At 36.2% G+C, this 125,969-nt stretch overlaps 2 protein-coding genes and 1 pseudogene across 3 annotated transcripts; 2 read left to right on the plus strand and 1 right to left on the minus strand.

The window, feature by feature from the left end:
- The first annotated feature begins 14,455 nt into the window (after window positions 1-14,455).
- On the plus strand, window positions 14,456-33,076 carry EIF3M (eukaryotic translation initiation factor 3 subunit M). The gene is made up of 11 exons (XM_081153078.1): window positions 14,456-14,605; window positions 17,395-17,527; window positions 18,400-18,538; window positions 18,803-18,926; window positions 19,086-19,180; window positions 25,117-25,200; window positions 26,176-26,275; window positions 26,885-26,966; window positions 31,257-31,400; window positions 32,381-32,441; window positions 32,879-33,076. Exons 1-11 carry the CDS (start codon window positions 14,564-14,566, stop codon window positions 32,997-32,999), a joined length of 1,125 nt encoding a protein of 374 aa, XP_081009204.1. The 5' UTR covers window positions 14,456-14,563; the 3' UTR covers window positions 33,000-33,076.
- A 104-nt stretch (window positions 33,077-33,180) lies between these two features.
- CCDC73 (coiled-coil domain containing 73) lies at window positions 33,181-110,294 on the minus strand. Its single transcript, XM_081153077.1, has 18 exons — window positions 110,156-110,294; window positions 91,262-91,414; window positions 86,214-86,285; window positions 83,446-83,517; window positions 81,513-81,548; window positions 80,554-80,628; window positions 73,322-73,360; window positions 68,518-68,653; window positions 68,199-68,278; window positions 53,892-54,020; window positions 53,365-53,424; window positions 52,218-52,322; window positions 48,675-48,785; window positions 44,297-44,422; window positions 42,765-42,951; window positions 40,366-41,862; window positions 38,105-38,238; window positions 33,181-33,953 (listed from the first exon to the last, which is right to left on the minus strand). Exons 2-18 carry the CDS (start codon window positions 91,397-91,399, stop codon window positions 33,738-33,740), a joined length of 3,213 nt encoding a protein of 1,070 aa, XP_081009203.1. The 5' UTR covers window positions 91,400-91,414; window positions 110,156-110,294; the 3' UTR covers window positions 33,181-33,737.
- LOC308565545 (plasma protease C1 inhibitor pseudogene) lies at window positions 110,208-112,024 on the plus strand (annotated as a pseudogene). The gene is made up of 2 exons: window positions 110,208-111,135; window positions 111,347-112,024. The product of its transcript is annotated as a plasma protease C1 inhibitor pseudogene (transcript).
- Window positions 112,025-125,969: the final 13,945 nt, after the last annotated feature.

Consider the following 125,969-nt stretch of genomic DNA (forward strand, 5'->3'; position numbering starts at 1 on the left):
TTCCCAATCCCATCACATCAGCACCTAATTGCTCTTGTGACTTCCACACATTCTTTGAAGCCTGGTGTGGCTACCTGCAGTCAGGCCTCCTGCACAGGAGCCTCCAAACAAGTTCTCTCCGGAGCTGCTTGAGCATAAGTTCAAGTTGCTAAAACAGATGTGGAAGGTGAAGTTTAACAACAGCCTTGTGAACTAGTCGTTTTTTTACTTTCTTTCATCTAAACACAAGCCCTTCACCCTATCCCAGAGGCCTTCTAAGGCTCAAAACGTCTCTGATTTTGTGTTACACTCCGAAATATATTGCCCTGCTCCCTTCTCTGTGTGTCTTTGTTTCCTATTGTAGCTGTAGCAAGTTACCACAAATTTAATGGCTTAAAATACAAAAATCTGTTCGCTCATAATTCTTTCTGGAGGCTTCAGAGGAAACTCTATTACTTGCCTCTCCAAGCTTGTGGTGGCTGCTGGCATTCTTTGGATTGTGGCCACATCACTTCCATCTTTGCTTCTGTTGTCTTATCACCTCTTCTGTAGTCAAATTTCTCTATCTCCCTCTTATAAACATACTAGGGATTACATTTAGGGTTTACCTGGATAATCCAGGATAATCTCCCCATCTCCTCTTAAATTAAATCTTTAACATAATCACATCTACTAAGTTTCTTCTGTCATATAAAGTAATATGCACAGGTTCCAGGGATTAGAACATGGACATCTTTGGGGCAGGGGCATGCACATTCAGCCTACCACATGTGAATTAATGACATTGTTAATATTTCCTTCTAGGCAGTATGTTTTCTTTTTAAACTTGGATGTTAAAAGAACACAGTGCTTTATCAAAGTAGTCATTCTCTGAGGGAAAAATCTTCAGGAATCTTGTGAGCTGCTCTAAATGGGTGGTGCTCTAAATATTCAAAGATTTTGATATTTCGATCTAGAAAAAACATTTTGAATTCAAAGAAGTCCTTTTTCCCCTAGTTCTCAGACTGTGGTTTCTACATAACTTTTCCCTCTAAAATGACCCAGAGCTTCTTGGATAAATAGCTGATTACAGGTGTAGGGTTGGAAATGTACGAAATGAGTCTGAAATATGTCTCTGTGAAAGTTAGAATGCCTTCAAAGACTCCTGGGGTCTCTTAAAAGGAGTCAAGAGACAACCTGCAAAAGCTCTCGCTGGCCAATAGTCACAATGGATTGAAATACATAAAATATATATAAATCCATGAGTTTAGACTGCTATTAAGAGTATATTCCTCATCATCTTTGAAGGATGCTAAGAAATCAGTTTATTATTTTAAAATCTAGTAAGTAAATGGAAAGAATCAAGCATTCATCTGTTTTTCTTATATGAACTATACCTTAGAGTAATCAAATAGCTAATGAGAGGAAATTTCTCTTTATAGAATTCTTTAAGCTGGTAAATAATGAAGGAGTTATAGAATTAGAAAAATAAAGGTAACTCCTAGTGAATTATACAATCCCTAATGAATTAATGGATCCAGGTAATATTGATCCATGACTGCAAATATCACAAAAACCAAAATAATCAGGCATATGTGCCTGCTGATAGAAGTACACATCTATAAACCATTACTTATAAGACAGCCTGCCGAAATGAATCTAATCAAAACTCTAGATCTAATAACCAATTCACAGGAAATATAATTCACAGGAAATACGATTAACACTAGGGTAGATGTAATTTGTAAAATCCTCATGTGAGTTACTCTACGGAACCAAAATCAGAATTAAAAAGAGATGGAGAGGGAACCTATAAATTAGAAGAGACTCAGTGCACATATCTGTCAATCAAAAGGTATGGAATCTAGTTGCAGCCTTATCCAAGCAAACAATAAGGCAATCAGGGAAATGTGAACTCTGACTAGATATTTGATGGTATTAAGGAATTATGATTACTTTTTTAGGCATAGTAAGTTTTTTTTTAAAGTTCTTACCATTTAGAGCTACATACAGAAACATTTACAGACAAGTGATACGACGTTTGGCATTTGCTTCAAAATAATCTGGGGCTGAGTGAGAACTGATGGATAAAACAAAATTGGCCACAAATTAATAACAGTTGGAAGTGGATGGTAGGTACATAAGAATTCATTATATCTCCACTTTTGTATATGTTTGTTTGTTTTTTCATACTTGTCTTTGGTTTTCAGGTTAAATCTTGCTTTTGCTCTTGGCTTAAACCTAACAACAATAAGAGTAATAATACTAAACATAGCTTATTCAGGGCATTTTGTTTTAACTTATACATAGTCAATGTCGTTAGCTGCAGAGCATTAATTGTCCAGAATTTCTCATGGACTTGTTAGTAGGGAACGTAAGTTCCCAGTTCAGGCACCGGGGCACTAGCCAGCTATTCCATGCACCTTGCATTATACGTGAATCTTACTTGAATGTCCCACTATGTTTTGTTATATATTAGGGCTAGACGCACATTTAAACATGCTATAAATCCTACCAAGTTTATAGATTGCTTTTATTACCTGTTCTCAAATATCTTGATAATATTCAAGGCTATAAATCTGAGATTGGTTCCTGCCCTATATACCTTGCCATTGGAGAGAAAATACAAGAAAAAATCAGCCCATCTTCTAATGCAGATTGTTTTAGAAAGCAAGGCTGAAAAATATAAAAAAGTATTCAAAATAATAGCATGCTTATTAGGCTGTGAGGATCTTTCCACTAAAGAGTTCGCTGTCTCTAAATAACTACATCATTCTCTCAGTAAGCCAGACTCCACACCTTAGAGTCATCATTGATGTGTCCTGTGTGCTCTTTTGGGTAAATATTTGTGAGTGGTTGCTTTCTGCTAAGCACTGTGCTTGGCACTGAGGATACAGAGGAAATACAACACGTTCCTTCCTGTCCATGAAGAAAGCAGCCTGGTGGGTGGGAGAGACGAACGAATGAAAATATCTGGCAAATGATCTGATGCGAAGTCTCCAAGTTCTCTAGGTTTTATATATTGTCTTTCCCTTAGATTCTCAATGGACATTGTGTGAACAACCTTCCTGTGTGACTGCAGATGGCATAGTCCCTTTTCAAGAGACATTAGAGTTCAGAGGTTAGGAGCATAGGGTTGGCTGCCAGGCTGCATGAACTTGACTGCTGGCTCCCTGCTTCCTAAATATCATGGAAGTATTTCACCTCTCTGTGCCCGGTTTCCTTATCTAACGGAGAATAATGACGTTAGTGCCAGAATGAAAGGAGTTAACATCTGTACAGACCTCAGAATAGTACCTGATGTGATAAGGACCTTATTTGCCTGAGTGCCTTACCCGCTTCTCCAGGCTGCTGTCTTCCCATCAGTCCACAGCACTTCTAGCAGTTGTAATTGCTTCCTTTAATTCCACAAAGCACTCCTAATACATTGTGTTTATGTAGACATTGCTGGAACCTAGAGTCCATTGATGACTCCTCTTTCCAGAAAGTCACTTATAGGACATTCCTCTGCTCAGCCCTCGGCCTGCTGTTGGGTTGCACAAATCAGCTCTTAAACCTCAAGCAAGACAGGAGTCCCCTACAGCCGGTCCTCAGCCCCCAACTCAAGTCAAGCACTTACTAAGGACTCACTGTAGCACAAACTAAGCACAGACTAAGAACTTCAATTCAGTTGAATGCTTGTTTTATCAAAATAGCATCTTAAAAGTTATTTAATTCTTAACCAAAATCCTTGAATAAAAGAATAATTTACCAACTCAGAGAATGTTTAAGAAATGAGATAATGTTTTTACAAAGGCCAGGAAAAAAGCTAATATATCCTTTATTAAACTTTTTATTACATCACCCCCTATTAATATTTCTCAAATACTAAGGGTTCTGCCTACCACCCTCACAAGGAAAAACACCTTATCATCATAATCTGCAAAAGAAAACACAAACAAACATAAAATTAAAATGTAATATATTTATAGAACTCCATGGGCTAAAGGAGATAGAAAGATATAACACAAAGGAGGTGAAGCCAACTCAGACCTTCAGTCAAGGGGCCGAAAGAAATCACGGAATAGGCCTAGGACCTGTTTTTACCCAACAAATGCCTGAGACGAGAAAAGCACTTGATAGACAGACCCAAGGTGTTTCTATCAAGTTTACTAGCGTTACCAAGCAACTCCTGATTCTGAAAATGACAAAATGCCATCATGTGTTTATGAGCATTGCTTTCGGAAGCATGGATTGTAGGATGCGACCAAATAGGAAATAAAATTTTCTACCTGGGGAAACGTCCTCCTGTTTCCTCTGCCCTTCTGCCTCCTCAGAGGAGAGGAATGATGGAGGAGTGATGTTAATTAGCAACCCATCGTCTTCATTAGCAAATTATGTGGCTTCTCCCGGGGAGTTTCTCACCTCCTCCCACCTCCCCCTCCAGCATCTCCCTGTTGGATTGGATCCTATTTTCACGTGTTTGTTTTCCTTTCGCTGAGGAATCATATCTCCCCAGGCAGGCTCGAAGCTTTCCAGGGCTGGTTTTCTCTGTTTTCCATAAGCCCCTCTGGCTCTTTCTCCAGTGGAGTGCTGAAATAAGCATTCAATAAATTAAAGTATTATTGGGTTTTATTATTTCAGGGAGACAGCAATGGGGTCGCCCCTCTGCCTTCCTCCTCGATTCTTTGGACTCCAGCTAAAACCACATCCTCAAACACGGCACAGCTGAAATAACAACGGCACCAGCTCACGTTTTTACAGAACCATATACTTTTCAAAGTGTTTTCACATCTCTTATCTCATTTATTTCTCACCAAAATCCTAGGAGGTAAGTAGAGCAGATATGGCTCGTCTCGTTTGATAGATGGCAAAGCGGAGGAAGAGAGGGGTTAAGTGACTTGCCCAGTCTCTCACCACTCCAGTACATCTGCCAGAATTATCTTCCTAAAAATAAATATAAACATGACATTCCCCTGCATAAAATCATCAACAGGACTCCGGCTGTCTGCAGGGTAAAGTGCAGACTCCTTAGCAGGGCATGCAAGTCCCTCCACGTCCCGGCCCCTGCTGCTCACCAGCTTCGTCTTGGGCTTCCCCACCCCCAGCCCACAGCGCCCCGCCTCATCGGCTCTCAGGACTGCGGCCTTGGGCACGGGCCAGCTGGGTGCTGGAATTGTGGGGGGGCCACTCTGTGGAGAACACGATTGTCTAACCACTCTTCTGTGCACCTGAAACAAAATGATATTGGAAGTAGACACTACTTAAAAAAATAAATTAAAAAAAAAGAAGACTGCCTGCCTTTGGAAATGTGGCTGCCAGTGCCTGGAATGTCCTTTGGGGCTTAGACCTCTCACTACCACCTTCCACCCTGAGAAATTACTACTCGGTCCTCTACGTGTGAGGCAAGCGAAACCTCCTTTAGTCTTGATTCTGGCTCCCCTTCTTCTGGGTAAGTTGGGCACCCATCTGAAAACCACCAGCGCCTCCTTTGTTGTCCCCCCTTACCCCGCTCTATTATTTATTTATTCTCTGTAGAATTTATTAACTTTTCACATACTGCATGATTTGCTTACTTATTAAGTCCTCTTGTCTGTCTCCCTCTGCTAGAATGTAAGCCCCCCAAGGGCAGGGGCCTTGGCTGGTTTTGTTCACCGGTGTATCCCAAGTGCCCAGAACAGTGTCTGACACACAGTAAGTGCACAGGAAATTCAGAAAGCACTGATTAAGCACCTGCCGTCCTGATTAAGTCCTGGCCTAGGAGACAGCGTGGTGACGCAGTGATGGTCCTGTGCGCCGGCTGAGATGAGAAACAGGGAAGGAGCAGGAGTGAGGCCAGGGCCAGACAGGGTGTAGGCGAGAGCAGCAGACAGGAGAGGCTTAGGCTTCATCCAGAAGGCGACACATAAAGCTAAACTTGACAGTCATACACAAGTTCACCGAGTTCAGAGGAGGTGAGGAGACTCTTTGCATTTGAGAAATTACAAGTAATTTTTTTCTAGCTTGATCTTAGGGTGCATATGTGGGTAGGATATAAGTCCAAAGAAGTAACATCTGTACAGAAGAGGGAGACAGAGCTCCTAAGCATGAAGAGCTACGTTTTGGCCTCAGATTAAAATGTAATTAGGTAGTTTCTACCTCCAAAACAGGTATGCTTCAGAGCACCCTTTCTCTGCAGTGAAAAACTGCTGGGAATGATTAATTCTGATGTTAACAGTTTAGAGAGGAAACCAGTCTGGAGTCGGAACATTTCACCTTGATCTCCTGAGAATTTAGGAGAAAATCCTAGAGTGCATATCTTGAAATATCAATCCTGCTTATTCATGGAGCTCCTGGGTCAGCAGACATCTGATATGTTTCTCAAATTGTGACATATAAATATTTAATTCAATAGCAATTGCACTAAAGAACTTTTCAGGGAGGACTATTTTTATCACTGACATTATTTAGAATTGACTGTGGTGATAATAATAAAGATTAATCAGTTTTATTATTGTTTTTAAATGATCTACAGACAGGGCATCTCCTATTGTTTGTACCCTGGGGTGGTACAAACTATCCTGCCATTGGTGTGCCATCAGATACACGTGCTTTCCCAGATGCACATTGTTTCAATATCCAGGTAAAAAGAAGGAAGACTATCTGGGGCAGCTCACAGAACTGTTAGGAGAGCTGGACAAACAGGCTTGAGGCTGGTCTTGAAACAACACCCCAGCCACATGGTCCACGTGGCCTAATAAAACCATTACTGCTGCTGGCATTGTTGTTGCTGGAAGCCAGAGACCTCTACCACCGCCTTTCTCAAGCACACAGACTATGCACAGAGCTTTCTTCTTCAGGTAGCCCATTTCCAAATATTCTTTCAAGCGGGTCTATCTAATTGATAGAGCCGAGGTCAAATTTTGGGCAATTTGCCTTCTGGATTGCTCCTCCGGGGAGACAGGGATCAGAAGGCTGGAAATCACAAGGATGTCCAAAAAGTGATAGGCAGCCAAAAAGATATGACAAAGCCCACTGCGACATACTTCTTAGTTCTTCATGTCAATATGTCCGTATTCAATACTTAAACTCAAAGCACATGGGCAATCACAATAAAATTCTCCTATGGAATATAATACAAATATTCCTCCTGCAAATGAAAGCACTCTCTGGCCAAAAGGGAGACAATCTAAAAACAAAACAAAACCCTCCTCCAAGTACTGCATCCAGCTCAGAATCCTAGCTCTCTGGGACATGCAGGTCCAGATGTGTCTCCTCAGGGCCCAGTGACCTTAATACTAAAAGATAATGGTTACTGCCTCCAATACACTGAATATACAATAGACGAGAGGCAGGAACGCAGTAACGACTCCAGTTCAGGAAAGAGGAGCATGGGAAACACCGGGTAGTCACAGCAAATAGCAAACACTTTGTTCTGGCATCTGGATTGAAGACTCTTTGCTGGTGATATAAGACTTTGGTTAGCAAATCCGATAGCCTCTGACTCTGCCTTCTAGAGGAATCCTCCTAATCCATTGTTAGCCATGGCCTCATATGAGAAGGGCTTTTGGAAGGATGTATTTCTCGGGGGCCTCCTAGTCCACTTCTAGTAGGTATGAGTTTAGGGACCTGGGATGGCCTTAGGGGTTGAACAATTACAGGCTATTATCAGATGATTCTGGAGTTTCTTTGGCAATATACTGTTGTGAGACAATTTTCCTTGCGTTTCTTGTATCTCTATGTACCTTGTATGCAGAAGCACTGATGCTTCAGACTATGTTTTCAGGGATGTTAGTGTAGCAAGCAGCCTTGGAAGATAGAGAGTGTTTCCCTCCAGAACAAAGGGCAGACATGCTACAGTGCATTGTAAACTATTTGGGTTCGCTAAGCTCAGGGTTCCTTTCCTGTAATGCACACAACTGCACAGCTGGACCCATCCACATCGTCTGAATTCACCCCATCCTTTGGATCTTTGCTGAAAGTGGCAAAAAGTAACCAGGACAAGTTAACATGAATTATGTCTACTCTTTCCCCTAATGACAATAACATAAGACACCACAGTTTATGTCTCAAGAAAAAAAAGGAGACTTTTCCGTGGAGGATGTTTTGATGTCACACAGCAGCATTCATGCTCTTTTTAGCCGGCAGACTCCGTGTCCTCACCATCAAAGCCTTACTCCTCTGAGTAAGCCAGTACTATATTTTAGGTTCTCTTACTTGAAGCTCTCCATTTCAGATGCCAAATCTGTTCAGTTAAATTGGTTCCAGGTAACAAAACAAAACTGATGTATAGTGGCTTAGACAAATAAGGGGCAAATACTCCTTACAAAACTAGAAATCCACAGGTAAGTTCCCTGGGGCTGAAAAGGTGGTTCCATAATGAGCCAGGATGAAGAAAGGGGAAATGGTAAAGAAAGGCTCCTGCCAGTGAAGTATGAGTCCATTCAAAGAACTTTTGAGAAAGCCCCCACAGCTACTTTCCTTTCGTCTTAGCCAAAAGACGTCACATCCCCAGCCCAACTGCAAGAGTCTTGGAAGCCATTCTATAGGTGGGCGTGATGCCACCCTGAACAAAAGCAGGATTCTGTTGGTAAAGTAAAAAGAGAAAAACATGTATTGGAAACATTACCAGCAGAGTCTGCCCCAGCAATTTTTTAAAAATTTAAATACTATATAGGACAAATTAACTATACTTTTGAGCTACATCTGTTCTGCAGGTTCCCTGAATACAATCTCAGAGGATGAGTGGCGAGACAGTGAACGTGGAAGTAAGGAGAGCAGAGAGGAGAGGACTTCAGTAGTCCAGACAGGAAATGATGAAGGTCCTGAGAAACAATGTAAATCCAAAGGATAGAAGAACTGTTTGGAGTTGAGGGAAATCAGCTTTATTATTGCTTTTAAATGATTACCCTGTTCCTCATGGGTCCTTCCAAGTGAAGAAAGCTCTATCAAGTGTCCACTTTGACACTTCTGTCCACTTTGACACTCCATACCTTCACCTCCACTGCCCAATGGGAAGGAGAATGATTCCTCTGATCAATATGTGTGGGAGGAATCGCTCTGCTCATTTCAGGCCCACCTTTGTCCCCTGGAGGCAAAGCTGCCTAACTCCTTTGCACCTCTCTTGCTTCATCTTTAATAATAAAAATAATAATGTTTTGGTTAATGTGGTTCATATACAAGCTCAAAATAATTTTTTCCCTCCAAAGTATAAAAATTACTAGCTCATACACTATGCTTACATTTGTATTGTTTGCAGCTGATAAGCCTCTCAACTTATGCATTAAGTTTTTCTCCTCTGGGATAGACAAGCTTTTCTGAAGTTATTTTAAAAACATAAATGATGAATGTGTCTTCTTTGGATTCCACAGATTTATGAATGTTTCAATAAACAACTATATCACATGAAGAAGTTAACCTTATGAATTTTCTCTTACTACAAAGACTAAAGGGAAGATTGATGTTTTCTCATGGTCAAAGTGTTTGAGATTTAAGGCATTGTATTAGGTCTACCACTAAATCTACAGCTCAGGTGCAATATATTTCAGTAAGCCACCAATCAAGTGTTTGAAACATTAGATGTTTCACCTATAAAGTCCTTATAATCATATGTTGCATCACTAGTATAAAATTTAATTATTAGCTGTAAATCTCTGAGATCCTAAGATGATAGTTACTTTAGTGTTATACCATAACAACACTGAGAATCCAAGATTCCCACCATTTTAAATACACATTACAAAAATTTGTTAACTTGCACTTAATAAACCTTTTATTTACACAACTTTAGATTTCAAAGTTTTCTCTCTGTGTCAATCAGGATTAGGTCCAGCTGTAGATAAGAATAATTCAATATAATGGTGGATTAAACCAGATGGAAGTTTGTTTTTCTCATATGTAAAACAAGCCCACATCTTCCTGATGTCATTAGGGATAAGGGCTCCTTCCATCTCTCCTCTCCATTATCATGGCTTCCACCTTTAAGGCCACATCTTGGTTAAGACTGGTTGCTGGAACTCCCACTATCAAGTTCATGCTTTAAGCAGCAAGGAGAAACGGGCCAAGGGCAAAAGAGTCAGCTCCCAGGCTGAGTTGGTTACTTTTATAGAATTTTCTCAGAAGCCACTCCCCAAACTGCCATTTATATGTCATTGGTTATCCCTAGCCATAATAAGGCCGATACATTTAGTTGCATAGATGGGTACATTGCCACACCCACATTATAGGGTGAGTTTTGTTACTAAGAAATAAGAGGATGGCCCAGCTGGCGTGGCTCAGTGATTGAGCATCAACCTAGGATCCGGGAGATCGCGGTTCGGTTCCCAGTCAGGGCACGTGCCCGGGTTCCGGGCTCGATCCCCAGCAGGGGGCGTGCAGGAGGCAGCCGATCAATGACTCTCTCATCATTGATGTTCCTATCCCTCTCCCTCTCCCTTCCTCTCTCTGAAATCAATAAAGACATATATTTTTTAAAAAAAAAAGAAAGAAGAGGATGGATAACAGGTTAAGCAGCAGGTTCTGCCACACTTGAAAAAAACAACTCCTTCCCATATCTTTCTAGAATGTTGTAATCATTCATCTATTTTTCATTCAAAATTTAAATTTAAAGCAATTATCAGAGATTTATTAAAAATCAATTTTGTTAGTTAAATTTTATGGTATCATTCACTAATATAAAAATAATTATTGTGCCTTCTTTGTATCAGTCCTTGATAAATGAAGGGATGTCATATAGAACACATTGCCACCTTCTCAGATTTCACAGGACATCGATTCAGTAAAGCATGATGACTAATTATTATAAAGGAGGCCCATTTTGTTTTTTTTAATATATCTTTATTGATTTCAGAGAGAGGAAAGGAGGGGGAGAGAGAGACAGAAACATCAATGATGAGAGTGTCATTGATCAAGCCCACAACTCGGGCATGTGCCCTGACCGGGAATCGAACCCCGATCGCCTGGATCCCAGGTTGATGCTCAACCGCTGAGCCACGCCTGGCCGGGCAAGGAGGCCCATTTTGAAGGGGTACAAAATAGCATTACTATTTAGGTAATTGACTATATGTGCTATTTTAACATAAAAATATACTTTCCTTCATCAGAAAATAGTTCCATTGTTTTAAGATACCTGATATAGACATGAAGACAAATTTTAAACATTTACATCATGAAAAGCATTCTCCTTGCAAAAAAAGTTGTAGTTTTGGTCCAATAATAAAATTTCAAGGGAATATTAATATGGCCATGGCAAATAGAATAATTAAAAATATAGCTAAATCCAGGTTTTCCAGAATTCTTAATCAGAAAGAACAAAAAGATAGCACTAGAGGGAAAGCAGACAAATTAAACAATAAAGCATTATAAATATTTGGTTATATTTTTCAGGTAAAATATAAACTAAGAAATATTGTCTTGCAGAAGATTGAGGCCTTGTTCAACTTCGTGGTAATTCATTTTTGAAAGTCCCTAGGTATGTTTATAAGAAACTCTACAGCATACAGTACAATAACAACAGGTTGCTATTGTGGCAGTATAAATGACAATTCTTATTTTATTGCCTTTAACGCACCAGTGACCTGTATTTTGTTTTGAGTATAAGGATCAAGTTGAAATTGGCCAGCTCCAGTTTCAACTGGCTCCAAATTTCTTTATCTGAAACATTTGGAACAAATGGAACATGCCATTTATAGAATGATAGACAATGTTTCTTGTACCATTTGTCTGAGTTAAGACTTAATTGAAAAAGGGAAAAAAGCCCACAGAACACTTATTTTAACAAAAGTGAAACTAAAACTTTTAAAAATTCATTTAAAAATCAATTTGACCTTAGGCATAATTTTAAAATGACTATAAAACATAGGAATATAGAACATACACATTTTCCCATGAGGTTGGTCTCCATAGCCCACTTGGAGTTCTCCTACCTAGTAGCTATTAGGAATGGAACCCAATTTCCTGTGTTTTGAAAAGTAGGAGATAAGTTTAGAAAACTGGATTTCAAGCTGGGGCACATAAGCATTCCTATCCCCATTCAAGATGTATTCCTTAATTTTGTTCACTTACGTATCCCAAGTGCCTAAACAGTACCTGGCACATAACAGAGATAACTATATATGAATCAATGAATCAATGAAGTATGAATAAATGAATGAAAGTTTAAAGTTTCAAATAATTTGGCCCATATCCTTCCACCATCTCCCTCTCAAGAATTTCCTTGAAAAGATGTTATTTTACTTCACAAAGGCCATAGAATGAAGAAAAATAGCTAAAGCATTAAGACTTTGAAATATTTGATGAAACCATACATGTATCTGTTGGTTTGTATCCCTCGAAGTTTGCAATAATAAAATGTCTTGGGGGAGGAGCTCAGGGATTATTCCTTTAGAACCAACAGTTATCTATGTGACTGCTTGCTGGATACTGGGCACTGAGGTAGGTGCAAGGAATACTATGTAAAAATGCATATAAGTTCCCTGCCTTTGGGTTCAGGTGTTTTTGCACCGTCAAGGGTATTCCATGCAATAATGAATCCTTTTAAGTTTAGTCTATCCAGATTTTTTCTGTCCTACCCACCCCTCTTTTGTTGTTGTTGTTTTGCCTGCCATTTGTATATATTGAGGTATAATCATGATATCAATAAACTGCACATTTTTAAGTATACAACTCGGTAAATCTTATATATGTACACAACCATGACACAATCACAATCATGATAATGAACATATCCACATATCTGTAACTTCCTCCTGCCCCTTTGTAATCCTTCTCTCCCTACTCCTTGCCTACTCGCCGTCACCCAGGCAGCAACAATCCACAGTGCTGCCACTTTAGATTCGTTTGTATATTCTAGAGTTTTATATAAATGGAACCATACAATATGTCTTGTTTCTTTCATGCAGACCAATTCTTTTGAGATTCATCCATATTGTTGTATCAATAGTTCATCTCTTTTTTAGTACATTACCTAGGAATATAACAATTTGTCCATTTCCCATGCTGATGAACATTTGGATTGTTGTCTGTTTTGGGGCCAATAAAAATAAAGCTGCTGCCTTTTTGGAAAATAGCTCCTCAAAAAGCTAATCATAAAGTTACCATATAGCCCAGTAATTTCACTCTTAGGTATAGACCCAGGAGAAATATTAACATATATCCACACAAAATCTTGTGCATAGATGTTCATAATGGGCAGAAAATGGAAACGACCCACATATGCATCCACTGATGAATGGATAAATAAAATGTAGTATGTTAATGGAATATTATTAAGCAATAAAAAGGAACGAAGAACTGATCCATGATACAACCTTGCAAACATTATGCTAGATGAAAAAAGCCACACACAGAAGTGATCCGTTTTCAACACACCTGTCAGAGTGATCCTCTCGGCCTCGCCTCCCCATCGGGAGTTTGAACTCCTCCCTCCTCTGCTCAGGATCTGTCGGAGGCTTGCCAGTTCGTTAAGAGTCAAAGCCAAAATTCTTTTTACGGCCCACGAGGCCATATCTGGCCATGGCTAGTCATCTCCTATTACTCTCCTCCCCTCATTGAAATCTACCCTCAGGCCTCCTTGCACCTTCCTCAGGTCCTTTTATTGCCATTCTGCATGAAAAGCTTGCTGTTTTCTTCATTGGTACTTTCCTCCTTTCCTTCCCATCTCAAGATCATTTGGGCCATTTTCTCTGATCACTGCATCTAAAAAGGCACGTACACACTCATAACACCACCCTTTCTCAGCTTTTGTCTTCTTAGTGCTAGTTCACATGTTACATACGGTAATTATTTAATAATCGCTAACGCAGTGAGGGCTCACCCTGCGTTTTATGTATTCATTTACTTAACCCTCACAACACTTAAGGTTCTTCATCCCTTTTCCCAGGAGGAAGCTGAAACACGGGTTAAGCAGTTGCCCCAAATCTCACATCCATCAAATGGTGCAGCAGGGATTCCATCCCAAGGAATTCGACTTTGGAGCGCACGCTGTAAAACACGGTGCTGTCCAAGAGCGCGTTTTAGTTACTTTGTAATGTTTCTGGTCTGTGTGTCTCCACTGGAATGTAAAGGCTGAAAAATGGGTTAAATTGTAATTCGAAAGAAAAAATGACCGGGCTCAGCACCAGATGCATACCCCGAAGGCGCTGTCGGGACAGCCAACAGGGGTTCCACTCGGCGGCGTGGAGGGGAGGCAGGGCCCAGCGGCTGGGGGAGCCACGCGAGAGGCGCCCGGGGGTGCGCCCGAGAGGCTGGCAGAGGGCCTAGAACCGAGCAACTCTTCCGATCACAAGTAATTTTCCTTCACCCAACAGTCCTAAGACTTCAAGGGGGAAGTGGGCTAAGCGAGGAGCCGGCGTGGCTGTCACAGAGCGGGCTGTCCGCGATACTGTCGTGGAAGTTAGAGGCCGAGAGAGGCTAGGAAGGGAGGTGGCCGGGTGGCAAACCCGGGAGAGCAAGCCCGTCCCGCCCCCAGCCGCGGCCTCGGCGCCTGGTAGGAGAGGCCCCTTGGCCCCGCCCATCCCAGGGACTCCGCCCCTCAAGGCCCGCGCGAGGTGACCCGGAAGCGGTTGTGAGGCGCCACAGAGCGTGTTAGCTCCCTTTTCCGGCTGGCGTGGTTGGCGAGCGGAGCGTCCGCCGCGCCCCGGCCTTCACCATGAGCGTCCCGGCCTTCATCGACATCAGTGAGGAAGACCAGGTGTGCTCCCGGGCCCCGGGGCCGCCAGGGCGGGATTGGGGGAGCCGTGGGGTGAGAAGGGCCGAGTCGGGGCCGGGCCGGGCGAGGGGGACGCCGCCCAGGGGAGCCGGCTCCAGGGCTGAGAGCTGCAGCGCGCTCCTCCGCACGTGAGCGTGGAGAGGCCGCGAGGTAGGGGCGCGCGTCCGTGGCCGGGAGCTGCACCAGCCCGCCGCCCGAGGCCCCGGCGCTGGGCGCGAGGCTCCACACCAACTTCCTGGTCGGCGTCAGTACTTTTTCATCCCTGAGTCACTTCTGATGTCACAGCACTTTTTGACTCATTGGGAATGGTATCTGCTTCGGTCCCCCGAATGCAGCCACATCCGGAGTGGGAGGTGGCAAATACAGGGTGTCCCCCAAAAATGTATACACACGTGAACAGCTGATTCTATTATATTTTGAAAATGAAATGTGTTTTAGTAAACACTGCCTTTATAATAATTCAAAGTGTGCTATACATTTTTGGGGGACACCCTATATTTAGACGGTATAAGCCATCTAAGGAAGAATAATTTTGAAGATCAAAATTGTGTTATGGGATCACAGAGGCATAGGTGACCTAGTTTGTACATAGACCATATTTTATATTCTTGCTATGCAAGGGTGAGAGGGCTGTAACCTGAAAATAAAACATTTCCACCTTCACAGTTTCAGGCATACATCTGGTGAGCAGTCCTAACATTTTTAAGTGCTCCGTTTGGAGTTTGCACTTTAACCAATAACAAAAGTTAAACTGTAGTTGGTGGGAGTTAAACTAAACATGAAATGATCTCTAAGTTAATTTGCAGAACTGAAATCTATTTTGTGAATTCATGGTGTCATTTTGTACTTTTCTGCTATTCCACTAACATGGAAATTTTTGTTTCCATAGAAGAAGACATCGTTACTATTCTAACATACTGTTAGAATTGCAGATGTGGTGTACACACACACACACACACACACACACACGCAGTAGAAATGCAGACCCTCAGCCCTGAAGAACAAAGTAAGAAGCGGAAATGAAAATGGAAAAAAATTTTTTAGTAAGTCTAGGGAAAGAGTTGAGTACAGTTAGAAAGATGTGAATGACAAGGGGAAAAAAGTTTATCTTATTGGTAATGGAATCATGTTATCAACAGTTGACTATTAGTTTACTGAAAATAGTATTTTTTTTTTTATCAGAAAAGGATTTGTAAATGCAGGATGTTCTTGTTATTGACCATATTTTAGTTATAAAGCATCATTTCTAGTTAGGTTATGCTACTATTTTTGTAATATATCAGTTTCATTCTAGCCAGTTTCATTATCCTTTCAGGTAAGTAGGTGATGGCTTTCAGGAATTTAACTTTGATCAAATTCTCTGTTTAATTAAAGTTGAGAAATGGAGTTTGGAATCCTTGTTTCTCTTCTTTTGTTTGGACCACTCCACAACCACTACCTGTGACCAGTGAGGATGACAGTTTAAGAGCAATAAACTATTGGTTGAATAGTTATTAGAAAAAGTTCACTTTGTGTCTACAAAGCAGAAACTGAACAAGGGCCTTTTTTTGACAAGGTTATGTTTTCTTCATACAGAAGTATAATTTCCAGTGGTATTTTTGTGTGCTCTGACAGGGTGACAGTTGTTTTATGAAGTCTTGTTTTACTATCAACTCATGTGAAGTTACTGTGTTCTTATCTGAAAGGATAGTACCATCTGATCTACAGATTTGATATACTTTCCTTAGGTAGCCAAAACATATTGTGGGTTTAGAAAGTGAGATACCTAGGCATTTACTAATGGTATCCTTACCTCTCCCTGTTTCCGTTCCTCATTTTATTATCTTAAATACCATCTGTATTTATGTTTGGCTGCCATACATACTAAGTTCTGAAAAGAACTAGTTATTAAATAATATATACACAGAGTAGAAAGTGTCTAAATATCAGATGCAGTTCTAAAGTTATACTTTTATAGATGCAAAGGTGCTTTCTGATCCAGATAGGCATTTTGCATTTTAAAAGATTAATTACATAGTAGATCCAATTTGATACAATATTTTATTCAAGGAAACATTCAAAGGCACTATCTTATTTTTAAATCCTCACTTGAGGATGTACTTGCTGATTTTAAAGAGGAAGGCAAAGAGACAGACGACAGGTTGCCCTCCTGTAAGGCCCCGACCTGGGATCAAACCTGCAACCCAGATTATGTGCCATGACTGGGGATCAAACCCACAACTTTTCAATGTATGGAAGACACTCCAACCAACTGAGCCACGCCAGCCAGGGCCAAAGGCGGCATCTTTTTATGTTTGGTTTCCAAAATGCTCATCTCAGATAGATTCTCAAACATTTAATTAACACGTGATTATCCTCTTGCCAAGGTAATGTCTAATTTTTTAAAGTAGCTGTGTCTTGTACACCTGAGAGCAATAAAATTTCATTTCTTTAAAACAAATTGAATTTACCAAGTCACATCCCACCCCCCCAAAAGGCTTTTGGGTTATATTAGAAAGATTTTTGCTATATACTGGAATTCCAGCAGGATATAGGTGATATGAGAGAAAATCTGAAGGTGATTCATGTGGGCCATAATGGGTATATGTACCCACTGGGTGTTGTAGAGGAAAACCTGTGGGGGGCTGTGATGATGGATGAGGTAAAGTCATTGTTAAATACAGCATTTATATTTAATTTTTTTCAGAAATAGGACAGAATGGTTTGAGATCTTGTGTTTTGTCACTTTAGCCAGTTTTATAGATATATAGCAACCTTGTTTGATTTAACAGGCTGCTGAGCTTCGAGCTTATCTGAAATCTAAAGGAGCTGAAATTTCAGAAGAGAACTCAGAAGGTGGACTTCATGTAGATTTAGCTCAAATTATTGAAGCCTGTGACGTATGTCTGAAGGAAGATGATAAAGGTTTGTTTTTTAATTTTTTGAAAAATCTAATAATAACCTACTTCTAAAATTTTCTTGTGAATTATATTTTTGTTTAATGCCTTAGAACTTTTAAGCACTGTTGTTTCTAATCTTATCTTTGCACATACTTTCAGTTTATTCTAATCTGTTATACTTATGAAGACCATTTTCAGAAAACATCTTTTTTACATCAGGAATGTTTTTGAGTGTTACCACACACACTGAATTCTGATCATTTCAGAATAAACTGAAGAAAAAAAATGAAGCACTTCTTTTCCATAAGGCTTAGATTAATATCAAATGCTGTCCAATAACAAGTAATCTAAAAGCTATTTAATTATTTGGCTGATGCTCTGTTTATTGAAATGAAATGGGAAATTTTGAAAATTGGGGAGTCCTAAAATCTCTAAATATTTGAGATTAAACTTGGTATATGACTAGTACCTTACACTTGAAAATTAGTGACCCTACAGAAAGTAGCTTTCATTTCTAAATGTTCCTATTTGTATGTTTTCTTCAATTGGGAAAGCATCTTAGCCTAAGACCTAACCAGTAACTTCCATACGATTGAATATTTTGCCAGTGAAAATTGAAACCGTATATATAGACATGTAAATTGGTATTTCTTTAATAAAATGTACAAGTTGTTTTCTGTATGTTAGCTGCTCAACAGAGCTGGTTTAGTTTGAATTCACATATATTTTTAGTATAATGCACACCATTGAAGGAAAAATGGCCTGTAGAACTGTTTTTACAGTAGATAGAGTACATCTTTTTAAGTAGCTTATGTTTAATGGTCTTTGAATACTGGAAATACATATAGATACATTAAGTATTATAGTATCACTGTTGTGTTATCAATGCATGTGTAGATGTTGAAAGTGTGATGAACAGCGTGGTATCCCTCCTGTTGATCTTGGAACCAGAAAAGCAAGAAGCTCTGATTGAAAACCTCTGTGAAAAACTGGTCAAATTTCGGGAAGGTGAACGCCCATCTCTGAGACTGCAGTTGTAAGTTAACTGAAAGAGGCTGTTTTTTTCAGGGGCTTTTTTCATGTCACTTTCATTTGATAGTTAAAAGCAAGAATTCTGGAACTTGACTGTCAGCTGTGGCTTTTATTAGCTGCATGACCTTGGACAAGTCACTTAACCTTTCTGTGCCTCAATTCCCTCCTTGTAGTGTGAAGTTATTAATAGTATTTGTCTCGGGTTTGTTGTGAGAGTAGATACTCTCAGCTTAATCATTATAGTTTTTTTTATTTGTTTGTTAACCAGGCTAAGCAACCTTTTCCATGGAATGGATAAGAGTACTCCTGTAAGATATACAGTATATTGCAGCCTCATTAAAGTGGCAGCATCTTGTGGGGCTATCCAATATATTCCAACTGAGCTAGACCAGGTGAGTTACTATGTAGAGTACTTGTTCTGCTTATAAGAAGTGTAGTTTTATATTATAACTAAAGTAGCAAATATGTGTGTTCTAAATGTTATATTTTAAATTGTGAAAATGTATTCAGCTGTATCACTAAATTTTCTTCTTTTATAAATTTCATCATAGGTTAGAAAATGGATTTCTGACTGGAACCTCACCACTGAAAAAAAACACACCCTTTTAAGGCTACTTTATGAGGCACTTGTGGATTGTAAGAAAAGGTATTCAGAATTAATGTCTTAACTTAAAACTTAACAGGCAAAATGAGTAGTTAAAGGCTGATTTTTAAAGACAAGTGATTTTGCTCTACTTTGTTCTTCATGGAGTTGCTATAAATCTTTCGGTAAATTTCACCTGTCAAGTTAAAGATAACAGCAAATTTTAAAAGTTTTTCACCATCTTTAAACTCCTTAAAAAGCAAAACTTGCTTTTGTTCTAAAAATGGTACATCTGTTAATCCCAAAGCTGTCTGTAAGACTAGACACTAAGTTATTTAATGGTGCTTTAATGTCTTAGTACAGAGTAGTGCTGTTGCTTTTGTTTAATAATGGTAAAGGGTCTATCGGTTTCCATTGTCAAAGTCTATATACTGTATAGCCCTAGCTGATTTGGCTCAGTGGTTAGAGCATCGGCCTGCGACTGAAGGGTGTTGGGTTAGATTCTGGCCAGGGGCACATACCTCCGTTGCAGGCTTGATCCGATCCCCGTACCAGTCAGGGTGCATGCAGGAGGCAACCAGTAGATGTGTCTTTCTCACATTGATGTTTCTCTCTCTATCCCTTCCACTGTCTCTGAAAAGCAATGGAAAAAATATTCTCAGGCAAAGATTGAAAAAAAAAAAAAGTATCTTATATAAACAGTGCCCCCTAGTTGAAACTTTGCAATAGACTGTACAAAATGAGTACCTGTTGTGTTTCTGTAAGATCTTGGATTTCTAAGCCTTGTATCCAGCCTAGCAAACTTCATTTCCAAAATATTTATTCTTTATACCCAGTAAGTAATCAGTATTCAGTTTAGTTTTATTGCACAATTTTTATACTGGCTTGCAGTGCTAGAGTGTTTAATATATTAGAGAGGATTGATAAGATTAATGTTTCTATTATGTTAAATAATGTAAAATTTTTGGCAGATTATTTAAACTTAGCAATACAAGAGGAAATTATAATTTTGTTTTGAGAGTTGGAACATTTTATTATAAAAAGATAAGCAAGGGATCTTGCATTAATAGCCTCTTTTTTTTTTTTTAACCATATCATTTTTTTATTTTTAAATACATCTTTATTGATTTCAGAGAGAGGAAAGGAGAAGGAGAGAGAGAGATAGAAACATCAATGATGAGAGTCATCGATCGGCTGCCTCCTGCACGCCCCTGACTGGGGGGATCGAGCCCGCAACCCGAGCAAGTGCCCTGACCAGGAATCGAACCCCGATCACCTGGATCCTACCTAGGCTGATGCTCAACCGCTAAGCCACGCCTGGCCGGGTGCCTCTTTCTTTCTGAATCAGTAGTTACTCTCTATTGTATGTTGGTACACTATGGCAGCATTCTAGTCAGTTATCAATAAAGTGGTAAGACTTAGTTTATAACAGAGACTATTTCAGATCCACACTTGAAATATGCAGGCTGTGGAGTCAGGCTACTGGGATTCAAATCTTGGCTTTCCTACTTGTTGTATGACCTTGCATAAATTACTTACCATCTTTGTACCTTGAAAGTGCAAATAATAGTACTTATCTCAAAGCATCATCAAAAAAGATTAAACAAAGTTTTTAAAACAGTGGGTTAATTATTGAGAAAGCAGTTAATAAATGTTGGATGTTATTCCTATGTGGAACCGTCCTTGCATCCCTGGCTGGAATGAACCCCATTTGATCATAATGTATGATTCTTTCAATGAATTCAATTTGCTAGTATTTTGTTCAGGATTTGTGCATCTATGTCCATCGGAGATACTGGCCTATAATTTATTGTTGTTGCTGTTGTATTGTCCTTGTCTGGTTTTGGTACCAGGGCAATGTTTGCCTCATAAAATGAGTTAGGGAGTATTTCCTCCTGTTCAATTTTTTGGAAACATATGAGAAGGGTAGATATTAAATCTTAAGAATTTCGGGTAGAGCTTGGCCGGGCTTGGCTCAGCTGTTGAGCATCGGCCTAGGATCCAGATCAAGGTTCGATTCCTGGTCAGTGCACATGCCCGGGTTGTGGACTCAACCCCCAGTTGGGGGCGTGCAGGATGCAGCCAATCAATGACGACTCTCTCACTATTGATGTTTGAACTCTCCCTCTCCCTCTCTGAAATCAGTAAAGATATATTAAAAAAAAAAAAAAAAAGTGTTGGGTAGAATTCACCAGTGAAGCCATTTGGACCTGGACTTTTGATTTTTGGGAGGTTTTTGATTACTGTTTCAATTTCCTTACTAGTGATTGGTCTATTTAGGTTTTCCAATTCCTCATGGTTGTTTTGAAGGTTATATATTTCTAAGATTTTGTCCATTTCTTCTAGGTTATCTAATTTAGTGGCTTATAGCCCTTCGTAAAATGTATTGTTGTGTAGTCTTTTGTATATCTGTGGTGTCCATTGTAATGTCTCTTTCATTTCTGATTTTGAGTTTTTCTCTTTTCCTTGGTGAGTCTGGCCAGAGGTTTGTCAGTTTTCTTTGTCTTTTCAAAGAACTAGCTCTTTATTTTACTAGAGTTTTTTTCTTCTGTTGTGTTTTTGTTCTCTATTTCATTTCCACTCTGATTTCTATTTACTTCTTTCTGCTGACTTTGGACTTCATTTGTTCTTATTTTCTAGTTCTTTAAGGTGTAATGTTATGTAATGTTAAACTCTTTATTTGGGATTTTTCTTGTTTCTTAAAGTAGGCCTTTAATGCTATAAACTTCCCTCTGAGTATTGCTTTTGCTGCACCCCAAAATTTTGATATGTCGTATTTCATTTGTCTGTGTATCTCTTGATGTTTTCTTTTGCTTGTTCTTTGACCCAGTAGTTGTTCAGTAGCATGTTGTTTAATCTTCACATATTGGTGTTTTTTCCAGCTTTCTTGTAGCTAATTTCCAGTTTCATAACTTGGTTTAAAAACGTACATGGTTTAATTTCAGTTTAAGTTTATTGAGACTAGTTTTGTGCTCCATCATATCACCTATCCTTGAGAATGTTTTGTGTGTACTTGAGAAGAATGTATATTCACTCATTTTGGGATGGAAAGTTCTATGAAGATCAGTCGTGTCCATTTGGTGAATCGTATGATTTAAGGCCTATATTTCCTTATTGACTTTTCTGTTTGGATGCTTGCTGTCAGTGGGGCGTTCAGGTCCTCTACAATAATTATATTTTTGTCAGTTTCCCCTTTAGATTTGTTAGTAAGTGCTTTATATATTTTGGTGTTCCCAGGTTGGGTGCATACATATTAATAAATGTTGTGTCTTTTTGATAAAGTATCCCCTTTATCAAAATGCCCATCTTTGTCTCTCGTTACCTTTTTTATCTTGAAACCTATTTTGTCTGATACAAGTATGGCTACACCTGCTGCTCTGGTTGACATTTGCTTGGAGCACCCTCTTCCACCCCATCACTTTGAGCCTGTTTTGTCTTTGTAGCTGAGATGGGTCTCCCAAAGGCAACATACAGTTGGGTCTTGTTTTTTCAATCCATCCTGCTACTCTCAGCCTTTTGATCATCGATTTCAGTCCATTTACATTTAGGGTGATTATTGATATATGAGGACTTACTACAGCCATTTTATGTTTTCTGGTAGCTCCATGTCTTCATTGTTTCTTTTCCCTTGTGTTTCTGTCTGGTATTTTAGTTTGGTGGCTTTCTGTGATTTTTTTCTCATTTTCCTCTTATTCTTTTTTTTAATGTTACCAGTCTCAGCACTAGATTTGTTTTGTTTTTTTTATCATTAGGTTTGTGTAATAAAATGTTTTATGCATACAATAGTCCTCTTTCTTCTGATTGATTGCATTTTATCTTCATTCACCTGTGTAAGTTTAGTCCCTTTTTTCCTACCCTTTTGTTTTGTTGTCAGAAATTATCCCTTTTTATGCTGTGTGTTCATTTCCAAATTGCAGCAGTTATATCTTTTTTTTTAAATGCCCCCCCCAGCCTTAATGTTATAATTACGTGTTGATCCCCTATTCTGAAATAGGGTTGCAGTCTCCTGCTTCTATCATCTTACTCAAAGTTTTGTATACTTTTGTCATTTTGTTTCAGGTAGAAGTACTCCTTTCAACATTCTTCTAATGCAGGTCTTCTGGAAAATTCCGTTAGCTTTTGTCTGTTTGAGAAAGTCTTGCTTTCCTTTATATCTAAAAGATAACTTTGCTAGGTATATTATTCTTGGCTGGTATCTTTTCTCTTTCAGTATTTTGAATATTTCATTCCAGTCTCTCCCAGCTTGTAAGGTTTCTACTGAAAAATCTAATCATAATCTAATGGGGTTTTTTGTAGGTTACAGTCTTTTCCCCCCAGCTGCCTTGAAAACTTTTTGTTGTTAACTTTTGACAGTTTTAAGATAATATGTCTTTAAAAAGGTCTTTTTGAATTAAGGTATTAGGTGTTTTGATAGGTTTTTTTAATTTGAGGGTCCAACTCTTTCCTAGGTTTGGGAAGTTCTCATCGATTATTTGCATAGTCTCACTGTTCCCTTCTCCCTCTCTTCTCCTGGTATACCCATTATTCTTATGTTACTCTTTCTAGTGGAGTCAGATAGTTACTCTCAGCTCTCGCTCTTCTTCCACCTGAGTCATTTCTAGATTTCTGTCTTCAAGCTCACTGATTCTCTCTTCCATCTGGTCTGCTCTGTTTCCAGTGTTCTCCAATACATTCTATATCTCATTGAGTTTTTTAGTTCCAGAATTTTTTTATGGTTTCAGTATTTTTGGCAAAGCACTCCTTTTTCTTGTTGATTTTATTCCTGATTCCATTAAACTACCTTTCTGAGTTTTCTTCCATCTTGTTGAGGTTTTTTTTCCTCATAACTACAATCCTGACTTCACTGTCATTTAAATCACAGTCTTCCATGTCTTTGAGTTTGGTTTCCGGAGACTTCATTTTCTTTCTTAGCTATCTCGTTACCTTGGTTATTCATAGTACTTCATGGATTGTTTCTTTGCCTGGGCATTTGAAGTAGAGAACTCTTTTTTTTTAAGTATTGTTTTGTTCTTAACAATTCAGCAGATTGATAAGTAGTGAACTTTCATTTGTTTTCCAGTAGATGGTGCCATAGCACCAGTTCTTGTTTTCTCTTACCTACACTGCTGCCCCCCCGGGATCTTGGAAAGTGCCCCTTAATGTCCAGGTCACCTCAGTCTCAGGGCACCACCCTTGTGGGGGGTGGGGTGGCTGGCAATGGGGCTTCAGGCCTGCGAGTTTCCAGAGCTGCTTCCTTGTAACCAGAAGCTACCGGCCACGTTGTGCGATCAGTGGTATCTCTGCTGCTTCTATTGGGTTCCACTGGTGAGGGGTGGGTGATGGAGGTGGCGGGGTGGTGGTGTGATTCTTGCTGGCCTTCTTGGTTTGGCCTTCTTGCTAATTATGGTGGCTGCCACTCTCCAGCTGCCACACAGCTGTGCCCCACCTCTGCCCCCATCATCCGGTTTCGCTGCCACAGGCACTGGCTACTCAGACCAGAATGTTGCTTTTTGTCCCTCCTACCCTCCTAGGTGCCCTATGGGGGCTGCCACCCAACTTCTTCACCACTACCACATTAGCGGGGGCTAGGCAGGTGCCAGACTGTGTCCACAGCCCATGTCTGTCCTCCCTGTCCCACCACCCCTGCTGCTTCTGATATGCCTACCTTCAGATGTCTCGATGCGTGGATTTCTCAGACACATTTGTGTGTTGAACAGGGGATCCTTTGTTGAATTATGGTTGCCTGGCTTATAAATTTAAGGGGAGAAATAAAGGGGTCATCCAACTGCCATGATGCTGACTATTACATCACCACTTATTTTCTTCATGGCACACACTGTTATGTTTCCTTTGTCTGTCTGTGTTACTAGAAGAGAAGTTCCATGACTTTTCCCACAGAGAGGGACCATGTCTCTCTCTCTCACCACTGTATGCATGATCAGCACAGTACTTGGCATAGTAAATGTTTTTGAATGAATAAATGGCAATTAAGAAATTCTTAAAGCAGTATCTCTTTTTAGTGATGCCGCTTCAAAAGTCATGGTTGAATTACTAGGAAGTTACACAGAGGACAATGCTTCCCAGGCTCGAGTTGATGCCCACAGGTAATGTTAAACACATTGTTCTAATGATGGCTGTCAGCAGCTTAGAAAGGTGAGATACAGTATTCAGTCATATAACTGAAATCATGTTTGCTTCCACCAATGATCCAAAGCCATCTGATACTGTGTGTTCTGTGGTGATTCTAATGGAGATACTGAAATTCAAGATTTAATACTGGAAGAACCATAGATTGTATGTGCACTAGCCACATGGTGTTTTCCGTTTGGGGTATTGCTGGTATGGGAGTGAAAATCCCAACCTGAAAAATAGAATCTAATCTTAGGTCAGTTTTAATTTATTAATGTGTGTGATGAGGAAAAGTTGGTAGCTTACTAAAAATTAGCCCATTCCTAATCAAAATAATGGCTTCAAACAGTCCTAAGTCGTCTTAGTAGCAATAAGCACAGAATCAGCTTTTTAAATTTGTGAAACAAGTTATGATAACTTACAGGGTTATTGTTTCACATAAGGACCTATATACATGATAGATGTTGGTTGAAAGGGTAGTTAGTGAAAAAGATCTTTGAGGTCACACTGCCTGCATTCAAATACTTCAACACTTAATTAGCCCTTACTGGATGAGTTCTTTCTGAGCTTTTTTTGTCATTCATAAAATGGGCATGATAAGACTACATGTCTTTCAGGGTATTGTGAGGATTAAATGAATTAATGCATGTAAAGCACTTACCTTAGTGTCTGGCATATGGTAAGAAGCACTGGCTGTTTTTAATTTGTTCTTTGACTACTTTGTGATGCTTTCTTTCCAGCTATTTTTGTCTACAACTATATTGTTAAACAAATATACTTGATATATAGATTTATTGGCCTGTTTTAACCCCAATCTTACAGCATTTTCTTATGCTGTGTATATTGAACTCTAGATATTTTACTGAAATAAATGTAGTGCATCCTGCAGACTCAGTGAAACATATCCACATTTCAAGACTCTGAGATTGGATTTTTGTTTTCTAATTAAGGTGTATTGTACGAGCATTGAAAGATCCAAATGCATTTCTTTTTGACCATCTTCTTACTTTAAAACCAGTCAAGTTTTTGGAAGGCGAGCTTATTCATGATGTAAGTAGTTTATCCTTAATGTGAAATATGTTTTCTTTTCCTAAATTTAACATACTAAAGCAGAACTTTTTTTCTTTGTATGAATGGACTCTTTTTACTTTGTATTTGTGAACATGACTTAGATCTGGAAAGAGTACTATTTATTCTTTTTATATCAGGAACAGACTGAAATTTAGTGTTAGCTTTTCTCTAACCACTGAACACAGTTCTGTTCTTTTACTTTCAACTCCTCACTTGCCTGGCCATTATGAACTTGGATAATACAAATTTCTTTTTATGATATAGTGTCAGCTAGCCCCAGTTAAGATAAATCTGATATTTAAAAACATTCACAACACCCTTTTCAGGTGAAAGTATAAATATATTTTGGGTTATTTTCCATTTGTACTATGTCATTACTACCATCTTTAGAGCTCAGTGTATTTACTGATTCTTTCATCTAAGTGAGTCTCGTATTAAACAGATGGTTTAGATGGTAATTTGATCAAACATTGAAATTTCTGCACTGAGAGAAATATATTGCTGGGAGTCAGTGTCTTAAAAAGATCTTGAGATTTAAATATTCTATGTTGAATATCGTATCTTTATTTTTTGTCTCTATCTGTATAGCTTTTAACCATTTTTGTGAGTGCTAAACTGGCATCATATGTCAAGTTTTATCAGAATAATAAAGACTTCATAGATTCACTTGGTAAGTTTTGGGGTTTATTCTTTGGAGGGGTAGAGAGAGATGGGAATGTGCTGTTCTAGAACTGTTTTGTACTATGAGATCCAGCAAATATGATCGTGGCCTAATGTATAGATTACCCTAACCAGTGGTGTATGACTGATAGCAGCAAACATAGGAAGGTAGTTTAAAAGATTACTCAGAATGAACTGGGAATCAGAAACCAAAAGCATTTCTGATGGAAAGAGCATGAAACTACAAGTCAGAAAGCCTGGGCACATTTTCCTCTCCATAAGAGCTTGTTGGATTTTAGGCCCTTCCAACTCTACTACATGATTCTCTGAGGTCAAGTTCTAGTTAAGAAGCAGGCATTTAGAGAAGATTAAGAATTAATAGTTCCAATTGATATGTGTTTTTAAAATTTTGGAATGGGGGATGGAGCAGAAAAGCAACTTAAAGGATCACTATTACTATGGTCATAATTTAAGAAGTACCCATTTTAAGAGCTGACAAAATATGATTAAAGGCACTTTATTACCGTTTAAAATAAAAGTTTCTTTGGAAAAGACCTTATTCCTTATTCACATGCATGGTGATCTGCATTTTTAGTGTTTTAAAAAAATCCATATTCCCATAATTGTAATAAATAGTCCCCCTCCCAATATAGGATTTTATGTATGGTGTATACCTCTAATCCCAGATTAACAAATTATAGAAGTATATGGTTTTGCTAAGCAGATGTAAATGAAGTTGTGTTGTAGATGAGATTAGAAATGGAGTTGTGATTTTATGTAATAGGAGAAACTTTCCTAACTACAGTGTGTTGAAGACAGCAAAGTAAGTCTTAGCTTTATGATTTTGCCTTTGTCTTTCTAGGGCATCAGAGCTCAATAAATGTTTGCCAAATTGAATTGAATTTTACTCGTCCTCAGTGAGCAAACTCCTTATATATTCAGTATTTTCCTTCTAGAGCACATTTTTAACATACTGAAATTACAGAGAGAAAACTTAGAAAATCTGTAGTTAAACAGATTTAAATTGTTCTAAAACTACCAGTTTTTGAGAGTGAAGTCAACTATGAAACTAAAATGCTTTGTTTTTCTACTAGGTAATAATCAAAATACATTATATATTTTTCATATTAAAATTAAATTGTTAGTCTTCCTGGTTGGTTGAGACATAGGTAAAGAATACATTTATAATCTACTTTGATTATACTATTGGTCCTCAGTGTAGTAATCATTAATTCCTGTCACCTGTAAACTTTTGGCATTGGGCAAGATTGAATTATTCTGAACATAATAAGGCATTTGAAATACACCAAGATAAAGTAGATGCAAGTGTGTTTGTGTAGACTGCTTTGCCAGGTGCACTAGACCCAGAAAACCACATTCTGTCCCAGTTAATTTGTTTTGTGGCATGAAGCAATGTGATGGAATGTTAATGTCAGCAACCTCTTTATTTACTCACCAAGGAAAAAGGAGTAGTAATTAACACTTTGACACTCCCCCATTGATGTGTAATTGACTGTTTCAAAGGAGCACTGGTTCATAAGCTATTGCATGCATTAAAATTACGTTTTCTATATTGCAGCATTTTAAGCCAGGGGTCAGTGACAATGCAGAAATTGCTCAATGATGCACATTTTTTTATTAGTGCATTAAGGTTTTGACATATTAGTAATGAATAAATGTTTCCATAAAATTAAATTTTTTTATAACTTTAAAATTGAAATATGACACAGAACAGTGCGACTGCCTCTTTGCAGGTAATGTTCTACTTTCATGAAGTAAAGCACAGCTTCTTGCAAGTCTTTAACTCATACTTCACTGGCTTAATAGCTTGATTTTGAGAAGCAAGAGTCCTAAAGGCTTTAAGTTTGGTGATTTCTTTTGAAGTAGTGACTTTAAACATCAGTTTTTTGAAATGTTTTTAAACCCAGGTTTTCCCATGTGCGATATATAAGGGTTTTACATAATTTATTCTAGAAATAATTTTCATTCCTTTGATAAGTTTTTTGATTTGTGGTCGACTTGAAACTGTAGCAGTAAAATTTGATTTCAAGAGTTTTTAATTATATCTTAAGAGATTTGAGTTTATCATTTTAACATATTAAAAGGAAACTATATATGCCCACAGAACTGGGAATGTTAAGAAATTTTTTTGAGAAAAATCTTTAGTACTTGCTGTTTTGCCTTTTGTTTCTTGAACGTCTATGCAAATTAGCAATCTTTTATTAGAAATTTGTAAAAGATGCTTTGACGAAAACTGTATTTTTAGTTTTAGATATATTATTAGAGATATATTTCAGCTGAAAGTCTAGTTACAGATGTCTACATTCCACAGGTGGCAACAGTTTATCAAAACACTTTGTTTTATTAACACTGAAAATTTGGCTCAACAGTAGCATTAACTTGTGTCATCTAAATTGCCCTAACATGTTCACATGTAATCTGGTGTTATCCAGTTGCTACCTTTTTGCTTCAGAAAGTTAATCAGCCTCTAATTTTTATTTGTTAATTAGGGTTAATGTGCACTAATTGGTTTTTTGATGCTTGTAGATTTCCATTAAACCTGGTTAGCAATACTTACTTGGGTACCTCATTCAGTTGAGTTATGATGATCATGTTTTTGTTGAATCTGTGCCAAATAGAAAGCCTGCATCATAATTACAGCTAATTAACAGACATGTGCTCTATTAATGGGCTTCCCTCGTCATCTGCTCATATGAATGTTAAACATTTCAAATTTATTTATGGAGTGCTTAGAGAGAACTTTTTAACAATACAAACTTGAGGCTCTTAATTGCTAGAGGGTAGTGGTCGATCATTTGATGAGTTTACATAATTTGAAAGTTCAGAGAAAAGGGAAATGTATGTAATTCTAGATTAATTTTAGAAACTTGTTTTTATAATTAATAAGTTAGCATCAGATCAAGTGTATATGATGTTATAATTCAGCTTCTACTTAGGAACAGGTAAATGCTTGGATATTCAGGATTTATAAACATTTGTATTTCTAGTCATAAATGAATCTGTTTTTGAGGCCACTTTGTGACTATAAGACATTTCATTTCTTTACTCCTCAATTTTATTGTTTTTTAAAGTGAAAGGATCAGGACCAGGTAATTAAGTTTCCTTTTAGGTCTAACAATTGTTTTTGATGTGAATAATTGTAACAGCATGTTGCCTTAGAAATTTTAAGGCAAAAATTAGAATTATCTATATAGTTTTCTACTTACTCCTTGTAAAGAACAAGTATGTTAATGGTACTGTTTAATTTTTTCTAGTACTGATCATCCTAGCCTGTAAATGTGAAGTGATAAACACACTTTTACAGTTTTGACTTTTAAATATTATATCCAAAGTGACCAGAAGGAAAATGGAATGTTTTCATGACTGAATGTGGATGAAAATGTTTTAAAACTCCATGTTTACCAGTAAAACACAGAACAAATTACAAGTAGATGAGGAATCCTCTGTTTACACAAGAGAGCTATTAGTGCCCTAGTGCCCTGACTGGTTTTGCTCAGTGGTTAGTGTCAGCCCGAGGACTGAAGGGTCCTGGGTTCAATTCGGCCGAGGCCACGTATCTCCGTTGCAGACTCCACCCTGGTCAGGGCATAAGCAGGAGACAACCAATTGATGGGTGTGTCTGTCTCTCCCTCCAGTCCACTCTCTCGGAAAAGCAATGGAAAAAATATCCTTGGGTGAGGATTTAAAAAATTAAAAGAGAGAGAGAGCTGTTAGTAAAAATAAGCTTAAGTAATTCAACTAAATAAAAATTTTTCTTACAAAATGTATTTTGTACATTTTATCTCCTAAAGTGTATAAATATAAAAAGTGAAGATGTAAAAAACCCTTAAGGGCCTAAAAATATCATTTTATAGCCCATTCTTTTTAAATATGTTTTTATTGATTTCAGGAGGGGGATGAGGGGGAGAGAGAGAGAAACAACACTGATGAGAGAGAGTCATTGATGGGCTGCCTCCTGCAAGACCCCTCTGGGGATTGATCCCTGGTTCATAGGTGAGTGCTCAACCACTGAGCCATGCCGGATGGGCTATAGCCCATTCTTAACTTTGGATCTATTACCTATGGCATTATAGTAATAAATAAATGTAGTTCTAGAAAAATAATTTTAAATACTCCATAATTTAATTATGGGGTCAGTTTTATAGTTTGAACATATAAGAAGCTCTGTCAAAATTAAAGTGCTCAAGCACAATGACTTCCACAATTGAACACGAGTTGTAATTGTGTAGCTCTTAATAGCACTGATACTTACTAGACTTCCTACTATGTTTTTATTCAGGACTGTTGCATGAACAGAATATGGCAAAAATGAGACTACTTACTTTTATGGGAATGGCAGTGGAAAATAAGGAAATTTCTTTTGATACAATGCAACAGGAACTTCAGATTGGGGCTGATGATGTTGAAGCATTTGTTATTGATGGTAAGGCGATTAGAACATTTTCATTTTTTTTTCTATTTTTTACCCCATGGTATGTAAGATTTTTAATCTTGAAACTGAGCCGTATGCTAAAAAAGCTAGATTCTTTTGTGGCAAATGTGTATATTTAGATTATCAGATTATAATTGTAGTAGAGTGAAAATGCAATGAAAATATAAATTGCTATGTGGTTTTTGGTGTCAGAATAAATGCCTTTAGGCGGTAAACCATAGTGTGGTTAAGAGCCTAGATTTTTCTTTCAGACCTGGGTTTGAGACCAGGTCTTCCTTTATGAAACAGGAATATAGGAGTAATTTGTAGTTGTGAGGATTAAATGAATTAATGCAGGTAAGCACTTAGCCTAGTGCCTGGCACATAGTAAATGTTCTGCAAATGTTATCAGTTTTTTATAATTGGCCTAGAAACAGTACCTTCTTCCCCAGCAGTTGTATTATAAAGTAACTTAACTGTTAATCAGGACTTTTTTTTTTTCCCTGAGCTTATAGGTTTGAAAGTTTGGGGGATTGTACAATTAAGATTAATAAAATGAACAGAACTGTTGACATGGTTTCTAATCCTTTTCATACCTATAAAGAAATATCTTATTAGGAAATTAGTCCCACCCTCCCAGCCCCCTAATGTGTGACTCTGTAGAGGAGAACATCTAGGATTCTTAATGAAAACTATTGGCTGGGGGGCATGCTGGAGGCAGCCGATCGATGTTTCTCTCTAAAAATTGTATATAATAGATATATATAACTGTGATATTTGATATAGATTGGCCCAGCAACCATAGGGTAAATGCATGACCTTCCTTTTGGTTGCATCATATTACTGTGCTTATTAGATTCAAAGAACCAGTTTGTAAAATGTTTGAAAACTGTAAAGTTTTATTATGGCTTACTTGGCCACAGTTTCATACCTTAGGCTGTTTTCCTTGGGAAGTTTCCATATAATATATCATGTAAAACATCTTTTTTCAGCAGTGAAAACAAAAATGGTCTACTGCAAAATTGATCAGACCCAGAGAAAAGTAGTTGTCAGGTAAGACAATACTTTACAGCATTTTGTAGAACAATTTAGTTTGTTCTGATTATTTCACTTAAATGTTTAGAGAACCAAGGTGGTGTTCTTACCAGTTGACTGTAGTTCAATAGTTGCTATTTATCATAATTTTATTAAAGTTCAGACTGAATGTGATTAGCTTATTTAATGAAAGTCCTATTTTCCAGCACATTTCATTTAATAGCTCAGCAATGGCTAGAATACTAATGACTTTTGTGTCTGGTTTATGTAGTTCAGGAAAATAGAAGGTTTAGGATCAATGTGGTAAAGGTTTTTTTTTAAGTAAGTTTCTAATTTTTCTCTTTTAATTCTAAATTATTTATATATGCTTTTGACTAGATACAAGTATATAGTATTATAAAAGAACACTAGAGGATAAAAGGTTTACTAATGGCTTTTAATTTTTCAATTTTTAGTCATAGCACACATCGGACATTTGGAAAACAGCAATGGCAACAACTGTATGACACACTTAATGCCTGGAAACAAAACTTGAACAAAGTGAAAAACAGCCTTTTGAGTCTTTCTGATACCTGAATTTTTATGCTATAAATTTTTTTCTTTTGGGAGAAAAATATCTAAATGACAGTAAAACATTATAAGCTGAAACCTGACTACAGTCTGAACATTTATTGTCTCAAATTCAAAAGAAATTTTAAAAAATAACAACCTTCAGAGGATACAATGTAATAAATTACAAAGGGTCACTGTGTCTATCTTGTATAATATATAAGTTGTGTTCTGTAAGGAAAGGTTTTGAAGGTGCAACAAGAGCATTGATGAAAGGTTACATGGGCTCTGGCTGGTGTGGCTCAGTGGTTAGAGCATCAGACTGCGCACCAAAGGGTTGTGGGTTTGATTCCCAGGGCAAGGACACATGCCTGGTTTTGGGGTTTGCTTCCCATTCCCGGTCGGGGCATGCATGTCCAGGAGGCAACCAGTTGATGTGTCTCTCTCACTTAGATGTCTCTCTCTCTCTTCCCCTCCCTCCCTTCCACTCTGAAAAGCAATGGGAAAAATATCAGGTGAGGATTAACAAAAAAGGGAGATATACGGAGGAAAGACAAATTTAAGGGGAGTTAGATGCTAACAGCAAAGCTTGCAGTCTTGGCTATCTTAAGTGAAACATTTGCTGGGCAAAAACATAACAGTTAATACAACTTCATCACGTCAGAAAAAGTTGGAAAAGTGAGTACATCTGTAAAGCCACCTAAGTAACATTCTGCTCTAGTCAAAACCACATCAATACTCTCATTCACCACTGAAAGCATTATTTTAATCTATTTTTTCCAACATCTCTTCTGCTTTTCTTTTTTTAGATTGGTTGTCATTTTCTAAGCTCAGGAACTTTTCAATTTCTTGTATTTGATTTGTTATCAGGCTCTGCCAGTCACCTTCACCAATAGAAGACACAGTTAAATCAGTAGTATTTTTAATCTTGAAAGCCGGAAAATGGCTTTGTCGATTTGATTTCAGAGGCTTTGTTTTCGCCTAGGAAAGACCAAACTTGTTTTACCACTGAAATTATTACTCATTTTCTAAACATTCAACAAAAGAGTTTAAAGACTATAAGCTTTTGCAATTATGAGCATGTGATAGAGCCACCATTTTCTTGGCATATTTCCAACTACTACCTTAGTAATTTTGGCACCAAAAAACTATAAAATGAATTTGTAGGCTTATGTAGTAGCTTTTCAAGATCTCTTAGTATATATTCCAGGAACACAACAAACATGTTCTAAAAGGTCTTAAGCTTACATTGAAAGAAAAGATACTTAACATGGGCAGATAAAAATCTGTTTTGTCTTCTACTCCCTTCCCAAACATGTCTATGTTTTGTGTCTTCTATCAAAACAAGGGGAAAATTTTCAATGCTAACAGAAAAACTACCATATAAAAGCTGCCTTTTACTTAATGTTTCCTCTCATGCTTCAGAGCACCATTTTTGGAGAAACAGGAAAGAACAATGCAGTATTTCAAAGTTGGCATGTTTCCAAAGCACCAGAGTGGGTCATAATTATAATACTGTGCTAAAAATGTTGTTCATTTTATGCTTTTTTCTGATAATGAAATATTGGAAATTGGAAAATAGAGAAAAGTATAAAGTAACTAAAAATCAGTAGTAATACACTACCCAGAAAGACCTGTCAACATTTGGTACTGTCTGCTGCTAGTATTTTTTCTATTTATAGTATAATTGATCATTTTCTAAAATTTTATATCTTTGTTTTTCCCTCTAAGCTGTTTCCTAGGTCATTAAAATTTCTCATAAACTATTGTCAGAGGCTGCAAAATACTCCCTTTTATGGATGTGTGGTAATTTATCTCCTAATTGAATAATTGTTTCAATTTATCCCTATCAAATAAATTTGAGTTAACTTCTTGAAAAAAATCTTTCGTCTTTTCAGATTACCAAATAAAATTTCTTAAAGGGGAATCTTAAAAATAGGGAACAGGGTAAGAATTACATTAAAATTACCCAGGATTCCAACCACCATTAAACAATTTGATGTAAATATTCCGATCTCTTCTATATATACACATTTTTTAGAAATCTGAGAAAAAACATTTTTCTATGCTGTGTTAAAAACATTTTTAGCATTTCCCTGTATTAAAAGTCTAAAAAAAAAGTCTATTAGGCCATGGCCGGTGTGGCTCAGTTGTTTGGAGCGTTGTCCTGTACACCAAAAGGTCTCAGGTTTGATCCCCAGTCAGGGTACATACCCAGTTTGCAGGTTCGATCCCCAGTCATGGCTCATGCTGGAGGCAACTGACTGAATGAAGTTCACTTGCACTCAAAGTTTCACTCTCCCCCTCTCCCTCTCAAATCAAAAGTATGTCCTTGGGTGAGGATTTTTTAAAATAACTGGTAATGGACAAAAATGTGCCTAAATGTGTATTTCTGATAATGTCTAGCATATAAGTGTTCACACATTTAGCTTACAGGGCCAAAATGAATGTACGAGTCACCCATGCAATACTGATATATAGAAATATATCAAATTCAAATCTAGGTTGTTACTGATTTTGAAGTTAAATGATTGATGACCTTTAATGGTCCTGTTTTGCGATCAAAACGCTTGATGCATTTTGGTGTATTTGACAAGTACAAATCACCCCTTTTCCAAAATCCTGATTCTTTGAATTTTTAGTTTCTTACCCTGAACTACCTGTTTGGTGGGAGGGTGAGGAACAGGGGCTGCTTGTAGAGAGAAACAAGATTTTAACAAAACTTGTCCTAGTTAGCTTAACTGGGGTGGTGTAGCTTACAGCTGTAATTCTAGTTCTAAATATGTTGCCACATATCGTTGCTCCTTTCCTATCTCCTTTTAAAAATCACTTACCTCCTAACCTCTTTCTGTCTGACTCAAAAGATCTGGTACTAGACCTTAGGTTACATTTTAAAATTTAACTTAAATGAACGTAATTCACTGGATGTGTAAAATAAGTGGCTTTGTTTACTGTGGCCCCTCTTTCCCATCCTCATTCCTAGGTATGATCAAGATTGCAGCAGCTACCAACCTAACCCCCTCCAAGAACAAAAAAAGGTGGATTAGCTCATAACATCTACATAAAATTTTACAGGATTGGTGTGACAAGTGCATAAAAATATGTCTAGCTATAAGTCTTTATAAAATTCATATGTTTTCATTTAGAACAAGGGTTGGCAAGCTTTTTCTGTAACTAGCCAGAAGTAAATATTTTTGGTTTTGTGGGTCAAATGGCCTCCCTCACAACTGCTTAACTGTCATTGCAACACAAAAGTAGCCACAGACAATAGGTAAAGGAATGGGTGTGGCTGTGCTCTAATAAAATTGTACTTAATAAAATCAGGCGGGGGAGGGGGGGCTGCATTTGGCCCATCAGCTGTCACTTGACAGCCTGATTAAGAAAAGTGTAAAATAGTAAGGAGCATGTAAACAGGCTTCACAAAGAAACTAGATGTGTCTGGTTTAATGCAGGGATAAATAGCATTTTTAGTAGTGTAGGCAAAAAAAATCTGCTTTTAAATGTGTCCCACATTAGATGATGATTGTAGTCAAGCTTCAGAGGTGATGAAGGTACTTGGCACAGTGCTTGCCACATAGTAAAACATCTAGAAAATGTCTGTTGAGCCAGTGAGCCAAGTTTGTTTTACATGCACTAGTATTTTGAGAAGAAACCTTTTTTTCTATTATGAAAGTTGAGAAAGTAGATAGCATCTGACTAAGGGCCAAGAGACCTAGTCTAAGTTCATCACAGATAGGGTCTCAATGCTTTGGAAAGGTATCTCACATTTGTGTCACTGCTTCCTCAACAGTCCACGTACCTTACAGGACTTGTGGGAATATTTCTTTGAAAAAGTTTTAATTCTATAAATGTAAATTCTTAAAAGTATTAATTGCAAGAAAAGCATTCGGAATTAGACACAAAGAACTTCACTACTGGGTTAATTATAAAAATGGGCTTGAAAGGGAGACATGAAATTCCATCATACCCTTGAAAATAGGACAATCATAAGTATTAAGTATTCAACCTAGTTAGAAATTGGTATCTAGCTTTTCCTTTTTGCTTTGATTCAGTGACTTATCTAGTTGGCCAGGGATTTCCCACTGCCAGATTTACTGGGCTTTAGTTGGTATATTTTAAAGATATACACTTGTGTACACATCAAGCTGAAACTTCCTGCTGATGCAATGAAGAAAAAAGCTGGATCTTGATTTTAGTTTCAACCCTCCCAGAAGGAAAGTTACACTATCTCAGAGGGGGTGTCTCATATTTAAAAAGGAAAATGAAATTTATTGTGAAAAGCTGTTATATGTTAAGGCTCTGTTAGTACTATAATTTTCATTGTATATGTGCTAAAGAGAAAGTTACTTAATGTGCATCTCTAAAATTTAAAACATAGTAACTTTAAAATCTCACTATGTAATTTTTTTAAAAAGTCACATTTTTAGGTTATCTTTTAGACTTTGAACAACATAGCCTTTTTTGCACTGAAGTTTTGCACACTAAGATAAAAAACTTATCAATTTTACCAAGAAACCTGTCAACTATAGTTAGTTGCTTTGCATATGCCAGACTCCTGGAGCAATATATTCTCTATAAATACTTTGCTTAATATTTACATTCATACTTGATATATATTGTTTATGGATATTTGATCCTTTCGCATTCTGTGTTCTCATTAAATAAAATTTTTTTATGTGAATAAATTTCTTTGCAACAGTTTCCCAAAATGTAATTACATTAAACACTACTAAATACAGCTGAATTTATTAACTGATTAGATTATTTAAGGCATCTTTAATTAGAATAATTTTAAATGCTCAAACATGAACACACACACACACCCCAAGTTTAAATAAATGCGCAAAGTCACTATTCCTAGATTTAGGTGACTAAAATATAGAGATACATAATACACTACCTCACACTCTCCTTCCTAAAACAGGCTGGATTCTATCTATTTGATTTATACACTGTGACTTTTCCCTGCTGTTTTCCATCAACCTTAATTGTGAAAAATGGTGCCGTGCTGCCCTCTTGGTATTATTTTGGAGATCAGTTAGGTCTTAAAGCATCCAGATGCATACAGTGCTACACATATCTCTAGAATTAGCTCACTAAGGTCTGCTTGGCAATATTTTTAATTGACTTACATGTTCTGTGGGAAAAGAAGAATCATAAAAAGTCTTTGCAGTTGCATTCCTCTCTTTGCTGGGCTCTCCCCTGGGATCTGGATGGACAGTGGAGTTATTCAAAGTGTCAGCAACTCTGTTAATGCTGGTAGTGTCTGCTTGACAAAGAGGAAATGGCAACAACTGAATTTTATTCTCCAGGCACTCATTTTAGTGGCTGAACTTGTTTTTCTCTGATTTTATGCTTTTGTATTTAAAAAGTAAAAATTTCTATTTTATTTTCACCTGGAACTTCTTATAGACTTTGCTCTTACATTAGGCATTTCATTTCAGAAAACAAAGTTTTATTACTACTTTCTAAAACCGTATTTCACATTAAAATGAGTGAAATGGTATAAATATCTTATAAAACAAAATGTTTTCCTTATTCCCCAGTTACTACATTGCCTGTACATGTAAACATTTATATAGAGAACATCTTACCAATTCAAATTAAAAGAAATTGGCCATAGTAAGATGGCCCAACAAAGGGCTGTCTAGTATTTAATAAACAGATAAAAGTAATGTAGAGAAACATCTCTGCTTTGAAGGTTAAAAAATATTTATAAGAATCTTTTATGAGTTTGAGTACTTTACAAGTTGAATTTTTATAGAATTTTAGACATCTCCCCTCCCATTCTATTTATATCATTGAGATTTAATTTAGAAGGACCTGTGAGAAAATGATAAACATTAGACCAGACCCTTGACTAATAGCACTTGACTAACCACAGCATTTGGCAGACAAAATTAATGGAATCTGAAATTAATACATTTTATTAGGAAAACTGGAGTTTGTGAGATGAGGTTCTACAGTGTTTTGGTGTTTTCTCTGTTTTTTCCTACATTCTCCATTCATGCTAGTAAGCAAGAAGTATACTTATTTTGCTTTTAGTTCCCAGTTTTTCTCTTTAAAGTTTTCTCTTTCCTTTTAAAAGAAGCCTGTTAAGTCTGAGGGCCAAGCAAAGCTTTCCTTGTAATCTGCATTTCTATTAAATGGGTCTAAATGCATACTGTTAAACAGGCAAAGTCCATTAAAATCTAAAACTGTCTTTAATAACCTAAACAATTTTGATTATGAGACTGCTATTGGCAAAGTATTTTCCTCATGATCATACTTCTTAAATTATTGCTCATTGTTATCGCTAAGTTACATTTATACAGACCTATACTTGATATGTAATATATATATATTTTTTTAATATATTTTTTATTTCAGCGAGAGGAAAGGAGAGATAGAAACATCAATGATGAGAGACAGTCATTGATTGGCTGCCTCCTGCACGGCCCCTGCTGGGGATCGAGCCAGCAACTGGTGCACGTGCCTTGACAGGGAACAGAAATGGGATCTCCTGGATCATAGGTCAGTTGTCAACCACTGAGCCATGCTGGCTGGGCTGTAATATATTTTTATTATGAAAAATTTCAAATATACCAAAGTACGGAGTATGGATCTCAATAGACCCATTACCCAGCTTTAGTATCCAACAATATTAAGTCATGTCTTTCATCCATTTACCTTTCCCCCTTTTTTTTTTATTCTGGAGTATTTTTAAAGCAAAACTTGGACATTATGTTATTTCATGTGGTAGTGTTAAAGACTAGAACAGTCTGAAATATTCGGCATTTTAGTGTATTAATAATATAAGTACATAATTATTAAGAGGTTCGGTTTAAAGTGTTTCAGTGACAAATAGCAATGCTATGAAATGTATTCGTGCTATCCCTCAATATTGGAAAACAAAAGCTGGATTTGTGGTGCTGGTTAGGGACAGATAAAACAAAAAAATGAAGAGGGAGAAAACTAGGAAAGAAAATGACAAAATGTGGTTCTGAGGGAAGGAAGTTGTGATTTTTTTTGGTGTTTTCTTTAAGGAATAAACATGTGCGCTGGAATAAGCCTTATCAACTTCACTGCATTTGCTCTAGAAAGTAAAGACCTCAGATTAGGAAGCTGTTCCTAATTTCAAATTAGGCACCTGGACCTGTGGTGGTTTTTGTTATTTTCTGTTCCTTGATGAAAATTTTTTTAATTTCCAAAATGCAATTTTACCTCAGTACATGTTGGTAATACTGGTTCAGATTTAGGTGACCTTTACTACTTTTACTATATAGGGAGTGTTTTAGGTTTAGGCAAAAAATAAATATATGTTTTCATTTTAACATAACCTGGAGAATTTTTACCAAGAATACTAAGTAGAAATAACAAATTTTAAAAGATAACATAAACCTTGTTTTCTTACCTGGCCCAGTATCCTTCCCGACATCATCTGCACCCACATTTTTACAAAGTGTCATTGAAACAATCTGTTTGTTTTCTGATGGACCTATTGGTCTCTCATTCAGCAACAAGGGAATGCCAGAAGTAGAAGTGCTCGCTGTTTGACTTTCAGTTTGATTTACTTTTGACCAAGGACTGGGGTCTAAAACATTCACATATACTGGCGTTTTCTCAGTTTTTTTATCTGAAGTTGAAAGATCAAAGGCTGACTTTCCACTTCTGTTTACTAAATCTCCAGATGGCTTTATGCGAAGTGAACATGATTCTTCAGGCTGTCCTTCACTGTAAATTTTTCCAGAAACGATGTCATTTAATGACTCCGTTTTCTCAGTATTATTTAACAATGTATGCTGTCTTTCATTAACATCCACAAAGAGGAAAAGGTCATTTTTTGTGGCTTCAGTTAACTGATTCTTATCAACATGACTCTCTCTATTGGAAAACTGTATTTCTGTGGAAGCTTTCGTGTGAACAGCAGTTTTCATATCTTTGGCTTGTGAAGCATGTATATTCTCATTGTTAACTTGAAGATGGGAAATGTGCGCATTGTTTTCTAAATATCCCAAACAGTTCTTAACTGGACTGTTTTGTGTATCATTCAGACTTTTACATACAGCTCTTTTCCCAGGGCTTGAGTTGGGTTTTCCCAACATAGACATAATATTAGCATTTTTATCTGAATCCTTAAGAAATACTTTCAAATTATCACTGAAAACAGCAGATGAAGTGGGGTGGTTGGTTGTAATGTCACAGGGAGTAGTTAGTTCAGGTTTCTCTGACGTATCGTTACAGACTTCCTGAACATCTGAAGTTTGTTTAAATGGCAATGTGCTGCACTCACTTTTTTTATTGAACAATTGTATTTGTTCTTTTTTACACTGTTTATCATCTAAGATAACATTACTGGAATCATGTAAACTGTATTTCTGACACTGAACAGGATTCTTTTTTATATCCAGAGATGAATCCAAATCTGTTTTGGTTTGGTCACTATTTGTAATTTCCTTCTCTCTGGCATTTTCTTGGGTCCCTGGAAGCAATCTAAACTGTTGTTCAGAAACATCTTTTTTATGATTTGTACTGTGAGCCATCTCATTTAAGAGACTGTTAAATGATGTTCTGATACTTTCAACCTCCAGATGTAAGTCTGCTCGGTGAACATCGAATCCAGTTCTTTCTACGTGTGTGCTCTCTGTTCCTATTGATATATCTGCCACTAAAAAAGAATTATTTGGCGATTTAAATTCTGTACAGCCATTGTCCTTTTCAAAGCCCACGTTGTCTTTTATTTCTGTAGTAACTGCTTTTCTAAAGTTAGTAACATTCAAGGTTTGCCCTTGACTAATTAATTCTTTTTCTATGCAGAGGGCTTTGCTTAGGGAGATTTCACTTTGATTTTCATCTTGAGGTATAGTAGTATCAATTTCATTCTTGGAGATATTTTCAATATGCTGTAATTCTGTCATGATGAGAACACAGTAAATTTATGATACACTGAAAAATCAAAAGTATTTTTGGTTTAAAACAGGAAATGTTGGGGGATTACAAAATGGTTTTTCTTTCTCTAGTCTGCTATTTCCCTTTGGGCATATGGTACAAGTCCATATAAACACATAGCTGATAGATAAAAATCAATTTATCCTAACAAGTTATACTCTAATTTCTATTATTACTTAGGATCCAGAAATTGCTAATTGGTTTCTTCAGCATTATCATCACTTTTTTTATTCACTACCTTGTAAATATTTTTAAATTTTGGAATTTTTTGGCCAGGTGTATAGAATATCTACTTAAGACATTCATTTTATTAATTTGGGTTCCAACCATAGATTTCAAAATTTCATTACAGTCACAATAATCTGGAATATAAAGTTCAGGGCTTGTAGGGCTTTTTTAAAGTCCACTCATTCTCTCTACAACATCTCCACCAAGTGGCTGTTCAGCCTAGTTTTGAACACCTTCAAACAATCAGTACTGTTTATAAACAACTTTTTCAAACTGGACGAATTAATAAATTATTTTAATGGTTACAGAAAGGTCATTTGAATGAAGAAATGTGCTCTAGGTCTAGTCATCAGAAGGTTATTGGTAGCCCATAGGACATTCTCAGGAAAGCAGTGAAAGCAGAAACCAGAATGCAGAAAGCAAAGAAGTGATGAGAAGGGAAGGCAGAAATGTATTTTTTCCTCAAACACAGTCACTGTAAAGAATACCTCAAAGGAAGCCTGTTTTGTTAAGGCACATACAAATAAAGTACTTATCCAACTACTCTACACCGTCCTCTGAGCAAAGGCTGTAACTGACACTCCCTTACAAAGCTCAATATACAAATCAGAAAATGCCAATATAATCTTAGGTTACCTTCTATAATGACTTCTTCTGTAAGTGGGCCTTCTTTCTTTTCATCTTCTTCTCTACATTCAGTATCTAAACAAAAACTCGCAATATTTTCTTCCCTTATTTCTTGCCCAGAATTATATTTCTGTATGATGTTTTGTGATTTTTCCATTGACATTTCATTGTTTTCAGTATTTACTCCTGGAAGATTCTAGTGTAAAATGGAAAGGATTCCTTTAATGTAAAAACATTATTAAAAAGTATAAAACATTTAAACAAATTGTGCTGATAAAAGTGGAATCAGTGTTTCAATCAAACCATTCAGCAACTTCTATTTGAAAGCCAAATGACTTTTTAACTAATATACTATTTATAATGAGATCACTTTAAGTTCATTCTGTGTATATATAATCTATCATATTTAAACAAAATAGAGACCTTTAGATATTTCAAACATGTACTCCACATTTTTATACAATAAATACCACACATTATCTGTAATAACAGAACCACTCCTTATTAAAAGCAACGTAGCCACGGCCGGCATATTGTTTTGCGTGTTGTATTTTCATGTATCTTTAAAAGAGTGCACTTCAACATCCTTCTATTCCTCCTGTATAGTGAGCACATAATACATGGAAGCACTGCAAAAGGCTTTGGGATACAATGATGACCAAAAATATATAGGCCCTATCCTCAAAAACTGGTCAGTCCAGAGGGAAAACAAGGTAATAAATAACAGGCAACTTCAATACAAACAGGGATAAGAAGGCACCCCAGGGAGAGCAAATGGCATATACAGGCAGTTATTAAAAGCAAGCAAGACCATAGTCTTCATAGAACTACTTGTAGCTGCAGCCAGAACTAGGTGCTAGAAGAACAGAGAGAAAGGAGGCTTGAAGTAAGCTAGGCCTAGGTCAGTAAGGGCCTCACATAGCTCACTAAGGAGTTCCAGCAGCGAGGAAGACAATGAGAAGCCACTGAAGGGTTTCAGACAAGGTGATCAACATGAGCAGATTGATTAAAAACCTAAATGTAAGGCCTGACACCATAAAACTAGAAAAAAGGTAGTGAACTATCTGATATCCATCTTAGTAACCCCCTGGAACAAGGGAAGCAAAAGCACAAATAAACAAATGGGACTTCATCAAACTAAAAAGCTATACAGCAAAGGAAAACATCAACAAAAACAATAAACCTACGAACTCAGAGAATATATTCACAAATGACATGCAATAAGGGATTGATATTAAAAATACATAAGAAATTCATGCAACTCAATAATAAAAAAATAAACAATTGGATCAAAAAATGGGCAAAGAAAATGAAGAGACATTTCTTTAGGGAAGACAGGTAGCCATCAGACATGAAAAGATGCTCAACATCAATGATCAGGCAAATGCACATCTAAACAGCAGTGAGATACCACCTTGCACCAGTCAGGATGGCTATTATCAAAAAGTCAGCAAATAACATGTTGGTGAGGGTGTGGAGAAAAGGGAACCCTTGTCCTAATATCTTTAACAGTTTGTACCCCCAACAGACTTGAATTTTACCTGAAACTTGTCTTCCTCAAACTTCTGATCACATAATTCCTTGTAATGTCCTTGTAACTTAATATGAGTGTCTTTAAGTGCTAACTCATTTTTAATCTCATTAATTTCTCCATTAAGTTCTTCAACCTAATATAAAATGTAATCAAAACGAGCACATATATAAATTGGGTTTTGTATAAAAATACTAACACAAGTTTTGGGAAACAGTAAAAAAGGTAAATCCCCAAAGTATTTACTAATTATTAAGAACGACCATTTATTGAACTGTGCTGAGCACTTAGTATCAATTTCATACTCATAAAAAATCCTATGAGGTATTTTCAACCACCAATTTACAGGTGAGGAATGTGAGGCTCGCAGACATTAACTTGCCCAATATCAGGTGGCTATAAATTGACCAGGATTCAAATCCAAAGCTAATCTAGGGGTTGTGTTCTTTACTACATTAAGCCACCTCTTGCTACAAATGAAAATTTATTTACTTTTACTCATAAAAATTCTATAAATGTTATACCTTCGCTGACTTTTAAAGTTCTATTTTCTTGTTGTATATTAGATATGCAGTTTTTAGTTCAACTCGATGAAGAGTACTAAGCACTAAGTGGTACAGCACAAACTGACTCTTCGTCCTAACGTTACATTTATAAATGAGCTTTCATTGGCTATAAAATTTCACCTTTTTCTTGCAGGGAGTATTCTTTCATGGGGACCTCAAATGTGAGACAGAGTTTCACTGAGGAGATAAATACCCTTTTGTCATGAAAGATTATACGAGTTTCTCTTGAGCAATTTTAAATTACCCAGAATTCCACAAATGCATGTATTTGTTATAGAGCCTAAAAGACAGACATGAGCTCACCTATTACTTTCCCTTCATTTTATTTTTAATCATTCAATCTACCTCTGCAAGGTGATAGGCTCAACTTTCCACATGCCCTTTATCCCACCCTCTTCTAGCTCCCTTAGTGCCCAGCTCTAGCAACACTCTCTCCTGCCAAGTCTCAATCTTTCCTGTGCCCAAAATACTCTTTTCACAATCCTTTTTTTTTTTTTCTTGACCCAATTCTCTGTCTCAATTCTTTAAGTCCACACTTGCTACTTTCAAATCCTAACCTCCCATTGCTCCTTAGCAACCTGACTTCTACCCTCATTGGTTTTTGTTTTCGTCAGCTATCACCTGCAAATTAGCAAAAAAGATTTTTTCCCCAAGTTTCGTATCATTTAACAGCTCTGTACCATGACATGTAACTACTTGTTCCTGAAATGGCTTCTTCACTTTCATGGCACTACTCTCTCCTCCTCCCGCCTTTCTCACTGTTCTGGTCAGGACCTCCTCCCTTCCTGCACACATGTGTGCACCCCCCCAAAAATGCTGGCATTCCCCAAGGCTCGCTCGTTTACTCCTTTTTCAGATAATCTTACAATACCTATACCTTCACATTTCATCTTTATACTAATAACTCATATCTGCCAACCTCTCTCCTAAGATTAAGTTCACATTTTCAAATCCATGGTATGCATTTCAAGCTAGGCATCCTGCAGGCACCATAAATTCAACAGTTCCCAAATTCAATTCATTATTTTCATCCACCGAATTTGCTTCTGTCACATTCCCTGTGTCAGTTAGTGACATCATCCTACTAGTTACACTAACCTGAGACATACTTGACTCCTTTCCCCTTCTAAAACTCATTACATATAAAATCTCATTAACCCTACCAATTCTACCTCCAAAGCGCGCCCTCCTTTTCTGTTCTCACTGTTGCCCTAAGCGCACTCTCATAGGCTCATGGTTAGGTCATTTGCAATATCTTTCTTACTGCTCTCTTTCCATAAAGCCATCCTCCCTACTGTTGCAGGAGTTATTTTTCTACAATGCAGATCTATGGCACTTCTCTGCTTTAAAATTCTCAGTGGTTTTCCATTAATTATAAAATAAAATTCAACTTCCTTAGTAAGGAACCCTTTGGAAGGTGATCTTGAGCTATATTCCAAGGTCACATCCCAGATCAGACTATCACCCTTGAAAATATAGTTTCATGCCTCCATGATTTTTCCCATCTTAAATGGAATGCCAACAGGATGGAACAGGAAGTGTAGGAAATGGGCAACTAAGGCCCCATGAAACCCTATTCATCTTGCAAGGCCAACTCTGTTGTCATCTTTTCTTTAAAACTTTCTCCAGCCTACCTGAATGACATGATTTTGTGCTTTCATAGCAATTTTTAAATCCAACTAAAACACTCTACACTATTGTGATTAATTTCATAGTTATCAGTCCCTTTGAGAGTGAGCTCTCTAGTAGTCTTTGTATTTTAGGCATCTTTGAAAATCCAGTACCTAGTTAGTATAGTGCCTAAAACATAATCGATGCTCAACAAATGCTGTGAATTTCATTCCTTTTGTGACCTACCCCCCTTCCTTTAATAATTTCTGAACATCCTTATTTACAGTCTTTTTACATACCCACTGGCTATAAAACTAGTCAAATGAAAATAGGTACAAGTAACACTGTTCTTTATATTTCAATGAATTTTAAATTATATCTAACAATATTCTCTAAGTTTTACTTGTATTTTCACCATTTTTTTTAAAAAAAACAGTTATTATGATTCCATCTTATTTTGTATCTTTTTGGGCTTTTTTTAACCCATCTTAATCTAATGCCAGTAGCAGTACACTCAAGAATAGTGAAAAAACTTACATAGAAATACCATTAAAGAGTAGAGCTGAACTTCCATTCAAGAAAACTCATAGAAGCAAAGCAGCTTTTACAAATTTATCCATTTGCTGTTTAGTACTAAAACATATGGAAGTAAAATGATTGTAAAAGCTAAAACTCCTAAGATAAAACCAATTTTATCAAATTTATAGACTGAGGCTTCACCAGTGAATCTGAATGTTTATTTTTCTTAGTTCAGTTGACTTTTTCTTGAGAGAGGGGCATGGTTGTGGTCTCATCAGGAAACATATTTTCTTGGCTCCACTAATTTCTTTGGCATGCATGGCTGGCATGTTTAAGTTTATATTCTCTTTTCACTTTACAGTTTTTCCTTACCCTGACAGTACCATTTCCATGGCCTTTTAACATGAGGAATGTGAAGCATCAGGACACAATGTGCATTAGCAGGAGCTAAAATGAATATTACTATTTCTGGTGCCTAATGATAAACTTTACTAGGATAGAGGTTATTAAGGATTTCTTAGTATTCTGATACAATTAATTACAAATTATTTTTTGAGATTTAGGGCAAGCTAATCAAATTAATTAATGAAGACCTGATCTCTCAAATACAAATTGAGAGAACCTGTTAGCTGCAAGAAACTGAAAAATCAAGTTACTTATTAACAATTTATATTAAGCAAAATCATCTACAGTATATTTTATCATGTTGATATTTAGATATATATTAGTATAAAATATATTAGTATAGTATTAGAATAACCTGGTATAATAGTCAAATAAAATCTTACTTTCCCAAAATATAGATTTCATAAACTTATAAATAGTGACTTTCTATTGTGTTCTTTTTTTGTAAAAGAATTGTAAGGCAATAAAAATAGATATTAAAATAGAATAATCAATTTTGGGGTTCACCAATTTTTTTAAATATATCTTTATTGATTTCACAGAGAGGGATAGAAACATCAATGATGAGAGAGTCATTGATCGGCTGCAGCCCGCAACCCGGGCATGTGCCCTGACCAGGAATCGAACCCTGATCTTCTGGATCCTAGGTCAACACTCAACTGCTGAGCCACGCCCGGCTGGGCAGGGGTTCACCAATTTATAAAGTGAAGCTTCATATTACACTGTAATTTACATCATTTCACACTTTTATCTACTTCACTAAAATTAAAATTTAGTATCAAAAAGATGTAGTTTAAGAAAACAGCCATGTTTATAACATCAGTTCTTATGATAAAATGTTAACACTACAGAACTCAACTACTGTATACATGTTCTGAACATGCTTTAATACATCTCAACAAAACTGCTGAGGAAAACTAAATAGATCAGCCAATAATAATGACTACATAATTCTTTATTTTAATCATTTACTACAATACTATCAATAGTTTTATGAAAAGGTAAATTAATTTTTCTTGGTCACATATGGGAAGTCACTCAAATTATACACACATACACACACACACACACACACACACGTGTGTGGTTTTTCATGCATAAAAGCATTACAGGAAATTTTATTAAATTTAACTTTTAGAAAGCATTCACTTCTTAGAAATATAAGTGCAAGAAGAAAATGTGTCTGACTTTATTCCTATATTATTTTTGCAATATTTCCTTAAACATTTAATAGTTATTTTAAATGTCTACAACAATTCCAAACATTTTAATATTTAATAAACCTACATGGTTTTTCCAAGTTCTTAGTGCTTTCTCATGCTCATTTTGAAGATTAAGGAACTTTTCTTCATTTTCTTTTATCTTCTCCCTTTGCAGCTCATTATCTCTTTCAAGGGTCTGCAATAAAATTAATTATCCAAAAAATAATCAATACCACATTAATGAATTTTGATGTGTTTTATGTTGCTTGGACCTTTGCTTCTAACATGCTGCAAGTGCCATACAGATCAGTGATAATGTGCTATCTCAACAATAATTTTCATAAATTAACAGAAAGGTGCTTATAGTTTAGTTAACAGGAAATAGGGGGAGGTTATGAAAAAGAAATGGCTATAAAAGGGTATAAAAACATTGCCATTATTCAGTTTCACTGCATAAGTTTTAATGTACTGAAAAAGTAATATAAAGTAAAGCATTGAAGAATTTGAAATGTAGCATAATCCAGCATAACCCTACTAAAAAATTTTAACTACCACAGAACATTTTTCAGCATTTGTTTGTTTTAGAAATTAATTGGCTAGAAAATCCTTAAATACAATTTTAATTTTTTATTTCAAATTAACATATTTTTAGTAGAGCTTCAATATTTACTATCTTATTACTTCATAAATTAACATAATGTAAACACCATGGCACTACCCTCTCTGCCCCTCAAAAAACCCTTTAAAGAGTAAAACCACTACTAAGTATTTTCTAAGGCATGGGTTTTAAAGCTATTAACATCAGTGTCACCAATATTACTAGGTTTCTCTAATGTCTGCTGATAACCCAAGTGAACCTCCATAAAAGACAAATAGTAAGAACTCTACTACATGTCTACTATATCTGGAATTTTTAAGTTCATTTGTTCATCATTATTAAAGCTATGTACATTCAGGGTAAACATTTTCAGCCACAGTCTCTATCTTAGTAATAATAAATGATCAAAGGCATTATGTTCTTAAAACTGTATTAGATATGTCAATCATTTCCTGTTCCTACCTATATCCTCATCTAAAAAAAAAAAACAAACCTGCATATAACAGGTATTCTCTCAGTTTCCATTTTTTGGAGACATTCTAATCTTCCACTACAATTTGGACCCACTGCTCTTTTAGTCAGCTACAACGATCAGGTTATTTCTGAGGACTTCCTTCTATTCTCTATGGTGACTCTCCTGTTTCCTAGATCCCATGGTTTCCTCTTTCTGGTTGATTCTCTTGTCTTGGTAAAGCAAACTTTCTATTATTAGGCCTGGTTCTATTACCTTCTACCTTCAGTGTTGCCAGTGAGAAGTCTGAAGCCATTATGTTGCCACTCTCATTCTGAATCCTTAGTATGTGACCCACTTTTTCCCCCTACAGTTTCAGAATTTTCTCTTTATGTGTAGTATGAAATTTCATAATGATATGCATTGGTGTTGGGCAAAACAAACTCAAATTCTTCAATTCTGGGTTACTTTCTTGTATTATTTCTTTGGTCATTTCCCCTCCTTCCACTTTCTCTGTCCTCTCTAAAACTTACCAGATCTCTTAGACTGAGCTCCTAAGTTTCTTTCTCTCCTATCTTCATCTTTTTGTCTTTTGGTTCTACTTTCTAAAAGGCTATCTCAATATTATCTTCCAACGTTTCCATTGTACGTTTTATGTCTGCTAATATATTTAAGGGTTCTCTTTTATTGTATGAATGTTTTTTTCATGGATTCCTAATTCTTGTTTTGTGGATTAATAAATATATTTCTCTTACATGAATATATTCTCTTAGTTTCTCCAAGTGTTTTTCATTACCCTGTTTGTCTGTTTTTCACATTGGAGACTTTCTTCAAATGTCCAAAGATCCTTAACTGCCTATTCATATTTAAGAATAAAATATTAAAAAGCTGGTTAAAACTTTTGTCAAATGGTGGGCTCCTGCAGGTTGATCTGGCTGAGCTATTTCACTGGGAAAGCTTAACTACAGCAGCAATGGTCTTTTCTTGTGAGCAGGTTAGTCCCACCAGAAGGAATCTTCCATTCTCCTGTCTGAAGTTATAAGGCTAGCTGCCCTCTAAATGGGGAAAGTGGATTGGGAGGTCTGAGAATTCGGTATTTAGTCTTTCCACCCAGTTTTCAATATAATACTATCAGTAGTAAGCTAATAAATTGAAACTAAAAATCAAAAACAAAACAAAACACTGATTTGCAGCATTTGCCAATTTCATTAGTGTTAAATACTCCCACCATGGTCAATTTGAAGCTACCTCTGGTGTAATAACAAGCTCACAAAATGACAACAGCTCTAACAACCTGCTCTCCCTGGTAAAGCCGTCTCCAGCACACCACTGGATCTCCCCATCTCAGCTGTCTCTCCAACTTCGAATGTAAACCTCCAATCTTCTTCCAAGTAGGTGACAGACAGTGCTTGTTTGTGCAGGGCAGGGAAGAGAAACTGGAGGTGCAACAGCTTCTTAAAAAGATCTAGTTTTTGGCTTCAGCTGTGCGCCCTACTTCCAGAGGCACATGCAATTCCTGACCATTTCTGCATCTTTGACTTGGGTTTTCTACTTTCTCTCATTTACTAAGTAAATTACTAATTTTCCATCTGGTTTTCACTTTTAAAACTTTATTTTTATCGTTTCCTCTCCCTATTTTCTTGTCTTTGTGAATTTAGTATTGTCATTTTATTGCAGCTCCAGAAGGAAATAGAAGTGAATGTGTGGATTCAACTCAGTATGTTTAACTAGAAGCCCTAACCTGGCAAAATCTGAACTTGCAAAGAGTCTAAATTTATTTAAAATTTACTGTTCTCATGGAATTTATACTCTATCAGGATTTGGTATTATTTGCATCTGGATTAACAATCGAAAAACCCTAGCTGAAAAAATGAGTATTGTGGAAGGTAAAAATAAAAACATCTGCTGATATTTTAATATAACAAAAACTGAGTAAATTATCCTGGTTAATACTATGACTATAGGAGCAAACTAAGTAAATTATTCTTGTTAACACTGTAACAGCATAACTATACTTACATCTGGACTAAACTATAAATTATGGCAGAAAATATTGTCCATCATGAGAATTTAGTTCACTATGCTCCAAACTGTACAATAAAAGTATAAGACAGATGACAGCATGACTGCAGAGCACTGAAAAACAGTAGGCCATTAGGGAGAGTAATGATCCCTTTTAGTACAGGTGGAATTAGAATGCTCGAGAAAACTCTTGAGCTATCTATGCAGCATAATCCTCAGCAACAGTTCTACATTAATATTTTGTTATACTATATATCAATGGTTCCAACACCAGTCTGCAAACAAGCACTGATCCATGACAAAATTTCACTAGTCCATGGCAAAAAATGTCAGTATAAGGGCATCAAGTCTCTTTTCTTGTAACGCTGTCCTTTTCCCTGAGATTATATCCTTAATATAGCTTTATAAAATGTTCTTTTATAAAATGAAAATAATAGATGGCCATATTTTATCCCTAAAATTCAAAATGATCTCAGATAAAGTTAGACAGATGAGTGCAAGTAAACAGCTAAAGCTCATTAGATGGAAATATACTTAAATAGTTATGTATCTATAACCTGATTATTTTCTCTTTGCACCTTCAATTCTGCTTCCAGTTCAGTATTAGCTTGAGTCTGTTGCTGGAGTAACTGCTGCATATGTTGAAAAGAAATGATGATGTCCTTTAAAAAAGTATAAATATATCAATTTTTAAAACTTTAAGATAGTAGGAATGTTTCTAAACTCATTCTTAAAATATATTTTCTACTTTCTTATCTTCATAGTTTAAGTTCAGCACCATAATAAAGAATATACTGAAAAAAGCTAATGACACATTTTATTAATTTAATATCTAGGAGAATTTATATTGCGTGATTTCTTACAAGGTACCATTTCTGAGAGTTCCTCAAATAATTACAGTGCTTTGGAATGGACCCCGGGTTTGGAGACACTACAGACAAATGTGACAAATTCAAACCTAACACTTCTGTTGACTTGCCCCCAAACCAGTAAGCATATCCCTGCTAAACTGCCACGGTGCCAGCAGCCAAGGATGCTGTGGAATGCACTAATAATCAGGGACGAAAAGCAGCGCACGTACATTTCAGTAATTATCTGCCAGGGTACCACTGGTCTAAAATATCAAAAAAACCCTGATTGATTTATTTTTATTCTTTATGTTATTTATCTATAAAATATTTTAATGTAATATTTTCTCCAGCTTTACTGAGGTATAATTGACATAAACATTATATAACTTAAAGTGTCCAAGGTAATGATCTGATACAAGTATATACTGTGAAATGATTACCATAATAAGGTTAATTAACATCTCTATCATCTCATGTAATTACCATTTTGTGTGTGTGTGTGGTGAGAACATGTATGATCTACTCTCTTAGCAAGTTCCAAGTATATAATACAGTATGTTAACTAAAGTCATGCTGTACATTAAATCCCAGAAGTTACTCATCTTGTAACTAGAAGTCTGTACCCTTTGAAGAACATCTCCCCATTTCTTCCCCGGTTTATTTTTTAACGGGACTATGTGAAAGACCTGGTTCAAAAGGTACACACATGTATCCATTGAATATACACTGAGTGCTCACTATGCGCTAGGAATTGACGTAGGCATGATTCCATCTGTCATTTAACTTTATTTCTCATATTATATCTGGTTTTTAAAATATTTACTGGCTTCCAAAATATCTTATGATGGCTTGCCTGTTTTTCTTCTTGAATATGGGTAATCTCTTCTTTAATTTTCTTATTTAATTCCAATTCCTTAAAAAATTGAACAATTTTAGGTTATGATAGAAAATTTAGCAAATTCTACATTCAATTCAATGCTCAACAAATCTGTCATGAGTACCAACATTTGTCATGAGTACCAACATTTGTCTACTGTTGAAGCAGTGACTCTGGCGAACTAAAGATGGTATTAGACACCCAACACAGGCTGGTACAGACTTATACATGTTAATGTTCGATTAACAGAATTTCTCATCTCAAAAAACTTTTATGGAGACCCACTGTACCCTAAGATAATATGACACCATGTTAAAGTGCAAATAAAATTATTATAAACAAATTTTGTCTTAAAGTCTTGCTGATAGAAGCAAAAATCAAATTTTTAAAAAGATAATTCCTTTTCCCTATGTATATTAACTTTACAAAGGAACATTTTTATATTATAATCATACATAAATTTTACAAAAATATAAATTTTATAAACATGAATATATTAATACCATGTTGAGTCTTTCTTGAAGTTCCTGAAATTTTTGTTCTTTAACTGTTAAACTGATGTTTTCTTCTCCCATCTTGTGTTGCCATGTGACTTTGGACTTTATCAAGTCTGAGGTTACTTTTTTTAGTTCCTTAACAAAAGAAACATGAAACAGAAAATTCAGTACACATATTTCATCAAAGCAAGGTACTTTTCTGACAGTTTTAAAGTCCACTGTTAAACACATTAGTATAATTTACTATATTTCATACAGCAAGGTAATACCACTGATCCATCAAAATGTATTTCCTCTGGTTCTACTGCAAGATAATTAGCCAAGATGAGAGAGTTATTTGTGACTATGGAATAGGCATACACAATGACACAGGGATAGAAGGCATGATCTTTGCTCTTAAAAAGAGCAAGCTAACTAAATGTACTAACCAACCAGAAGTAGGGTATTTTCCTTCATTATTTATCCAACAAAAATCTTCTGTTATAAAGAGATGATTAAATTCCCAAGTTCATTAGCATCTAATAAGAAAAAATTTGTGTAAGCAATAATTACAATATAATATGATGAGTGCTCTATTATGGGAATGCATAAAGCATGAAGAAGAACACAGTTGGCTGAAGGCATCAAGAAGGCATTATATGCAAAAATGGTATTTGAGTCTTTGAAAGATAAATTTGCAAAGACAAAAAAAGAGTAAACATTCCAAGCAAAAAAGATTCTACATGCACAAAGGTACAGAAACATGAAAAAGTATGGTATTTTACAGGGACACACAATTAATACGATATGGCTAGAACTAATTTATGTTATGAGAAAGAGAGAGGAGTAGAATATTGGTAATAGTGGCTAGAAATTTGGCAGGATCCAAATATTGAAAGGGATTTGTAGGCCAAACCAGAGTTTTAATTTTATCCTACAGGCAATTAGGAATTAACCACTGAAGGATTTTGAGTAGAACAACATAAAAGATTTGCATTTTAGAAAAATAACTCTGGCATCATAGTAGAGGACAGAATTGAAGGGGATACAAAAGTCTTTGTGAAGTTACATGTCCACTGAGTTTAACAGATACCATCCAAATATATTAAGATCCTGAAATAAAAACTTCTCTTACTCTACTGTTCACCTGTGCACTTACCCTACTGCTGTCCTCTGTATGCTGACTATACTAAATATTCAAGGATCTGATTTTCACATTCTTGACTACACAGCACCTGAACTCCCTCTGAATTTTAGGAGCTCTACAATGTAAGAGCCCACTGTCCACTAGAGAAGCTGGAAATGCCCGCTTTATAAGCATGAGACCAGGCTCTGCTATTCAAATACACCTGTCTTGGATACTGGATGGGGAACTAGTACCACAAAGAACAAGAAATGCTGCAAATCCACCTGTTGAAAGACAGCGGGTGCAGTGCTAGGAACTTCAAGCTTCCATGGGGAACAGTGATACCACTGCAGCAGTAGCAGCACCCACTACAGCCAACAGTGATGTACAAGCTGTGGTGCACAGTACTCAAGAGTGGAAGTTGGTTTTATGCTGTGGTCTTGGAATACTGCACAGCTTCCCTTGTTTCTGACCATTGTCCAAGTTTGAGATGACCAACATCCAAATTCCTTTTCTGACAAAATCATCTTACAATTAAGAAACTTGACTAATATACTTCAATTTTTAAAAGGCTATATTTAAGAACTGAATAAATAATGATAACTCTTTTGTAGAAAAAAGTTGGTTCACTAGGCTGGTGAGATTATAGGGTATTTTTAAATAAAAATCTTCACTGTGGTAATTAGTATCTTCTCATTTTTTTCTAAAACAAACATTTCTCATGTATGGGTTTTTTTAAATGGTACTTAAAGCTATGGAAACAGGCGCAATCACTTAGAGTTGTTAAGAGAGAAGGTGAATGCACAACACAATATACAGGTGATGCATTATAGAATTGTACACTTGAAACCTATATAATTTTATTAACCAATGTGCCTAAAGAAATTCAATAAAATTCTTAATTAAAAATAAAATAAACCCTTAAAAAGAGGAGAAAGAGAGATGGCAAATGACTGAGTCCTAAAGTACTCCAATATTCAAAAAACAGCTAGTATAGAAGGCTAAGAAGTATAGTCAACTGAGGTAGGAGGAAAACCGAGAGAGAGTGGTATCACGAAAGCTGAAAAAGGAGCAGCAGAAAATAGGGGTGCCAGTATCTCCAGATTTCTACTTGTTACAGTCTCAGCCCAAGAGAAACTCGCCTGATTATCTAGCCCCTAGTTCAAAATCCAGGAGAAAGAATTCATTCGTCTTAGTTCACATATCCCCTTTAGATATACGCACTACATTAAAAAGATGCTGCTAAAGTAGCCATGTGGGTCAGGAGATGGGCTTTATTCTCAGAAAAGTAGGCAGGCAAATTAATGTGTGGGACAGAGAGAACAATCAGCATGAACTGAGTAATGAAAGAAGTTTGAATGAAGAAGGGAGGTAGGCCTTGAAGAATCAGGAGGATATCTGTCCCATTTGTACCTCCCTGGTTCTCTCCACCCTTTCTCCACACTGCTCTGTGCCCCGTGTGGCCGACATCTGTGCATACAGCAAACAGGTTCTCTTGCCCCTGGCTCCTGGATGGGTTCAATCTGTGGGAGGCACCCGTAAATCAGTATGCTGGGAAAAGAGAGAGATTGAGGTATTTCCCCAGCTGTCTCCCCACAGGACCATAAATTAGCAATAGCTCTGTACCTTTATCAAAGGTCACAGCTTCTGAATTGCACTTCTACAGCTGGACCTACAGCTCTCTCTAGCTTCCAGTATCTGCTTCCTTCCCCCGCCCTTCCAGGGCTAGGTGGCATATCATTCCCCCACTGCTGCTACCCCAGGTGCTTCACTACCATACCCCCTTATTGGTTTCCCTTAACTCTGCCCACAACTTTATAAATAGCTTCTTCATCAAACTTTTCTCAATGACCCACTGCAGTGTGCCATCTGTTTCCTGTCTCAATCCTATTTAATACAAATGAATTGAGAAAAGGCGTCTCATTGAGAAAAGGCAATTCAAGCAGGGATAGGGGATGTGGAGGATAGCAAAGGCAAAAAGGCAAGGAAAATTAAGAATTATGATAACAGCAACAAAAATCTGGGATTAAATAGAATCGAAGATGCTTGTTAGGAAGTACTAGGAAACAACGCTGAAAATGTAGAATGGGGCTAGACCATGAAAGCTCTGGAAAGCCAATTAAAGAAGTTTGGGACTAAATCAACACATCGCACACCTTAAACCCTCACAATGTTATATGTTGATTATATATCAATAAAGCTGAAAAACAGTTTGGGACTTGATTTGGTAAGCAAAGAAGAACTATTCAACCTATCACTCCTACATACACTAAGTATCTAGCGTATGTCAGGCACAAAGAAGCAATACATTAAACTAGTAACTTAGTAAAGTTAGTCTGGCAACAAGAGTGAAAAAAAACTAGAGAAAAGAACACTGGCTAAGAGGCTATTTTACTAATCCAGGCATGAGATGATGAATGACTACGATGTTGGGAAATGGAAAGTGAAAAATATGAGACATTCTAATATAAGATGTAATCTAGTAGGCAAAGGGAATGAAGGAAAAAAGATGATTGCAGAGTGTCTAGTGAAGCTAGAAGAAATGAAAAAGGAATCATAAAATGTGAAAGAGAGCAGCATAAAAATGGAAAGGAAATGGAAAGTCTGTAATGAAACAGATAAAAAATGTATTGCCCGGCCGGGCATGGCTCAGCGGTTGAGCGTCGACCTAGGATCCAGGCGATCAGGGTTCGATTCCCGGTAAGGGCACATACCCGGGTTGTGGGCTCGATCAATGACTCTCTCATCATTGATGTTTCTACCTCTCTCTCTCCCCCTCTCCTTTCCTCTGTCTGAAATCAATAAAGATATGTTTTTTAAAAAAAATGTATTTAAGACAATAAGAAACAAGAGATGGACAATGTTCGGAGAATGACTCTTAAGAAAGCCAAAAAGCACAAATCATTAAGCTTGAGACATAGGCTGGCTGTTCTCAAAACGAAGGTCCTCCATTCATATTTTTACAAATTATAAAAGGTTACACATGATTTATTCCTCCAAATGAAGTTTCAATACACCAGTGATGATCCATTCACCTTCACAGGCAGCAGGATGGTTTCCTCTGAAAGGAGAGTGGTATGAATTTGGGGTGGGCAAGGGAAGAGGTGGGGGGATAAAGAATCAATCCAATATTTGCCCTGTTGACCCTAAAATTACAGTAAGTCCTAAAAGGAGGTGACCTACAGACAGTTGAAAACATAGAACTAGAGATTAAGAGAAACTTGAGACTGGAAATATAGATATGAAGTCATCAACATGAAGCAAATGACTGAATTAAGGAGTGTGAGCTAACTGAAAGAAAAATATATGAAAAAAGCCTGGCCGGGCATTGAGCATCAACCCGGGATCCAGGCGATCAGGGTTCGATTTTCGGTCAGGGCACTTGCCCAGATTATGGGCTCGATCCCCAGTTGGGGATGTGCAGGAGGCAGCCAATCAATGACTCTCATCATTGATGTTTCTATCTCTCTCTCTCCCTCTCCTTTCCTCTCTCTAAAACCAATAAAGATATATTTTAAAAAATAAAAAGAAAAGAAAAAAGAACAGAGACCTTAGAATAGAGCTTTGGAGGAGTGGGAGGGGAAAAAAATAATCAGAGACCCAGAGGAATTTATTCACACCAAAAGACCCTTAAAAAGCAAACTATCACAGATGTTATAAAACTAGTATTTTATATTTTAAACATCTATCATTTATACAAAACACAATGTTCTGTAATGAAAAGCAAAAAGTGTCAGTATGAGTTACAATGAGATGATCAGAAAAAATGGTTTAGAGAGAGCCAGTCTATAGAAACAGAACATAGTTCAAGCCTGAAGGGAGAAAGAGCAGTGGGTGAACCAGATGGAACTGCAGACTGATCCTATCTGGTAAGGTGTTCAGAGGCAAATGAGGCTGTTTCAGCTGTTCTGAAAGCCTATACAAATAAACAACCCCCTACAGTGCAGAAAAGCTGAACCCATCAAAAGTGCCTTAACCATTATACTCACGTTGCAAAATCAAATACAGGGGGGGAGGGGGAGAAAAGCACCACCAGTGTGGTCTGGTCCACGCACCTCCTTGGGATGACTACAGTTGAAAGGTTTAGTTTTAAACAAAAGGGGAAAGGATGAGTTAAGATAAACCAAATAAATGAGAAATATCATGCAAGGAATTACGTGCAGGAATAGGCCAATGGATTGGGTGAAGTAGTGGGGACTGAAGTGCAAGAGGTAAAGAAAACAGACCTGGGCGTGTATTTATTACAGATGACAGAAAAAAGACTCTCTGGTTGGAGAAAGACGGGGGCTGAATGACAGAGCCCAAAGGAAGCAGCGTTTAGTGATGAGTTTCAAGGTAGGGATATGTTATCTATAGATCTGCAGAGTCAAGGCAAAGAGCTATTAGTTCAGGAATATAAATAGTTAATGATTTTCCTTTTTAATAAGTATATGCTTTCAAATGGGGAATGAAGGAGAAGAAACTTATGTGACTAAATTACTTATGCTGCTACTATTATTGGTAGAATGGTTAAGATCATAGGTTCTGGAGCCAGATTTGTCTGGGTTCTAATCCTGGCTCTATTTTCCTTTTGTGTAACCTTAGGTAACTTACTTACCTTTGTTGTGCTTCAAGTTCCTCATCTATAAAATTGATATATAATTTTTTTAAAACTAACAAAATGCCTGTCATGTAATAATACTCCATGCAGGAGTATTTGTTGAGCATCTATGTGCTAGGCACTGTTACCTATTATTACTACTAAGGTGAATCCAAGAGATTCTATGATTATTTTCTCTTCTTTTAAAATACAGTAGTCTGAATTCTTAATAGTGGTATAAATAATTGCCTTTTATTTATTTAAAGAATTAAGACTGAGTCTTTCAAAGCTGATAACAATAAGAGTTTTCCTATAGACTATGAGCTTCTCAAGGAAAGGTACCAGGTTTCATACTTATACCACAGCACCGAAATACATTCAGGGATCTAGAGGAACTGAGAACTATGATGAACATAAGAAGACAAGAATGATGAACATGGTACAAAAAAAAATAATAGGACTTATCTTTACCTAAAATAAGATTTGATGAAACCAAAGATTCATTTATTCAGCATAAAGTAAATGGCAATAAAAATACGTGGTGAGAGCAGTCAATGACAGCCAACAGACTATTGTTAATGACACAGTTGTTCATAGTCCGTTTGCAGAATTATGTAAGTAGAGCGCTGAGGGTTTCATCACTGACTGAACCAGCTGGCTTCACTCTGTTCAAGGTAACAATCACAGCCCTGTAGACCACCTTGTTACAGACAGATGCTCCTGGTTTAAATGTGAACAGACCAGTGCAATTTTCTTACTGATAATGGAAAAAGCTTAGTAAAGAGACAGTGAGTCACTAGCATTACGTTAACTTAAAAAGAACAGCATACTTTTTGTTGTAACCACTGTTGTAATTAACAGCCCTACCTTGTGAGCTTAAAATAAGTTAATTCTGCATTATAAGTACAGATCCAAGAATATGCTAGAAAACAATTACAGAAATAAAACAGTATAATAAAACATTACTCTAGTTCATAAACCAGATGGTCTTTGACTTAATAAACACAATGAACAAAAGAATTTATGATTTTATTATTTCTACCCTGAATAAATATTCCAAAACATAGGATGATAGTTAATTTGACTATGGATATGAAAGGATATAAAAATAAATCCAGTAATTTCAGCAATTAGTTTAACTTCTTAAAAATTTAAATTTAATTCAAGGGAAAAATACCTGTTAGAAGATATGAACGTTTTAATCTCAACTCAGATTTAGAGGATGTTTGACTAATATTTATATTGTTACTCATTATTTAGTGAAACATCTGAATGATAAAAAGAATTCTTTTATGCTCAGTTGATTCTATTTTTTAAATAAGACACCAGTATTTGGTTTAAAATAATGTATATCTTTCCTCACACAATGGTGTTTCTAAACACTGGCTTTCAAGCTGTTCTTTGTGCACTAAAATAACTTTTAAAAGAAAACTTGCACCAATTTTATGTTTTTATATTTTTATATTGGGTTTTCCTCAAGATACATCTGTGTGAAGTAAACAAACAACTTGGGAAGTAAATTATTACATGGCTTGTTTTATACTAGTGATCTGTTCTAGGTCCACACCTAAGACACAATGCCCTATTGATAAAATATAACTAAGCTGAGGTATATGACTAAAACTCATGTTCACACAAAGGGGCTTACAATTCTCCAAATTAATAAAGGAGGACCAATTGTCTCAAAGTTCTTTTCCTTCTATCAAGGTCACAAAGTACAACAAACTTCTACGTCTTACTACATTTTTCAACAACTAAAAATATGGAGCTGTTGTAATCGGCTAAGTTTTATAGGAGATTCTCTAAAATGCATCAATTCCTATTACAATAATTGTTATGAAACAAGGAAGTGGGAAGGGGTGAAAACCCAGTATATGATTGACAAAAGTAAAAACTAACAGCTTCTTATGTCTTTTTCTCTTATATATTAATTACTTATTCTTAAGAGCATAATAAATTAAAAGCAGAGACCTCCACAAAATTATTTTCCACTGAAAATATGCCTGTGAGTTTACAGCCCTTATAGCTTTTAAATATCCTGAACTTTTAGTATTGTCTGTTTTCTAACCATTTTATTTAAAGCTGTTAGTGCAGCAAATAAACAGCACATGCTTTGATCTCATTAAATTACAACTTATAGTTCCTAGAGTCATAAATATTATGCCCTTTTCTCCCTTACCCCTCCTTTTCTGGTACGAGGTAGTCTGTTAAGTATCACCATCTCCTTGAGTGCTCTGACGTTCACTCAGACAAACAGCAGAGGTTATGAATTCTGCTCACAGATAGTATCGGGAATTCTTCACGATTGCCTTAATAGTGAACCCAGCATTCAGAACTGGAATACCTAGTTTAATCTAACAACTAAGTTCGGTCTGTTTAACTTTGTTCCACAAAAAATAGAATTCCATCTTATCACAAACCAGTAACTTAAATGCTCTGGACAAAATCATAAAATAGCATAAAATTAAAAATTATCTCTGGGGCAATTAATGATTTAAACTTTTAAAAGAGTGATATAACCAATTTACTAAACTTAGCTTATGAAAGAGAAAATGAAAAAGAAAATGAAAAAAGGAATGTTTCTTAAAGTTAAAAATCAAGATTACATTAAAAAATACAAAATACATTTTTGTACCTAGAATATCTGAAATATTTAAAATTGTGTGTTAAATATATATATTTTTAAATTCTCACCCTTTCAGCTACTTAGATTTAGAACTCTCAAAGCTAATAAAATTCTCTCACTGTACCCTACTTGGCAGCATGGTCACTGACTGTAATGCTTTCTAGAGTGACAGAGCCACCAGGGCATGACACATCAGTACAATCCTGTACCCCTGGCCCAGGCTGCAAGACCTAGGGGAAAATGGCAAGTGTGTTCATGAAACACAATTACTCTTGTGCATAGAAAGAGACATTCTTCATCCTTTTACATAAATCAACTAAGGGTGTCTCTTCATGGATTTACATGAGCCTCGTCTCCATCTACAGGTCAGTCTTAAACTATACATTTGAAATACAACAGTCTATTATGTTACAATAAAACACTTGTCTTTATTTAGTAAGAAATACATATTTAGTATAGAAATTTATGAGGTATAATCTTTTCATAATGCAAAAACTAAAATATTTTAATATAGTCACCAAAATTAATGAATTAATCACTTAAGTTATTGATAAAAAATACTAAATACAAAATAAATGAACCAAAGAGATATCACTGAAAACATGCTTATTCACAACTACTCACTGAGTATTTAGCATCTGAAGTTTATATTGGTAAAAATTAGTGGTCCTAACTGTTCTGATTTGAAACTACAGACAAATTTTTCAAATTACAACTTTTCCTCCTTATATTTAAAAGAGCCATCTTTAAATATTCTAGGATGTGACCAAAAAGACACATTTAGATGCCAATCACAAGTTCAAGCACTTCTGACTGATCAGCTACAGATTTCCAGGACCCACTCCTTGGGTTCGATTAATTGGTTAGAGTGGCTCACAGAACTCAGAAAAACCCTTAGATTTACCAGTTTACTAAAGGATATGTTAAGAATACAGATGAACAGTCAGATGAAGACATACACAGGGCAAGATATGGGAGGGCCCCAAGCAGAGGAGCTTCTGTCTCCATGGAGTTTGGGTGTGTTGCCCTCCCAGTACCTGGATGTGTTTGCCAACCTGGATGCTCTCCAAAACCCATCCTATTGGGATTTTATGAAGGCTCTCTTACATAGGCATGATCAACTATTAACCCCATTTCTAGCTCCTCTCCCCTCTCTGGAGAAGTGGGTGGTATGGAGGAACAGGGCTGAAATTTTCAAGTTTCTAATCATGGTTTGGTCTTTCTAGTGATCAGTCCCCATCCAGGATCCCACCCAGAGTCACCTCATTAGAACAAAAGGTGTTCCTAGTGCTCTTAGCACTTAGAAAATTACAAGGGTTTTAAGAGCTCTGTGTCAGGAACTGGGGGCAGAGAACAATATATATATTTATATTTTCTGTTACTTCATACTTTTCTATATACCAACAATGAACAAGTCAAATCTGAAAATAAAAACACATTGCCATTTACATTAGCACCCTACAAAATGAAATCCTTAGGTATCAATAGAACAAAATACATGTATGAGAAAAACTACAAAACACTGATGACAGATATCAAAGAAGAACTAAATATCTATGGGTAGAAAGACCAATATCTATGGATAGAAAGACTCAATATCTACGGATAGGAAGACCAATATCTATGGACAGGAAGGCCCAATATCTATGGGTAGGAAAACCGATATCTATGGATAGGAAGACGCAATATTTATGGGTAGGAAGACCGAATATCTATGGATAGAAAGATCCAATACCTATGGGTAGGAAGACCCAATACCTATGGGTAGGAAGACCAGTATCTATGGATAGGAATACCCAATATCTATGGGTAGGAAGACCCAGTATTTTCAAGGTATCAGTTCTTCCCAATTTGATCTATCAATTCACTACAATTGCAACCAAAACCCCAGCAAGTTATTTTGTGGATATCAGCAAACTGATTCTAAAGTTTACATGGAGAGGCAAACCCAGAACAGCTAATTCAACTGTGTAGGAGGACCGACACTACCCAACTTCAAGACTTACTATAAAGCTACAGTAATAAAGCCAGTGTGGTATTGGTGAAAGAAAAGACAATTAAATCAATGGAACAGTAATGAGAGCCCAGAAATAGATCTACCTAAATATAGTCAATTGATAGTTCAACAAAGGAGCAAAGATAATCTTCTCAACAAATGGTGATGAAACAACTGGACATTTACATGCGGGAAGGGGAGGGGAGGAGGAGGAAAGAGGAGGAAGGAAGGAGGAAAAAGGAAGGAGGAGGGGGAAGGGGGAAGGGAAGGGGAAAGGAAAGGAGGGAGGGGAGGGAAGGGGGAGAGAAAAAGAACCTAGACTATCTTATACCCTTCACAAAAACTAACTAGACCTACATGTAAAACACAAAACTATGAAATTCCTAGAATATAACATAGAATAAAATCTAGAGGAATTTGTATATGACAATGACTTTTTAGGTACAATGCCAAAGGCACAATCCACAAAAGAAATAATTGATATGACAGACTATTAAAATTAAAAACTTCTGCTCTGCAAAAGACAATGTCAGGAGAAGGAGAAAACAAGCCACAGAGTGGGATAAAATGTTTATAAAAGACATCTGATAAAGGACTGTTACTCAAATTATAAATAGAACTCTAAAACTCAACAATAAAAAAAAGGAACCACCCAATTAAAAAATAGAGAAAAGATCTGAATAGACACCTCACTAAAGAAAATATATAGGTGTCAAGTAAACATACAGGTGTCAAGACACTCAATGTCATATGTCGTCAGGGAATTACAAATCAGTCAAAACAAAGAGATGCCACTGTATACCTATTAGAATGGGCAAAATTCAAAATACTGACAACGCCAAATGCTGGTGATACTATAATGATGGACACAGGTCACTAAACATTTGTCCAAACCCAGAGAATGTACACCACCAACAGTGAACCAGAATGTAAACTATAGAATGTGGGTGGTAATGATGTGTCAATGTAGGTTCACTGGCTGTAACCAAGGCACCACTCTGGTGGGGGATGTCCATAATGGCAGAGAATGTACATGTGCTCTAAAAAGTAACGTTGATTTAAATAAATAAGAAAAATAGTGAAATCTAATATATACATAAACTATAAATGCTTGAGGTGGGGTTTTTTTCCCTCTTAAAAACAGAGTCCTTTAGAATCAAGATGAAAACATTGACCCAAAACTTAAATTTTCCTCAAGTTAATGATGCATCTGAGCATCATTCATATCCATTTGAGTCCACAATATGTATTTTAAAAATGGCTAGTTGAGGTTTGGGACATAATCTTTGTGAAAAAGAAATTTCTCTGTACTGAATCAACTAGCCTGTAAGTAAACTGAACCCAAAGCTTTGGCCTAATGTTATGCTCTAACCAAGTGTATACTCAGAATCCCAACAGGGTATAGATGGTAGACATAAATTAGGGTAATCTGAAGATGGTTGATTTGCAAAGGTGTGGATATACTATAAAGGAACCATAAGAAATGGTGTAGGGCCCGGCCAGGCGTGGCTCAGCGGTTGAGCGATTGGGGTTCGATTCCCAGTCAGGGTACATGCCCGGGTTGTGGGCTCGATCCCCAGTTGGGCGCATGCAGGAGGCAGCCGCTCAATGACTCTCTCATCACTGATGTTTCTATCTCTGTCTCTCCCTCTCCTTTCCTCTCTCTGAAATCAATGAAGACATATTTAAAAAAAAAAAGTGCAGGTTCTAGGGGCTAACAGCAATGGAGCTGTGACCACCCCTGGACCCAAAAGGACAAGAGAAGAGAGCATCACGTAGAGCAGGCCAACTTGAGAGAAGCAGTGATGGGGCAAGGCCACCCTGAAGTCATGTCACAGGGAAGAACAGGGAGAATAAATATACAGGGTGGGGCAAAAGTAGGCAAAACACAGAGGTTATGGTTGCATTATTATTATTGTATGATTTTCCATAGGAACTGTAAACCAATTTTGCCACACCCTGTATTTATTCACTCTCCTTCCTTCCTCCAGTCTCGTGGCCTGGCCCGACTCAACAGGAAACCAAAGAGGTGAAGGCACTGATGTGATCCCCACAGGTAAGCCTTACAAGGAGAAAAGAATGAATAAGTATGGATCTGGAGGGAAAAATGGAAGATATTTTACACACTAATAAACTAAATAACTACAAAGTAACAGTAATTTTTTTAGTAAATATTTAAATGGTACTACTCAGTAAAAAGCATTTATTGAGTATCAGTAAGAATAGGCACTTAATTCTTTTAGGGATAGAAAAGTGGTTCAACGTGATATTATTTCAGATGGGGCTGTGAAGGGAGTAAGGAAAGGAAACAAGAGGTCATTCTCTGTAGGAAGAACAAGGCCTTGCCTACCTTTCTCCTTTCCCTCTTATCACTCTTCTCTTGTATCAGTGGGGATATTTTTAGTTGTAAATATTGGAAATTACACTGGCCTATCCAAACTGGCTTAAATAACAAAGAGGATTTATTGGCAAACATAACTGAAAAGTCTAGAGGTAGGAAAAGGGTAAGGTTGGTTGATACAGGGACATAAAAATGTCATCAAAGTACAGGGTTCTTGCCTTGGCTGGTGTGTTCAGTGGTTAGAGTAGTGGCCCAGGCACCAAAGGGTCGGGTTCAATCCCCAGTCCTGGTCATGGTGACTGCAGGAGGCAATGGATGGAACCAACTGATGTGTCTCTCTCACATCAATGTTTCTCCTCTCTCTCTTCTCCCCTCCCTCCCTTCCTTCCACTCTCTCTGAAAAGCAATGGAAAAAATATTCTTAGCCCAGCCAGCATAGCTCAGTGGTTGAGCATCGACCTATGATCCAGGAGCTCAAGGTTCGATTCCTAGTCAGGGCACATGCCCAGGTTGCTGGCTTGATCCCCGGGGGGGGGGGTGGGGGGGGGGTGGCGTGCAGGAGGCAGCTGATCAATGACTCTTGTCATTGATGTTTCTCTCTCTCTCTCCCTCTCCCTTCCTCTCTCTGAAATCAATAAAGACATATTAAAAAAGAAAAAGAAAAAAGAAAATATCCTCAAATGAGGATAAGAAAAAAAAATTTTTTTTTAAAGTACAGGGTTCTTTATATCACACCAATCTGGCATCCACATTGTCAGGTTTCTCCTTTTGGCTTCTTATGGTTGTAGGATGACTGAGTGGCACAGTGGAGTTACATTCTTCCTGGTTTATAACCACTACCTAAGGTCATTTGTCCACTCCTGAACCAATGATAGTGGAAAGAGGAATATGTTTATGGCCTTCTGCCAATTTAGGGCTCATCTCTAAAGAAGGCATCAAAACAAAAATTTGAATAAGTTTAGGAAGGAGAAAGGGGATACTGACGCTCAGTAAGCAACCAATAAATGTCCAACGCATTCCTACACTTGTGATGCTACAGCCACACCATACTTTTCTAGTTCCTCAAATAAACTAAACTCTTTCCTGCCTGAAGGCTTTTGCATATGCTGTTTCCCATGCCTGAAACATTATTCTCTTCCCTTCTGCACCTCTTTACCTCCACTGTAATAATGTTACCTGTTATGTCATTACATCCTTTACTTTTTATTCACATCACTTATAACAGTTTTAAATTATTTAATCTATGTGATTGTTTTATGTCCAGCTCCTCCACTGGACTATAAACTTCAAAAAAACAGGGACATGTTTTATTTTCTTCATACCTATATCCTCAGTGCTACATAATATCTGGCACATAGAGTCACTCAAATACTGATTGATTGAATGAATGAACAAATGAATCTAATAATATTGACATATAGTGAATGCTTATAGCTATTCATGCACCAGAAAAATGCATGCCACTGGTGACAAGTCAAAAAATATTTCAAATAGGTTAGAACAAATTCATTCATTACATTTACTGGAATTGTAACTAGAAGTTTATGAATCTGTATTTAAAACATATTTATAACAAAAAAGTTTACCCAACTTTCTCTAGTTATATTTCATAAAATTATTTTAGACTATAATTTTATTTAATACTATAACACTGTATCAATCATACCTTTTTTAAACTGCATATTTCAGATTCTTGCTTTTTATTTAAAGCTGAAAGTCTTTTGTTTAACTGTATTGCTTCCTGTACTGTAACATGAAAGACATTTAGGAAAATGTTATATTCAAATTACATTTTAAGGAAAATATCACTAACATGGACAAGGAAAAGAGCCCTCAATGAAATGTATATAATTACTGAATTTAAATAAAATTCACTAAACTGACATTTACTATTACTAGTCTCAGTTTACTTCAACTTATTCATTATTAATAAGTCCATTTAAACATTTCCTATTAAATATATGTTTAAATAAGACAGCACCTACCATTTTGTTCTAACTTTTCATGATTCTCTTTTACCAATCCAAATTGCCCTGTTATTGTGGCATAGTATTTCTCAATTTCATTCAGTTGCTTCTGATGATCTTCTTTAGCCAGAAGCTGTAACTGGACTTTTTGTTCCTATTTTAAAGAGTTGTTTTAAATGTTATACATACATAACACACATAATATGTACACATATATATTAAACATATAAAAAGCTATTGTTTTTAATAACTGTTATTAACATAAATATGTTATGAAAAAGTACTGAGTACACTATAGGGAGGAAATGTTAGCAGATATTTCTAAATCTATGTAAAATTAAAGCACATTTCCTCCCCGTAACAAAATAGTCACTTATATTTCCCTTGTTTACAGTTTCATTTTCAAAAATCAACCAGTTGTTTTATTTATTGAAAAGTTAATTAGTCCAGTCTAACACTAAGCAATGTGGGAGAAATATTAAAGCAATATTTTGATAATTTAGGAAAGAAATTTTTTTCTCTAAATTTGCTGGCATAATTATGACGTGCATTATCAAAATTCAGGTAATTTTTCTGAGATTAATCTTAATGAATATATCTCCTTCTCACTGCATTAAAAAATGAAATGATGAGAACAATATCCATCAGGGACCAGGAGGGAATGTAGTACAGTAAAAAGTCCACTTAAGCTGAGAGATATAATTGGTAAAAAATGGACTCTACGTATAATATGGGCCTTCACACTTTCAGCTAAAGGAGCTTGTTTTTATCATACTTAGAAATATGATTTTAAATTTTAAAGAGAAGTATTTTTTTTACTAGAATCAGTAACTTTTTAAAGGTCTTAATCTTGACTGGGCATTAGCAGACTCACTGACTGGTTTCACAACTTTCATTCATTTTGCCATATGCTTCAGCTTCTCCAATGAGCAGTGATGGAGAACAACGCAGGCCCATTGGCTGGCATTCAGTATTGTTTTATGAATGAACTGTGCTGTCCCACAGAGTCCCAACAGTGGAAATTTGTTAGATTTGCCTGGCCATCTCTCCCCCTTATCCAACAGTACAACTTCAAGTATTTACTTGAAATGTTTTTTCCCCATTACAATCTAGTAGGACTAAGATACACTCCTATCCTTCCCTAATCAAGTGAAGGGCATACTACCCAAAATAAATCAATTGATTTCTACCTTCTGAGAATCTAAATCTTGAGCAAAAAAAGTATAACACTAAAGAAGTTCCGTGATGATCTATACCATCCAGCTGATGTGAGACCTCTGTCCTGGGTTCCTACATCCTGCTTCACAAACTCTGGGATTACCCTGCTCCCTGTTCATTCTCAACCCCATTCTTATCTCTGATTTACAGTTAGGGCCTCCACTAAATCTCCATTTGCATAAATTAACCACAGCTACATTTGCTTTCAGCAGATGCGTAGAAATCTCATATGATTTCATTAAAACCAGTCTAAAGGCATTTTTCCAATGCAAGGAATTTTTCAAATTTTCAATTAAAATCATTTTTATAAAGCCTTTGTGAGAATACTGTCCCCTACATATTAGTACAGGCTGCCTTAACTTTCAGTGAAAAAAGGGTGAATAAAATAGGCTGTCAATGCCTGTAAACAGTAATGATCCTGACAACTAAAAATGCAGCAAAGATCAAGTGACTTCATAGATATGCTCTACATACACAGAGCTCTTATACACATTAGAGTAATTTGCTTGAGGCCAAAGTTGAAGTCAATTAAAACGCAGTTTCATTTGTTTACAGAACATAATGCTGATTTTCAAATGCATTAGTCTATTCAATAGCCATGGTAAATATTATAAAGACTTTCAAATCACATGAGCACCTATGGCTTATTAGCCCATACAAGCCTATATGGAACTGTTCACACATGAATTTCGTTGGCTGCCTGGATAACAAGATAAAGAGGCCAGTTGTCAAGTTTGCCACTAACTGAATGACTGTCAGCAAATAGTTTAAATTCTTTGGGAAACAACAACAAAAAGCAGATTGGTGACACCTGCCTGAAAAACCTAAGGACATTTTTAAAAATACAAATAAATTGGTGTTATTAAAACTTTAATACCACATACTATACCACAATAAATAAAGATTTTATTGAGATGGTTAAGAAATAGCTAAGTACATATGGTTTTTGTTCTTTTTACCTGTCTGAATTTGTTCAAATTATTTATTCTTTTACATGATTTTACTACTAAATGCAAAGAATCTGTCCACAAGAAAATAATGCTAGGATTCATTGATTCATTGCTTTCCAAATACATGTGTACCTCATTTTAAACTCTTTTGGCTCCATTAGCTCTATTAGCTACTCAGTTACACAGCATAGTCACCTAATACAGTAATCATGGGAACACACCGAAAAGATTTTCATCAAAGAGCAAATCACAATGACAGTTACTTGGATGTTCTCTGGTTTTTTGTTATGTTTTGTTCCATTTTTTTTTTTTTAGTGATAATAATCAATGTGATCCTTTGTTCAAGAGAAAGTTTGAGTACTTTTAGAGATAGATGAATCTCTCAATTCATAACTGCATTAATTTAGAAACATATCACCGCCTCTACACAAAATAAGCTTATTAAATTTGCAAAAGACAGAAACTTATTAGTAGTAGTTAAGGGCTCACCAACAGAAGATCATAAACTTTTTTAAAAGTTTCTTAATACTATTTTTTAAATTATTTCTTTCAGCACATTTAACTTTATCAATTGTTCCACAAAGTCCTGCATTGACATAGTGATCATCTTGCTTCCTGTCTTGCCCATAGAGTCAAATAATATAAATGTACTAATTTAAATAAAATAAGATTAACTGAATTACTGAATACAATATAGCACTTTAAATAAAGGAAAGATCACCTGGACCTGGCCAGTGTGGTTCAGTTGGTTGAGCGTCATCCCATGCACCGAAAGGTCACCAGTTCAATTCCCCATCTGGGCACAAGCCCAGGTTGTGGGTTTGATCCCCAGTCGGGAAGGGTGTATGCATAGGAGGGAAGCAATTGATGTTTCTCTCTCATACTGATGTTTCTCTCCCTTCCTCTCTCAATAAAATCAACAAAAAAAATTTTTTTAACGTCAAAAGCAAATATCCTTGTTAAAAAAAAATCATCTGAATTATATAAAAATAATGTAAAAAGAAGAGTGTAAGAATCTTCAGAAAAAAGATTATTTTTAACTTTAAGATCAATTACCTAAAAACATACAATATTCTGCTAGAATGGGCATAAAATATTAATTGTACATCTCTATATATAATATTATTTTAATGCAAAGTGATTTAAGGCTTCAAACTGTCAGAAAAAAATATTATAACTATAATTCAAATATCATTTTAGTAGGTCCTTAAGAGGTTGTAATTCACATTAATTAAATGCTCAGAAGTGACCAAAAACTACTGTTAAGTATACTGCATGTTTCCATGCTTTTTTAAAGATTATAAATATCTGTTTGATGAAATTTTAAAGTGGAATAAATAAAACACATTTTATGTTGCTTTTGATCTTTAACTTGTAGCCTTATCTCCCAGGTCAGAGGGCACATTATTCAATTTCACTATATTTTGTGTAAAACCACTGTAGCGTTGAAGATGACTTTCAGTACAAATGTCATGGTACTTAAAGCTAAACTGGAATCTAGTTTTTCAGCTTTTTAATTAAAATCATAGTTTAAAATAGTCTGACAATATTATCTTTATTCTTTCCAGTTGAACAGTGACACAATTTTCACATCTTTTATTCAACCAAGCTTAGCAATCTCTCTATGGCTCTTTTATTTTATAACACACCAAAACAATTTCAAGAAGAAAATACTTTATGTTTTTGTATTTAATGTCCAAAGGATAATCTCTCATTTCTTACTTCTCATATATATAATATATAAACCTTACTCAAAAATTAATTTTACTTGCGTTACAGTCTGCTCCAAAGAAGGAAGACTGAAATAGGGTAAACTCAACTAAGAAGCCCTCTGAAGATTTAAGTGGATATGGGAGAATTTTGCTTACTCAGAAACACAAAAATAAATCCTTCTGAATCAAGTAGGGATAAAAAGAGAATATCGCAGTAAATATCGCATAAAATGTTATGCTATAAAAATGCAAATATTAACTTTAATATACTATAGAAGAGGAACACACAAATAAACACGTGCTGAATGATAAAGGATGATGGGTACAACACCCCACATGCTGTACTCAAATGCTACTTCATGTTATTATTTTTTATATATGTTTTTACTGATTTTTAGAGGGAGAGGGAGCAACATCGGTGAGAGAGAAACATCACTGATTAGATGCCTCCTGCACATCCCCTACTGGGGATCTAACCCACAACCCAGGCACGTGTCCTGACCAGGAATTGAACTGTGACCTCTCGGTTCCTGGGTTGACACTCAACCACTGAGTGACATCGGCTGGGCCTACTTCATACTATTTTAATTTTTCAGGCTATAATTAATAACTCTATGTTTGCATAAACACCTAGAAAAGGATATGTCTAAGAGTATGTTGTTCTTATTTCTTTGTTGTTTTAGTTTAATATAAAACCTCTACCAATAACACAGAAACTGTGTTAAATTTATTTTATAATATGTAGACACTATGTAATCAGGAAATAAACTTGTGAAATAGATTAAGCTATATTTGAAATTGTAATTTAGTCCTTTAAAGAATATATTAATATCCAATTTCAACTCATTTTTTTACTATAAATGTCACATTTATATTAACAAAAAATACCATGCACATTATGTATTAATCTGCAGGAGGGTGTATATTTTTTAATTTCCTTACCATTTCACTCACTTTCTTCTGTAAAGAATATTTAGAAACCTTGAAAAAAACAAGTAGAAAATCTCATTAAAATTATCCAGTTACAAATTCCTCCTGAAAATAAAATTGTATCTATAAAATGTGGCATTTACTTTCCATGCACTATTTATTTCTAGTGACTTTTTTTTTAATGTTATTTACCATAACTTTCTCCCTTATAACTAAAAACAATACATTCATTTATGTATTCAGCACATATTTATGGAGCACCTACTATATGCCAGGCACTTTCCTAGGATCCTTGGACACAGCAGTGAACAAACAAAATTCCTTTCCTCAAAAAGCTTTATATCCAGTGGGGGGGTAGTGGTAGACAGACAATAAAAAAACATCAGAAGTATAGAAGTTAGAGAGTGACAACTACTATGAAGAAAAAGAAAGAAAGAGGGATAGCAAGAGCGATCTAAGAAAGTTTGTTACTTATTATTAGCTCTTCATTGAAGAAAAATTTGATAAAAATAGATTAGGGATAGGAATAAAGCATAAAGGATAAGGTTGTTTTAAACAAATCATCTCACAACTCAGAAATTGCAATCATTAATATTTTGGTTCTAACAAATATTTCTATGCATTTATACTTTAAAAGAGAAACAGTGGGAGAGGAATAATAATATGTACTATTTGGTACCCTATTTTTACCTAATATATAACAAACACATTTCTATGTCAAATTAGCCTACGACATAACTTTTTAATGGCTACATAGTGTTCCACTGTCTATACCCTAGTTTACCACATCACTCTCATTTTTGTAAGTTTACCGTTTTCATCTTTATGAAACTATTCTAAAATAAACATGCTTGAACCAAGAACTCTATATAGTTATTCATTTTAGCAGATAAATTCCAAGGAGCTGAATTCCTAAGTTTTGTTCATGTGTACAGACTTTTAACAATTTTACACAGGCCTCCAGAGTAGCTGACCAAGTTAAACCCAATCAGCCATGCATGAGTGCTCATTTTCTTAAATCCTGCTTATATTTGTTAAATTCTAAGCAAAAATAATGACTTCACATTCCTATGAAATAAATTTTTTAGCACACTGCCTTGAACAAGCTGATAATTTTATTTCATTTTGGTGGAATGGATTATGTGTGATTTCTTTAACAAATATTGAATGCTTACTATAAGGAAAGCATTGATGTAGACACTGAGGGTACAATATTGGGCCAAAAAAATCTGTCGAGCTTAAATTCTGGGGAAGGTAGATAATAAGCAATATAAATAAGATATATTGTCTATTAGATATTGATAAGTGCTAAAAAATAAAAAATCAGGAAAAGCAATTACATAGGATGGCCGCAAAAGTCTTGAGAGGGCAACTTTTGAGTAAAGACTTAAGAGAAGTTTTGAGTATTCCAGGAAGTACAAAGACACTAAGGTGGGAAAATGTCTGGTGTGTTCAAAGAACAGCAAGAAAGCCAATGTGGCTGTAAGAGAGTAAGCAAGGGGAGGAAGAGTAAAAAAGAGGAGTTCGGAGAAGAGTAGGAGGGGAAGTGGGATGGCCAAAACCATTGTAGGTCTTGTAATGCATGATGAGATTTAGTCGTTCGTGCTGAGTGAGGCAGGAAGCCACTGAAGAGTTCCAAGCCTGACTTAACTCTTAAAGGATCACTGTTATGTTAATGCTAAAGGAGAACGGTGGTGGAAGCAGGGGAACCACCATAAACTACTGAAATAATCCTGACGCAAAGGATGGTGAAAGAGAACTAGGGTGTGAGTAATGGACACAGCGACAGTGGTCAGACTCTGGATGCCCTCTGAGAGGAAAGCTGGAAAAATCTGCAACAGAGAAAAGGGAGTTGTAATTAATGAGGAAAGAAAAGGCAAAGAAGTGAGTTTTTAGGAGAGGGAGATTTTAGGAACTTGGTCTTGAGCATGTCAAGTTTGAGATGTCTTTTAGACATCTAGTCAATCCAGGCTGGCTTTGGAACTAGCTTTGGAAGTCCTCTGCATGTAGATCCCATTTTAAAGACATGAGACTGGATGAGATTGGAGTATTTTTTAAGACATACAGGCAAAAGAAAAGTAAAAGGGCAAAGGTAATCTAGAAAAAGAAAAAAAAAATTCAGAAGACTTTCACTCTAATCCTGAATTTATTATCTACTACTATTTTATGTGTCAAAATTAACCATCATTGTAGGGCCAAAATTTTAGTAGAAAAAAATGTAATACTTTTTCAAGATTTACCAAGAAATAAGAAATTAGACAAAACAAGGGATTATTTATGCCTGGTTCAAGACACTGTAAGAAGACAATTAGAAAGTCTTTTACAACAGCTACAATGGTAATTTCTGTTTATTATAAGAACAATTTTTTAATTTCTATAAATCATAAGGAAAAAAGTTCACCTAGCAGGATTACTTTAAACTGGATATCTGAGGCATGATAAGAAAATCACTAAAATATATAAACTTTAGGAGACTTAAACCTGTATTTCTTGTTCCATCAACTTTAAAGGATTCAACTTCATTTTACCACACCTTGACTTTTTCATCAACAAGGTTAGTAACATTTAAGTTTTGTTCTGTAGCCATAATTAAGTCTTCCATGCTTTATTTATAAGTTAATTATAAGAAATGTAAGCCAACAGTGTTTACATTATTACAATCAATGTAAATATTGTTTATGAAGAACCCAACAGGGTACTAATACTACATTTCCTTCTCTACAGATCCAACATGCTACATGAAGGATGATTTTACTAGGGTCAGGACCTAACTATCTTCTCTCTTCTTATACTCCATCAACTGCTCAAAACCATTCCAAATTTTAATATGCTTTATGCCTTAATTATACAGTCATCTATTTTCCTACAGTTTTTAATCACTTTCCACTTTGTTTGTTGTTGTTGAAACAAGATACAAAGATTCTTTACTATATCACTAATATTTTCCTGCCTCTTGTTCATCCAATCTGAGACATGAAATCCATTTTCCTTATTTTTACTGAAAACATTCTTCTTGGAACTCATTGACATTTTCTTGTACTTAATTTTTATTCACTTTGTTACATCAAAGTAACAAAGAAATCCAAAATAAAAACTGCCTAACAACTCAAATGAGGAGAATCTAAACAATGTTAAGACAACTGGATAACAATCTAGAAAAATACAGACTTAGATCCATATCTCATACTCTGTTACAAAAATAAACATCAAGTCACCAGAGATGTAATGTAAAATTTTAGTACACAGGAAACAATAAAAGAAAACATGGGCAAATCCCTTTATAACTTTGGAGTGGTAAAAGCCTTTCTAACCATTACAAACTCTAAATGCCATTAAAAAAATAATTCATAGCAAAAACTAAATAAAAATCCAAAACAAAATCAAGCACAAATGACAAACTGAAGAAACTATTTGAAGTTCAGAATACAGACAGCAAGGGCTTATTTGTGAGACATATAAAGAATTCATGGGAGTGATAGCATGATAGAAGACTAGGAGGTCCCAGCCCTTACACTTACGCACTTACACACACACACACACACACACACACACACACACACACACACAAACAACTACCTACGAATGAAAATATAGCTCTGGAAAAGCTCTGGATACAATTAAGAAGGTGTAGCCCTGGTTGGTATGGCTCAGTTGGTTGGGCATTGTCCCATGCACCAAAAGGTTGCCAGTTCGATTCCAGTCAGGGCATATGCCCGGGGTGAGGGCTCCATCAGCAGTAGAGGGCATGCAGGAGACAGCCAATCAATGTTTCACTCTCACATCAATGTATCTCTCTCTCCCTCTCCCTTCCTCTCTCTCTAAAAAAAAAATCGATAAAAATATATAAATCCTTAGCTGGTTTTCTCAGTGGTTGGAGCATCAGCCTACAGACTGAAGGGTCCTGGATTTGATTCTGGCCAAGAGCACATACCTCAGTTGCAGGCTCGATACCTGGCCCCAGTTGGGGCATGTGTGGGAGGCAACCAATTGATGTGTCTCTCTCACACAGATGTTCCTCCCCCGCCTCTCTCTCTCCCCCACTTCCCTCCCTCCCCCTCTGAAAAGCAATGGAAAAAATATCCTCAGGTGAGGATTAAAAAATAATAAAAATTAAAATAAAAATATATAAAAAAAGACTGAAATAAATAAAATCATAAATGAATGGGAAACATTACAATGGATGCCTCAGAAATAAAACAGACCACAGGAGACTATTATGAACAATTACAATGTGAACAAACTGGACAACCTAGAAGAAAGTGATAAATTTCTAGAAACTAAAGAAATATGAAATAACCTGAACATACCAATAATAAATGAGGAAATTGAATCAGTAATTTAAAATCTCCCAACAATGAAAAGCCCAGGCCCTGGCCAGGTGGCTCAGTTAGAATGTCGTCCTGTACATCAAAAGGTGGAGGGTTCAATTCCTAGTCCAGGTACATGCAAAAGGCAACTGCTCAGAGTTTCTCCCATCGATGTTTCTCTCTCCCTTCTTCTCCCTCTAAAAATCAATAAAAACATATCCTCAGGTGAGGATTTGAAAAAAGAAAGAAAAGGCCAGGACCAGATGGCTTCATGGGTGAATGCTACCAAATATTCAAGTAAAAATTAATACCAATCCTTCTTAAATTCTTCCAAAATATGAAAGAAGAAATACTTAGAAACTCTGATACCAAAGCCATATAAAGATATCACAAGACCAAAAAAAAAAAATGTTGAACAATATCCATGATAAACATGGATGCAAAAATTTTCAGTAAAATTCTAGCAAACTGAATTCAATAGCACATTAAAAGGATCATACACCATGACCAAGTAGGATTTATCCCTGTGCTGCAAGGATGGTTCAACATAGCAAATCAATTAATGTGGTATTTACCACATTAACAGATGAAAAATAACAATTTTCATCTCAAAAGATGCAGAAAAAGCCTTTGACAAAATTCATTATCCATTCATAATTAAACCTCTCATCAAAACAGCTATACAAGGAAGTTACCCAAATACAATTAAGGTCATAAATAAAAAGCCCACAGTAGAAATCATAATCAATCCAGTATACAACAAGGGCACCTACTCTCATCACTTCTATTCAGCACAGTACTAGAAGTCCTTGGCAGAGCAACTGCATAAGGGAAAAAAGGCACCAAATCAGGCAGGAAGAAGTAAAATTATCTGTTTGAAGATGACATATTCATATATGTAGAAAACTCTAAGGACAACAAAAAAATACTGTTAGAATTAATAAATAAATTCATTAAAATTGCAGGACACAGCATCAACATACAAAAATGAGCCACATTTCTATATACAAAAAAAACACACAAGATAACCAAAAAGGAAATTTAAAAAAAAAAAAGCAAATTCACAATAGCAATAAAAAGAATAACATATTTAGGAATAAATTTAATCAAAGTGGAAAAAGACTTATACACTGAGTATTATGAATTACTGATGAAGGAAATTTGAAGACACAGATAAATGGAAAGACATCGTGTGTTCATGGATGCAAGAATTAATATTGTTAAGATGACCATATTACCCAAAGTGATCTACAGATTCAATGCAGTCCCTATCAAAATCACAGTGCCAATCTCTACAGAAATAGAAAAAACAATCCTAAAATTCATATTGTACCACAAAAGACCCTGAGTAGACAAAGCAATCCTGAACAAGACAAAACTGCCAGCATCATAATTGCTGATTTCAAAATAAATTTCAAAACTACAGTAATCGAAACAGTATGATAATGGCATAAAAACAGACATCTTGACCAATGGAACAGAACAGAGCCCAGAAATAAATCCATGCACCTACAGCCAACTGATCTGCAACACGAGTGCCAAGAATACATAATGAGGAAAAGGCAGTCTGCAATGCATGGTGTTGGATAGCCACATTCAGAAGACTGAAATTGGGCCACCATATACAAAATCTTACATCATTACAAAAATCAACTCAAAATGAATTAAAAGAGCTTCCTGACATCAGTCTAGGCAATTATTTTTTTTGTATATAACACCCAAAGCACAGGCAACAAAAGCAAAAACAGGCAAGTGGGACTGGGATTGTTTAAAACTAAAAAGCTTCTGCACGGCAAAGGAAATAATCCACAGAGTGAAAAGGCAACTTATAGAATGAGAGAACTATCTACAAAACTATAAATGTATTTGGAGTTAATATACAAAATATATTAGGAATTCATATACTCAATAGCAAAAACACCACCCCCCCACACACACACACACAAAACAAATGGGCTGAGGACCTGAATACACATTTCTCAAAAGAAGACATAAACAGCCAACAGGTATATGAAAATGTGCTCGACATCACTCATCATCAGGGAAACATAAATCAAACCCACAATGAGGTATCACCTCACACCTGTTAGAATGGCTGTGACAAAAAAAGATAAGGTGAGAAAAGGGAACCCTTGTACTGCCTTAATCAGACTAAAGGAAGAAAGTTTATCATCTCCTTAAACAAGTCCACACTATGGTGTGAATTACCTGAACAAGGTAGTGACCATCAGGATCCTTCCACTGTAAAAATATATTTTCTCTCTCTAGTTACTGTTATCTTTAGGATGATACTTTGAAATCATCTATCTTCCCTCCCAACAATCTTTATTTTATCTTTTAATCTCATTTGAATGTTTGTCTTCCTTATTCGAATGTAAGCCCACAGGGCAGAGATTTTTGTCCTTTGTATTCATTGCTGTACCCCGAGTCTTAGAGCAGTGCTAGGCACATAGACCTCCAATATATATACATATAGAATCCTCATTAGCTATACGCCTCTGTATTCTCTATGAGACCATGAACAACTTAAGGGCAATGTGCTGTTTTCTCCATCTTTGTATTTACAGAAAATAAGCACATTATTTAGCAAATAATAATGACTCAATTAATGATATTTTAAATTTTCAGAACCATGCGTGAATCTGTCATAATATACAGGCCTGACTTGTTTTCCTCATCTATAAAGTATTAAAAATAATATATATCTAATTATATTACTATAAAAATAATGAAAGTTATTCTAATATTTCTTTTTAAAATAAAAAATGAAGTAAAAATCCTTCAATTTGAAATTCAAGACTCTCAGGGGAAAAGTACTGAATTATATATCATAGGTGATATATTAGCTTTGCTTTGCTAGCTTACATGTTTAATGATGTTTTACTGATACAATGCTAAAATGCCAAATTACTTTTTAAGCAGTACTTGTTATTTTACCTGTAATGCTTTTAATGTTTCCTTCAATCCTTCTATTTCTTTTTCTTTTATTTCTGTAGCAAGTTGATATTTTCCCTTTAAGTAAAAAACTGTATTTCAGTACTCTCCAATGTAAATGATATTATTAACGGGGAAATATAAGAGCTCAAGAACCAAAATCTCTACTTTAAACATAATAGTTCACAGGCTTTACACTTGTATCTGCACAACTTAAATTTCTAATGATTCAAAAGACTAAAATTATAGTAAGTCCTTTATAAGATTATAAATATCATGAAATGAAAAATCTTGTAACAACAAATTTTATCAGTAGAGCATTCCTGAATTCATATAGCTAGAACAAATATATTCTAATTAATAAGATACAGGTACATCTGTCTTATAAATTTAAGGATATGGGAGAATTTTTAAAAGAAGGTCTTTTGCTAAAAATAACGAACTATAAATTGCTGATGTTATAAATGAAATGTTCACTGATATACTCAAAACATGTATTAACTATTAGATAGCTAGAGAAAATAGTTAATGCCAGATGAATTTCTAGGATTGTTTGGAGTTGTGTCTTCTTTTCCAGTTGGTTGGCACCCAGGTGCCAATCATTTTAATGTTTTTTAAAGAAGGTAATTACATTGAAAAGAGCACTAAAAAATGTATTATTTAATTGCAGTAGAGTAGAAAGAGCACTAATTTGGGGGCTGCAGAGATCTGGGTTTAGCCCCAACTTCGCCACTTCACAATGGGAGCCTGAACTTCAGCAAGTCATTTAATCTTGCTAGGTCTCAATATTCTCATTTGTAAAATAACAGTATCCGAGCAACATGATTCCCTTGGGTCCTTTCTAATATTAAGTAATTAACAGTCTCCACTAGTTTATTACTAATGCTCCTTTCACTATGGGGAACAACTGATACTTAAATACATTTAACTATGCTTTAAATTATTAAAAAGTTAATTAATACCTTTTCTTCTTCCAAGGCACACATCTTCATTTGCAACTACAAACAATTATAAAAATTAAAAGACAGGTAAGTAAACTGTTAACAGTGATTTACACTGATCAGTAAGATTATATATTTTACATGATTATTGTTTGAACTTAATATAATGTATATATGCTACTTTTACAATGAGAAAATAAAATACTAAAAGATATGAAAGGGAGGAAAAAGCTAGTCACCAAAGGAAATGAACAATTTAATCACACTGATTAGAGACAACAATCATCTATGAAAGTTTAGTTTTGACCTCCAGAAGTTTGTTTCTTAAATATTTCAGTAATTTGCCACCTACTTACAAATAATAGCATAACATTTTCTAAGGGCATACTTTTATGATATAAATACCATTTGTATTTGCATTGACAGTATTTTCTGAAAATTTTTAAAATGCATATGGCAGTCTAATAAATAATGACATTTTAAAACAGGAAAACTAAAGTGAGCATACCAAAGAAAACTAATTAAATATTTCAAGCACTGCAAGGATACTAGGCAAAGTTGTTAAGAAATAAAATTTTTCTGTGGAACTTCTCCATCTCATTTTCCATATTTCTCATTATATTAGAGAATCCTTTCTTTAAAAAAAAAGAAGAAAGAAAACAAAATAAAAAGAACCCAAGAGCACTCTCTCTTCTATTCTTCCAATTATCTGGATATTCTTATCTTGCTCAAAATCCCTTGTGAAAAACAGAGGCAAAGACTTGCTCTCTGCTAGAAGGCTATGCTATCCATTTGGTTTCTGCTTCCTTGCCCTTCAATTAAAACTCCCATAACTGACCTAGCCGGTTCTGCTCAGTGGTTAGAGCATCCGCCTGAGGACTGAAGGGTCCTGGGGTTCGTTTCTGACCAAGGGCACATACCTTGGTTGCTGGCTCAATCCCCGGCTGGGGTATGTCGGAAGGCAACCAATGGATGTTTCTCTCTCTCTCCTCACCTTCCACTCTCTCTGAAAAAAATGGGGAAAAATCCTCCGATGAGGATTAAAAACAAACAAACATACAAAAACTCCCATAACTTTGGTGAGGTCAATCTCAGACTAAAAGAAAAAAAGTTTATCATCTGTTTAAATAAATCTATGCTACAGCGTGAATTGCCAATGACATTAACCCACTAGTAATTATATTGTATAGGTTTATTTCTTTTTATACATTCATTTTTCTAAACAAACACACCTACATGGAGATGAAGACAAAAAGAAAGGAAAGAAAAAAAGGAATTAAAAAAGCAGTAATGTTGGAAAGGCTACAAGAAAAAACACTTCCAGAGGATATTTTCCATGAACACATTACTTACACTTACATTTTCTAACTAGGGACTGAAGGAGAAATTTGAGCTTGTAAAGAAGAGCTTTAAAATTCAAAATAACAAAAGAGTAGCTATTCAATTCTTTTAAATCTTTTCCTTTTTTCTATTTTTCTACTAGTCTTTCTTAGTTGCTGATGGTTAATATTTACGGAGGCTTCAGTGCATAATAATCACATCCCTCATCTTTTACATCTCCCTCCTTGCATCTCTGCTTTTCATCAGTGTTATAATTCTAGCTTAGGTAAAGGAGTAGTGCTGAAAAGGTAAGGTCCTAGGATACCCTAATTAAACAGAGGAAGGGGAAAAGGAAGAGAAAGAAAAAGAACACACACATCACTAACCTAATTTATTCAGGAGAGATAAAAACGCATCTCCAAGAAAATTTTCCCAATTTCTCTCCATAACTCATTCTACTATATTCTTTATTATCAGTTATGATTCAAAATAACCTTATTCATTTCCTGCTTTCAATAATACCTTTTCGTGTGTGTCTTCAGTGTATATGGAGAACAATTTACAACATTCATGAAGGGGGTGGGGAGAATGCTGTATTTAAAATCACAGTGTTTGTGTATCCTTATGAAATTACCTGCTTTTTAAAAACTGCCATTGCTTCTTTGTGTTGTTTTGCTAATGTTTCCTTTTGATTCTGAAGAGTTTCCTATTTTAAAAAATGATGAAAAGTTAAGACAAATTCTAGCAACTCTTTCCGTTTAAACTTTAATTGGCTTCACTACATAAATGAAAGTTAAACATTTTTTGCATATATAATTTCGTGTTCTTGAAATGTAACTTTAAACCAATTTTATGATTTTTTAACTGTCACGGAATCAGCATACAATTATTTTGCTTCCAGTTGCTTGCTCCAAAGCTTTCTTCAAGAAAATATCTTTCATCGAAAGTTATTAAAATTAACATTCCTTATAACAAGCACACTACAGTCTTAACGTTTTCAAAGAAACCAATTTTATTATCTAAGCACAAATGTTCAAACAGCAACATATGATTCTTTAAGTGCACTGAAATAAGTTTTCACAAAACCAAAACTATCACAGGGCATTTTTAAAATTTTATTTTTCAATTACAGTTTACATCCACTATTACTTTGTATTACTTTCAGGTGCACAGCATAGTGGTTAGACAATCATATATTTTACAAAGTGTTCCCCCTGATAGTTCATGTACCCACTTGGCACTGTACATAGTTATCACAATATTATTGACAATATTCTCTATGCTGTACTTTACATCCCCGTGACTATTTTGTAACTACCATTTTGTATTTTTTAGTCCTTTTGCCTTTTCCCCCCAGGCCCCCGACTCCCCTCCCGTCTGGCTACCATTAGTCTGTTCTCTGTATCTATCAGCCTGTTTCAATTTTGTTTGTTCGTTTATTCTGTTCTTTAGATGCCACATATAAGTGAAATCATCTGGTATTTCTCAGACTGACTGATTTCACTTAGCATAAATCTACCCATGCTGTCACAAATATTAACATTTCATTCTTTATTATAGCTGAGTAGTATTCCATTGTGTAAATGTACCCCCACTTTTTATCCACTCGTCTACTGATGGGCACTTGGGCTGCTTCCACAGCCTGGCAATTGTAAATGCTGCTGCAACAAACATAAGGGTGCACATATTCTTTTGACTTAGTGTTTTCAGTTTCTTTGGATACATACTCAGAAGAGGAATCACTGGATCATAAGGCAATTCCATTTTTAATTTCTTGAGGATCCTCCATACTGTTTACCACAGTGGCTGCACCAGTCTGCATTCCCAACAGCAGTGCATGAGGGCTCCCTTTTCTCCACATCCACACCAACACTTGTTGTTTGTTGATTTACTGATAATAGCCATTCTGACAGCCAATGATAACTCATTATGGTTTTAGTTTTCATTTCTTTGATGATTAGTGACATTAAGCATCTTTTCATATGTCTCTTGGCCATCTGCCTGTCCTCTTTGGAGAAGTGTCTGTTCAGGTCCTTTACCCATTCTTTTAAAATGGATTGTTTTTATGGTGTTGAGTTATATAAGTTCTTTATAAATTTTGGATAGTAACCCCTTATCTAATGTATCACTGGCAAATATCTTCTCCCATCCAATAGGTTGTCTTTTCATTGTTGATGGTTTCCTTTGCTATGCAAAAACTTCTTGTTTAATGCAGTCCCATTTGTTTATTTTTTCTTTTGTTTCCCTTACCCAAGGAGATACATCAGAAAAAATATTGCTAAGAGAAATGTGAGAGATTTTACTCTGCCACAGGACTTTTTTTTTTTTTTTTTAATCTGCATACATGATTCCATTTCTTTTTTTTCCTTCCCTCTCCCACCTTTTTTGGTAGAAGTTGTGTTCTGTCCTTCAGATTCAAGATAACTTTAAATTTTTTCTTCTATTAATTCTCATAATTTAAAAAAATTAGGCATAAAAGTAGCAACCACTTTCAAATATTTGTTATTTGACTCCATGTTTCTAAATATATGTTAATTTAACAATTTAAAAATTTATCTACTGATCTCCTATTATGATAGTTGGGAGTTTAGCTTTCTTGTACAGCCATTAACCTACATCTCCTCCCTCCTTCTTCCAACAGAGTTATATAAAAATTGTGGCTTAAAGCAATAGTATCTTTACTAGTATGACTATGCAATTTTATTCAATGCAGAGTTATAGTGTACCACAATTACATTTCTATTCTCATACAACTTTTATTTCTCCAGAAGTTAGCAATTACTTTTAAATACTTTAATTTTTATAGCTAATTTTTAATAATTACCCTCTGTCACTTGAATTCTGATTCTTACATGTTATCTCCTGTTCTTGTTTCAATATTGCCAAATAGTGAGAGGAAGGAACATCATAATTAATCTTTCAATATTTAGCTGTTAAGATTACTTTGGTAGAAAGGCACGAGAAGCACTATAAAAATGCTTTTATAGAGATAAGGCTAGAGAGGAAATCAGATCTGATACTCTTTCTTTATATTTGGTTACAGTATGTAACAACAACCTAGGAACCCATGTAGAGTCCTGAGGTTTTACTTCTTAAAAAATATTTTGGCTCCTCTAAAACACACAATATATTTCTCAGATGTGAATTTACAGTTTTCAGCATTATACTCAGTATTATTCTTAGTTATTTTCTTATCAGAAAGCCTGAATAAAAATTATTCTCAATTTTCTAGAAACCCAAATGTTAACAGCTTTAGTGTGAATTTTCTTGAGACTTTTTTTAAAATGATGCTCAATACTCAGAATATGTTTAGGAAATTTAAAAATTAACTTTGCAATTAAAGATTAGAATACATTTTTAAATAGATGCTAAGAATGCTAATCTGAGAAAAAACATACTCACATTTTGCCATTTAAGTTCCTGTGTCTCCACAATAATTTTACCAATCTGCTCTTCATATTGAATTTCTGCTTCCTAAGTCAAAAAGAAGAAAGAAACTAGGAAAATTAGGACTTTAAATCTTCCAGTTTTAGCTCTTTCTATAGAGATAAAAAGAGCATGTTCCCACCCTTACAAGAAAAACGTCAGACAAATTGCAAATTAAATAGACAAATCCATCAGAGAAAAGAAGTCTCAGGTCAACCAAGTCATCCAAAATCTGGACAGATGCAGGGAGAACAGAACCACAGCATTTGCTTACCTGGGATATAAGCCACTGAGTACTGACAACAAACCTCAGCTAAAAGAACTTAATAAATTGCTAAAGGTAGAATGTGGGCTAGTGTAAGACTGTGAATCCCCTGAGGGCCCCCAAAATAAGGAAGTTTATACCTTCTACCAGGCTTTTTTTCCCAGGAAATGCACCAGGTACATATAGGGAAGGACGGGAGAAATCCTGAGGAAGCTTTCTCTGGTGGCACTGGCTGGGGAGAACAACAACTATAAGCCATCTTTCCTATTTCCCCTCCAGACCAAAAACCTTAATCTGCAGGGGAAAGCACAACAAAAAACTATAGCTAAGGACACTAGTGAAAACCCTCTGACGCAAGGAAAGGGGATCAACAGCCACCACTGAAAACCCTACCTAGATAGACCTGTCTTCTTATCCCCTAAGGAACAAAAGCCTAATCTACAGGGGGAAGGGCAGTAAAATCTACGGCATGAGAGCGCCTGTGGAAACGCACTGCAGCTAGAAGACTAGGAAAATAAAACAGCTCTAGGAGGGGCAGGAATACATGCTAGGTCCAGCATTAAATATGACGGAGGGATCAAAACTCTTGTGAAGACCCCACCCTGAGAATCAGGCTTAATAAGAGCAGTAGAGAATGCCCCTGCTCTCCCACCTGCTGCAACCACCCCACTAACAAGAAGAGGGAGATACAGCTGGATCTGCATGCAGATAGAGCTGCAAAGACAGACTCTCTCTCTAGGAAGCAGCACAAAAAAAGGGGAAAGGTCCAAAGCCAGGCAGGAGCAGTTATGTAGAAAATGATTTTATTTAAAAAAATGTAATACTCCAGAATTAGCCCAGGCCATAGCACAATGTATGACTAAAGAAATCTAAAGCTTCAGTTGAAAACTTCAAGAGGCAAACCTGGAAACTGCTGGGTTGAGTGTTGAAGGTGTGTCTGAACACACATACAGAGAGTCCTTCTGCAAAGACTGGGAGGTGTTTTGCTTTTTCTTTTGGTTCCATATATTTAAGGAAATCTCTGTCAAACAAAGCACTAGCTGATAAATAAGCTAAAAAGCACAATGACTTCAGTGGCCACACGTGACAAAAACTTCAGACTTTACCAAATTATTTCAGAAATGTCAGAAACAAGCAATAACAAGCAGCAACCGTGGTGAGGGGGAGGAACCTGATTTCCAGGGTTGCCACATATTCAAAATGGCCATATCTAGTTTTAAACAAAATATTACAAAGCATGCAAAAAAAAAAGGAAACCACAGGAAAATGTGATCAATACACAGGGGGAAAAATAGGAACTGTCCCTGAGCAAGTGCAGATGAACTGAAAATGTGCAAGACACTGCTCTCTTCATGTAGGCCTGATTATATACTTCTCTTTTAACGTCTAGAGTGGGTTCTGAAACCTCACAATGATTTAAATATTGTTCTAAGCACTTTTTATGCATTGATTGATTTAATCTTAGGTATAATTTTATGAGGTAGGTACTCTTTTCATTGTCATTTTAGAGATGAAGAAAATGGGTTAGCAAGAGGATAAGTAACTTGCCTAAAGTCACATACTAGGTAAGCCGAGGTGATCTGTCTTGAGTCTCTTTAACACACATTATATTGCCTTTAAAAGACTGTGGGTTCTATATGACAGTATGGATTGTTATGATATACATATTCCTTTCCTTCAATAACTTCAGAATTTAATTTTCGTATCCCACAGAAGTTAGAAAACCACCCAAAATCATATTACATATTTTAAACATACAAGTATATTCTGATTATTTGGTAGAACATTTCAAAAAAACCCTAGAAATATTTACTGAATGAAAAAATAGAATTTAAGAATCACTATGAATGTTCTAATATTAATATTTTTCTATTTCAGAAATCATTGTAACAGATTAAGTTGACTAATATGAAAACAGTGGTGAGGGGGAGGAAAGAGATTTTTTTAAGTATGAACTTTTAGGCTAACCCCTGCATATTAGAAATGTTTACCTAGAACACTTTGTAGCTAATCAAACCAAGAAACTATCTGAAAGAGTGATTAGTAAGTATTTTATTAGGCAACATGAGAAACTGAATTGGGCAATTTCGTAGGAGGTGGATTATGAGTTTGAAAAAGAGAATAAAAGTACCAGTTACAGTTTTGGCTGCTTGGACATGTGCCTGCTGTACATGCTATGTCCCTAAATCTGTTCTGGGTCAAGAACTGAAGAGGCCTGACCAATACACAGCCCATCTTGTAAAACTACAGCCTGAAGCAAGCACTTTAAAAAAAGCATGACACTTTCTAAAGGTTATAAAGAGTAAATAAACCATCAAATTACTCCTCTTTTATTGTTTTTGTAAAACACTTTAATCCTTGTAGTCCTAAGGCAGCTAATAAAAAAAACACTTTTAAGGTTCTATATTCTTGGATACTTTATTGAAGTTACAGATGGGATTTTCTTACCAAATTTAATATATCTTTTCTCATTGACAATTTGATAAGAATTTTTATTAATAATTTTTGAAAGCTGCTTGAAGAATGCATAGAAGATAAAAAGTTCCGAAAAAAGTAAATAATTTTTAATAGAAAGCATGAAGTTAAATTAAACTCCTAATGTAGTAGAAACGTGTCATAATGTTACCTTTCAGCAATGTGAATAACATCTATTTTATCAGATTTCCATGCAGTATACATACATACATTCTACAAATCATTATAATTATAAAGAGGTATGTTCTAATCATTGTATAACTAATTTAATGGGGCACTGAAATGCTGCTTCACCACATACTATACCACTAATTGCCTAGTTTTCTCTCACACTTTCCTTAGCCCCCTACTTCTATCATCACATTGTTTTGTTTTTAAATATGTCTTTATTGATTTCGGAGACAGCAAGGGAAAGGGAGAGAGAGAGATAGAAACATCAATGATGAGAAAGAATCATTGATCAGTTCCTCCTGCACACACCCCACTGGAGATTGAGCCTGAAACCCGGGCATGTGCCTTGACCAGGAATCGAATTGTGCTTTCCTGGATCCTAGGTCAATGCTCAACCGCTGAGCCGCAGCTGCCTGGCTCTATCATCACATCTTTTTCTCTGATTCTGATAACCCTTCCTTCCTCTTATAAAAACGCTTGTGAATAAATGCACTAGATCCACCTGAATAATTCAGCATAATTCCTCCATCTCAAAATTCATAACTTTACACATCTGCAAAGTCCCTTTTGCCATGTAAGGTAACACATTCAGAGGTTCTGAGGATTATAATGTAGACATCATTGGGGTACCATTACTCTGCCTACCACAGTTGGTATATGGATATTCACTGTGAAATTCTTTTAACTATTATGTATTTTTACAATTTTCCTAATAAAATATGGGGAGGGGATTAAAATCCAACAATATGGCTAAAGCGTTGTCATTACGGTAAATGTAAAAATCAATGACTATATTTTTCCATTAAAATGGGAAAATCCCCCCTTTTTAAGAATAAAGTTCTCCTTTCAATGAGGAATGTTATTAAAAATAGTATATGCACCTGCATTTGGTTATTAAAAACACTGTTCTTGTTGCTACCCTGAAATTTTTCAAAAGATTTTTAAAAGAAGCTTATTTTTCAAGTTGGAAACATAAACAGAGCAAAATATAATGTTTTAAACATAAAAAAACAGAATATAAAGTTTTAAATAGTTATCTAAAGTTGTTTTACTTAGAAAAGATACCATTTTAAGCTAATTTTATAAAAATTAGTTCTTTTTAATGCTTATCCAGATATCCTTTTTTATCAAGATTTCTTCTTTGTTAAGCAGACTTTTGTTATTTTGATAAGCTTTAATAGGAAGAACATTGTGGTAATTAAGTTTTCTTATTACAACAACAAATTTCAGTATTTTTGAATCCTAGAACAAGGTTCATATAATGAAAATGTTGTTTCCAATCTCTTTTTTTCCTTCACTTATAGCTCATTTTCAAGATGTCACCACATTCTACTGATTCTTCTTTCTGTCTCTTCTGTTCTGCCTTCACAGTTATATAGAAATCCTAGTAACCTCACGGTGACCTCATCCTTAAATCATTAAAATAGTTTGAGTTTTTTTCTTCTCTTTAAAATCTTACCAACTCCAAACTGTCTTAGAGAGTTGACAACATACTCTTTAAATTTATACACAAAGAGTCTCAGAAATGAAATACTTTTAAGCAGTTTTAAACAATACAGATCTCCAGCTGAAACAAAACATCTTTTACAATTTTATACTGTACTAGATATCTCCTTCCTAAACATCTCAGGGTTATCACTTTAAAACTAAGAATATTTTATTCTTTGAACTCAGAACACTTATTATATACATTTATTTTGTCAATCATGTATTGCCTTGTTTCCATTTAATCATTTCATAGGTACCTAACTCATAACCTTAACAAAAATGTAATCTCCTAAAGAATAGTTTTTTTAATCATCCATAGTATCTAACTATAGTGCCACCTATGTATTCCAAGGCAATCAAGAAATATTAGCTGATTTATCAAGCATTTAACAATCTCAAAATCTGTTATATTTTTTGCTTTGGCTTATAAATTCTTCTTTCCCATTCCCTGATGTCAACTAAACCTATCCTTTTCTCTTTTGCTTCATTATTTGGACTATATTTCTTCTTTCTAAATAAGAGGTTATTTTGTTAGGTCTTTTTTTATTTTTAAACAAAAACACAAAACAGAAGACTGGGCAAATCAAGTTTTCTGATTAAAATAGCATTTTAAAAAGGTACTTACCCTTCTCATACGTAATTCTTCTAATGCTTCCAGTAAACTTGTTCTGAAATCTAATAGCTGAATAGAAAACAATGTCTCTGAAGAACTTTGAAGAGCATAGGTAGATGACGATGAGTCAGTCTTAAAATCGTTCTCCATGTTAACATTTATTTCCTGTAAGATAAAAAGGTTTTAACTGTAAAAAAAAAAGTTTATCTAGGTTTTCCAAGTAAAAGCGCAGTTACCATAAAAATATAACCTGTATCCCATAATCCTCTAGGCTTAACATGAATAAGTTTTGTCATTACTCCTATTCTGACCTTGATACACAAAGCACTTAGCAAAAAATAATAATAACTGAATTTTGTTTCTCTGTGGCTAGGTCTTTTCTGTTACCCTAGTACCCTTGAGGACTAAATTTTCTGCCCTTAACACCTACCTCCTAAAGGCTGGGTTCCCTTCACTAATTGTTTTACACCAAGGCTGAGATAACTAGTGTGCCTCCTAAACTTTGCCTTCATATAAAGCACTCTGTAAGGATGGTGTGAATACCAATTAACAGCAATGCAATCTTTAAATCAACAAAGTTGGTAGAGGAGAACTGGAGAAGCTGCCTTTTATTAAAAACCAAGACACTTAAATATCTCAACCCAGAAAATGCATGAGTTAGGCTGCAAAAGACTAATAGTTATCAATTCACAGGTATTTGCAAAGAAATGTACAGGGAGTTCTATACATCATTCACTTAGCCTCTCCCAACCTTAACATCTTGTATAAAAATAACACAATATAAAATCTGTGTACCTGACATTGGTACAATCCACAGAGCTTATAAAATGAAAACTGAGAAAATGTTAAAATACTTGTTAATTCAAATAAAAATAAGTCCATGAAATCCTAACATTAAATGATTTTTTATTTTAAAAAATAACATTTTCCTAACAAAAAAATTAGCAATAAAAATGGCATCGTTTTCTATTTGCAAAATTCCTTCATATCTGGCTTAAATGGAGACAACTGGATTCAATATGTTGTAATATCTTATCATTGGTTATGGAAGACTTCACACTGTACTCTAATGAGAAAATGAAGAATGCGAATAACACTGTCATGTTATTATGAAATATTTTTAACCTTGCAGACACCCTGAAAGGATCTTCTCACACTTTGAGATCCACTGGTGTAAACTTACCACTGAGTCAAACAAAAGTTGTGCTATAAGGTTATCGGGGAAATGGAAGGAAGGAAAGTAGTTGTGATTGTGGATAATGTAAGTGAACTAATTACCATAACAGGATGTAAAAAATAGAGTAAAAATGTATACATCAAGAAACAGAGTTACATTACAGTTGACCCTTGAACAGCATAGGTTTGAACTGCACAGGCCCACTTACACTCAGATTTAGTTTTCAGTACCTGTACTGTTTTCAACCCACAGTTAGGAGTCTGTGGAAGTGGAGGGCCAATTGTATGCATTGACCTATAATATTTTATGTAGAGGATTTCAGTAGACAAGCAGATTTTGGTGTCATGGGATCCTGAAACCAGTCCCCAGCAGATGCTAAGGGACAACTGCCTATAGTTTAGTTTTGGGGAAGGCAAAAGTTATATGAAGATTTCACTCTGGCCGGATGGCTCAGTTGGTTGGAGCATCCTCGTGTACACCAAAGGTTGCATAACAAAAGGTTGCGGGTTCCATTCCGGTCAGGGCACATACCTAGTTTGTGAGTTTGATCCCCAGTCCTATGCATACAGGAGGCAACATCACATCAATGTTTCTTTCTCTCCCTTCCTCTCTCTAAAATTCAATTTAAAAAACATATCCTTAGGTGAGGATTAAAAAAAAGTTATATGTAGACTATTTATTTACTTATTTGTTAATCCTCACCTGAGGATATTTTTTCCATTGACTTTTAGAGAGAGTGGGAGGGAGAGATGGAGAAGGAGGGAGGGGAAGAAACAGAGAGAGAGAGAGAGAGACACTGATTGGCTGCCTTCCACACTTGGCCCTACTGGGGAGGGGATCAAACCTGCAACTCAGGTACTTGCCCTTGACCAGAACTCCAACCCATGACACCTCCATGTATGGGTGGATGCTCTAACCACTGAACTACACCGGCCAGGGCTATATGTAGATTTTTAACTGCATGGGGGTCAGCACCTCTAATCCTTACGCTGCTCAAGGGTTAACTGTATTTAGATATATAAAGATAAATACTGAAAGAAATAGCCAAAGCAATGTAATATAGCTGACTCTGGAACATGGGGATGGAGAAATGCAGGCCAGGTGATTGCTGTTTTTCAATGTGTGCTTATCAGTCCTATTTTTTGTGTGTAATCAAATGCAAATATTACTTTGGTTAAAATAAAAAATTAGCACCCGGCCGGGCATGGCTCAGCAGTTGAGCATCAACCTAGGATCCAGGAGATCAGGGTTCGATTCCCGGTCAGAGCACATGCCCGAGTTGCAGGCTAGGCAGCCAATCAATGACTCTCATCATTGATGTTTCTATATCTCTCTCTCCCCTTCCTTTCCTCTCTCTGAAATCAATAAAGATATGTTTTCTAAAAAATAATAAATAAAATAAATAAAAATTAAAAATTAGCAAAACAAAGAAAGAAAATTAAATAAGACATTACCCTGCCCTTAGGGCTATCTAATGTAAGAGTTGTCTTGTACACCTAATAACAACTGGTAAATATATAGAGATATATATAGGTAAAATAGATACACAAATGTATAGGAGTACGTTGAATTAGAATTCTTTTGGCAGATAATATAAAGTTTGACTGAAACTAGCTTAAATGAGAAGGGCATTTGTTATTTTACATTATGGAAGTATAGAGGCAGGGTAGACTCCTAGATACAACTGGTACCTGAACAATGATGTCAAGGACCAAGGTTCTCTTTGCCACATCTACTGTGAAAATGAAGACCATTCTCAGCAATCAGGCTGTCAATGGTCCAGAAAATGTTTACATTGCTTTGAAGAGACATAGTTATTGTGAAGGGCTCTAGAGGCACCTTACAGGGGGACTTCAATCACATCAATATAGAACCTAGGAGAGCAACCAGTCCAAATGGAAGCAGTTTAGTAAACTCTGGTAAAAAGTGCCTCGATCGGATGAGATTAACAGACTGCCAATTGTTTTTAAATCAGTAATACGAGTACCGCATATGTGAGAAAAGTATGGGGTTGAGTTATGGATTGTTACCTATTGTACAGGCAAGGAAAAATAATCACAGCATACTCCAATGGCTCAGCTGCGCGCAGCACTTACGCTGTCAGGGTAAGTCTACCTACAGAGGAGTGAGGATGGAGCGTATGTGAAGGGGGAGGAGTTAGGGCGAAAGATAAAAGAATCAGCTAAAATAGTTTAAAGCAGCAGCTCCGGGGAAGAGTAAATTGCAGGGATATTTCTGTTTTTCTGAACTAACTCTGCTAACAATGTTTAATTATTTATATTATATGCAAACATAACTTCGATAAAAAATACTAGACTCAAAAAATTAGGATTCAAATTTATATAAGCATCATGGTTAAAACCATACCAATATAAATACCATCAGGAAAAAAAATACTGAAAGGAAATACATCAAATTGTTAACTATAGTTGTCTTTCAGTGATCAAAAGTATGAGTGATGTTTTCCCTTCACTCTCCTTTTCTATAGGATATATACAAGTTCTATAATGAAGAAAAACACTTTGCTCCATATATTTTAAGTTGGGACAGAATTATTTCAGTTGAGAACCCTTGGAGAAATATGAAATCAGTTTAGTTGCAAGCATTTCTTATGAAAGAGACTAGAACAGATTAGACTATATCGGTAATCTTCACAGGTAGTTAAGCTTCATAAAACTCCCGTTTTCGTTATATGTAAATATAAACACATGTATGTATACCGAATCACGATATGAAATGAACTTCTTACTGTGGATCACAGCGCAAAAAAAGTTTTCACAATGCTACTATAAAACAGCTTGATAAAGTGAGAAATGAGTCCGTTTTGAAGTTTTGTGGTAAATACATATTTTTGTTACGTGATTCTGAAAAAGACATATGCCTATTTGCAGATTCCTAGAACAGAATCCAAAACAGATGTGGATTTGAATTGGTCTTCTCTTACTAGCTGTGTGACTTCTCTGGGGGTTTCAGTTTCCTCATCTGTATAACAGGGACGATGACACTTATTTCACAGGGTGTGAGGATTAAATGAGGTAATATATTAAATTCCTGGATTATCAGAGGGGTTGAATAGCCAGTGAACAAGAAATGAGGATGATTATATGTACAAAACGTGCCTTTTTGGTCATTTAAAATAGACATGTCATATTTAATTTGAAGCTTCACCCTTATTTTACTCTTAACAAGTCAAAATACTCTCACATTTCAATGCAGTTATTATAGGTATCTCCAAAAACAAATATTCCTTCTCATATTTTGAATCACAACTTGAATAGTTAAGCTCAAACACTGATTCCATATTGGAAAGTAGTCATTAAAAAATACTGACTAGCCTGGCCGGGTAGCTCAGTTGGTTAAAGCATCGTCCCTACACCAAGCTTGTGGGTTCAATCCCTGGTCAGGGTACATACAAGAAGCAACCAATGAATGCATCAATAAGTGGAACAAATTGATGTTTGTTTCTCTCACACTAAAAAAAGTCAATCAATAAAAAAAAAAATCCTGACTATCTTTATTTTTATCACTTGGTTTCAAAGTGTTACTTAAGAAAAAACTCTTGTAAATAGTTCATTTATAGTAATTTATAATAGTAAATTTATTGTTTATAATACAAAGATTTTAACAAATATTAGTTATATTACATTTATAATTATTTATATTGTTTATATTTCATTATAAAATATATATTTGAAAAATATATTTATTATAAAATGCTTAAAGCATTACCTCAGCATTCACCATATTACTGACTCTATACAGTATTGCTGTTTTTCTTTCAAATAGCTTTATTTTAAGCACACAATAAAAATCTATATTTTACCACAATTAAAAGCTATAAAGGCTTTTAAATCTTTCAAAGTATTTATTAAAAATTACATCTTAAATACTCTACAGTGGAAAGTAAGTTAGTCCATAATCCTGATAGGGGTCAGAGTAATAACACAAAATGGACAAATTACACTGTCATTCTACTTAAATTATTTAAGTTATTTAATTTGACCTGTAGATAGTCTCTTGTCTTCTCATCATGCCTGACTATTAAGTGGGAGGTCTTCATTCATGATGATCCTTTAATAGAAGCAAAGCTTTCTCCATTTAACCCATGCTGTTATCAATCATGTACAGGGATAAATGAGCCTGTAAGATTTTGCCAGTATCACAAATGACACTGTGACCTGAGGCCAGCATCTTTATTTGCTTCTCCAGTGATTCACTTCAGCAGATATTAACCAATTTTATAATCCATGAAAGGCAAAATTAAAGGACACCATCCATAAAACAGAATAATTCCTATCAGCAACAAAGTGATGTGTGTATTATCTTATAAATTATATGGCCATACAGTGTGGTAATGTAATGAAGTAAAGATGGTAATAATCAAATGCCTAGGGCAAACGCTAATATGCATTTAATCACACAGCATGAAGCCATTTGTCACTACAGTTGAATGCATGTGTACATAAAATACATGAGTCACGTCCTTATTGTTATACTATAACAGCATCAATTTCACACTATCATTTCACATAATAACGATTGGTGGGCTTTGACATTAGCTAAAACATTCAAAAAGTATAAACAAAAGCATCAAAAATAGCTTTACAAATACAAAAAAAACAATTTGATTTTTCAGTGACTAGAATGTTTTTCCCCAAAAATTCTTTGTTAAAGAGCTCTAACTTTCAAGTTTCCCTTTTTGTTTTACTAGCCCATAAGTTGATATCATCATATTGCCTTTAGTCTTAGGAATACTCTCAAGACTTGAACACTAAATCAGTCTTATAAGAATATCTCCTTCATAAGTAATTATAAATTTTAGATGTAAAATTAGGTAACAGTTGTAACAAAAAGTGAACCCTTGTGTGAATACTGTATTTATATATACAAGCTACTGTATGTGTAAATATATTTTAAAAGACAGTGTATATTTATTTTAAAAGTATTACATATATATAAGCTAGTGTATACATATTTTTAAAGATTGAGGAAAAAATTACCAAAACATGACTCATATTCTATCTTGTATTAGCAATGTTTGTGTTAACCATTATAGTGTAAGTTCCTTAACTAGTGGCCAAATCTCACTCACTTTTACATCCTCACACTGCCTAAATACAATAATTTACAAAAGTCAGGCACTCAATATTTGCTGCACTGCATGTTGCACTGAATTTAACAGATCACTCATGTCCTTTGGAAAAGTGGGGAGTAGAATACTGCATAACCAAGTCAAATAAAGTAGCGGGTGCAATCAGAGTGTTTCCTGTAACTGGTATAGACTTTGATAGATACCACACTGCTAGAAAAGACCTAGAGAAGAGCAATTATGTAATGAAGAAAAATGGAAAAACATTCACACATGAATTTTTAAAATTAGACTTCTTATATAGAGACAAAGAACAGAGTGACATAATTCAATAAATCTCTTTGTTCAAGAAACTGCAGGTGATACAAATTTGAATTAATGGTCTTTACCTTCAAGGTCTAGAAAAGTAAATAAAGCATCTACAGTGGTACCTCAGTTTTCTACCGTCTCCGTTGATGAACATTTCGGTTTGCAAACGCCGGAAACCCAGAAGGAAATGCTTCGGTTTTCGAACATGCCTTGGAAGTTGAACATGCCACACAGCTTCCGCTGAGGGCAAGAACCTGGGGCCTAGCTGTGGGTTGCTGATCCCTCGGTTTCTGAACATTTCAGATCTCAAACAGTCTTCCGGAACGGAGTATATTTGAAAACTGAGGTACCACTGTATTCAAATAAGTGTAACCCCAGGCATGATAACACTAAGCATAATATAAAAAACACCACAGATAAAAAATGGTGCTCTAAGCATTCAAAGAGTTCAAAGCACACAGCGCAGAAGCCTCATTTGCGTTACCTATAAAATAAGAATGCTAAACTAAGTCTAAATTTTTATGTCAATTTGTAAATAACCTCATTAACTAAAATAGTTATAAATACAATAGCAATTGGAGTAAATGGTATCAGTGCTACTTGTAGCAGTATAATTCTGATTTAATTAACCTATAAAGAATAACTCTTAGACTATTGAGGAATTCAAGAAATAGCTGAAGGGGAAATTGAATTTGGCAGAAGAATAACATGGTAGTTCTTACTGACACAATTTAGTCTGGAAAGTAGGCAATCACTGATGAGCAGTTCTCACCAAGTGAGATATAAAATGAGGTATACGTAGTACTTTAAGGTTATAAATAATCAAGGAAAGGTAGGGAATAAGAGAGAAACTGAAACATCTTACATCTCACAGAAAAAAGCCAGTAAAGATCAAGTGATTAACTATAAAAAGAGGGGATAACTGAAAAAGTGAGATCTGGGGGTTGGGTAGAGGAGAAATATATTGTTGAATGATTAACCTTAGGAAAAAAGGGAGAGAACACTCTTTTCTTAGAAAGTAGTGTGACGGATAAGGTGATAGGGCTGAGATACAAAGATTGTTGAGGATCCAGAAAAGAATAGAATATTATAAAATCAAGTATAAACCTGATCTTGTTAAATCAATTTCAAAATAACAGAAGGAGAATCCTAAAGTCTGAAATATTAATGTAAATAAACAAAAGAAACAAACATTTGTTGAGCCCTTCTATATTCGAAATGTAACGATTTAAAATATACAGAGACCTTGTCCTCAAGGAACTCTGGTAGAGAGAGATAAAATATATAAAGATCATTATAATACAATGTGCAATGGTAAAGATCCCTGGAGTATTATGGTAGGAAAAAGAAGGGGCTTGTAATCCAGCAAGGTCTGCAACTACCTGGAGAAAGGGACTTCTGGGCTAAAAATCTTAAAAGTTAAGAAGTTAGCAAACTGAAAAATTAGGTAAGGATATTTTAGAGGAGAAAAATAGCATAAGCAAAGGCACAGGTGGAAGAAACATTATTTTAAATGAGAAACTAAAAACAGTTTAAGATTAAAGCCTAACATAAAAGGCTGGGAGATGAGATGAGGCTGGAGAAGCAGGCAGGTCTTGGGTGTCTTTAATGCCACATTAAGGAGCTTGAACTAATAAATACCTATACATTCTGCTCTCTCATATTGAATGCTTTCCTCTACCTGCTCTGTTTAAACATATTTTAAAATCTGATGAAATTCCATTGCCTCCGTGAAGTTTTTCTTATGAATCCAGCTCACACTAATTTCTCCTTTTATGGACTGTACTTGTTGCCTGTACCACATGATCAGCACTTTAATGCTTATCTTGTCCCATTCTTTATTACACATAATTCTGCACTTTTTACATCAATTTATAATGCTACCATTAATAATGTTATTTTTTTTATTAACTGTTTCATGTTTGTAGAAGGTTTATTAAGCTGCAGTGGGGAATATGCTTTGAAAACACCTGGTAAATATTTTCTTAAATTATTTTAAATTATGCAAAATTATTAAAACACTGAGTTTCTTGAAAGAAAATATTTTATACTATTATGAGTAAAATATTCTCTATTCACAGTAAAATCTTTGCCAAATTTCTCCTTGTTTTAAGAAAAGGAGCAGGGATTGTATAGGCAAATTTTTAAATTTAGAAATATTTAATTCTAAAAATGAATGGTCTGAGCCTGGCGGGGCGTGGCTCAGCGGTTGAGCGTCGACCTAGGATCCAGGCGATCGGGGTTCAATTCCCGGTCAGGGCACATGCCTGGATTGTGGGCTCAATCAACGACTCTCTCATCATTGATGTTTCTATCTCTCTCTCTCCCTCTCCTTTCCTCTCTCTGAAATCAATAAAAATATATTTTAAAAAATAAAATAAAATAGAATAAAAATGAATGGTCTGAGATGTGTGAAGGAAATGCAAGAATTGCAAATTCTCTTCATAAGGATCACTATGGAACATGAAATAAACTATTAATGGTATTCTAAATTTAACTAATCTAGAGAAACACAACAGAGATCTTTGGATCAAGTACATAAACACTCATTTTGGCCACCTTATAAATAAAATGTAGGAAAATCCTTTAAACATTTCTTAAAGCACTAATAACCTTTAAGCTAAACTCCAAGTTTTCCAAACTACGAAATAAGAAAAAATTGCCAAAATGTTTTAATAAAGGCTGATTCTAACACAGCTGGAAATTTATTGCTCATTGAACTTAAAACTAAGAGCTTTAGTTTTATATGAAATTAATCAGTGCCAGAGAATTTCATAAAGGCTTATTAACAGAAAGTTTCCATGGGTCATAAGAAAACTAAGAATGCTGAATTGCTTCCTAACATTCTCTATTATGTGGATATTAGCAAATAGAATGAATAAATTATGAAAATTACATGAATAATTTACAATAAAAAATTTTCACCTAAAATATTCATATTACAACAAAAACATTTTTGCCTTAATTATCTACATAATCATTTCCCAAAGTGTATTCTATAGGGCACAAGGTCTACAAGGTACATCTCTAAAAATAGGTTCCCTTGTCAAATAAATCTGGAAAATGCTGCATACTAACTCCTCATTTTAGAAATTAACAGTACCATCAGCATAGTCAGAAGCTGTTTAACTTTAACCCAAACTTTTATGGATCACTTTTTTTTTTATAATTCATAATGCAAACTAATATTCTTGGGTACATGTGTTCCAAATAATGTAATCTGGAAATTCTAATCTATAAAACTGTTCTATGTTCTCACTTTGCTAGTGGCCTGATTTATAAAAAATAATTTCCCAGTAAGAAACACTGTCCTTTCAACTATTACCAGGACTGATAGAAGAATATTAACTTCATCAAAGATATTTACCATTGCATCAATCCCTTCCTTCAACCACACCCTGACATTTCCCTCAGTGTGTTCCATTAACACGTGCTTCAGCCCGGCTGGTATGGTTCAGTGGTCACAGTTCTGTTCCCACTCAGGGCATGGGCCTCGGGTTTTGGGCTCGAAATAAGAAATAAGAATAAACTGCCAAAATGTCTTAATAAAGGCTGATTCTAACAGTAGGGGGTGGCAGGAGGCAGCCAATCCATAATTCTATCCCATCATTGATGTTTCTATCTCTCTCTCCCTCTCCCTTTCTCTCTCTGAAATTAAAAAATACATATATGTGCTTCAAATAAAAAAATAGGACCCAAGGTCTAGTGCAGTAAAACTGTACACTGTGATCCATCTGTAGGTCAAGAAATCAATGTAAAAGGTCTTTTTTTTTAAGATTTTTTTTTTTTTTTTTAAATGAAAGGCTAGGCTAGCCCTGGCTGGATAGCTCAGTTGGTTGGAGCACTGTCCTGACATGCCAAGGTTGCAGTTCCGATCTCTGGTCAGGGCACATACAAGAAGCAACCAATGAATGCATAAATAAGCGGAACAACAAATCGATGTTTCTTTCTCGCTCTCTAAAATCAATTTTTAAAAAATTAAATGAAAGGCTAAGCTAAGAAAAACATAAAATAGAAAACAGAGTAGTATAAAGGTAAGTACTGCCTCATGTATATTTTATTTAAGTTGTATATACATATATTTATACTGGCCTGCATGTAAAATGCATTTCTTAACTTGGGTGTAATCATAAAAACTTAAGAATGCACCCTGGCTGGATGGCTCAGTTGGCTGGAGCCTCATCCCATACATCAAAAAGCTGTACGTTCAATTCCCAGTCAGGGCACATACCTAGGTTACTGGTTGGATCCCCAGTTGGGGTGTGCATGGGAGGCAACCAATCAATGTCTCTCTCTTACATTGATGCCTACAGCTCTTTTTCCCTCCCTCCCTCCCTCCCTCTCTCTCATTCTCTTTCTAAATTCAATAAGCATATCCTCAGGTGAGGATTAAAAAAACACTTATGAATGCTATGTATGAGTTCAAAAAAAGTTGGGTTAAACAGGTTCCTTTACTGTAGGACTTTTTAGAGCCTTTAATGAATCAAAAGCACTGGTGAACAGGGACCTTTTTTTACTGAATCATCTCACAGGGCTAGTGTTTCTTAGAACACAATTTAGGAAATACTGCCTTTTGGAAACTATGCACCCCCAACTGTTTTGAGGCACATTACATAAAACCAATATTCAATTTTTCACCTCTTTCAGAATATCCACAGATTTCTCATATTAACTGCTGGTTCTTCACTACTTGGTCAAATTTAAAATAGCTTTAATTTGATTAGCACAAAGCAGTAAGCACCTGGGCTTCAATTCTGGTTCTATCACTTACTGGCTTATAGTTATCAACCTTGCATTATTATTTATTCTTTCCCACAGCTTCCTCATATGGTATAAAAATAATAGGAATTCTTAAGTCACACATTTTGAGATTTGTTATTTAGGATTAAATGAGAAAATACACATAAAGGAGTAAGCCAGCACCTGGCATGTAATAAGCATTCAACATATGACAGATTTCTACTACTATCAGAATAACACTATTGTGGCATCAGTAGTCATGAAATCCAGTGAAAGCCAAAGAAACTCAAAACACTATGCTGCCACCCAGTGGGCACTATGATATAAAAATTGATAGGTTCCTTCCTGATATTATAGCATGAACGAGTATGGAAAAATGTTCTCTCAAGTTACTTTAGCACAATTTATAAATCATCAAAGCGAGAAATATAATGTTTAAAAATTCAACAATACTTTAATCCAACCCTGAAGCCAGGAAGGGCTGTCATAAACACTCAAACTAAGTACCTGTGTTGATGAAAATGAAATGGGTAGAGAAAACTGTGAAGCACTGCAGAAAAAACTCCACCCACATAGGTTGTACTGGTTCAGTGAGGGTTTTTCTTTAAAGGTGCAAAACAAACACAACCATAGGCATTTATCACAACTAAGGCAAAATTGCAAATAATCAAAAGTTAAAGGATTTCATTAATCTAAGTGGAAGATTCTTAGTGGAATCTTTTCTTTTTAAATGGAGTATACCTATTACAGGCATACCTCGTTTTATGGACTTTTGCTTTATTGCACTTCACAGATGTTGCAGTTTTTTACAAATTGAAGGCAACACCCTCCACCAGCAGAAAGATTACCCCTCTCGCTTTATTGCAGAGTTCTGGAACCAAACCCACAATATCTCCAAGGAACGTCCTCATAAAGGCTCCCATAAATGCCTTGAGAGTTTTCTCTGGTTTCCAAAAGCTAAGTGGAAGATTAAAACAATCACAGGAATAATTTAAACCTACAATTCAGCATTATCAGAATTAGCGGGAAATTCCATTCCAGTTGCTTGTGCAAGGCGATTCTAAAGGAATATAACTACCGTAAGAATAAAGAAAACTGCAGGCATTTTCCTTGGGGATTTACACACTTCCGCAACTGCTCACTGCTAGAAAAATCTCTGCATTATACTTGAAACGTTCTGCCAAGTAACATCCACCAAAGGTGGTGCAGATTCAAACTGTCGCAAACCTGGAGCTCCAAACTTGTTTGAAATTTTTCACAGGAATGACGAACATAATTGCCTCGTATGCGTAACGAAAACGTGAAGTTTCTAAATAAAACAAACAAAACCTTTTAAAAAAAAGGACAGACGGCCTCTGCGCTTTCCTGTAACTGCGCTTCTCTATAATTAACAGACAAGACCCACCTTAGTAACCCGCAGCCTCGATAGCGTTTCAGGAAAAGCCCCGAGAAGCCCCAGCAGAGGCTGAGGCCTGAGGGTGATGGCTGCTCCCTCGTCAGGCGGGTGGAAGATTCTAGACACCGCCGCCAACGCAACAGTCAGGAGACTTCTGGGCAAGGAAACCGCTCAGCAGCCCGAGCGAGGAAGGGGAAGGTCCGGCAACCACCGACGCAGGTTAAACCCTTAAACGAACCCTGGAGGCAAAGATAAGAGCTGCTTCTAAACAGCCCACCCTCAAGGTACAGACGGTTCACCGACCTCCGCTAAGCGCCTCTCCTCTCCGTGCCTGCCCCAAGCACTTCCGGTTCACCTTTGCCCGCCCAAGAGCGTTTCCGGTTTCCAGGCCTTAAGATGCCTAGCTGAGCATGCGTGGGAAATCCTGGACAGCTGAGGCAAAAGGTAATTGACTTCTTAAAAGCTGTCTCTGGCTGTTTGGTGGTTTTCTTTGTATAAATAAAACATTTACTGATTTACATAGTCATGTTTTTAAAAAATTCTATGGAGTCCTGGTCCGGCCTCTCAGTCGGTTAGAGCGCAGTCCTATATGCCGAGGTTGCAGGTTCCATCCGAGTCAATGCACAGGTGAGAATCGACCGACGAATGCATAAATAAGTGGAACAGCAAATCAGTGTTTCTTTCTCCCCCCCAAAATCAATCCATTTTTAAAATAATAAAATTTTAAAAATATTTGGAAAGATAAAAAAATCTAATGTTACCTATTTGTTGTGAGCGGTGCAAACTATAGATGAGAATAGGACAGAGAGGCTTGTCTACCTCTTTATACTTTCTTACGTTTGAATCGTGTAAAGGTGTTAGCCATGAAAAAACTAAATGTTGATTTTTAAGTGAAATAATAAAGGAAAAACTGTAGCTATAATCATACTGATGATCAAAACAATATGATATCGCAAAACAATATGATAACACACAAGAAGAAGTATGAAAATGTCCTTTTTTGCCCCCTAACTCCAGGGAATTTGTATAAAGGAAATAACATGAAGAAAAAATTACGTATGCGAAGATATTTATCACAGCACTATCTATAATAGAATAAAATTGGAAATAACCTAAATATCAAAATAAAAAAGGATAGAGTAAGTTAGAGTACGCTAAAATGGCATTTTGAAGATTACACAAAAAATAATAGAAAAATTATCCTGAGGGAACAGACCTCTTTTTATTGTAATCATAACATTGTTATTGTATATAATTTATATTTATCATATGATTACCATAATTACCAGTTATCATATGATTACTTAACGGACTCATACTAGAAACAATGCTGCCTGCTCCTCTATCTGACACTGATATAATTCATGGTATTAGTCTATTGCTGGGGAAGAAGTGAAAGAAAGCCTAAAGCCTAAAAGGGGAAAATTCTAAAGGAGGGCTTTATTCTAGCCATCTGACCCCAGCCCAGGGTTTTTTATTGAAGGGCTGGGGTCAGATGGGTAAGTTTTTTTATAGAAAACTTAGGGACCTACATGAGAATTCATTTTTAGCTAGACACCTTCCCCCAAGTAGAGATTTTTCTCTCAAATACCTCACAGGTAGAAACCTTAAGACTGCATTCTGTATGTTGCCTACCTTGTTTTTCTTCTCTGAACATCATAATTTTGATTCCAGTAACTAGATAGAAACTACCTGGTCCAGATATCTATGTCAAAATACCTAAAAGATATTTTAATGCAGCATAATAAGATGGAAATTATGGGTGTTTTTTTTAATGTCCATATGTACAGTGGCCTAAAAGTGATATTCCCAAAGTGAAAACAATGGTTGGGTAAGTCCTTGAATTTTTAAAATTTTTATCAAAAGTTGTTACATTTTATAGTGAATGCTAATTGAATGGTTGGGCTGTTTTATCTTTTAATAGATTGCTAATAGAGACATGTCCTATCTAAAAATTAATAAATATATTAAAACTGTTTAGAATTTCATATACCTCTCCCATTTGCCTGATACATCCTTGTAGTCCTTTCCTGGTTTTTCCTCCCTGGTAACTCACTCCAACCAGACATTCCCTTAGCTTTAGCACAGGATGCTTCTTCTACCTTTACTGTCACTCTCCCTGCCCCAAAACGCCTTCTCCTTCTTTAGACTCCAGCTCTCCTTTAAATTCCACATCTTCTCTTTGAAACGTCATCAACCCTCCACTCCCTTCTATGCAGAGTTAATCATTCCTCCTTGGTACAATCACTGTATTCGCAGAAGTATTTGTTGAAGTATTTATCACAGGCCTCTGCAATCATTTGCACTTTCTTTCTCCTAACAAATTGTGAACTTCAGGACAAGGACTCTGGTCATATTGACTTTTAAATCCCCAAAGGTTAGCACAGTGGATGGTACACACACACAGTGGTTAAAAGCAAATGGCTTGATACAAACTTTGACTCTGCCATTCACTAGCTGATGATTTGGGGCAAGGCGTTTGATTTCTCTGTGCCTCAAAATCCACATCAGAAAGATGGGGAGCATGATATACATACCTCTATGATATAAATATGATAGATGAGGTGCTTGAAGTGCATAGTACTGTGCTTGACAGGCAGTAAGTATAGTGTATGATGACTTATTATTGTTAATTGTTACTATTGTTGTTGTGACTGTTATTTTTAAGAACTCAAGTATTAATTAATTGAATGAATTGATGAATGAGTGAGCTATATGTTAGGTGGCCATCAGGCATCTAAATCCAAGCCCAGTTGATGGGAAGTTTTTCTTCTTTCTCTGCACTCCCTCTTTTTCTCCTTTAGCTCTTTCCTCATTGCCTCTTCTCAGTTCGTCTGATGTAAATTTACATATATGCAAAGTAAAAGCTTTCCTCACTACAACGGGTATGTTCTTTTTTATGAATAGATTGTGAATCTTTATTATAATGTGGAATCATTTTTACATTTGGTGTAGGTTAAGTCCTCAGAATGTCTTAATGCAACTGTAGCCATAATTGTCAGAGAGTGGAAATATGTCATTTTCACTTGATGTGGTTAAGGGAGTGAATATATTTACATGTCTCCCAAACTAGGTTCTCTGTAATCACAGTTTCACATCCTATAGTAATAGGCCTAGAGCTACTTAGAATTTGTCATGAATAAGCACAATGACTCCCTAGGCAAATAACAGGAGATAATATCTACATTGAAGAGTAATGTTATATGCATAAAGTAAATGAACAGGTTTCCACAGCCTACACAAATGCTACAGTGAAAACAAGTGCTTATGACTTGTTACAGTCACAGCACTTACCACCTTTCATTACAGTTATTTGTTTCCATGCCTTTGAGGAAGGATCATACCTTATTCATTTTTGTATCTGCAACCTCAGCACAGTGCTTGGCACGTGATATACGATACCTAAATATTTATAAATATATACTTAAATTTAAGTCAAAGTTGCATATAGCCCAAAGAGTTTTGTGTAATAGTTCATAGTGCCCAAATTACAGTAGTCTCTAAAATTTACAGTAAACATATTCTTCCTAAGACTAAATTTTTCCTAATATATCGTATTTTTCTTTTTCTTTTTTTTAAAATTGATTTCAGAGAGAAGAAGGGAAAGGGAGAGAGGGAGAAACATCAACCAAGAGAGAGTCATTGATCGGCTGCCTCCTGCACGCCTCCTACTGGAGATTGAGCCCCGCAACCGGGACGTGTGCCCTAACCGGGAATCAAACCATGACCTCCTTGGTTCATAGGTCGACGCTTAGCTGCTGAGCCACGCAGAACAGGCTCTTTTAACTTTCAGTTCAAATCTTAATGAAAAGCAAGAAGACAAACTCAGCAAGTTTATAACATTTATCTTCTTTGCCTCCTAGTCAGATCCTGTTCCTGACCCCTTTACTTATGTTATACTATTATTATAGAGAACATTATTCTCTCATTTTCAAGATAGAAACTTCAAGGTAACAGCATTCTTCTCTTTACTACCCTGTTACTCCTCTCCTCCAAGTTGTAGGACTTACTGATGGGTTTCATATGAAGTAGGCAAAGCAAAGTGAAATAATAAATCCTGGGGTTCCTACCTGAACAACTCTCTAGATGGTGTAGTCATTTAATGAAATAGAGAAGAAAGGAGGGCCAATACTTTAGGGGTAAAAATGGTTAACAGGATCACTTTGGCTACAAATAACAGAAAACTTTATCTCAAATTGAGTTAATAAGGAAATATGTTACCTCAGATAACAGAAAGTCAAGATATGGAAGACCCGAGGTATGGTTTACTGAGTCTCCTACTCTAGTTTTCAGTGATTCTCCTTGTCTTGGCCTCCTCTGGTGTTGGCTCCATACTCACATTGATAGCAAGGTTGCTTTCAGTTCGGAGCATCATATCCAGGGACAACAACATAAAGAGGAAGAAATGGGCCATATTGTCTACTAACTACTTAGAAGGGAGAAAAATTTTTTCCAGAAGCGTCCCAGCAAACAGCTCCCATTTGGCTGAAATTTATTCATATGTATATCTTTAACCAATCACTGATGAGAGATAGGATCATCATCATTAGCTTAGATCAGTCAAGATCTACCCCTAGTGCTGGGGGCAGGGTCATCTTCCTCTGAGCCATATGGTGAGGGAGGTGGAAGACCTAACACATCAAGACTCTGCACATAAGAAAGAAGGAGAAAATGGAGTTGAATAGGCAACCACCAGCATCTGCTACAAAAATCCATGGTTCTGTTTTTGCAAATTAGAGATATTTGTGCCCGGCCGGGCGTGGCTCAGCAGTTGAGTGTCGACCTAGGATCCAGGCGACCGGGGTTCGATTCCTGGTCAGGGCACATGCCCGGGTTGTGGGCTCGATCAATGACTCTCATCATTGATGTTTCTGTCTCTCTCCCTCCCTCTCCTTTCCTCTCTCTGAAATCAATAAAGATATATTTAAAAATTATATATATATATTTATATATTTGTGAGACATTCATATGTAAAGGTCAAGAGGTGACTGAAAATAATGAGTCAGAATTTCAGAGAAGACTCTTAGCTGGAGATATAGGTTTGGGAATCGACAGCATAAGAAAGTGTTTAATCCTTGGGGATAGATTAGATCACCTTGGAAGAGGACCTTAAATTGATTGCCTTTAAGACAGAGATAATAACATTACCTACCTTTGTGGATTATTATGAGAGTCAATTGAGATGAGTACAAAGCATTGGATACAAACTTCTAGTTTTAAAATAAATAAGCCACAAGGATGTAGTGTACAACACAGGGAATATAGTCAATTATATTGTGATAACTTTGCATGGTGATAGTCAATAGACTTGCTGTGACCTGAAACTAATACAATATTATATGCTAACTATACTTTAATTTTAACATTTTTTAATTAGTTGTAGGATATAGATAAAATACCTACCCATCTTCCCCTGACTCTAACTGATAAATGAGAAGATGCAGAGACAAACCATCTTAAGAGAACAGAAAAAAAGATTCGTCAGGAAGAAAAATATAGTCTATCCTTGCGATCCTTGATCTACTAACTCAAACATACAGAGCCTTATACCTGAGAGAAGGTACTTCCGTTATCCAACCAGACCTCCTCCCAATACTCCATCCCAACTTTAAAGTTAGAAAACAAGACAATTATTCAGGAAATTGATTCAGTTTCCCCTCCGATACTCTTCACTTGCTAACATAGACTTATCTTCAACATCTTATTTTATTCTGTTCATGTTAGTGTTATTTAAGCTTTTATATGATGTTCATAAATATGTAATACCATTGATATGCCTAAAGTCTGCTTACAGACTTTTCAAGGGCACAGACTCCCTTCATTTCAATCACAGTAAATCCCTCTGACATTAATAGGAATTCCACATAAATAGGAAAAGGGTGAAAGAGCTCTTAAAGCTTATACTGCTTGCTGTAAGGTATCCTCGAAAGCTTGTTGGGCGTCTTTATTCACAGAGTTCAGTAAGTCAAATCAAGTGTAAGAAACTGTATCCAAAATGTGGATCTAAGTTAAATAAAAATATAAAACACAGGGCCAACTTCAGGCAATTTTCCTGAAGAAAATTCTTCAGATCAGATTTATCTAACAAATTCATATTCTGGCCAAATGTGGCTTAGAACATTTTTATTAAGTGAGTTTTAAAATATTTCACAATGGAATGGGGGTGGACCCCTCCTCATGGGGTAAGGGGATGACCTCAAAGCTGGCTCCGAAGCAGGTCCAGGTCCTGGCTGGCGTCACCGCCCAGATGGCCTCCAGGCTGATTCGGCTGACCCTCCTCCTGCTGCTGCTGCTGCTGGCTGGGGATAGAGCCTCCTCAAATCTGAATGGTACCAGCTACAGTCCAATGGATCCAGAGAACCTGCCAGCAGAAAGCAAAGGAAGCATCTCAGAGAAAGAGATCCCCAAGAATCAATCCGTTCAACACACAGTGGGCTCTTCCCCCATGCCAACAACCAAGTCAACCATCCTAAGAGCCAATACCACTTTGCAAACCACCTCCCAGCCCTGCATCCAGTCAACAACTCAACTCACCCAACCAACTACCCAGCCCACTACTGGGCCCCTCTGCTCAGGGCCTGTCGTTGACTGCCCTGACTTGGAGAGTCCTTCAGCAAGACATGTTGGGGAGGCTTTGATAGATTTCTCCATGAAGCCCTACAGTGCCTTCTCTGCAGTGAAGAAGGCCAAGACCAACATGGCCTTATCTTCTTTCAGTGTCCCCAGCCTGCTTATTCAGGTCCTGCATGGGGCAGGGACAGCAACAAGAACCTGGAGTTCGTCTTCTCCAACCCCCAAGAACTCTGCCTATGTCCACCAGGCCCCAAACGCCTTCATGTCCTAAGGCTTCACCTCAGCATCTCAGATATTCACAGCCCAGGCCTCGCCATATGGGATGCCTTTGTGAATGGCTCTCAGAACCTGTATGACAGTCCCAGGGTCCTGGGAAACGACAGTAATGTCAAGGTGGAGCTCATAAACACCTGGGTGGTGAAGAAGACCAACCACAAGCTGAGCCACCTGCTAGACAGCCTACCCTCCGACACCCAACTTGCCCTCATCAATGTGATATACCTAAGTGACAAGTGGAAAACAACATTTGATCACACAAAAACTAAGAGGGAACCCTTTCACTTCAAATCCTCTATGATGAAAGTGTCCATGATGCCCGGCCAGTGTTGCTCAGTGGTTGAGTGTGGACCTATGAACCAAGAGGTCACCAGTTTGATTCCTAGTCAGGGCACATGCCCAGGTTGCCTGCTCAGTCCCCAGTAGGGGGCATGCAGGAGGCAGCCGATCGATGATGTTTCTCTCTAATTGATGTTTCTATCTCTCCCCCTTCCTCTCTCTCTCAAAAAAAAAAAAAAAAGTTTCCATGATGATTAGCAAGAAGTATCCGGTGGCCCATTTCACTGACCTGACATTGAAGGTCAAGGTAGAGCAGTAGCAACTCTCCACCACCTGCGCATGGTGATCCTCGTACCGCCAAACACAAAACACAGTCTCAAAGACATGGAGGAGGCTCTCAGTCTCTCTATCTTCAAGGTCATCATGAGGAAGACGGAGATGGCCAAGATCCAGCCCACTCTCCTGATGATGCTCTCCTGACATCAAAGTCAAGAGCAACCAGGACATGCTGGCAGTCATGGAGAAACTAGAATTTTTTTACTTTTCTTACAACCCTAACCGTGCAGGCTGACAGAGGACCCGGATCTTCAGATTTTTGTGATGTAGCATCAAACGATACTGTAACTGACGAAGACCCTGATAGAGCTGGCTGTGGCCTCAGCTATCTCTATGGCCCACACTTTGCTGATCCTTGAAATGCAGCAGCCCTTCCTCTTGCTGCTCAGAGGCCAGCAGCATAGGTTCCCTATATTCACGGGATGGGTGAGCATGACCCAGGGCCTGAGACCTGCAGGAGGCAGGCTAGGGCAAGCCCTACCCTTCAAGCCTCAGCTCACCCAGTTGCAGACCTCCTGCTGCCTGCCTGGACTTGCCCCCAGCCACCTCCCGCCTCTGGTGTCCTCTGTCCTCCACCTGACGGAGTCCCTCAGCCTCTGATAAAGGGACCTGCTTCTAGCATCCCTTCCCTGTGACTCACCAAACCACTTTTTGCAGCTTTCTCTGGTACAAGTTCACTAGACTCTACAAATAAAACCTGGCAGACAATGGGAAAAACAAACAAACCGAAAAGAAAAAAACCCCACTGTTTCACAAGACCTATTAAGACCTGGACAGTCTTGGGGAAAACTATGGTATTATTCTTAAGTTAATTTCTACATCTTTATGCCTTTCCCCCTCCACTGCTCCTAACCAGCCCTCTGAATCATCAAGGGCTATTCTGTGGAGACTCACTGGAGCCGACCACTATTACAGGCTCTAGAATTGTGCTCTGACATAACATTAAAGAATTTTAGAGCTGGAAGGAAATAAAATTCTCAGCTCCAACTGTGATTCTGAAGGTTGAAGAATCAGAAGGCCAGAAAATTCAAATACTTTTCCCAAAGTGAAATAAGCTAATACTAGTTCCAAATCTGTGGTTCATTTTGTGGCCTACTCAGGGTCTAGGACTCATTTTTGGCAAGTCTTCTTTTTTTGTTATGAAGCAGCAAACTAATTTGACCCAAGGTAATAATGGTGTTTAACTCATATTGCCCTAGGTGAAATTCCTAGTGTGTGTGTAATCCATGCTAGGAGCAAGAAACCAGTTAAAGGAGGTTAAAAATGCAAGTTTATTTCAGTTGCTGATTGTAGCTATTTATGTCAAGTCAAAACAACTTAAAATAACATTTCGACTCCTATCAGTTTCTGTTAACATAGAGGAGAAACAGGAAAAAGTGTGGTAGGAAAAAAACAACTAGCCTTCCATACTACAAAGAAAACAAATTATAGTCCAATGTCCCTGATGACCATAGACCCAAAAATTCTCAACAAAATATTAGCAAACCAAATTCAGCAATACATTAAAAAGATCATACACCACGATCAAGTGATCAAGTAGCATTTATTCCTGGGATGCAGGGTTGATACAATAACTGCAAATCAAATAACATAAACAAAATGAAGGGGGAAAAACCACCACATGATCATACCAGTAGATGCAGAAAAAGCATTTAACAAAATCCAGCACCCATTTATGATAAAAACTCAGCAAAGTGGGAATAGAGGGAACATGCCTCAACATAATAAAAGCCATATATGATAAACCTACAGCTAACATCATACTCAATAGGAAAAATAAAAGCTTTTTCCTTAAGATTAGGAACAAGACAAGGGATGTCTCCTTTCACCACTCTTTTTTTTTCACCTGAGGATATTTTTTCCATTGCTTTTCAGAGAGAGTGGAAGGGAGAGAGAGAGATTGATGTGAGAGAGACACATTGATTGGTTGCCTCTCACACACACCCTGACCAGGGCAGGGGATCAAGCCTGCAACCAAGGTACATACCTTTGGCCAGAATTGAACCTGGAACCCTTCAGTCCACGGGCCAACGCTCTAACCACTGAGCCAAACTGGCCAGGGCTGCTTTCACCTCTCTTATTCAACATAATACTGGAAGTCTAGCCATAGCAATTAGACAAGAAGAAGACACAAAAGGCATCCAAATTGGAAAGGAGGAAGTAAAACTCATTATTTGCAGATGACATGATACTGTATATAGAGAACCCAAAGCTCCCACCAATAAAACTAGAACTGGAAAATGAATTCAGTAAAGTAATAGGATACAAAATAAATATGCAGAAATTGGTTGCATTTTTATACACCAATAGTGAACTATCAGAAAAGGAAACTAAGAAAACAGTCCCATTTACAACTGCATAAAAAAAAAAAAATTAGGAATAAATTTAACCAAGGAGGTAAAAGACTCATACTCAAAAAATTATAAGACACTAAAGAAAGAAATTGAAGAAGATACAAATAAATGGAAGCATGTACCATGCTCATGGATAGGAACAATCAACGTCATTAAAATATTCAAAGCAATCTATAGATTTGATGCAATTCCTATCAAAATACCAATGGGGTTTTTCACAGAACTAGAGCAAATAATTCAAAAATTTATATGGAACCACAAAAGACGTCAAATAGCCTCAGCAATCTTTAGAAAGAAGAACAAAGTTGGAGGTATCATGCTACCTGGTATCGAACTATACCACAAGGCTATAGTAATCAAAACAGCACAGTACTGGTGTAAAAACAGACATATAGATCAATGGAACAGAATAGAGAGCCCAGAAATAAACCCATGCCTATATGGCCAATTAATATCTAACAAAGGACACAAGAACATAAAATAGGATAAAGACAGTCTATGCAATAAATGGTGATGGGGAAATTGGACAGATACATGCAAACAAATGAAACTAGACCACTTACTTACACCAAATACAAAATAGACTCACCTGTAATCCCACAACCCAGATATTGGCCCTGTCAATATAGGATGTCCCAAAAATATACACACTTTAACAGCTTATAACTGACTTGATTTTCACTCCTTTTCAGTTTAACAAACACTGACTTTATCAAAGTGTGTATACATTTTTGGGAGGCACCATGTATTTTCATTATCTATCCTTCTTGTAGTTTTTCTCTAATCACATATGCATTTATAAAATTGAGGTCATTTTACACATACTGCTTTGTATCTTGCTTTTCCTTGCTTGATATAATGGAAATATTTTTGCTTTCTAATTTCATTTTATCTTGATTAAGTCCAGTAAAAAAAAAAAGTGTTGGCATTATCCTAAAGGCCTTATACACAGGCTTCGTATGATTTTGCAGCTAGACTTTAATTAATATAGTAGGAAAATTTTAAAAATACTGTAATGTAAAACTTAAACATTATAAGTATACAAGGACAATTCAGTAATTAAAATACGGTGCCTTCAACAGAGGTAAGATTAAGGTAATCTGTGTGCTTGTATGCAAGCGATTGAAATCAACCTTGGATAACATAAGCTGAGATGAATTTATTGGAAGAGTATTGGGCAGCTCACAAAACCGATGAGAAGCCTGCAGAAGGAGATGCAGAAAGTGGGCAGAAGCCAAGGAAGCCTAGCAGCAGGAGCCACAACCTGGACAGCACCAAAGAAACAGTCTAGTTTGCACCCTGGGAGAGGTCACACTACAAGACATGACCGACAGGAGACACAACACCATTGCAAATTCTTGCTACCTTTGCTATTACAAGTAACTCCTAACTGCTTCTGCACGTGTTGTGTTACTCCCTCAAGATTCAAGGCCCTGAGCTGCAGTGTCCAAATCCTAGAGCCTGGAGAAGGTGCCCTTACCCTGGCTGTCCCAAGCCTGGGAAAGGTAAGATCACTCCTCTTTGGTTTCAGTAGTAGAAGGCAGGCCCCTGCATCCCACTAGGGTTGCACACAATAGAAAATTACCCCTAAACAGAAAGTAGATAGGGGGAGGAATACATACACACACACATACCGTGTGTGTGTGTGTGTGTGTGTGTGTGTGTGTGTGTGTACACACACTAATAGACCCAGTCTTAATATTAATGACAAAATATTACTATATGATCATGACCTAGTCCTTGACTTTTAATATTCTCCTCTAAATTATGAGAACAATACTTGCTCCTACTAGCTTCACTGATATGTTGTAAAGATAAATGACTTAGTACCTCCTGACACTGAACACCTTAGGGAAAAAATGCATTATAGATACAAGTTATTTTAATCAAGGAAACTATAATTAGTAAAGATCATAATATCTGCTGTGCTTCAGACATAGATAACAATAAATGTCACTAAGTCAAAGATACTAGAAACTGTCTTTAGGTATTTTGCTCTAATAACAGTACTATACATAAACTTAATTCTTAAAACTGCATTAATTTTAGTTAATTTTTTAAACTTTTTTCATATAAAATACATTCCCAGGGCTTGGAATTAGAGAGGGGTAAAAAGACACATAGACTGTTCAGTTGTTGGATTTGTTACATTAATTTCACAATCTGTGAAGGAGTGGATTGCCCCCTTGAATGGTAATGGAAAATTAGTTTCTTTATTTCTTCATTAAGACTGTGGGAGGAAAATTAATACTCTCTTCGGCTTTTTCAAATTAATAGAATATGTCTTTATTAAAATGATGAATGTACATTCCTACTTTCTTTTTGGTTGAGAGACTCTAACTCATACAGTAACTGAACCTAAATCTGAGCCTTAGAAATCATCTTGTTAAGGAAACTGAGATTCAGTGAGACTAAACTAGTTACCCAAGGTCACACAATCAATTAAGGACAGAGCAAGACTAGAAACTTGGGTCTCTGACTTTTAATCCAGTCCTCTTCCAAATTTATCAAACCATTTAAAGAGGGGAGGGAGACTCACTTACTATATTTCTCATATTGTTAGTGTAAGTAATGTTTTTGGTTCCTATACCCTGAGGTGTAATAATCCATTATGCAAAATAATAAAAGAAAATTTGGTGCCTTTTTCCCGTTTTCTTTTTGTGAAGTTCAGGTGGAAAGAAATAGAACCTCTACCTTGGAAAATGTCAACCTTGGGCAAAACATGAAGTCCAGTCTTTCTTCAACCACCCCTTCCCCACTTTATATTCCTGTGCAAACCTAGGTTCCCAATGAATGCATTCCTCACCCCACCGCCCTTCTTCACGAAAACTCCTCTGAGATTTGATTTTACTATTTCATACATAAACAGTATGTGTCACACACACACACACACACACACACACACACACACACACACACATTCCTGGGTGTACCCACCACCCATTGTAGGAAACCAAACATACTATCCATATGCCACCCCTGTCTATCCCTCCTCGACTGTATCTTCTCTCCCGTGCTCAGAGGTAACTAACCACTCCCCTGTCATTTTTTTCTTTTCTATCATTTCTTTATAGTTTTACTACATGCGAGTGTACCCCTAATCAATACATTGTTTAGTTTGTGCATGCTTTCACACTTCTTATAATTGGCATAAACATAAATACTGTATGTTCCTATAACTTCATTTTTTTACTCAACATTTTGTTCGTTAAAAATTTTTGTGTGTTGCCTTAATGTATTTATTTTCAGTGTTGTATTGCATGTCATTAGATGAATACACCGACATGTATTTATTCATTCTTCTGTTGATAGCCAACCCCCCTTTTTTTTTGCTATTACAAACAACACTAACAAGAATATTCTTGTACCTCTATTCTGTTGGCCCAACCGGGGATCGAACCTACAACCCAGGTATGTGCCCTGACCGGGAATTGAACCCACAACCTTTTGGTGCACCTGATACCCGGCCAGGGCTTTAAAAGCTTTTTATGCATATTACCAAATTGTCTTCCAGAAATGTTGAAGCTATGTATCACCAGCAGAGTATTAGAGTGTTCATTTCCTCACACATATGCTTTAATCTTTATCAAATTAATAGGGGGGAAATGGAGTTCCCTTTTAATGTGGCTTTATCGCCACCCACTAAATTTCTTTAACATCACCCTGAATGGTCTTCTTGTGTCCAATCTTTCTCCACATCAATTCATTCTGTATGCCACTGCCAGATTAATCTGCTTATCGTAGGGTTCCTATGACACTAGTCCCCTGTTCAAAAATCTGCAGTGACTCCCCACTACCTACTGAATCTTTAGTCTGTCACTTAAGACACCTGCAATACGGCCTCATCGCATATTCCCAATCTTATTTTAGCATTCACTTCCTGCACCTACCCTATGATCCAGTCAAAACCATATAGTCACTGTTTGGAATATAACCCATTATTTCTCATGTCCATGTTGTAACAATAGTCCAGTGATGAAATTCATATCATGAGTGCCTTAAATGTCCCCTCCCCTGCCCACAGCAGATATTCCTAATTAATCATAATACTCTTTCCCACTGAGCTGGGATACAACATCTCAACACAGCGCTGCAGACATCCACCACCAATGACCAGGAATTGACACTTGGGGAGAAACTAACTTGACATCCTTATAATAGTCCTTTCACCTAGTTGGCCTGCACCCCAGCTCCCCTTCTTGAATTTGTTCCCATAAGTTAAGGTTCACTTCAAATGTGGCCTCTTCTAGAAAGCCTTTCCTGATTCCACTCTCCACCTGCAGCTCTCTAAGCACATTACGTGGCTCTTGTATTTCTTACTCCATTTTGCCTCGTTTTGTTATTTGTGTGCTGTCTTCTGTCCCTTTTGAACCATATGTGTCTTAAAGCAATTAGAGTAGTAAAACTTAATATTCTGAAGCCAGAGGCCTTAGTTCCAATCCTGGATCTGTCCCAACTAGCTGTGAGCACTTGAGCTCACATTTTTTAGTTGCAGTGCCTTCAACTGTAAAATGGACATAATAACTGGACCTACCAGAGAAAGCTGTGAGGACGCAATGAGAAAATCTAAGACAAGTGCTTAGCTAAGTGCCACACACTTATTAAGCCTTCAGAAATGTTACATATTTTTCAAAACCTTAAACAGAAAGTTACTGTATAACTTGGCAATTCCACTCCTAGGTGTAAACCCAAGAGAAGTGGAGACACATGTTCACATAAAAACTTGTACATGATTGTTCACAGCAGCATTATTCATAGTGGTCAAAAAATGGAAGGAGCCCAAGTATCTATCAACTGATGAATAAACAAAGTGTGGTATATCCACACAATGGAATATTATTCAACCATGAAAAGGAATGGCGTGCTGATACATGCTATACTACGGATGAAACTTGCACACATTATGCTGAGTGAAAGAAGTCAATGACAAAAGCCCATGCATAGTATGGTTCCATTTATGAACAATGTCCAGAATAGGCAAATCCACAATGACAGAAGTAGATTAGTAGATTCTTGATTCACATACAAGAATCAACCAATGAATGCATGAATAAATGAAACAACAGACTGATGTTTCTCTCTCCCTCCCTTCCTCTCTCTATAAAAAATAATAATAAAAATAAAAATAAAATCAATAAATAAATAAGAATAAAAAAATAAAAAATTAAGCATTACAACATATTCTGTGCAAAGAAAATATTTGCAATATTAAATATGTCCAAAGAGTCATCACCTAATACAACAAAACTTACTGTGACATGAGCATTTAAACAGTTCAGAGTTCATTTAAAAAAACTACTGGACTGTGTGAAAACTTCTTTTAACAGCTTTCTTTTGGAAAATGTGTCTTTTTACTAACTAACTTCTATGTTATTTGAATGTTTTACAAAGGATGCGTATTGCTTTACTATTAAATAATTATAAATTATTTTCTTTCTTTCTTTTTTAAAAAAGAAAGAAAAAGCATGCCCTTCATTGCATGAGAGGTTGATGCCACATGTCAGAGTCAGATCTTGAGCTTCACCTTTTCATGACTAAAAGCGAACAAAAGGAACTCTTCATAATTCATGCTGTGTGAATCATAAGTGCAATTACTGAATGACCAAGTAGAATTCTAATGCCAACGAGTGAAGTGGAAATCCTATTGGGTAGAAACCAGAAATCCTAGTTTAACATTCTTCCTGATTGACTTACTAAATTTCCTTAGATAAATTTCCTCAAATTCTGCACCTATTTGTCAATGCATTAAACAAAGATCTTAGTTGTTAGAAAAAATGGGTTTATGAGATAACATATTTAAAAAGTATTAAAAGCATCTTGAACTAAAAATCCTCATGGACAGCGTCAGCAATTCTAGTCATCGGCAGCTCAGGAAACCTAAAATGTTTCCATAATTATGAGTCTCCTCTCCAAGGCCCAGCTGTTATTTCAGTGTGCATACATTCTCAAAGGCCCATTGAAGGTAGAATATCAGAGGTGGTCATTTTGGGGATAACAGATATTTCATATTAATGCTAATGACACTGAAATAATAATGTGTTTTAAGAAACCTAACCTTCCTTTCAATTTCTGCTGTTTCTGAACAAGCTATTTCCCTTTTAACGTATTTCATCTTTTTGAGATGCTGCTCTCAAAAAGATGCATACTCCATAAATTTGTTTATTGACATCCATGCAAATATGTACATAGCAACACTGATGTGGGTAATCACATGCTTGCTTACAGGCATATCCTCGGATTTATCTTTAGCACGTTGATGAAAAGACTAATAGAATCAGGCATCAGCAAATTTGGTAAGATCATTGATGATTAAAGACTCCTGAGTCCACAATTGATCAAGAGCTGTCTGCCTACTGTTACCAAGGCCCTGAGAGAAACTGATGAAACGGAGGATTGATTTATTCAACAAATATTAAGTCAGTATCTGCCAGGTGCTGTGCTGCTAAGCACTGAGGAAAGTTATCCGGCTGAACCATATGAAATTGCTGATAGTTAAGTATTTTTGACTTACAAAAATGGCAATTTCATATAATCCAATCTTTAAAAATTACAGAAATTCCTTAGAGAGGGAAAGAGAACAAAAGAGTTGAGAATCATGGGGGAAAAAATTTCCAAAATAACAACTTCTAAGAAATAAGAAGGAAAAAGAAAAAGAAAAAGACAGAACTGGAAAATGGGAAAAAGGGAACATATGAACATAAATTGAACAGTAAAAATGTGTGATCATAAAAACTAATAAATTTATAATTAATTTAATTCATCCAATATTTATTGAATGTCCAATGCCATATAGATAATTTTGTGGTTGGCACAATATTTGCCTCAAAAGAAAAGAAAAATTTTATTCTCCTAATAGATGAAAGACAGATCAATGTGCCCTATATTTTTAAATTCTAAATTCTGAGGATAAAAAGAGAAAACAAAACAAAAAATTATTGAAGCAATGGGAGAGCTAAGACAGGGAAAATGGGAGCAGAAATTTATACATATAAATTCAATACAAATCCAAGAAGACTGAAAAGTTGGAAAGAAATAGTCCTGATAATAGAAGATTCTGCAGCAATGTCATTGACACAAGAATGAAAAGTATACATCAAGTTATCAGAGTAGAGAGGCCAATAAAGGTAAACATAGAAAAATTTTAATATATCTTTTGCCACATAGAAAATTTTATTAATTTCCCATTTTAAATTATCATGGGTGAACAAATTTAAAATACATAATTTGTGTATATAAATTCTAAAATTTATATTTTGATATGACTAATTTCCCTTTAATTAATATAAATTATATAATAGCAAGTAACCCAAGACAGTCCAGATAGGGAAGAATAATTAGGAGCTTATTTAAGTAGAGAGATCTTTACCCTTCTATTAATAAGGATGGTCAAAGAACCATAGGATTTTAGCATATGAAGGAATCTTAGAGGTCATTCAGACCAAACCCTTAATGTCTCACAAGAGGCAGACAGAGTTCAGAGAACTGATTTGCTCAAAGTCATCTCGCTAGAGAGAAGCAGACTCAGGACTAGAACGTGTTCATTCTTTCATTTACTTGGTAGTCAGGAAATCTTGCTATGTGCCAGGTGAGATATAAAGACTTGTAGATTTGTTCCTGGCTCTCGGGAACTGTCGGGGAGGCAGTATTAAAGGTGGGTAAAGGAGAGCCATAAATTTTACTTAAGCCATTAGAGTACATCAGTAAAAGAAACAATGCCTAAGACCCCACATTTTATATTTCAAAACTCAGATTTTGAGAACTCTTACTTGAGAGCTTCAAGCCAGAGTGATACAGAAAATAACAAAGGAAAATTTGCCACCAAAGAAAGATAAATGGGAGCCTGGTTTGCAGGCTTCCTAATAGTTCTCCCATGTAATGTGTATCTTTAATCACATCAGTAACATCAACGCTGCGTTATTATCCTTCTTTCATGCAGAATTAACGAAATTCATAATTTGTTTAAACTCCCCTTTTGCACTTTGTGGGTAGAAAGTATGGTTTTGCAATTGATGCCAAATAAACTTGTGTATGAAAATAATCTGTGTTTTCTTAGAACATAATGATTACCTGAACATGAGTTTCCAAAATAGAGGCAAAAAAAATGTGTGGCAATCAGGCAGTAAGATCATGATGATAAAATGAGTCTGATGAGTCAAAGAATTAATTATAGTTGTAAAACGGCCAAGCCCTGAACAGAGTGAGAGTTTTGTGACGACCAATTGTGACGTAAGTCCCCGTCACAGGCCCCTCTGGGCATCTCAGAACCACAGTGATACAAATTCTTATGTGCTCCGTAAGGACTTTAAGGATTACTAATTTTTTTAAAGCATGACACGTAGTTCTTATTACTACCCACAGTGTGACAGGAAACCAGATGACCTCTCACACTGTTCTTGATTTTATTTGTTTCATTATTAACAGTAATTGCTCTTAAATATGAACTCTAGTTAAAAGTTCCTTTAGTAGGCTTTAACCAAATGTTTAAAATAAAATCTTTAACCCCCTTACCTACTGGTTGAACCTGAAAATACCTGCATTGAAACATTTAGTCACCCTTTCACCCTTGAACACTGGGAGTCTTTCCTTTTCCACCTGCTGATTTTACTGGGATAAATTAAAATTGCAAACAATTGATGTTGGAATGTCAAGGCTAAAATGTCACAGAAATATCAAGTTCAGAAAAGTTGCATCTCCTGTTCCAAGCAGCTGAATGATACAGTCATCCCTGTGTCTTGAAGGCTGTGACTGTGATCTCGTGCCCCAAGAGCTTCACGGCCGCAACCTTAATATTTCCTGTCACAGTCCTTGAGTCAACCCTCATGCCCACACTGGAAAGCGAGTTTCCATCTCATTCTCTATTGCACACAGGTGAGTGGGCGGGTTTGTGCTCAAACTCAAAGATGCATTAACACTTAATCCAAATATTTTAATCTCATTGCTTGATTTTTTCTTATTTATTTTGAAATTAAATAATTCTTTACCTACTGCCCTCCATTGCTTGGTAATAACTCAAAAAAAAAAGCACCAGAAAGAGTCAAGTTCCAGGCTACTACTTGGCCAATGACCATCCAAGCCCTTTCCCTTCATGCTTCAGTATCCCTCTTTGTAAAATGAGGATCATAATAGCTGACCCAACTCCACAGCTAGCCAGAATAAGAGCACTTAAAATGCTCTGGAAGAAAGGCATAAGAATATTGTGACTTTAACAAGCAAATGGTACAAAATAAGAAAATAGATACAGCAAGTAAATAGAAGAAACCAACAATCTTGGACAGTGCTGTTTCTAACTACACTCTTTTCTCTTTGCTGTCTAATCTCAGACTATCTTGCAGTTCCATGGTGGCTGACGTTTGTGTGCAGCTGCCAAATGCTATAATATTCTTTAGGATCCAATACTACAGGGAAACATGCAGGGATGTACTTCATTACTGAGAAACAGACTCATTTCTATACCTGCCTCCCCTCTCAGACTATAAACTCTGATATTTCATGTGAACACAAAGCCTCATTTGTTTTGGTCCAAATATCCAGATATGTGGGCGGATGCATTCTACCAAGGAATGTCACTAAAGTTCGTATCTGCTGATGCCACAGCATGAGGCATCTGACCATTTGCCACTCCCAGTGTAGTGTGAAGTACTTTTCTTACCGAGAAATAAATTGCCTCCACCCCAAAAAATATATTGAGCATGAACAACATAAAAAGCACTCTCCTGGGAACTGTGGAGGATCTAAAGATGAATAAGCCAGCTCTTGCTCTTGATAAGAACCTTATAGGCCCACATTCTTAGACACAGATCTTAGATTACAGTCTTCTCCAAAACAGGAACTAATTGTGACTATTATCTCTATCCTTAGGTCTTAGTGGTGTGGTTTGGCCAAAGGAATGAATAAATAGAATGGGTATTCTAATGATGTTTTTTGTTATAGGATATTAACCATAAGAAATCATTTCTAGCCTCTTATTGATCCCAATTGCTTAAGAACAGTGAAAGAATTGAAGAGGGAGAGAAGAAGGATCTATGATTGGAACAGATTACAGAACAAGGTGAGCAAATGAAAATCAAAGAGAAGGAGATGGGAGGAAGGCAGGGGTGGGGGGAAAGCATTGTCTAAAGGAATCGGTGAGAACAAAATTTTGGCAGAAGACTAAAGAAGAATACAGTTGATTCTAAATAATTAGGATAAAATAGACAATAGCAGACTTCGACCAAAGCATGGAACCTTAAGTGATGTTCCAAAGAATTGCTAAGCATGCTGTTTGGACAGGAAGGATAAAATTACCTGCCAGAGGTCCTCTTTCCACCTAATGCCTTCATTACCTATGGCAGCAGTTCTCAAACTCTTTTATCTTGGGACATTTTTATACTCTTTCATTTTATCAGGGGCCCCAAAGAGCTTTCACTTATGTGAATGACATCCAATGGCATTTCTATTACATATTAAAACTGAGAAAATTTCAAAATATTATTTCAAATCAAGGCAACGATGGGTATTTACTTTTTGTTGTGTTTCTGTATAAACTTGAAGGAAAGTTCAGAATATCAAGATAATCATGTATTTGAGAATGAGGTTATAGCTATCCTGACAGGTATGACCAAGGATAGCCAATAAAATTACAGAAACACTGAGAAGAAGCATTTTATTAATCTTTATAAACTCCTATTAGTTATAAAAGTATACATATTCATCCTTAAATCAGCTATCATAGAAAATCCACATGCAGGCATTTTACACATATTAGCAGAGTGATGATATCATTACAGGTCAAACGGCCTCTGGAAATTTCCACTGTACATTCATGAGAGAAAGAAAATGAGCTGGAAGGAGTCGCTGGGAGCAGTGCCATTGGACACAAGTTTGTGTGGGAGTGTTTTCCTTTTGTCAGTAATGAAGTGCTGGAATCAGCCTGGCAGAATTGTAGTTTTCGCAATAGTACAGCCGGCAAGGCCTAACGCTGAACCCTGGGAAGCTCTGAGGCGCCCAGCGCAGTGCGAAGCTCAGTATCTGGAGAGGCGCCAAAGTGTCAGTGCTCACCTGAGCCGCAGGGAGACACACCCAACCAGGAGACGAAGAAACGGCAGTTCAGGGAAAAGTGACCTGGGATCGTTCCATGGAAGAGCAAGGACAAGAATCGAAACCTGGACCTCCCTAGGCCTGAGGGACTTCCTGCAGCTTGAAGGGGCCACCCATGGGTTGTCAGGCCTGTGAAGGACTATTTCTCCTGGCTCTACTATCAATACCAGATCATTAGCTGCCGTGCTGTCTCTGAGCCCCGGGAGCCATCCAAGTTCAATACCATCTTACCGACCATTTTTGCTGCGGTGGTGTATACTGACTATGTTTTCATTCCAGTCCACATCTGCCTGGCTTGGGAATGTTTCTCCAAAATGTGTGGCTATCACAGAACACTTTCTTTTTTTCTTTTCTCTCTCAATCCTCACCTGAGGACATGGTTGGGGGGGGGGGGAGATGTGGATGTGAGAGAGAAATATCCATCGATTTCCTTCCCTATGTGCCCCAACAGGCAATAGAGCCTGCGATTTTTCAGTGCACAGGAGGCTGCTCAACCAACTGGGCCACTCGGGCCAGGGAGTACACTTTCTAATTGATCTTGTTTGCATTCTATGAATTGGCATTGCATATGTATACAACTTGTTGTTTTAGGTGAATACTGTGTCTTCTTTCACTATCTGAACCTAAAAAGCTCTCACTTCTCTATGCATTCTTATATCCTGCCTGAAATTGGAGATAGATGTCTCTTTAGGTTCTTTTGTACATGTTACATCGTGTATCAGATCATAGATAATACAGTGACTTACCTCACATACCATATTTTCTCAACTTAAATCTATGACTTTAGGGGTTTTTTTTAATCAGGAAATTTCATATAAAATTTTTCTGGAAAGTAGACTCATAAGAGACCTACCAGAATCATGTTTCAAATGCTCCCCTGATACCTATTCTATACTAAAAGATATGTATTTTAAAATTTGTTCATAGGCTGTCAAAAGTATCATATCCTTGTTTACAATATAAAGATGTGAATAAGTTACATGGGCTCCCTAAAGTATTGTTTTTTATTAAACTTCTGATACCTAAAATTCTTTTACTTCAAGTGCAAAAAAAAAAAAAAAAAGGCTGGAGGCAATTATCTCCTTTCAGACATGGTTCCTGAATTGTTTTAAATG

This window comes from Miniopterus schreibersii (assembly GCF_964146895.1).
Source record: "Miniopterus schreibersii genome assembly, chromosome: 12".
NCBI lineage: Eukaryota > Metazoa > Chordata > Mammalia > Chiroptera > Miniopteridae > Miniopterus > Miniopterus schreibersii.

What these genes read in the sequence shown, in the direction of transcription:
- CCDC73 (XM_081153077.1), bottom strand. Translation starts at nt 91,399, where the DNA reads ATGGAGAACGATTTTAAGACTGACTCATCGTCATCTACCTATGCTCTT. An exon ending in AGAAGAAGTCATTATAGAAG is followed by an intron (nt 41,863 to 42,764) that starts GTAACCTAAGAT and finishes TCATCATGACAG; the next exon opens with AATTACAGCATATTGAAAAT. An exon ending in CTTCTTTTCCCACAGAACAT is followed by an intron (nt 33,954 to 38,104) that starts GTAAGTCAATTA and finishes GGTCTTTCCTAG; the next exon opens with GCGAAAACAAAGCCTCTGAA.
- EIF3M (XM_081153078.1), top strand. Translation starts at nt 14,564, where the DNA reads ATGAGCGTCCCGGCCTTCATCGACATCAGTGAGGAAGACCAG. An exon ending in CCATCTCTGAGACTGCAGTT is followed by an intron (nt 18,539 to 18,802) that starts GTAAGTTAACTG and finishes TTTGTTAACCAG; the next exon opens with GCTAAGCAACCTTTTCCATG. An exon ending in TGAAGCATTTGTTATTGATG is followed by an intron (nt 31,401 to 32,380) that starts GTAAGGCGATTA and finishes ATCTTTTTTCAG; the next exon opens with CAGTGAAAACAAAAATGGTC.